The 144179-nt window shown below is 42.1% G+C and overlaps 1 protein-coding gene across 4 annotated transcripts; it reads left to right on the plus strand.

Moving 5' to 3' along the window:
• Positions 1–3275: 3275 nt before the first annotated feature.
• Positions 3276–97501, plus strand: PRTFDC1 (phosphoribosyl transferase domain containing 1). Of its 4 annotated transcripts, none has more exons than XM_036844879.1 (9): positions 3276–3358; positions 11605–11711; positions 17676–17859; positions 78355–78420; positions 88046–88063; positions 89399–89481; positions 89966–90012; positions 94759–94835; positions 96235–97487. In XM_036844879.1, exons 2-9 carry the CDS (start codon positions 11608–11610, stop codon positions 96280–96282), a joined length of 627 nt encoding a protein of 208 aa, XP_036700774.1. In that variant the 5' UTR covers positions 3276–3358; positions 11605–11607; the 3' UTR covers positions 96283–97487. The 4 variants fall into 4 exon arrangements, with proteins under 4 accessions (XP_036700774.1, XP_036700771.1, XP_036700772.1 ...); XM_036844876.1 differs by lacking the exon at positions 3276–3358 and adding an exon at positions 3756–3855 and having other exon boundaries at positions 96235–97501; XM_036844877.1 differs by lacking the exon at positions 3276–3358 and adding an exon at positions 3953–4466.
• The last annotated feature ends 46678 nt before the right edge of the window (positions 97502–144179 follow it).

Consider the following 144179-nt stretch of genomic DNA (forward strand, 5'->3'; position numbering starts at 1 on the left):
AACACATGGACACATTATTCCCCTACTCTGAAGCTATCCAATTCCTGTTCCGGTCAGATGGGGAGATACTGGGAGGATATCTCTGAAGCAGCCCAGCACTTACTGTTGATGATACTACTCATGCCTGACATTACTGCAAAAGAACGGGCAAATTTATCCTCCATGTTCTTCAGTGGAAGGTTAATTACCAGTGAAAGTGTAATAATGCAAAACATAATTCTGAATGTAGCTCCTGGGTTTCTTTGTAAGAACCGTTATGGAGCCGTTATTTTTTTTACTCTAAGACTACGCATTGGATCCAGTCTGCTTCAAACAAGAAGCCAGGAAAGAGGGCTTGCTATGCTAATTGAATACTAATTAGGCTTTTGCTTAAGTGGTTGTGTGTTACAATTATTTGCAACTATATTTTTTTCTGTATTTATGTTGAGGGAAAAAAAAAATACCTGAAAGGTAGCAAGGTTCTTACTTAGGCTTAATATCTGGAAGAAAGTATCTTGCCACTTTTTTTTTTTTTTTTTTTTTTTTTTGTACTTGTAACATTTGTAAAGGGTTTTGTTCTGCACTAAGAAAAAGCAAAATATCATCATCATTATTACTGGCCTTTGTTCACAATGGATTTCATCCAGACTCTAATCAGTTACTCTGTGACTAACAATCTGAGTCACTAAGTTTCACATGTTTATGGATTTCAACACAATTCCCAGGCCGAGCATTTTTTTGTTTATTTTCATGTTTCAGGACTCAAAAAACTAAATGCCCTTCCGGATTTCGAATCTGGTGTCACTGAGTGACTGGCTCTGAACAACTCAGCACATAGACTGAATCACTCCTTCAACAACAGATTAACACTGGCAAAAGGTCAAGAACTAACCAAACTGGCAAAAGGTTAGTATATACTTTTAGGACAAAGTTTTTAGCCTGGTGGAGAATTCAGGTAAACATAAATATTTGTGTTTACACCATGGTAATGGTACTAGACAGTTTCAGAATTGAAAATGCAGGAACCTCCAACTAAAAGGGGATTAAGAGAAGGACAAAAAAATGCAAGTATATTTACTGGTTATTAACTTTGTAAAGATCTACGTCTTTATCCTTACAGCTTCTTCAAGGGAGTATCAGAAAATGGACAATCTGAGCTAAAACATCCTTTTTTATGGAAAATTCCATTATTTTAATAATTTTCTCTTTCTACTGTATCCATTCTCATACCAGTCCCATCTTGTCCCTAGATTATAACTGTCCGTGGTTGGTCACCCTACACCCATCTTAAAAAGGCAATTACCCTGTCATTTTGCCCATCAAATAACTTTATAAACATCTGGTCACACATTGTCACAGCATCTCCAATTAATAACACCTTACAGTTTTATAGCACTCTTCAAAGGATTCTCTTGCATGTTAGCTCACGTTAATCTCATCTTCATATGCAGTAGAGCAGAAATGTAGTGCCCCTCTTACCGATGAGAAAATTGAGGCATATTGATGGATGTAATTGGCTTAGCCTCAGTGGCTCACGTCATATGGATTATTGCTAGAAAAATCAGAATCCTGGTCTGAAGCCATTGCACTAGACACATAACAGAAATTTGAGATTTAAAAAGAATTTTTGCTTCTAAGTCCTCATATGCAAGATTAAGAGTAAAGTCTGGACAAATGATTTGTTATTCTTGGGTATCATCGGTTCTTGCAAATGCTATTTGTGATATCAAATGTATATTGTATTACATTAATGCTGTCCAAAGTATAGAAGTATAACTAGATCACACAAAATGTTATCAAAATATAAAAAGATAATAAATAAAATGAATTGAATTTTAAACGATTTGTGCGTCATTCTGTATCCTTCATAGGATGTCCTATGGGTCTCTACGGGATGTTCTTGAGTGTGCATTCTTACGATTCCTGTTGTCATTCAAGTAAGTGACTTTTTTTTTTTTCTATTGTGAACCTATTGGATTTTACATTTAATTAATGGCCTTTCTAAGGAAAGATTTATCTACCATTTCCTTTACATCTTCCACAGTGCCTGGGCTGGGCACACAGTAGTAGCTTTTTGATTTCAGTAGAGCAGCTACATCTGTAACCTATTTTGAAGTTTCTTGTCCCTAAGGCCCATGTACCAGCACTGAGCTTCCTATGGGTAAATGTGATTTTGCAGCAGTAAGACAGTGGGATTCCTTAAGGCATGGTTGGTGAACCACTGCATCACATTCACCTGAGTGTCTTGGTGCAGATGTCTGAGTCTGAACACACAGCTTCTCCACCATAACCTACCGAGTAGGCGGGTGGCTGCCTCCCCAGAAGAGTCTTCTGAACTCTAAAGCTGGATCACCACTTTTCAGTTTCTGGAAGTTTTAATGACTTTGGTTGTGAAGATGCTTCCTGGGCCTGGCCTTTGACAATGAAAATAGAAGATGGTCCCTCACTTTTGAGAAAAGAGGTCAGACTATAAAAATGGCCCAAAACAAGGACGTCTGACACTTCCTGAGAGAAAATGTTTACCTGTGCAAGAAACACTGTCACCCAGTTTATGGGAGCCAGTCCGCAAGCACAGCACCTAATTTCAGCAATCCACGGGGCTGCCTTCCTTCCACGTGCTGGCACTTAGGAGAGGACAAACAGGGCTGAGCACGGCCATGTCGGAATGACTAACATTTTTCCAACTCAGAGTGACATTACTGATTGATAACTATTTTCCCCTCAAACCAAGCAAAATCAGCATTCCTCTCCCTCCCTTGTGCCAGAACCCGAAGATGAACAAAATAGTCTTTCGGAGGGGCCCGAGTTCTGCTCGGGGCTTCAAACCTGAGCGGGGCTGCAAAGGATGAGGCGGGAGGGAAAAGACCAGGGCAATGAATGCATATAAAGGGAGAGCAGGGCCCTTGAGGAACGGACAAAGAACGGGGACCCTCATTCCGGGGAAGGCTGGGATCAGGGGTTGAATTAACAGAAGATTCATAAAAGAAGGCTTCTGAATCTGAGAAGAGCGACGGCTTTAAGCTGCAACCTGAAACAGTTAAAATCTGACCATACGTTCTTACAAAAGTGGTAAAGTAGATGATGTGTCAAACTTCTTTTTTTCGCCCTGAAAGGGGTAAAGGAAAGGCCCTATTTCCCAGTCCACATCCTGTAACCGCGGGCATGGTTCAGGGATAAGCCACCGCACGGCTCTTTCAAACGCCTGGCTGGGCAGTTCGAGGATTTTAAAAACACATCAGAGCTTCGCCCACAGCCGTACTTCGAGAATATCCTCTACCGCAGGCTCTTTCGCGGACTTACTTGGGATAAAGAGCGCCTAAAAGTCAGCAGGAAGGATTCAAGGACCTTGTCAGCCTGAAAGCTGGGACGACAGACCTAGGGAGGCGGGGGATCTGGGCACGCTTTCTGTTCCTGTAAAAACCGAGCCGCGGGCAGCCTGGGTCTCCCGGGTCCCCGCGGGGCTCGGGCTGGGGGCTCGCAGACGGGCGGTGGCCGCAGGGGGACCCGCGCGGGCGCCCGGGGAACGGCGCTCAGGTGGAGAGGACGCCGCTCTGCAGCTGCGCCCCGCGCCCCCGCCCCGGGCCCCGCCTCCCCGCCCCGCGCCCCGCGCCCGAGGAGACGCCCGGGTTGGGGGCGCGGGCCGAGGCGCTGGAGCCGCGCCAGGCGTGGGGTCGTCGGCGCGCCGCGGCTTGGTCGCCCGGCGGCCCGGGGCGGGGCGGGCCCCCTTCCCCTCCCCCGCCCTCCCACCTCCCCCCACCCCCTCCCGGCCCGTCACCGTCCTGGCTCCTTCCCGCGCGCTTCTTTCCTTCCCGCTTTCCCCGGAGAAACATGGCCGGGAGCCGTGAGGAGGCGCCAGACTACGGGCGAGGCGTCGTGGTAAATGCAAACTCCGGTTTCGGGGCCGAGTCGCGCGCTCCCCGCCCCTCCCTTGTTGGCACCCCTCCCCCCCCTTTTAGATTAAACGCCCGAAATGCATTCGGGAGAGAGCGGGCCACGGCTTTGTTCCTCCCTCGCGACGGGATCGCGTCCATCCTGCCCCTCCCCCAGTCTGACCCGCGCTTAACATCCCTTCACCCCGTGTCCTCAGTGTCCCCCCCTCCCCCCGCCAGGAATCCGCTACTCCCTCGTTAAGCCCGGGTGGTGCCGGCTCCCCACTCTCGCTGGCCGCCGGGAGTCACCTCCGGGCGCCGGGCGGGCCTGCGAGGACCCCCGCGGGCCGCTCCTGTGGGCCTCCTTCCTCTCGTGCTCCCTCCTGACTCGTCCAGCGCGGGCTTCACGTGCTGTTTTCAGAAGGGATACTCAGGGCGCTCCGGGGCAGCCAGGAAGTAGAGGAGCTCTAGTGGACGGAGCTTGAGCTTGGCAACCCGGGCGAGGGCTCTTTCTGTGGGGCCTCTGCGCGGGCTCGGGACACGCTAGCGCCGTCGAGCGAGCCTCCGGTTCGGCAGAAGGGAAACAGCACGCTGGGCCCGCTGAGCCAGCTAGAGACGGTGTGTACAGAGTAGCTAGTAGTGTGTCCGAATGAGAAGGTGGGGGAGGATGGGGTCCCAGACCAGAGCCTCTTTATCCCTGGGGATCCCTCGAAGTCAGCCAGCGCCCGGTGGGTTCCCATCGCTCGGTGTCCTGGAATCAAATCTGGTCTTGGCCTGTGGCGCCGGCTTCGGCTTGGTTTAGAATGGTCTCTATGGAAGGTGGTAGTTTTAACGCGTCAGGTTTAAAGTGACCCGGTGGTGAGGGTGCGGTGTGGGCTAACTTGCTACATTAAGAGTCTTTGTTCAGGGATCAGCCTCTAATGCACGGATAATCTGTGTGTGACGGGGAAGGGACTACAGGATAGGAGCGTTCTGCTAGGAAACATCTCACAGCCTAACCGATCTGTTCAGGTTGAGCCGTGTTGCCCAGTATTAATTTCAAAGCCGGGCCTTTCCTTCTTAAAGGAGGAGTTCATTTATTTATTCATTCCACTCACGTTGACTGTCCTGCTGTGTTCCAGACCGTGTTCTAGGCTCTGGGGAAACAAAAAGCCCTGTGTTGGTGGAGCTCACATTCTAGAGGGGAACACAGGCAAGCAGTAAGAAAGCAAATACACAACGAAGATACTTTCAGAGAGTGATAAGTGCAGTGAAAAGACAAGAGCAATGAGATGGAGAGTGGTTGGCAGAGGGCTGGGGATGCTGCTTTAGCTCAGGCAGAGCAGCCCCTCGGTGACATCTGAGCCAAGAGCTGAAGGCTAAGCAGGAGGTAGCCACGTGAAGACTCTGAAGAAGGGTCTTCAAGACAGCGCCTGCCAAGGGCAAAGAAATCATTACATTCTGAGAAGGAATCATGACATCCAGGTTACGCTTTAAAAAAAAAAAAGGATCATTCCAGTTGCCATGGAGAGGATGGTCAGGCCTAGACTTGGGGTGCGTTGGAGGGGGATGAAAACGTAAAAGGGGAAATCACTAAGTTCAATTCTGGGCAAGTTGAGTCTCTAGTACCTGTAAAGCCTATGGGTCAGGATGCACAGGAGGCAATTTGAAATTCCTGTTTGGAATTCAGGAGGGTGATTGGATAGATTTGGAAATTGTCAGCAAATAGAAAAATATCTGATGCTTGGCAGTGGATAGGGATGCCCAGTGAACATGGAGAAGAAAGGTGAAACTATTGTTAAGGGTAGAAAGCCCCAAATGTAACAGGCCGAGTGGGAGAAGCCAGATAAGGAGACCAAGAATGAGTAGCAAAGTAGGAGAGAGCAGACGGGGTGGTAGGTGCCTAGGGAACAGCGTTTTGTGGAGGTGAGGAGGCTAAGAGGTCAGCAGGAGGGGCAGATGCCTCAGGAAGAGCAAGCGGCATCACGATGGAAAAGACGAAGCCATCAGTAGTGAGAGTCTTTTAAACAACTATTTCATCGGTAGAACGGTTAAAGTATAGTGCTAGTATCTAATAACAGATAGTCTTAAAAACGAATGAGGTCGGTCGATGTGACTCATAGGAACGGTAGATTGTTAAAGTCTAAAAAGCAAATGATGGAACAGTAAGTAGCCCAATCTATCACTGTGAAAAGAAGCTTTCTCAAAAGCAAGGTAATTTGGTGAAAGATGCAGGAAGGTAGTGAGAGGGTCCACCAAGGTTGGAAATAATCAGGGTATAATGGAGATCATCCCTGCCTTTATGTCATTCTCTCCAGTAGAACTTGGGATAATTACATTAATATCAAGTTGGATATGGGCAGGCAAGGTAAATTCAGAATGAATTCAAGGTGCTGATGGAAGGGTTGAGAGGAAAAGGAAAGCTCAGGAGGGTAGGTAATACGGGGAAAGCAGAGAGCACTCAAGGATGGGTTGGAAAAAATCAAAGGGAAATTTTAGTACCAGTGGAAAAGGGGACAGGTAGTAATGGCAAGCATTTATTGAGCACTTGCTATGTGGTTTTCCTGTATGATTCATTTAATCCTCACAAATCTTCGAGGTAGGGATATTAATAATCCCCAGTTTACAGAGGAGGAAGCTGAGGCAATGATAAGCAATCGCCAAGGTCACATGATTAGCAAGTGGCAGAAGCAGGAGTTGAAGCCAGCTTTCCAGCACGTGCTACATGGGAAGCTGTGCTTCTGGAGAAGAATGTCAAAGGGGAGGCTGCTGTGGCGGATGGGATGTGGCTAAGGTGGACCGGAGGCGAAGTCACTTGAGCTAAGGTAGGTGAAGTTACTACAAGATGGAGTAGCTAGAAGGATCATCAGGGCGTGTACTGGAGTGTCCAAAATGAGGTGGAGAAGAGAAGTCTGAGTTGGTAGAAACTTGGTGATAAAGATGGGAAGGGACATAGAGCCAGATGACTTGAGCCTAAAACGAGAAATACAGTTCGTGCAAGAGAAGGGAAAATGAAGAGACTGAAGATGGCTCTTGCCTACAAATGGCTTTCAGTTTACTCGGGGAGGTAGGACATTAGTAGATTATTAACAGTAAATGGGAGCAGGTGCTAATTACCAAATCGGAGATGTAGACCCTGAGTTTAGAAACTTTGCTCAGGATAGACTGGCTACCAGTGTCCCCCGTACCATGCCGCACACACACACCTCAGTTGGTATATCTTTGTTGCTTCTCAGGGAGAGAAAAGATTTCTCTACCTCTCTGGTCTTTGGGGATCAGGTTATTAGATATGGTTTACTTTTACAGAACCATTATCAAAGAAGCATAGTTAGTGCCTACACATGTGAGTTTGGTAGGAGTAAGGAGAAGAGAAAATCTGAAATGATTGTGCTTCTGTTATGGCATCTCCCTCCCCCTCCCCCCATGGAAACGACTTTACTAGATGTGATGAGTTTCCCCTTCCGGGTATAGAGCCCCCCACAGAAGAGGAAGGCATGCAGATACAGGATGTTATTTGGTCTGTGGAGCCCCCCTTCATTCCCCTGGTAGCAGAACCTGGGACCCTTCTTTGAGGACACAGCTTCGAGTCAGTTTCTCAACGTGTGGCTCTGAGGCATCCCTCACAGTGCACCCCCTTCCCTGGCTCTGGGGCTGGACCAGTGACCCCAGCTGGGCCAGTTGATGTTCTTGTCTGGGATTCCCAGAAGCAGAGCTGTGGGACGAGACACCCTTCCTCTCTAACAGTGGATGGGTGGATGTGAACCTGAAATTGGCGGCCACTGTGATCACTGCCTGAAGGAGAGAGTAGGGCCCAGGGTTTGGGGCTTAGCAGCAGAGAGGAGCCGAGGTTAGCTTTTTTTTTTAAAGATGTTGATGCAAATACTTTTAAAAAATTTTTAAAAAAATTTTTGGTTGCTTTGGGTCTTCGTTGCTGCACGCGGGCTTTCTCTAGTTGCAGCGAGCGGGGGCTACTCTTGGTTGCGGTGCGCAGGCTTCTCATTGCGGTGGCTTCTCTTGTTGAGGAGCACGGGATCTAGGCGCGCGGGCTTCAGTAGTTGTGGCACGCGGGCTCAGTAGTAGTGGCTCGCGGGCTCTAGAGCGCAGGCTCAGTAGTTGTAGCTCACGGGCTTAGTTGCTTCGCGGCATGTGGGATCTCCCCGGACCAGGGCTCGAACCCATGTTCCCTGCCTTGGCAGGCGGATTCTTAACCACTGCGCCACCAGGGAAGTGCCCCAAGATTAGCTTTTTGTATGTGTTTCCAAACTATTTTTCTCCCTAGGGGTTACAACTTGAAAAACAAGGCAAGAAATATTCTAAGCAAAAAATTTATTTCTGATGACTTAGAAAGAAGGTCTTCAGTATATCTTCCAATGGGGAAAAGAGAGTCCAAAGGAGTTCCGGGGTTTGCATGTGGTGTAAAATGGCTCAGTGTGTTTGTCACTTCCCCAGCTTGGCCATATTTTGCGTCTTTGAACAGAGAAGCCATTGTTCTGAATAAACTTAGAGCGTATTATCTGTGATACTGAAACTATTTAAAGACTTCTTGTTTTGATTTTTCAAAAAGCAGATGAAAAACATAATTATCTGCAGTCCCTAGCAGCCTTCATTCCTTCAGGTCTAGGACACATTTACAGTGCAATTTGCACGCACTATTAAGGATAAACCAGTGGTTCCCTCACTTCTAATTGTCTTTTATCTCTACAGTGAAAACTCACTATTTCAGACTCATTGGGAAATAGGCTGGTTTGGCTTATAGGATAGTTTTAGAGAAACACGTTTCTTCTACTTTGAAATTTACAGCTTTAACTAGGGTAATAAGACTTTGGCAGATAGGTTTAAAGCACTTCTTTAAATTAATTAACACGTAATTTGTAAGTAAACTATTGATGTTTCAGTACATCTAACTGGTTAACATTTACTGCAGCGTTCTGTAGACCAGATACTGATGTAAGAGTTTTATATCCATTATCTATCTTATTTAGTCCTTGAAATAGCCATATGAGGTAGGCATCGGCTCCATTTTATAGATGAAAACACTGTGACCCAGAGAGGTTAAAATGCCCAAGGTCCAACAGCTAGTAAATTCACCCCCGGGTGTGTTAGACTTCTAATCCGTGCTCTTAACCATTACTCCGTGCTGCCTCTGAGCTACAGATTACCAGTACAGTTTTTATATGTAGGTTTGTTTTGTCATTTTATCATTCTTTTCTTTTTGGGGGGCGTCATTTATTAAGCATTTATTATATACCTGGAGATGTGCTAGGAACTCTAAGTACATTATCTGCTCTATCTTTTTATCCTCAAAACAACCCTGTCCATGGGTTTTATTGTGTCTTATTTAAAGGAGGGGGAGATGAGTCTCAGGTGTAATTTTCCTAACATCATAGTAAGTGTCAGAGCTGAGCCCTAGACCAGGGACTAGGGAGTGGTCTCAGATTCAGCCAGGCAGGGGGTTCTACAGGATTTCCGTGGTGGGAGGAGTGGCCACTAGTTCATGCCGCTGCCTCTGGGAGGGCTGCAAGAGGCAGGGTGGGTGGTGTGCGTGGTCTGGCAGGGGAGCCAGAAAGTGCTGTGCCCTTGGGTGATCTCCCTGGGGCCTGGTGCTGGTCAGGCTTCTCGTCTGGTCTTTGTCGTGGTCTGCTAGTGCATCTTCTGGAATCTCCTCACGTTCAGCTGGCGGTTCAGGCTCTGACCAGCCGTTGTGGTGTTGATGGTGACAGCAGGCCCCAGGAGTTCTCAGGGTGGAAGCCCGAGTTGCTCTGTGCAGATTCAACAGTTGCCACCAGCTGATTTGCTGGTCAAGGCAGAGCAGATGTGATGCTCTTCAGATACGCAGATGACACATCATTTGACTGTCAGTCGGCCCACGGTAGGTAGGAATTTCTGGAGCCATGAACAGTGGTGCTCTTTATCACAAGGGGATAAACTGAGGATTGGGTAACGTGTGGGTGGAGACTGTGCCATTTATTCACTCACTTAACATTTTTGAGCTCCTGCCATATTCCGGGTCAGGGTTCTGAGCACTGGCGTTTCAACAGTGAATGAGACAGGCAAAGTCTCTACCAAAAGGAGCTAACATTCCAGTGGGAGGAGACAAGACAAAACACACACGCAGACGTACATATGTCACAAGCAGTGGGAACACACTGAGCTCTGAGGGGCACCAGGAGTTTGGGAGACGTGATGATAGAGCAGGAACAGTCAGCAAGGCCTCCAGAAAGAAGTGGGTCCTGACCTGAGTTTTTGTGGAAGATGCTGAGTTTGGGATACAGGGGTAGGGGGGACAGAGAGGGAGAAGGCATAGGTGCAAGACAAATGGCAGAACACAGAGCTGGGAAGGATCCTGAGTTGACTGGAGACCAATCTGAGGGCAGGAGGGGATGGTGTAGGCAACTAGGCTGGGAAATTAGGATAGGTCTGCATTATGAAAGGCCCTGGAAGCTTACAGCTGCATGGAGGAGTCTGGTGGAAGTGTACGGGAGTAACCGGAAATCCAGAGCCCATTCAGCTGTGGTCTGTCTTGGTGTCTGACACCTCCGTGTCACAGGTTTTCTGGATGACCTGAAAGTAAACGTAACTTGGTCTTCACCATCATTTCCTCTCCCGCCTCTTCGCTATCTAACCATCAGACTTGCGCGTCCTGTCCTAAGCAAGAGGAAGACTTGCTAGCAGGCTGTCCGCTATCTGAATATACCAGTTTTCTGGAGCAGTCGGCTCCCAACAGGACTGACTTACGTTCCCACCATAGCACAGCCTTTTGAAGTCTTTACTGTAATGACCCGACCACTCAGAAGTTTGGGTCCACAATAATCCCAGGAGACATGTACTTTTAGTAGGTAATCTTTCCCAGGCAGATGAGGTGATTACAGTGCACAGACATGTAAGAGTATATATAATAATATATTATAATAATGTGGGGCGATCCCGTCTCTGTCAGTAGACAGCCAGACCTCGGAGATATGGTGGGTTCGCTTCCAGGCCACCAAAATAAAGCGAGTATCGCAATAATGAGTCACAAATTATTTTGGTTTCCCAGTGCATATAAAAGTTATGTTTACACTATACCATGGTCTATTAAGTGTGCAATAGCATTGTCTAAAAAAACAATGTACACACCTTAATTTTAAAATACTTTATTCCTAAAAAATGCTGAGCATCATCTGACAGCACAAGGTTGCCATAAACCTTCAATTTGTAAAAAGCATACCATCTGCAAAGCGCAATAAAAGGTGTGCTTGTAATTACAAACATAATTTTACTTATAATATATTCATGATAGTATTTGTAATTTAGATATAAATTGTATATTTACATATGTGCACTCTTACAAACAATGCTATCAGGTTAGCTGTAAGACATTAAGTTGGTATTTTATCTTGTGATGCCAAAAGTCAGGAATGGAGTTCCCTGTTCACTTCAGTAGGTCCTTCGTCAGGTTACGTGAAACAAATTACCTTGTCCTACCTGGCTTCTCATAGGTTGACGGAATATAATTTTTTTTTTAATTTATTTGGCTGTACCAGCTCTTAGTTGCAGCTTGCGGGAACTAGTTCCCTGACCAGGGATTGAACCCAGGTCCCCTGCGTTGGGAGCGCGGAGTCTTAACTGCTGGACCACCAGGGAAGTCCTACAGAGTATAATTTAATGCCATATGGATTATCAGACCTAGTCTGTTTTCAATATTATTCTTTTTTTCAAATGATGCTCTTGTTTATTTATGTTTCTTAAAATAAATTTCCAATGAAAAATATTGTAACCAAGATAATTTGATTTGCAGATTATGGACGACTGGCCAGGGTACGACTTGAATTTGTTCACGTACCCACAGCACTATTACGGAGATTTGGACTATGTCCTCATCCCTCATGGCATTGTTGTGGACAGGTGAGTGTTCTTTGCCGTGTAAGTTTTGTCTAGCCCTCTCTTGTGTGAGTCAAATGGTACACTTGGGGACCCTCTTCCAGAGTCTCTTCTATATAATGGTACACAGAACTTTTATACTGCAGAGAATTTGGAATAAAATAAATCTGGGCTTTACATGAACTATTTACTGGGATATTTGTTCAGGGGAAATGGTGAGAAGGCTATACATATGGAAGGTGTTACATCACAAGTAACAGCCTCAAAATAACAATGTCCAAATGTAAAATAGATAGCTAGTGGGAAGCAGCCGAATAGCACAGGGAGATCAGCTCGGTGCTTTGTGACCACCTAGAGGGGTGGGATGGGGAGGGTGGGAGGGAGGGAGATGCAAGAGGGAAGAGAAATGGGAACATATTGTATATGTATAACTGATTCACTTTGTTATAAAGCAGAAGCTAACACACCATTGTAAGGCAATTATACTTCAATAAAGATGATTAAAAAAAAAAAAAAACAATGTCCTGTACAAACTGATGAAAATGAGGGTTGGGAAAGCGTTTATCTCACGTTTTTCACAGACTCTTAACCAGGGACAGTTAAGAGGTGACCTTTGCTTTCACAGGCCACACCCCTGAAGGCTTTTCCTGCGACTTGTGTTTATCTCAAATAAGTCATTTCTCACAGGTCGGCCAGTCTGTGCACAATTACGTTTTCAGTGGTAATGTTTTAGAAATAGAAATATTTGCAGCTTAAAAATAGCAGCACAGAACTGTTTCTCGAGTAGTGTTTCTAGTTCTTTTGGACCCGTCGACATAGATATCCTCTGGCTCCTTCCTAGCCAATTGGCTTTTCGAAAGCCAACATTTTCTCTCCTGTTCTAAGCCCCTAAGTCACCCTCATTGGTTTTTTGGCTTTCAGAGAGCCCCCTCCAGTTCAGCCCATCACAGGCTTCAGGATTGATAGGTCCTATCCCTTTAACAAAGCTTCCTTAATGCCCCGACTCTTGCCTTTCCATGGACCTCTAATTTCTTGTACAAAGATCAAGTACTTAAGCCTTCACATTTATATGAAAAGCAAGCTTCATGGATTTCAGACTCAGAAATTGGGGTGGGAGAGGCTCTGAGAAGCAGGAGCAAACTGAGACTTTGGGCTCCGCACTCTCCCCTTTTCCTTAAGCCGTTGTATTTCTGCCTCTATTTTTTTAAGCTGTTATATTCTTCTGAGTTAAAATTTAACTTGTAAAATAGATCCTCAGCCAAAGGAAAGTTTGAAAAGCGCTGGATGGTCACTATTCCCAGGATATTATCTTTCCATCAGTGCCTGTCTGTAAGCAAAAGGAAATGTCATTCTCTCACTCACATTCTAAGATTTTCCATTGGATAAGATCTGCACATTGTGTATTCTCTCAAACTATAGTATATTATTAAAATAAGGTCTAGTTTGTGGTTTCTCACAGCCTCAGGTGGTCTTCCATGGTATACAAGTTTTGATCCTTGAAAGGAAAAAAGGTTCTGTGATGAAATAAATGTAAGAAATTTGACATCTCCCAACTTGCTAAACCTCCGTGTTGGCAATTCGTATTAAAGATACAGATTCCTGCAAAGAAAAAGGGAGGGGTAGGGAAGAAATCTGCTTGACTTTAGCAGTTAAAGCACCTTTTTTGTGTAGTGGGTGTCTTTGTGCTCAGTTCACTTCTTAATAACTCTCAGAAGCATTTTCTCTTCACACGAGTTTGGGAACCCCTGGTTTAAACAAATTCCTGCTTTTCTCATCTGAAAATTAATTTATGACTTAAGTTAATTGCATCCTGATTTAGTACACGATTGAATCCTGGTAAGGTTACCGGTTCCCTCTACAGGACACTTACCCAGTGAACTTGTAAAAATGCATAATCTTAAGCTTTATGTCTAGAAATTCTGATTCAGTGGTCTGGAGTGGCGTCCCAAGAATGCCCTTTCCCACCTTTAAAAATGAATTTATTAAGATATAATTTACATACTACAAAAGTCACCCATTGTAGGTAAATGACTCAATGATTTTTGGTACATTTTTATGGTTAGGCAACCATCACCACCATCGTTTTACAATATTTCTATCATCACCAAAAGTTTGTTGTCAATCTCTGCTCCTGCCCCCACCATCAGGCAATCACTAATCTGATTTCTTTCTCTATAAATTTGTCTTTTCTGAGCACTTCATATAAATTAAATCATACAATATCTGATTATTGACTCATCAGTTGATGGACGTTTAGATTTCTAGTTTTTGGCTATTGTGAATAATGCTTCCATGAACATTCACGTATAAGTCTTTGTGTGGACATATCTTTTCATTTCTCTTGGAGAGGAATTCTGAGTTTCATGGTAAGTTTAAGAAACTGCCAATTATTTTCCAAAGTGGCTACACCATTTTACATTCCCACCAGCAGTGTTTGAGGGTTCCAGTTTCTCCACATACTTGCCAACATTTAGTATTGTTTGTCCTTTTAATTATAGCCATTCTAGTGGATATATAAAGGTATTTCATTGTGGTTTAAATTTGCATTTTCCTAATGATTAGTGTGCTCGTTAGCTATTCATACATCTTCTTTGGACAGATGCCTATTTAAGTCTTTAGCTGATTTTGCAGTTGGGTTGTTTCTCTTCTTATTGAGTTGTAAGAGTTCTTTATATATTCTGGACACAAGTCCTTTATCAGACATATGATTTGCAAATATTTCCCACTAGTATGTGGCTTGTCTTTTCATTTTATTATTGATATCTTTTAAGGAGAATGTTGGGTGAAGTATTCTACAAATGTCAGCCAGGTCCAGTTGGTATATGGTACTGTTCCTTTCAACTATATCCTTACTGGTTTTCTGCCTTGTTGGATCTGTCAAGTACTGAGAGAGGGGTGTTGAAGTCTCTAACTGCAATAGTGGATTCATCTACTTCTTACAGTTCTATCAATTTTTTGATACTCTGTTGTTGGGTGCAGATGCATGAAGGACTGTGATGTCTTCCTGGAGAATTGACCTCTTTTTAATACACTAATGTCAGCCTTTATTCCTGACAATTTCTTTGCTCTGAGGTCTGCTTTGTCTGAAATTGATACAGCTACTCCAGCTTTCTTTGGATTATGTTAGCATGGTACATCTTTCTCAACCCCTTTAATCTATCTGTGTCTTCATATTTAAAATGGATTTTTGGTGGACAACATATATTAGGGTGTTTTTTTGATCCACTCTGACAGTCTCTGCCTTTAATTGGTGTGTTTTGACAATTCACGTTTAAAGTGATGATTGATATACTTGGTTTAATCTCTACCATATTAGTAACTATTTCCTATTCATTGCCCTTCTTATTTTTTTAAAATAAATTTATTTATATATTTATTTATTTTTGGCTGCATTGGGTCTTCGCTGTTGCACGTGGGCTTTCTCTAGTTGCGGCAAGCTGGGGCTACTCTTCGTTGCGGTGCACGGGCTTCTCATTGCGGTGGCTTCTCTTGTTGCGGAGCACGGGCCCTAGGCACGCGGGCTTCAGTAGTTGTGGCACGTGGGCTCAGTAGTTGTGGCTCGTGGGCTCTAGAGCGCAGGCTCAGTAGTTGTGGCGCACGGGCTTAGTTGCCCCACCGGCATGTGGGATCTTCCCGGACCAGGGCTCGAACCCGTGTCCCCTGCATTGACAGGCGGATTCTTAAGCACTGCGCCACCAGGGAAGCCCCTGCCCTTGTTCTTTGTTTCTTTTTTTGTCTGCCAGTCTGTGAAAACTGTCTCCCCCGCAATGTGTAGCCTCTGATGATGTGCAGTTTATTTTTCTTGTTTTTCCTTTTAAGTTTTGCTCACCAGAGTTCATGCTTGTGTCAGAATAGCTTAATCTTCAGCCTAAGATTGGGTAGAGATTGTACTCAAACACCTTGAGCCAGGGAGGCTTCCACTCTTTGCTGATGAATGTGTGTGGGAGCCTGGCAAGCACATTCAAATTTCCAGCCTTTTTCAAGCCTTCCCTGGCTTTTACTTTCCACTGAGCTTTCCTGTGTCTCTGCCACACAGGCTTACGGGCTCCACCATCCAGGGATGTGTGGTGGCCTGGGCCCACACTAGTCTCTGCAGTGCATATGCACGGCTTCCGGTCAGCTTGGGATATGTGGAGAGTTTATTATCTGCCCCTCTCCCATGACTGTAACCTCCCGGAACTCTCTACTAAATCTGTGACTAGTCTGCCAGGTAGTTGCTCAAACAGGACTGCAACTTCAGGATAACGGGGCCCCTGGCCCTCCCTGTTGGCATGCTACCAAGATGGCCTTGTTAACTGACGGTGCTCCCCATCGGGTGAGCAGTGCCCCACCCTGCTTGACTACCTGGTTGAACGGTAGAGCAGATTGGGGGCCAGGGAGAGGGGACCATTCTCATACAAGAATACCACGGATCTGTGCTGTTTCTACCCAGTGTTCAATGTTTTCATGAATAAATGATTCTCAGTTTGGTGCATGCCTTTGGTTGATTTCCAGAGTGCTGAAATGGTTGCTTTTGACAGATTTGTCCGACTTTCTGCTTTCTTTTTGTGAAGAGGATGTGTTGACCTCCTCACTGCATCATGCTGGAAACAAGTGTCCCTTTTTATAGAACATCTGGCATGCTGGGGACTTTCCTGGCAGTCCAGTGGTTAAGACTTCGCCTTCCAATGCAGGGGGTTCAACTTCGATCCCTGGTTGGGGAGCTAAGGTTCCACATGCCTCATGGCCAAAAAAACCAAAACATAAAACAGAAGCAGTATTGTAACAAATTCAATAAAGACTTTAAAAATGGTCCACAACAAAAAAAAATCTTAAAAAAAAAAAGAATATTTGGCATGCTGATGTACATGTTTCGTTGATCATATTTTGAGAAACATTACCTGAAACCATGGTTGTCATTTTATATGTATATGTAGGCACATATACAAACACAAATAAAAAACCTATAAAAATATATAAAGTGAAGTATATACTTAGAAGTATATATACTTAGAAGTATATATATTATATATATATACTTAGAAGTATATATATTATATATATATACTTAGAAGTATATATATTATATATATATACTTAGAAGTATATACTTATAAGTATAGAAATATATAGAAGTATATACTTAGAAGTATATATACTTAGAAGTATATATATTACATATTTAGAACATATGTGATATAATATTTTATTTTTTCACATCATTCACTTCATCTGTTTTAAATCTAATTCAGTTTGAGGTGCCAGTGGGAATATTTTTAAAAGTGTGCACCTTAGATCCTACCTCCATTCAAGGTTTTAGTGTTGTATGGGTGTATGGGCAATGGACTTACACATATGAAACAATGAGAAAAAATACAATGACAGTTCCACATTAGGTGTTGGGTGCCAGCCCAAGGCTGCATCAGTGTAGAACTTCAGGAGACACTATTCAAACTATGATCTGTGGAGACGGTGTCCACTGAGATTGTCTGGAGCACCTTTCATATAGGTAACGTGTTATCTTCATCAAATATAAGTCAAATATTATTCTTTCGATAGTTATTATGGTCTTGACTTTTCCTCCAGTCTCGTCTAACGTGGTCAGGTGGGTGAGTCATTCTCCATTTCCTTTTTCTCTGCTTTAAAGGGAACGTAATATCACCACATACCATCATAGCCTTGTTAAAGCTAACAACCAGGCTCTGTAGTGATCAAATAATAGCCTTCGTGATCTTTGACATCATATTTTACACCTTAATCATTTTTTGTGATGCAGAGGAGCAAAAATGTATGATTGATGATGTGGTTATCAGAAATATGTTTTGAACACTTTCTCTTTGTCCAACTTTAACAAAGCTTCTTTATCTGTAAGCTTCTGTCTCCCAAGCCCTTCTCCACATTCTCCTGCATAATCTAATATGTAGAGTACATCATGCATTTTTTTGGGAAAGGAACAAAAATGCTCAGAAGTAATCATGCTTTAATATATCTTTTAATCCCTTCTTTCAGAATTGAACGGCTGGCTAAGGATATTATGAAAGACATAGGATACTGTGACATTATGGTCCTATGTGTACTTAAAGGAGGCTACAAGTTCTGTGCAGATCTGGTAGAACACCTTAAGAACATCAGTCGAAATTCCGATAGATTTGTCTCTATGAAGGTTGATTTCATCAGACTAAAAAGTTACAGGGTAAGTTATGATTTACTCCATTTTCATTATATGATGTTCAGAATGAACAGTGCTGTAAATCAAAGAACTAATAATATTATGAAGATGAAGGATGTATTTTATTTTAATTTGCAAGATACTACAACCTGTAATTCAGATAATATTCTTTGGGCAGGGGGAACCCTCCTATTATATTTCCCATATAGGGAAAGATGATTCAGGAATGATTCATGCTTTTTTTATGGTTATAAAGTTCAGTGGTTATTTCCTGGTGCCTAGTCTCACCAATGGCCGTGTTGAGAATGAGTGTTAAGGAAGTCCAGTGAATACAGACGTGTTTCTGCTCTGGATGTCACTGTTGGCCCTGGAGACCTGTGGGAGGGTGTCCCCCCCAGAGAGGAGTGTTAGTACTTGGGTGACTGCAGTCAGGGCCCGGAGGTAGAGAAGTAAAACCTGTAGGGACAATGAGTTATCAAGAGCAATGAGACAAGAACAGGGAACCTCCACCAGTCTGTGCTGGGTTTTCTTGGCCACCACTGGATGGAATTGATAGAGATTATTCTCCAAAGACGTCTGCCCTTAGCCTTCGCCTCTTTTCTCTATGCTGTTGCCTTTTGTGATGCTTTTTTAAAATAAATAAATAAATAAATAAATAAATTGCAGAGCACAGGCTCTAAGGCACGCCGTCTCAGTAGTTGTGGCTCATGGGCTCTAGAGTGCAGGCTCAGTAGTTGTGGCGCACAGGCTAAGTTGCTCCGTGGCATGTGGAATCTTCCCAGACCAGGGCTCGAACCTGTGTCCCCTGCATTGGCAGGCGGATTCTTAACCACTGCACCACCAGGGGACCCAGATGAGCTGTTTTTGATGAACTCAGAGTCGATTGACTAATCACCTAATCATGGGAGTGAATTCCTGTTATATTTACAAGTCACACCCACACGTAAGTGGAGGAGATTATACACAAAGGGTGTGTACACGATTATACACAAAGGGTGTGTACACGGGGGATAGGGATGGGAGGGCATCTTAGATTTCTGCCTACCGTTCTCTTTCTTTGACTCAGTTGCCTCAGCTTTTGAGTATCTGGCAAATTAGTTCTTATTTCTTAAGATACTCTGTATTTTCCTGATGACCTCTCAGGGCAGGATGAAGCTGGGGTTTTTTTGTTTTTGTTTTTTGTTTGTTTGTTTGTTTGTTTTTGCAGACATCTTAAACCTGATTTATTGGTTTCATCTTCTCTTAAAAATCTTTTCTCTCTTGAGGTGTCTTTCATCCTGATTTAAGTAGCTGTGCTTCCTTCTTAGAAGACATTTTTTTCTTTTTTACTTGACTCTGATTCTTACTGTATTTTTCCCCAGCAAACAGCTTTTTAAAAAAATCTTTTAAAATCTTAAAAAAATTAAAGTGAGGTTTATTGAAGCATAATTTACGTGCAATAGAATTTACCTCTTTTAGTTTGCAGTTCTATGAGTTTTGACAAATGCATACAGTCATGGAAGTCACCACAATCAAGACAGAGAACAGCCCTTACCACAAAAAATGCCCTTGTGTCCCTTGGTAGTTAATCCTTCCCCCAGGCCCCAGGCTCTGGCAACCACTGATATATTTTCTGTCCCTAGAGTTTTGCTCTTTGCAGAATGTCGTATAATGTAATCAAATATCATGTGGCCTTAGTAAATCTGTGAAGCTTAGCATCATTCATTTGAAATTCATCCATATTGTTTTGTGTCCCAGTAGTTCATTTCTTATTGTCAAGTAGGATTTCATTATATGGATATGCCAGTTATAAAATCATTCATCAGCTGAAGGATATTTGGTTTGTTCCCTTTTTGGGGTGATTATGAATAAGGCTGCTATAAATATTCACCTGCATGTTTTTGTCTCTACTTATGTCTTTGTTTCTCTTGAGTAAATTTGTCTTGAGATTCCTAGGTCATACGGGGAGTATACATAAGAAATTGCCAAACTGTTTTCCAAAGTGATAGAATAATTTTGCATCCCCACCAGTGTGTATGAGAGTTCCAGTTGCTTCACGTTTTTGGCAACACTAGGTATTGTCAGGATTTCTTTATTTTCTTTGTTTTTTACCCATTCAGCTAGCTGATAGTATCTCACTGTGGTTTTAATTTGCATTTCCCCGGTGAATAATGATGTTGAGCATCCTTTCATTAAGTAATCTTTGCTTAATTCAAGGTCATGAAGATTTTATCCTCTATTTTCTTCACAAAGTTTCCTAGTTTTAAATTTAGATCTAGGTGTATGATCCGTGTTGTGTTAACTTATTAATATGGTACAGATAACGGTTTTTTTTTTTTTTTTTTTTGGCAAGTGAATGTCCACTTGTTCCAAGGTCATTTGATGAAAAGACTGTTCTTTTCCATTGAATTGCCTTTGATCTTTGACTGAAAATCAATTGACTGTATATGCATGGGTCTGTTTCTGGGCACTCTGTTCAGTTCTGTTCATCTACGTGCTTATTTTGATTTGGTCAATACCACACTGTTTTGATTACTGTATCTGTACAGAAGTCTGGAAATCAGGTAGTATGTGTCCTCCAACTTTGTTCTTCTTCATAACTGTTTTAGCTATTCTAGTTGTTTGTCTTTCCATATAAGTTTAAAAATCATGTTGTTGATTTCTGCAGCATAACCTGTGTTCTACACAGGTGTATCTGAGTTACATGCTTCTTCCTGGGACGCATGTTCAGAAAATGACGGCGTTAGGATGATCTGAGGGTGGAATTTTCGGTCCTATGACGTCAAATGGTCATCCATCAGATATTTGCACAGGACCAGTTTAATGGTTGGGGGGTCTTGACTGATTTGACCTGGGCAAGACTAACTCCATGTTCCTGAAAAAACAACTGTACTATAGCAATCCATATGTCAGAGGTGTTATCTGTAGGGGGTGATGAAAGGCGTCTTGTGATATATTGTCTAAGCTACGTGAAGCTTGGAGGGTATGCAGTTTTCGAAAACAAAGCAAGCTTCGTCAGTGAAGGCAAGTTACAGGATGTTATTTATTAAGCAAGTTATAGTTTAAGGGATCTAACTGATGACTGCCCTTGGTTTCACTATTATATATGGTAAGTTTTTCTTTGAATTTCAATTTCCAGTTGCCTATTGCCAGTATATAGAAATACTAATGATTTTGGTATCAAATACTATGACTTTTCAAAACTCTCTTATTAGTTTGAATAGCTTTTTTGTAGATGCTTTTGGATTTTTCTATGAACACAATCATTTCTTCTGTGAATAGAGATGGTTTTCCTTCTTTCTTTCTAATTTGTGTATTTATTTCTTTTTATTGCTTTATTGCACTGGCTTGGACTTCCTGTACAATTCTGAATAGAAATAGTGAAGGAAAACATTCTTGCCTTGCTCTCAGTCAGTGTGATATTAACTGTTGCATCCTCAAATTTTTGATGTATTGTTTTCATTTTCATTCAACTCAAACTATTTTCACATTTCCTCTGTGACTTCCTCTTTCACTCATGGATTATTTCTTGTTGTTTAATTTCCAAATATTTGGGAATTTTCCAGAGATAGTTCTATACGATTTCTAGTTTAATTCTGTTGCAGAAAGGATACTTTGTATGATTTCAATTCTTTTAAAGTTTTTGAGTCTTGTTTTATGGTCCAGAATACATCAATCTTGCTGAAACTAAAAGCATTAGGATCCATGTGAGATTAAACCATGTTGCTAACTCTCACTGTCCATTTCTCTAAACATCCTCTATTTCATCAATGTTTCAACCTAGAGGCACACATTCTAACACTTATTATCTCATGTTTATGTGATACTAGTTCTGAACAAGCATTTGCATTTGTATAGCTCCAAGACTATTGTGATCATTTTTGCTGCATCTCGACAGATATTTTCAAGTCACCGTATTTTTTTCCCTGGGGATAGGGCTGTCGGGACGCCTGCCCAGGGTTCTGATGAAGGAGGAAGGCAATAGTAGACTTTATTTACTATTTATTTTTGGCCGTGTTGGGTCTTTGTTGCTGTGCGCTGTCTTTCTCTAGTTGCGGCGAGCAGGAGCTACTCTTCGTTGCGGTGCGCAGGCTTCTCATCGCGGTGGCTTCTCTCGTTGTGGAGCACAGGCTCTAGAGCGCAGGCTCAGTAGTTGTGGCTCGCAGGCTCAGTAGTTGTGGCACGCGAGCTCGGTAGTTGTGGTTCATGTGCTCTAGAGCGCAGGCTCAGTAGTTGTAGCACACGGGCTTAGTTGCTCCGCGGCATGTGGGACCTTCCTGGACCAGGGCTCGAACCTGTGTCCCCTGCATTGGCAGGCAGATTCTTAACCACTGCGCCACCAGGGAAGCCCTAGACTTTCAATCTTTACCACCAGCGTCCATTCTCACACACAGCGCATTTTAGTGTTTGTCCCACCCTTAAATCCTGTAGGAGCCAAGGATAGTTGTGGTGTCTCTTCTCTTCCCTTCTTACAAAATGTCCTTCCTCTTGTCCATCACCAAGGTGACACAGATCATCTCCTGAGAGACGACCTCACGTAAAAGCCTATCTGCTCATTCAGAGCCAGGTTTTCCCCTGATTAAATTCCTCAGAAATGGATGGAAAGCCATATTCATAGACCAGGCTACGAGGTGAACAGCCCAGCTCTCTGCTCTTAGAGCGTAAGCTGTCCTCATCCAGAGGTGAATTCATTGCCCTCAGGTTAGTCTTGAGCTGACCATCCCTTTACACACTTGAGCTCTTTCAACATTCCCGAGGACAGAGACCTATTAAGACACCACCAAATAAGGGGAGCAGGGCTAGCTCATTTTCCTCTGGGGGTGTCTGGTGCTCCCCGTACCTCCAAACCAACTCATCCGGAGCAGACATCTTGAAGACATCTTAGCAGAAACAGTGGCCACTAAGGTGTTCTCTTCATTCCTTTAGAGATTTCTAGAGGGCAGTCAGGACTCTGGGGGCTGTTGTGACTGCTGGTCAGAAGCATCATGTAGTTTTACTCCCTCCTATCCTTCTGCTCTGTGATTCTTTTTATTTTTTATTTTTTTTATTTTTTGAGGAAAAAAGTTGGAAGTTCAGTTTACTGAGAGGCAGTGTGTCTCCTGGTCACAGCCATCAGCATTCATAGTTCACTTTAGGGGCTCTTTTCCCAGGAGGGGTCCCAGTTGTTTGACGCCCTCCACTGTTTACTAAGGGACCTTCCTGAGGGATGGATGGTCCAGATATCTCAAGGCTCTAGGCAATTTGACTTGTCTTTGTTTTGTATTAAACTTCCCGTAGGAGATGAAGTGAATTTGCATGAATGATAACCATCTAGACGAAGATTACTTAGAAATTAGCATTAGGCTGATTCATTGGAGAGCATGGCCTCACATACTCCTGTTCTTTAAGTGAAATGAGAGGCACTGGCAGCCTGGATTCCTGAACATTTCAAGCTTTCCTTCCTCCTTCCCTCCGTTCTTCTTTCCTTCTGTCCTTCTTTCTGTCTTTTCACTAGCGTTCATTTAGCATTTGCTAGATGAATTCATTATCTCAGTTAATCCTGAGTGTAACTGTGCCAGGTATCTCTCATCTCTTCTTTTATTGATGAAGAAAAAGAGGCTTAGAGAGGTTAATTAACTCACCTAAGGTCACACAGCCAATAAATAGTAGAGATGGCACCAGAGCCCAGACCCATCTGTCTCTCAAGCCTGTGCCCTTTGCAACATATCACATTTCCCACAGTTTTTTCTAAGGTTTTCCACAAAATTTTACTGTTTCACGAGATATTAATATGTTTGCTAACATTTATAAAGGAGTTGTTTTTTTTCCTAAAATATATGTAAGACAAATATTAAGTTCATATATACAATTATTATCATTATGCAATAATTTGCCTTTAAGAAACGGTGACCTTACTTGAGAAAATCTGGAAGTTGCATGAAGAAAGAACTTATTACATGTATTACACCCCATATGCCCACAAATGGCTATACTTTGTAGCTTGTCTTATAAGATCAACAAAACTAGTGAAAGTATTCAGTGTTTATTTTATTTAACAAAGAATCAAATATCAATTATTTCTCATAAAAATTTTTTTGTCTACGGAGCCTAATTTTTCAGCTGATCTAATAATCCAAAGATAACACTGCATTACATGAGCACCTATTTGTGTTACACCATTATGTTACACATTTTAAAAATTTTACACATTTTAAAAATATTTTCTTTTTCTCAAAGTAATACATTCAAGTAGGTTAACAACCCAAACAAAGAATTTGATTGTGGTAGTTTTATGGAATAAACAACTTGAAAATCCTCTTGCTACAGACATCTAAAAATGCTAGGTGAATATAATAACTTAAAAAGCCTTTTAAATGCTTACTGGAGCTCACAAGAAGGTAGGGAATATCCAAGGGGCAGAAATGAAGATCTGAGAATCAGCGCGTAAGTGTGAACTGGGGGCTCCCAGGAGGCAGGGTTGAGAGTTGTCTCAATAATCTGACTTTAACCCCCATGGAGAGGCAGATGGTAAAGCCTTGGACCCATATAAAATGGGAAGTTAGATGAGACCCTCATGCAAAGCCAGTGCCTTCAAAGGTATATGCCCTTGCTGAAAAGAAATCCATCCTTTAGTAATGGAAGACCCTAACAAACTAGCTTGTCCTTCTTGGCCTGGGCTGGAGTGGGAAAGTGAAATATCCTGTGGGAACTTTTAAACAGGGGTCTTTACCACATGTGAGTTTGAGGTTTTCGTTTACTTTACCTGCATCATCTGGGAAATTCCAACCAGAGAATTTAATATTAAAATTGGTCTCTGACCACAATAGTCCCAAATTCCCTGGTAGAAGCAAGTGGAAAACCTCTCTGGAGGGAATATCTCAACCTAGGCAGGATTCCACAGATAAGCCTCACTTAACCTGAGCTCACACACCCAAAGCACAACAGATGCATAGAAACAATCTACCATAGGCCAGATCGGCTGGCAAAGTAAATAACAAAAATAAGTAAACAAGCTATGTGAAAGAGAATATAACATAATTGTACTTAACATGACTAAAGACATAAGTTAAAGGATTTAAAGGAAAGATAAGACAACACGAGAAGAAAAAATAACAGAACTTTTGGCAGGGAAATTATAGAATGTCTAGCAAGGAAAAAGATACTAATTGAATGGATAAGAAAGTAACTTGAATGATAAACAGCATATTGATTGTTGTTATGGGTATGAATTTTGAACTGGAAGATAGATCTGAAAAAACTATCTAGAAGGTAGCATGGATAGAGATGGAATATAAGAAAGAGAGGATGGGAGACATGAAAAACTGAGTGAGAAGATCAAAAATGTGTCACCTAGGAATTCCATATGGAAAGACTAGAGAGAATTGAGGAGAGGCAATTTTTGATAAGATAATGCCTAATCATATTCTAGAGGTGACAGGAGACGCGAATATTCAGATTCAGGAAGCACGGTGACACCACATGTAGACACATCCTGGTGAGACTGAAAGGCAAAACCCCAGAGTCAAAGAATAGATTGTAAAAGTAACTGGGGAGAAAAGGAAAATTGCCTTTAAAGGAATTACCACTATCCTGTCAACAGACTTCTCAAAGGCAACAGCAGAAATCAGAAGTTGTGGAGTAGTATCATCATTTTGAGAGAAAATAACTGTTAACTTAGATTTTCATTCCCAGCTGATCTTGAACTCAAGCGTGAGTGCCAGATAAAGACTTCAGTAGTAATATTCTAGAAGAGTTTCCCGATAACAGATGCTGACTGAAAACATCTCCTAATTTATTTTAGTATATTTAGGGTATATTTTAGTAAAAAGGAAATTGAACCCAAATGAATAAATGTGATGCAAAGAGATTGACAAGCATGTAGGTAAATCAACAGAGTTTTGATTGGTTCAAATAATTGATGAAACAATAACACTATAACCCATTTTGGTGGTAAAACAAAGTGGAATTTAAAAAGACCAGAATAATAGCATTCTAAGGTTGTATATAGTTTAGGAGAAGCATCGAGAGGTTGATGATTTACAAAATTTCAGTTAGGTATGCCTGTTAAAAATTTAAGTGTAACACTGAAAGAATAAGAATACTATGTATATTATGTATAACTTTCCAGCAAATAGAAAGGACGAGAAAGAATAAAGAAAACTCCAAACTTGACTGATTCAATAGTAGACAGAAAATGAGAAACAATTAGGTAATATTGTTATACCCATTTTACAGATGAGGAAACTGAGACCTGAGCTGTTAAGTAATATGTCCAAGGTCAAACAGCTTGTAAGTGGAGGACTAATATTCAAACCCAAGTTCAACTTCAGAGCCCGAGATTGTGACCACTAAAACATACTGTGAATCTAGAGATGTGTTGATGTGTTGAGATGTATTAGGCTAAAAGGAGGGAAATTTCACCAAACATATCAGCATAATTTTTTCCCGAGGTTTATTTTAATATTTACCTTACTAGGTTAAGCCAGCTCCTGTAATTGCTAGAAGAATGACAGTGTCCATAAATAGACACTTAACTGCTTATTTTTCTGAAATGTCTTATATTCGATATTAATAAACTATGAAGACGTACCCTCCAAAAAAATGAATAATAAATATTCACAGCTGGTTTTCTTGTAAATGATGGGAAGCTATGATTTTCTTTTCATCTTTGCCCCCTACACTATGGAGATTTTCCAAAAGATAAGAACATTCCCTACACCTGCTTTCTGTCTGGATTCACTTAGAGCTGTTGCACTTGGGAAGCCAGATCTAGCAGAGTTTCAAAGGAACCTTGAGCACCAAGCTGCCTACCAACTCTGGAGGGTATAGAGACTTGAAGCAAAAAGAAACAGGCATCATTCAGCTACCAGTTGAGCTCCCCAGTTTAGTGTGTTCTGAGGAAGCTCTGTAAGGGTAGGGGTGGGAAGACTTTTGGAATATCTGTTCTAAGGGGCTTGGGAGTAGAGAAACGAGAGGATTTGAGAGAAGTGGGATGGAGTATTAGTAGGTGCCAGCAAGTTACTTCTCAGCCAGCTTTTTTGTGCGTGGATGTATTGTTTGCCAAGTGTTTTTCCTTTATTCCCTCTGAAATGTTGCCTTGATTTAAAGCTTCGTTAATTTGTGTACAAGCCCATGTGAGGATAAAGTGTATTTCAGGGAGCTATACTCTGATTTCTTTGTTTTCCACCAATTTGGTTAACTAACCTGTGAGCAAAGTAAAATCTTCATCAAACTTCAAGTCGTTACAAACTGAGACTTTAATTTTAGGCAAGTTGTTGTTGTCCTGGATCCCTCCCCCATGCTGCTTGCACATGCCCTGCTTGTATTCATTAATAATTCCTGTGTGTTGGCAGCGCCAAGGGAAAGCTTTCTGGAGATAAAATGGAATTCAGAGTGTGGCTGCAGTGGGACTGAAACATTTGCCATGCAGGGCATGTGGGCCCCTGGGGAAGCTGGCACCTTTATTAAAGAGGCTCATTAGAGCAAAGAGTTGGCCACAGACCTATTCCCATGAAGGAAGGGGAAAGCCAAAATACATTTCTTCTCTCTCATTCCCAGAGTTCAGAACAAAGGCTTTAAGTCAGTCCTTTATCATCCATGCTAGTGAGGAATGGGGACCCGTTAGATAAACCAGATCCAGCATCCTGAGTGTTAGTGAGTAAGTGAGTACTTTTCACTTCACCCTGCAACAGCCTTTCACTGAAAGTTTTCCACATAGTAAGGGGGCCTTGTGTTGAATGCCCCTTTCTTTTGTATTTTTTTCCAGTTTATTTAAACAAAAACAAAAACAAGAACTGTTCACCCATTTCTTCTACCTCTCACCACCCTACCCCTGCTGCCTCTAATAACCACCAGTCTGTTCTTTGTATCAGTGAGTTTTTCTTTTTTTTAGATTCCACACATAAGTGATCATATAATATTTGTCTTTCTCTGTCTGACTTATTTCACTTAGCATAATGCCCTCAAGGTCCATCCACGTTGTCGCAAATAGCAAGATTTCGTTTTTTTTATGGCTGAATAATATTCCACTGTGTGTGTGTGTATACTATATCTTCTTTATCCGTTTATTTGTAAATGCACACTTAGGTTGTTTCCATATTGACTATTGTGAATAATGCTGCAGTAAACATGGGGGTGCAGAAATCTTTTCAAATTGGTGTTTTCATTTTCTTCAGATAAATGCCCAGAAGTAGAATTACTGAATCATAGGGTGGTTCTATTTTTAATTTGTTGGGGAACCTCCATACTGTTTTCCGTAGTGGCTTCATCAATTTACATTCCCACCAACAGTGCACAAGGGTTACCTCTTCTCCACACCCTCACCAACACTTGTTATTTGAAATAGAAAATATGAACAGACCAGTTACTATTAAGAAGATTGAATCAGTAATCAAAATCCTCCCAAAAAACAAAAGTCCAAGATTAGACAGCTTCACTGGTGAATTCCCCTTTTCTTTTGGAGACAGGCAGTCCACCTTTAGCAGAGTCCCATATCGGGCTTGGGGTGAAGAAAAGGACCCCAGTTCGATTCTGTAGAGAGGGACAGGTGGAGAAAAGAGGTCCTCAGTTCTTGGGGGTGCTGGATGGGTCCAAGACAGGAATATATGTGTGTGTACGTGTGTGTGTATCTATAGTATGTATGTATGTGTAATTTGTATATATGTATATACATTTTACATATATATGTGTATATATTATGTACATATGTGTACACATGCCTTTTTAAGCGAGAAAGGGAGGAAAACTAAAGGAATAGAAAAGTAGAAGAAAATAAAGGAATGAAAGAGGGAAGGTAAGAGAAAAGAAACTCCAAAAGTTACATTTTGTTAAATCTGAGACATCATTGATGGTAAAGAACACCGTTACTTTAGGTACTACTAAGAAAGAAAAAAAGTGCTATAAATTAAGCCATGACATGACATGATTGTAAGATGCATCCTGATTTTGGGTATATTAAAATTTAAGGAAAATGTACAACTTGGAATCGATGAATTGGTAGTTCCCCTCTTTTGGGCAGTACCAAGTGTTTCAATAGCTGACATGTGGCAGAAAACATTGTCTTTACCCTTTGGTTATTCTTAAATCTCAGGTCCTGTAATATTATTCCAATATTCTTTTGCAAATGGTAGGATATTTCTTTGAGACTACAGATTTTTTCCACCTTAGTATCTAAAATATTTTTAATATCCTCAAAACATTTATGCAGACTTCAAAGGGGAGTTACTTAGTAAAGAATAAATCGGGGAGAGGCCTGGGTGGTTTGATTCAATCCGCATAAATCCTTAAGCGTCATCAAAAGCACATATGAAAACCAGAACATAATTTCTCTGTGACCTCTGGATAGAGATGCTGCAACATCTGTCATGTTTATATGTTTACTGAAACAAAGAGCGTTGACATTACTTGTTTTGTCTTTGACCTTTGGTTCTTAAGATATACTTACTGCTGGCTTCCAGGATGCATGGATGAAGAAACTTGGCATGAAGCAAATATCTAGTTTGATCTTAAAAGAGATCATCTACTGTTGCTCTAGGGAAGTTTACTTTGAGATGTCTAATTCTGTCAAGTAAAATATATTTTAAAAAAAAGTGAAACCAAACTGTGTAATAAGATGGTAGGGATTATAGCAACATTTTTAGTTATCATTCCTGGTCTTTATTTTGTAAATATCTATGCATTTTCTTAGTGTACATTCTTTGTATTCAAATTTAATTTTCTATAGAGATGCTTATTAGGATTTGTCTTTCCTTAGGAAGAGCGAAAACTGAGAGGGCAAATAAGAGAGTAATGCAGAAGCAATGATTAAATTGTAGAGGCAACCAAGTTTTCAGAGAACACTGGGGACAGAGCTGGGCTTAACTCTGTATCTGCCTCAGGCCGGGGTTGGGTCCGGGACAAGAAACCAGACCCAGCCTGGAGGGGGGCGTGCTGGGGGGCGGACTTTGCTGCCAGTGCAAGGTGAAGTCCAGTGCCGCAGGTGTAACAGGTAGTAGAAGGATGGGCGGAAGGACCACAGCCTTTAGAGCTCCAAGCACGAGGCCGGTAGTATCCACCAGCTCATGTCCTACTGTGGGTTCTACTATTAATAAAGCTGGATATCCGCTGAGTACTTACATATTACGGCAAACTATTGTTCTAAGTGCTTTATATGTATGAACTCTTTAAACCCTCACAAGACCCCTATGAAGTGGGTGCTCCTAATACCCCTTTTTCACAAGTAAGGACACTGAGGCCAGAGAGGTTAGTTGGAACCCCAAGGACACATGGCCAGGAAGTGGAGGTCTGTCAGACTCCTGAACTAGGGCACCACGGCTGCCTTTGGAGCTGTGGAGGAGGCAAAGGACCCCAGGGCCTAGGAGGTAGACAGGCAGGAGAAGGGAGCATCCCCAGTTCCTTAAGAGTGCTGGGCAAGTTTCAAACAGGACAAGCCACAGATCCAGAGTACAGTGGGGTGTTGAACCTTGAGAACAAGGCAGAATGCCAAAGCCAGCAGGAGAAACGTACTACTGAGTCATGGGGCATTAGGTTCCAGATGCCTGCTCAACAGTTCCGAGGAGTTCCAGTCCCCATCTGCGGCTGGCTTTGTTCCTAGAGGTTTGATGAGGTTGAGCCAGTAGGTGAGGTGTGGGCGGGAGTCAAGTGACTTAGCTATTAGAAGAGAAGGCTGCAGCACCTGCCAACGGGGCAGGGCCTGGCGCACCAGAAGGCGTATGTACTAGGAGTATTGATGGCATCACATGCCCCCGGGTTCCAGTTATATTTCGTGCCCCTGCCTTGCCCCATATAGCATTCACAGGCACGCTGGACCCATGGAACTCGGGCGTCCTGCCTGTATACAGTAAGAATGCTAAAAATCATTTAAATCCATTTGTACCTGACCTTTTCCCAAAAAGATACAGCATGGTGTTTTATTAATTATGTCCAGACAGTTTCTAATTTTTGGCACAAAAATAATTGCTGGCAGCAAAAATCCTTGCCCTTATTTTTAAGTTACGTTATCTTAATCAACATTTTGTTACTGATATAGAATATGAAACCTAGCATCAAGACCATAAAGCCTCAGGGCTTCCCTGGTGGCACAGTGGTTAGGAATCCACCTGCCAATGCAGGGGACACGGGTTCGAGCCCTGGTCTGGGAAGATCCCACATGCCGCAGAGCAACTAAGCCCGTGCGCCACAACTACTGAGCCCACGTGCCACAACTGCTGAAGCCCGCACTCCTAGAGCCCGTGCTCCGCAACAAGAGAAGCCACCGCAATGAGAAGCCCGCGCACCACAACAAAGAGTAACCCCCACTCGCCGCAACTAGAGAAAGCCCGCGCGCAGCAACGAAGACCCAACGCAACCAAAAATAAAATAAGTAAAATAAATAAATTTATTTTTTAAAAAATCCTTTATGATGGTCATTGTGCTATAACACAGTTTGAATTTAATGTTTTGATTCCATTTTAGATTATAATATGGGTTACTTTATGGCATGAGTTTGCCATTATTAAACACAAGATGATTAACAACTTAGGTAATTTCAACACATACTAAAATGCTTGAGATTCATAGCTTTCAAAGACAAGAATGATTTCACTTTCTTTTTGTTAATTTGGCATTCATTTAGAGGATAGTTTTGAAAATACTTCTTTTTTTGTTTGCCTAGCATTATTTTCTCCTGGAGAATAGAAATGGAATTCAAACAGACATTGACAAATGAGAGTCTTCCATGAAAACAGGATGACTCTCAGGGAGGGAAAGGGCACAGCAGTACGTCAAGGGCCCTGAAACTCACGCCAGAGACAGAAATGACTGGTCAGAAACACCTCCGGAAGAGACTCAGCAGTCACTCTAGAGCAGTAGTCGTGATGAATCAGCAATGCTTTTGCTACAAATGCTAATCTAATACAGTAGTGGGAAGTATGGGTACGCATGTGACACTTGGAAACCAGGAATTACTCCTTCCTTTCTCATGAGCCCCTGCAGAAGTGCCGGCGTGGGCTTAGTGCCCTACTAACCTCTGTGGGTTGTTTTGGTTGTAGAGCCTCTTCTAATTAGGAAAGGCAGCTGGAAGAGGTGGCTTCCAGAAGCTGCCTCAATTAGAATTCTGGTAAGGGTGCACGTCTGAAGTTCATCTTGGCCTGTGTTTAAGAAATCTGAGAAGTGAAAATGTACAGTGTTAGCCCTCTTCCTATGAAGATAATTTATTTTAAAAAATTATCTTAATTGAAGTATAGTTGCTGTGCAATATTATACGTTACAGGTGTACAATATAGTGATTCACAATTTTTAAAGGTTATACTCCATTTATAGTTATTGTAAAATATTAGCTGTGTTTCCTGTATCGTACAATATATCCTTGTAGCTTTTTTAAAAAAATTTATTTATTTTTGGCTGCATTGGGTCTTCGTTGCTGCGCACGGGCTTTTCTCTAGTTGCGGAGATCGGGGGCTACTCTTTGTTGTGGTGCGTGGGCTTCTCATCGTGGTGGCTTCTCTTGTTGCAGAGAACGGGCTTTAGGCGCGTGGGCTTCAGTAGTTGTGTTACACGGGCTCAGTAGTTGTGGCTCGCCGGCTTTAGAGCACAGGCTCAGTAGTTGTGGCGCACGGGCTTAGTTGCTCCGCGGCATGTGGGACCTTCCCGGACCAGGGCTCGAACCCGTGTCCCCTGCATTGGCAGGCAGATTCTTACCCACTGCGCCACCAGGGAAGTCCTATCCTTGTAGCTTATTTTATACCTAGTAGTTTGTACTTCTACATCTCCTACCCCTATATTGCCCCTCCCCCTGAAGATAACTTCTTAAAGATGAAAATAGGATTTTCCCTTTATTCCACTGCTTTCTGAGCCCAAGTCACTCAGGAAGATATTAATTATGCCTCTATTGTTCAATTCTTTAAATCACTTCTAACTGTTGTTGAATTGTAGGCAGGGAAATAATTAACTATGAAAGAAACATAGCCTGGCTTTATTTCTTTATTTGAAGCAAAATCCACTCACTTTTAATGCAGATCAGTTTGGACCAGCAAAAAAGGGTAATTATTTCTGATGTTTTAAAGGTAGTGTTCTTGTAAGAATTAGAATTGTTAGTCATTTTAGATGATTAATGAGTATGTTTTCATTTGAAAACCATTATGTAATTCAGTTTGTTTCTTTCATTGGATAAATTTAAACATATTTCAAAAGGATGGGTTAATGCAGACTTTTTCAGGGATAATGGTTTTTCTGTCAGCAGTTAAGCTAATCTCTCCATACAGAACACATATACTAGAATAAATTATCCCTAATATTAGTTGTACAAATTCTTAAATTAAGATCTTAAGATTCTTAAATTAAGATCTCTTTCTACTATAATAGTACTGTAATAGCACTATGCCTGGGTTTTTTTGAAAGTTGAGTTAGATTTATCCAAACTAATAATAGTAATATTGAATAATTGACTACAGTGTAAAAGTACTATTTTAAGTGCTTTACAAATATTAATGCATTAATGCCAACCACAGCCTGCTGAGTTAGGTATAATTATCCCCATTTTACATTTGAAGAACACGTGCCACAGCGAGTTTAAGAAACTGTCCCAAGATCACGGAGCTGATAGAGAATGGGGCTGAGATGCAAAACTAGGCAGCCTGACTCAACAGCATGGAGGCCGGACCATGTCTCGTGCTGCTCGCAGAAGGACCCCGTCACTACAGATCACTGTGGCAAGGACCTCATTTCTCTGAGCTTTCCTGTCTTCTTTTGTAAAATGACAAGGTCAGCTTTCAAGATGGGTAGGGTTCCTGACAGATTTGAATTTATAGAATCTTTAAAATCCTGGGATGTCTGCATTAAAATGACAGGTTGACCACACGTATTCGATTTACATTCTCCCCTGAAGTGACAGTAATATATTTTATATACACTATATATAATACCTCACATGGCACACTGAACAGGAGGCAAGATAATAGTGCCAGGGATAATGGACATAATGGCACGGGGTGAACAGGCCCCAAATGCCCACAGGAATGACACAGAGAGCCTTGAGAGACTTAGGGCTCCAAAGGTGTCAGTGCAGCAGACAGTGGGCTCATATCTGAACAGACCATTTGGACTTCCTGGTTGCACTACCCCACCTCCATAGTTTGAAGTCACGTGACTGCTGTCTTCCCCTTCCAACCCACCCTCATCTGCCTCTTCCACTGTTGCAGAAAATTGAGGATTAAATTTTCAGGAAAAATGAACCAAAAGGTGTCAAAAGTGTGGACATCAAGTAAAGCAGAGGCCTGGGGGAATTCAGCTAAAATCTCTATATAAGATTTTGGGACCATCACTCCCTTCCTTGGCAGTCAGGCGTATTACTACTCCCACCCCCATCTAGTAAATCCATCTGTCGTCACTCTCTGCCCCCAATGGACACATAGCTCCTTACAATGGACTTTTCGTGTGTCTCACTTTTAAATACACTTTTAAAAACAAACAAGCAAAACAGTCTCTAACATGAAAGAGAAAGACTACACAACACGAAACAAAATAAAAGCAAAAAAACATATAAAGGGAACTCCAAGAAAATAGAAGTAAAGCAGGGAACAGAAGAAAATTTCAAAATATTATGTTTAATAATATTGAACATAGGTCAAAAATGAGATATTGTATCTCCAAAGCAAGAACAAGACTCTGTAACAGAAAAAGAGAAGACAAATAAAAGGGGAAGAAAACTTCTTGGAAGTCAAAACTCTTCCTGCCTGTCCAGAAACCATTGCTACCCCGACCATAACTTCTCCACCTCCCACTGCAGAGGGTGCTGGTGCCGCATCTCTCTTTCCTACCCTCCCTTGCACTTAAGAAGTGGGCATTTGACACAGTAAAGGGAAGCCCGCTGTGAGTCTTCTCAGAGGGAATAGTTTGTTTCCCTAATGATAGACAAACCGTGGGAGGAAGCTCTCTCTCTTCAGCAAGGTGGGGTTTTGTCACAGAGTGAGTGACTCGTGGAACTGTGGCAGTCTTCTCGGGACCACAGGAAGAAGTGTAAGGGCTCATCTAATTACTGAGGATGGCGGGAAGGAAAGAGGGACAGGGCCTGCGTCCTCGATGGCGCCACTGAGCCAAGGCGCTAACTCTGATCTCTAGGGCAACGGCAAGACAGGACGATACGGCAATTGGGCCGTAAGAGGGAAGGTCTGAAGTTTAGGTGGAAGAGACAGCCTTGTCAGGAAGTGGGAGATGATGCATTTGGGGGTTCTTTGAGCACAAGATTGCCGTAGGCTAGTCATCCAACAAATAATTATACTATGGGTCAAGCCCTATTCTAGGTACTAGGGAGACAGGTGTGAACAAGACAAATTTCTTGCCATTCTGCAGCTAACATTCTAGGTAAAACAGACGGGAAATTTAAAATAAGACAAAAACAAGAAAATATGAAATGTGTCAAGTAGTGAAAAATACTTTAGGGAAAAATAAAGCTGAATCAGAGAGATAGGGTGAGCTAAAGAGGGTCATGGGAGGAGTAGTCAGGGAAGGTGGACTTTAATTGAGGGTCATTTGAAGCAGAGACTGGAAAAAAACAGAGAGCAAACCATATGGATAAGGGAGGTAAGACCCCAGCAAAGGAACAGCAAGTGTAATAACTCTTAGGTGAGAATGTGCTTGGCACCTTTGAAGAAAAGCAAAGGGGGCCAGAGAAGTGTAAGTGAGGGGAGATTGACAGGAGATGAAGTCAAAGAAGTAACAGAACTAGAATCTGGCAGGCCATTGTATGGACTTTGCCTTTTGCTTTGAGCAAGTGAGAAGACTTTGTTGGGTTTTGAGCAGACACGATCTTACTTATATTTTAAAGGGTAAGTCTGTCTGTTGTGTTGAGAACAGAAAGAATGGGGTAAAGGTTGAAGCAGGGAGACATTTGGAAGGCCATTACAGTAATTTGAAAGATAATAATAGCTTGAATCAGGCTGGTTTCAGAAAACGTGGGGAGAAGTGTTTGGATTCTGTATACGTCTTAGAGTAAAGCCAAAACCATCTGCCAAATTTGCTGCCGTGATGGATTTGATGTTGCGTTTCAAGAGCGACTCCCAGGTTTTGGGCCTGAGCAACAGTTAAGAACTGAGCTGCCATTCGCCTAAAATGAGGAAGAGTATGAAAAGAGGAGGGTTGCAAAGGAAACCAGGAGTTTGGTTTCAAGCTATTTTTCCTCTTGCACACTTGAGATGAGCAGCAGCTGGATATGCCAGTCTGGAGTTCAGAGAAAAGGTTGAGGATGAATAGGTCAATGTATAGAAGGAATTTAAAGCCACGGCAAAGGATGAGGTCACCCAGGGAGTAGGTGGAGAAGAGATCCAAGGACTGAGCCCCGGGGCATCCTAACATTTAGAAACTAGGAGGGCAAGAAGAAACTGGCACAGGAGTCGGAGGAGAAGCGGCCACGGAGTCGTGCCCCGGGAGCCGAGTGAAGGTGGGGCTGATCAAAAACGCAGCTGATCGGTCGAGTGAAAAGACTGAAAACTCACCTCCAGATTTAGCAAGATGGAACTTGTTATTGGCCTCGACAAGAGCCCAAGTGTCTTAAGGAACAAAGAGAGAAGGACAGGTTCAGCAAATGATGCTGTCAGCAATAGCAGCTAACCTAGACAACCGGTCATCGGAAGCGGGGTACGACGTTGGAAATGACTCCTTGCCTAGGAGGTGTGTGCAATTCTAACATTGCCTTTGGGGAACTAGAAGCCAAATGTTGGACAGGGTCATTAAGAGGAAAATAATGGTAAATAGTAATGGTTTTACCTTTAAGTTGAGTAGTAATTCTCTCTGAAGCTCTTATTTATTTGGAAGCATGGCTAAGGAAGCTAGAAGACCCATTTCCCTGTCCAGATGTCAGAGGTCTTTGAAAAAGGCAAGCGTAATAAAGAAGAATGTGGAAACCGTAAGCATAAACTTTAGAATAAAGATGCATCTGATGCAAATTCCAGCATCACATACTAATTTTTGGTACCAAGTTACTAAACCTTTCTGAATCTGAGTATTCTCATCTCAGGCTGTTCGTGCCTATCTCATGAGAGGATTTTATGAGCAATAAATTAGATAGCCTGTAGAAGACCCCTAGTACAGATTCATGCAAATTGATGATCAATAAATAACAACTATGATTTATTATTATCATTATTATTATTATTATATACTAGTTAGGGTCTGAGGTAGAGGCCACTTGCTTTGATGTGGAAAAGATGAAGCATTTGTTGACATGAACCTAGTTGGAGAAGGAGTTGGCTGTGCCTGCAGTTTCAATAAAATTCTTTGAAAGGCATTTCTTATGGCCCAGACCTTGTAAGAAGCAGAGCAGGGCCGAAGGCCATATTTTCTCGATATATCCCAAAACAAATTTCACTGACTTCTCTCAAACTCTCCTCTTTAAACCAGAGCATAGCACGTGTTGAGGTTAAGATAATACCACACCCCTGGGATGCTGAGGGCAGAAACCTTGAGCAGGAGAGAACACCTTGCTGCCTAAGGATGTCGCCAGGCCAAGAAGTACATCTTCGTGAAGCACTCACTGGCTGTCAACCTTCATTCTGTGTTTTCCTCTCACCATTGTGCATTTTTACTTTAGAACACGGTGTACACACGGGTGTTGGTTCTATTCTCACTGGTTCACAAAATAGAAAGCAGATAGCAAATGCCTAAGAAATAATTCTGTGGAAGTACCTTATGACTTTCTTTTTATTTTCACAGTAACTCAGACCAAACTGGAATCTTTATAGTAGAAAGTGTCACATTCCTCACACTTGAGTAAAATATTTAGAAATTTAGCAGATGGGTTCTATGTCCTAAAACAATGTTTACTTGTAGCTATTATTGACTTCATTTTCTTATTTAAATATGTAGTTTTGAGTCCTGGCTCTACGATTTGTTTTTTCTAACTGACTTGACTCTGAAACTTTATGGCATTGAAACACTTGAGCCAAGAGGTTCATAGGGCAGTGTTGGTTTTGGATTTTGTTTTTGTATTACAGTTCGTGGTCATTTAATTTATCAACATAAAAAAATTCAAACAAACGGATATTCCCAGAAGTCAAGTAATTTCCCCAGAGGGAGTCATGCTAATGCCATTAATTCCTAAAGTTTAAAATGTCCTAACTCTCTTCAATAATAACCATGGAAATCCTATTTCTTCACATGTGACTCAAAGAAAGATTTGTTTGTGCATCTTTTTTTTCTAAATTTATTTATTTATTTATTTATTTTTGGCTGTGTTGGGGCTTCGTTTCTGCAGGAGGGCTTTCTCTAGTTGCGGCAAGCGGGGGCCACTCTTCATCGCGGTGCGCGGGCCTCTCACCATCGCAGCCTCTCCCGCTACGGAGCACAGGCTCCAGACGCGCAGAGCTCAGTAGTTGTGGCTCACGGGCCCAGCCGCTCCGCGGCATGTGGGATCCTCCCAAACCAGGGCCCGAACCTGCGTCCCCTGCATTAGCAGGCAGACTCTCAACCACTGCGCCACCAGGGAAGCCCCCTGTTTGTGCATCTTGAATGCACAGCTGCTTTGTATGTTTCCTGACCTTCACTTACATGCATTCTAGTCCCTATATGAGAGGCAAATAGATTCTAAAAATCTCTTTAAAATCACTGCCCGAGTGACCTTTACCCTTAGTAGCATCTGACTATAATCTGAATGAAAATACGTCCTAATAGGGGCATTGGAAATCATTTAAGTTAACTCAAAAGGGTCATTTCTGGCAGAAATGACACAAGTTTATTATAATTAAAAATTGCATTAAGCATCTCACAAACCTAACATACACATGAAGTTATTTAATGGGTCAAGCTTAAAGGAACTTTAAGATTGCTTGATGTTATTCCCTGACAGCTTTACACTCCCCTCTCTTTGCTAACCTAACTTTGAACTAACAAGAGGAAGACGATTACAAGGTTTTCTCTTTATCGGCATAGCGTTCCTCTACTGGGTGACTCTGCCTTGGAAACTGGGCAGCCCTAGAAAAGATAGTGTTTTCTCCATAAAGTAGCTGAAATTTCAATGGCAAATCGTATTAGAACCATTCAAGAGGCCATACTTGAAATCCTTCCTATTTGATTTAGTGAAAAGATTTTATTATACTGTATTGTCAAACCTAATTTAAAAAAAAGTAAATGGGTAATATTTTCTGAAATGAAAATGTAAACATTTTCTGTTTTTACAACTGTAGTTTTTGACTTAGTAAAGGGAAGACTTTGGAGGGTTTTGAGTGGAAAGTGACAGGATCTGACTTTTGGTTTAAAAGGATCACTCAGGGGCTTCCCTGGTGGCGCAGTGCTTAAGAATCCGCCTGCCAATGCAGCGGACACGGGTTCGAGCCCTGGTCCGGGAAGATCCCACGTGCCGCGGAGCAACTAAGCCCGTGTGCCACAACTACTGAACCTGCGCTCTACAGCCTGCGAGCCACAACTACTGAGCTTGTGTGCCTCAACTACTGAAGCCCGCACGCCTAGAGCCCGTGCTCCACAACAAGAGAAGCCACTGCAATGAGAAGCCCGTGCACCACAACGAAGAGTAGCCCCCACTCACCACAACTAGAGAAAAACCCACGTGCAGCAATGAAGACCCAACGCAGCCAAAAATAAAATTAATAAAATTAAAAAAAAAAGGATCACTCAGGATGCTATGTTTAAAATAGCATGAAGGGGCAAGGGAGACCAGTTAAGAGGTTACTGCAGTAATCCCAGTGAGAGATAGATGGTGGAGCAGAGCGGGAGCAGTGGAGGTGGTGAGAAGTGTCAGATTCTAGATACATTTTAAGATAGAGCCAGGAGGATTGCATTGTGAAAGGAAAGAGGATGAGAGGTGTCAAAGCTGACTCTAAGGTTTGGGACTTAGGCACCAGTTGGAGGAAAATATTTGCAAAGCATATCTGATAAAGGTCTCGTATGCAAACATATGAAGAATTCTTATAACTCATTAATAAGAGGACACATAACCCAATTTTTAAAAATAGGCAAAAGGATTGAATAGGCCGTCCACCAAAAAAGATAAACGAGTGGCAAATGAGAACACAGGAAGATTCCCAGCATCATTAGCCGTCAGAGAAATGCACATCAAAACCACGAGATACCACTTCACACCCACTAGGATACCTATGATCAAAGAGTCAGAAGATGATGTCGAGAAATTGGAACCCTCATACACTGCTGGTAGGAATGTAAAATGGTATAACTGCTTTTAAAAACTCTGGGGCTTCCCTGGTGGCGCAGTGGTTGAGAATCTGCCTGCCAATGCAGGGGACACGGGTTCGAGCCCTGGTCTGGGAAGATCCCACACGCCGCGGAGCAACTAGGCCCGTGAGCCACAACTACTGAGCCTGCACATCTGGAGCCTGTGCTCCGCAACAAGAGAGGCTGCGACAGTGAGAGGCCCACGCACCACGATGAAGAGTGGCCCCCACTCGCCGCAACTAGAGAAAGCCCACGCACAGAAACGAAGACCCAACACAGCCAAAAATAAATAAATAAAGTGTAAAAATAAAAAAACAAAAAACAAAAAAAAACTCTGGTAGTTTCTTATATACACTTGCCATATGACACAACAATTCTGCTCCTAAGCACTTATCCAAGTGAAATAAAAACATGTTTTACACAGAGACTTGTATACAAATAGTCATAGCAACTTTATTTATAAAAATAACTAAAACTAGAAATAATCCAAGTGTCCATGAACCAGAGAAGGGATAAACTGTGGTACTTCCATGAATAGAATACTACTCAGCAATTAAAAAGAATGAACTACGTGCAAAGAATAATACACACAGCAACATGGATGAATCTCAAATGCATTATGCTAAGTAAAAGAGCCAGACTAGAAAAGTTACATACTGCATGATTCCATTTCAGTGAAATTCTAAAAATAGCCAAAGCTATCATAACAAGCAAGCAGAACAGTGTTTGCCAAAGGCTGCAGGTAGAGGGGAGGGGAAAAAGGGGGGCACAGGGAGCTTTCAGGGTGATAGAAGTATTCTATATCATGATTGTCATGACGGAGACATAGCTGCATACATTTGTCAAAACTCATCGAATTATATGCTCAAAATTGGTATATGTAACTGAAACCTTAAAAGAGCAAATTTTTTAAAAAGTAGCTCTAAATATCACTGTCTTTATTTTTGAGGTTAGTATATTTTAATTGTTTGAGATTCAATAAATAAATGCACAGGTGTACAGTGCATAAGCAATCTTGAAAAAAACTACTAAACTCTCTGGCCATCTGTCTCCTTACCTGTAAAATGAAGACCATTGTTCCTGATTTAGTGGGATTTTTTAAATCTGAAAAGTCGTGTATAGTAACCATTTTTGTAAATGGTTTTGAATTTTAATTGTCTCAGGTTCAGTTTTTATTTAATGGAATCCAGTAGTGATTCATAGGGTTGGTATCCTTTTGCAGTGAAATAAGTGGGCTTGAATTCTTTTGTAGACTTGCATTTTTTTTTTTCTTGTGGGATTTTTTTTTTTTTATTCAAACAGAAAGTCACAAAAATTGTAATCATCCTCGTCAGTTCACTCAGTCCCATGTAATTAATTTTTTTTCATCTTGATCTTTTGTTAGCACTTTTATGAATTCATCAGTTTTCCATTAGAGTTCTGAAAATGCTTATTCATTCAGTTCAGCAGTACAGTCAGTTACCAGAAACCTGTACTTGTCAGAGTCTTTTCCATGAATTCCTTGAAGATGAAACCCTTTTATAGGAACATTTTTGCGAAAGCATCAGAGTACACTCAGAACTGTCTGTAAATGACAAAAGACTTAAAAATGACCATGGTTAAAGATTTGATGAAAGTTCATAATGCAATTGACAAGGAAATTTAGTTACTTCTGAGATATACATTTTAAAGTAATAACTAGAATTATGACTTAATAACATTATACCAGAACATATAAGATTTTTAGAAATTTCATGTAATGTCTGAAACATTTATATTAACATATTTCCATACAAATAACCCAAAGAAAGTTTAGTATTAGTTGTTTTTTTGTTTGTTTGTTTTTTTATACTGCAGGTTCTTATTAGTCATCAATTTTATACACATCAGTGTATACATGTCAGTCCCAATCGCCCAATTCAGCACACCACCATCCCCACCCCACCGCGGTTTTCCCCCCTTGGTGTCCATACGTTTGTTCTCTATATCTGTGTCTCAGCTTCTGCCCTGCAAACCGGTTCATCTGTACCATTTTTCTAGGTTCCACATATATGCGTTAATATATGATATTTGTTTTTCTCTGACTTACTTCACTCTGTATGACAGTCTCTAGATCCATCCACGTCTCAACAAATGACTCAATTTCGTTCCTTTTTATGGCTGAGTAATATTCCATTGTATATATGTGCCACATCTTCCTTTATCCATTCGTCTGTCGATGGGCATTTAGGTTGCTTCCATGACCTGGCTATTGTAAATAGTGCTGCTGTGAACATTGGGGTACATGACTCTTTTTGAATTATGGTTTTCTCTGGGTATATGCCCAGTAGTGGGATTGCTGGATCATATGGTAATTCTATTTTTAGTTTTTGTTTTTGTTTTTAAATACTTTATTTATTTATTTAATTTATTTATTTATGACTGTGTTGGGTCTCTTAGTTTTCGTGTGAGGGCTTTCTCTAGTTGCGGCAAGTGGGGGCCGCTCTTCATCGCGGTGCGCGGGCCTTTCACTATCGCGGCCCCTCCCGTTGCGGGGCACAGGCTCCAGACGCGCAGGCTCAGTAGTTGTGGCTCACGGGCCTAGTCGCTGCGCGGCATGTGGGATCTTCCCAGACCAGGGCTTGAACCAGTGTCGCCTGCATTGGCAGGCAGATTCTCAACCACTGTGCCACCAGGGAAGCCCTATTTTTAGTTTTTTAAGGAACCTCCATACTGTTCTCCATAGTGGCTGTATCAATTTACATTCCCACCAACAGTGCAAGAGGGTTCCCTTTTCTCCACACCCTCTCCAGCATTTGTTGTTTGTAGATTTTCTGATGATGCCCATTCTAACTGGTGTGAGGCGATAACTCATTATAGTTTTGATTTGCATTTCTCTAATAATTAGTGATGTTGAGCAGCTTTTCATGTGCTTCTTGGCCATCTTAGACTTGCATTTTTGAATACTCTATTTTATTAAGGCTGAATAGATCTATAATCAGATATTCCTGAGGGGAGAAAAGGCTTTTGCTCTCATACAAACAACCAGAAATTCTAGGTTTTTAGTGATTCTCACAGAGCTAACATCGATTACAGGATTGACTGTGATCATACACTGCATTTTCACATACATTATCTTAATCTTCCACAGCCTTTGAGACGGCTGTCATCGTCCCCATCATATACATAACGAGATTAAAATATGTGAGTTGTTAGATGACTTGCTCGTGGTCATCCAGCTTGTGATTGGTAAAACCAGAATTAAATCTTAGTTTTTTGGGCTTTATGCCCTTTCCTCAGCCAAAGGTGTATTCTTCCCCTAGTCCTTAAAATATATGTAAGTTGTCACGCTAATAATGGTTCTTAATTTGCTGAGACCCCATCTTCTGCCATGGTTCAGCTCATTAGACATATTTTTTTTTTCATTTTATTGGACTGAATCTGTGTGGGAACCCAGCAATGTTGATAGAGTCTGGCCATAGCATTGAGAAAGGTCCTTGCACAGCTAAATTAGCCCCCTGCCTAATTTCATTGAAGTGTAAGTGTTTCATGGACTTTCAGTAGGAGGCAAGATGAAACAAAGTGTCATTTTTCAATATAGAGGGTAAATGTGGAATAAGAACCTTTGAAACCTAAATTTAGTGCCAGGAAGAGCATACTAGACTCTCACTATGGTAAGAAAGGGACATACCACCCCCCCCCACAAAGCTGTACAAATTAAGAAGTATACGCAATATTTAAAAATTCACCCATTCGACTGATATTTGCTGCAAGTCCGTGCATCAGTGATTCTGCTAGATCCTGCGAAAACACAAGCCCTACACGATCCCTGTCCTTAAAGGGACCCACAGCCTCGTAAGGGAGACAGTGCCAACAATGAATGCTGAACAGTGAGATCACAGGTAATGGCTATATGATCCCAGCTACTTATTAAAAGTCCTGCAATCTCTCTCTAATCTTTGAGGTAGATGTTCTTATCGCTACTTAACTTACGAGGTGACCGAGGCTCAGGAAGGTTAGACACCCTGTTTAAGGTTGATCGCCCCAGGGTGGGAGTTGGTGTTTCAAACGGACGCCCTCTCTCCTGCATCCTCACTCCAGCCAGAGATCTGTTTTCCTTGGGCGTAGCTGGAATTGAAGGGCTGTTTGGAAAGGGGGTAACTCCTAACGTTCATCTGTTGCCTCCGAGTGGACGTAGGTCTCAGATCCAGTGAAGGGCACGGTTGCACGTGGAAAGTTATAGCACTCAGCCCTTCCCAGCCCCTTCCAGCCCTGGCTCTGCCGTCATTCCTTAGGGGAAAAACTGGACACTTTGTCACTTGGTATATTTCTTCCTGCCTGAGACTGTGAAAAATATCAAAATATGTAAAGAAACACTGTTTAGGCCTTAAAAATATTGCCTTGAAATACAGCATGGAGTCTTCCAGTCCTTTATTCGATAAAGGATAGAAGGCATGTTCAATTAAATGCAGTTCATCAAAAATGTATTGAGGGTCTTTTGTACCACAGGGGTGGGCTTACAAGCATGTGATGTAGCCCTGGGCCTTGGGGGACTTTGTTATAGATGGAGCCACAGTCAGTGAAACTTTATTCTAAAAGGCCCTATTCAACATTCATGTTAAATGTCTTGGACCATATCCTAGAAAGCAGTGTTACCCTCAAGTAAAATTTTCCCACATTTAATGCTCAAAACACTTGGTTGCTAGAAAACTCTGTAAAGAAATTTTACTGAAAATCAAACTCTGAGGGCAAAGGTCATGACATTTTGTTGCCTGGCTCCAGAACGAAATAGTCTTTTATTCTGTATTCTCTACTTATACTGGGTTAGAGTACTTCACTTTGAAATGTATTTGGATGCAGTTTTAAAACGAAAAAGGACAGAAAGAGAAAGAAAGAAAACAATCATTCCAAATATTTTTTTTATTGTGAGACATTACATTTGAAAGACTATAACTTCTTCAGTGGTGTTGTGGAAGCTTTTACGGATTTTCAGAGCTCAAGTGAAAGTGTAATAGCTCCAAAAATGATTATGTTGCTATTTTCATAGAAATGATTTTTTTTCTGAAGAATTTGCCTTGAAGTGATTCAAGTCAGATACTTTTATCCTGTGGGAATTCTAACTCATAAACTCACTATCTCTCCGTCTCCATTTCTTGGGTCATTTTCCATTTTTATACTTATCTACACTATCCCATTTTTCCGTAATGTGTTCATGTGACTTTTATATTCAAGAAAGTAAGACATAAGCTGCTTTATATGCTGAGTGGATATAACTGTGACATAACTATATGCCCATATTCCAAAGAAATCCATTTAAGGAAAGATAAACTAGCAGCAAAACCAGGAAAAGTGCCAAGATCGCCTGGCATCTTGTCCATTTCTCTATTCCTCTGACCCCATGCCTTTCAGAACCAGGGCCTGTGATGCTTAAATGGGAGCATGCAGCCAGGAGCCCTCAAGGCAGCTCTGAGGAGCAGCTGAGGCAAAGCTCTTACATGTGTGGCTCCCGTGAAATGAGATCTTGTAGCAATCTCACTTTTATTTCCTTGATAAATAAAAATGTTCCAGTTCACTGGCCTCTTAGCAGAAATGCCAAGGATATCAAAGAAGTAAAGAGAGCCTTTTGTGTTCCTTCTGTGTGGTCTATATTCTGGCCATTTACCAAGGGAGATATTATTCTGTTTGTTTCACATGGTAAGACAAACTCATTCATTCACTCCTCCGAGTCATTAGTTCCAGGTATGAGCGAGGCCCATCTGCGTGTAGGAGTTTGTTAGTGTGTGTGTGTGTGTGTGTGTGCGCGCGCACACGCACACACGCGCACGCATGCATGCTAGTGTTCTGTTAGCATCCAAATTATACCATGTTTTTGTAATTCTTAGTATTTCTCCGTATCCAACGTATAAGGATCCTCATGTGATGGGTGACCCAGGCCTCCCTTGACTTCAGAGAGGACCTGGCAGCCACACTGTCATCAGGCATATACACAAAGCACGGGGAGCAGAGAGAAGGCTGGGGAGACTTCCTCAGCTGAGTTATGAAGGCACAGTAGGGTTCTCTTTGCAGACAAGAGGAGACAGCAGTTAGGCTGAGAAAGCAGCATCCGCCACCGCACGGGGACAGGAGGAAGCCTAATCTGGGAGGGACGGAGGACCAGGCACGTGGGGCGTGATGGGAGGCAGGCCTGCAGAGATGGGCCTGGTCAGCCTCTGGGAGTTGGCCCTGGTGCCCTGAGCCTGGAGGATGAGTGTTGTGTGCAGTGAACTCAGTTGGGCAGAGGAAGACAGATACTGCGTGATATCCCTTGTATGTGGAGTCCAAAAAACAAAAGCTAGTGAATATAGCAAAAAGAGACAAACTCACAGATACAGAGAACACACTAGTGGTTACCAGTGGGGAGAGGGAGGGGGGAGGGCAAGATAAGGGTAGGGGATTAAGAGGTACAAACTATATAGACTACTATGTATAAGATACATAAGCTACAAGGGTATAGTATACAACACAAGGAATATAGCCAAGATTTTGTAATAACTATAAATGGAGTATAGCCTTTAAAAATTTTGCATCACTATGTTGTACATCTGAAATTTATATAATATTATAAATCAACTATACCACAACTTAAAAATGGAAAAAATTTTTGAATTTCATTAAAATCTTTTATTGAAGTGTAATTACATTCAGAAAAGTGCTCAAATTGTGAGTGTACAGCTCACGGAATTTTTCACCAAGTGAATATAAATACACTTGTGTAATCATTACCAGTTAACTACAAACAGAACATTACCAATGGCTTCTTTATTAGTTTTCAACTTTTTTATTGGAGTATAGTTGATTTCTAGATAGATAGATATAGCTAGATACTCTTTTTCAGATTCTTTTCCATTACAGATTATTATAAGATATTGAATATAGTTCCCTGTGCTATACAGTAGGTCCTTATGCTTTTAGTTTTCAACTTTTAAGGGATGCTCAGTAAATAACAATTTACCTAGTCTGTGAAGATGATCCAGTCATTTCTCACAGAAGTCTCTATACCGTGTTAATCCATTCATAGTGGGAAATTCGTGCCAGATAATCTACTCAGTCTTTTATGGTCTTAGGGGAATCAGTAGATATTTGTTGAAAGACTAAATGAACGGCTACCCAAGCCAACAATTATGGTGGAGCACCAAGAAAATGAGGGCGGAAGCAATCTAACTATAATCTTGTTAGACGACATTTGCTTACTTTCTCTCCTAGCTCCTATTCCTAAGACCGCATCACTGGGTGGTGAGGGAAGAAAGCTCTCTAAGCTTTATTGTCACTCTCTTTGGTTCCAAGTATGAAGAAAAATGTAAAAGGCAACTTCCTCTAGGGCTTCTAGAAAGAGCCAGAGAGGCTGTTTGCACTGGATTGGATTTACAAGGACTAGATTCTAGTCCTGGTTCTGATGTGACCTTGTGAATCACAAGGTCTCGGACAGAAGTTGACTGGGTCTCTCATCTGTGAAAGGACAGAAGTAGACAATTGCTAGAAATTACTCCTGCTCTAAGATTCCAACACCCACTCTTTCGCAATGACTGGCTGTAGCTCAGGGTGCAGCCTGTGGCCATAGAGCAGATAAAAATGACCTGGGCCCCACTGTAGTAAGCCATTGGCACGGGTCCACGGCTCTGTGAGTTGGCCAATCCTACTAACCAGGCAGAGATTCATGCCTGACTAGAATGTGAGTTGTCGCTTTGCAAAAGAGCAATTTGAAGATTAAGGGGGGAAAAAAAAAAGTCCTGGTCAATCACATCCCTCTACCATCCAGCTAAATGGGCAGCTTTGGTGAGTAATCTATCGATTGCTCCAAGCCATCAGCCTTCTTCTTCCATCCGGATTTGCTGGTGCCGAATTTTCACTGCCAAAAGCAACTCCGACTGTGTAGGCTCCCCCCAGATTAATGGTGCAGGAAATGCAGTGGTGTCTGTCCGGGGGACTCTGGGGCTTTGGACCTTGTAGATGGATACCTCCTGTGACCAGTTGTCGTGCCCTTAGACCACCTCATTTGGGGGAATTGGATATTCATAGATGCTCAGGAAGAGAAATTCACTGCAAGTGCAGTGATCTAATACAGTAAGACATTCTGGGTGTGACTAGAACCATGACACCACGACACGGGGAAGATTAGAAATGTTCTGTTTCAGACTTTTTTCAAACACACTTCAGCGTGTATTAGTGAGGTGAGGCGGTGGTAGTCACCTGTCTTCCATCGGTAACTTCTGTTTTTGTCTTACTGTGACAGCATGCACACGCTCTCACCCTTGCCAGTTTCCTTCCTCTTCTAATTGCTGACGTTCTGCCAGAAAAGATGGTTTCTTTCTCACACAGTTGCAGGTTCCTTTTTTCATAGTGACTTGATGTTACCCTGCTCAGCCATTCAAGAAACAGGAGCCTGACAATTGAGAGATTTTAACTGTGGCTTGCAATCCACTACACATATGTAAAGGAACCAAGATACAATTTCCTATTAACTTGTGTGATGATGTTTGAGGCATATGATTCTGAAGAATTTTAGAAGACTAGACACATTTCTGATGATAAATTATGATTTCCAGGTTGTAATTACTTTGTACTATGATAGTTTGAGGTTCAACTTTCAGAGTAGAAATTTCAAATTCTCATTTCAAACACCAATTCATGACAGGTGGCCATGAGGTAATTTCCTTTCTTAAGGACATGCACAGGAAACAAGGTTCTTCCTTTTTAAATGCAGCCTTTATGCATAGATTTTATTTATATAAAAGGTGCATCCCAAGTCTTTGTAAATAGCACTCAGCCCAGTTATTTTGTTTTTTATAATTCTGAAAATAAACATGTACAGAATTTAGCAACTAAAATCCAAACTCACTGGGCTTGCAATAATGTTATATAGATCTGTTGATTTGGTTTGTAGGAGAAATGACTGATTTTTTTTTTAATTATTTATTTATGGCTGTGTTGGGTCTTCGTTTCTGTGTGAGGGCTTTCTCTAGTTGTGGCAAGTGGGGGCCACTCTTCATCGCGGTGCGCGGGTCTCTCACTATCGCGGCCTCTCCCGTTGCGGAGCACAGGCTCCAGACGCGCAGGCTCAGCAATTGTGGCTCACGGGCTTAGTCGCTCCGCGGCATGTGGGATCTTCCCAGACCAGGGCTCGAACCCGTGTCCCCTGCATTGGCAGGCAGATTCTCAACCACTGCGCCACCAGGGAAGTCCTGATTTTTTTTTTTTAATTCAATGAATGAATTTGAGGAGACAATTTAAAATAAAGAGCTATGTATCCCAAAGAGCATTTTTTTGGTCACCAGATTAGCACATTCTTCTTTCTTTACGTCCACTCAAGATTCTAGAAGGGTCTGAGGTATTGCCTGTCTGTTAATTAGCCAGAGTAAGAGGGCAACTTCTCAGGAGCTGCAGAAGTTGATGGGAAAAATTCAGTTGCAAAAATACTAAGTTACCTAAGGTTATATAAAAAGTCAGCTGCAGAGAAGCAATTTCAGAGTTTCTGTTTTTTTTGGTTTCCATTTGGACCAACACTACTGCCATGGTCTTCTTCTCATGTCCCCTTGATACTGGTTTAGGTTTTCACAAGAATTCGTATTTGGAAAGAAACTCTGAAGAGGCAAATATTTAAGTTCTCTCAACTTAGCAACATAAGAAATAAAATAAATGGCGTGTTTTTCAAAAGAGAGAATTCGGTTGCATCAGGTAATTAGGTGAGCTGTGGAATTCTGCCTACTGATGGGCAGTAAGCAACTACTAAAGTGGTTTTTTTTTTAATTGATTTTCAAACCTTCACCAGCTAGCAATCTCTACAGATCCGTTCTCTTCATAAATAAAATCTGTGCATTCATTTCCAGTTCATCTTCAACCTACTTCCTAAATCCCCCAATTTTAGTAGGTAAGAGTCCACAGATATCCACGTCTGAACAATAAAGAAAATCTGTAAAAGCAGCAATATTGTTTAATTTGGAATACTTCCTGCAACATCGTTGGCTGTTCTTTAATGGAATTAGAGCATTTCACTGTTGTGCTAACATGTTTAAATGACCATCATTTGTCATGTGATTTGTCTCTACTGTCTTGAAATCTTGGTTTTTTAAAGACTTATGTCGGATTTCTCTCTCTTTTTCTCTCTAAAGTATGTGGTTCAAACACGGCATCTCTAATGATAGCATGATAGAGTCCACTTGCTGGTTAGTTAGAAATCAGTATGTTTTAGAAATGCTAGATTTCAATGCAGTAGATAAGTTGCTGTTTCCCATAACCAGCTCTTACCCACTGTGTTTTGTGGAAGATATGAAGCCTTTCATCAGTTCATCTGTCTGGTCCCATTCAAACAATGTGGCCGGGGGAGTCATGCACAGGGTAACCCCTATCCAGTGCCCTTTATCCCAGAGCACTTCCCAACCACCAGAGGAATCCCTGTACATGAAATAAAGGAAGACAAAGTTCCTCTCTAACCTCACAAAAAGCCTAGGCCCAGCTATTATGGAGAGGAAGCACTGACAATATCACCAACTGAACTCATGGGAGACACACATGGGAGTGGCTCCCCAGGTCCTTGCAGCTGGCCAGGTGGCCCTGACTGTGCTGTCCCATCCTCTTCACGCCTCTCCCGGGGGCTCCAAATCGCCCCCTTGATCACAGCGGTTGATTTCAGAGAGGTTATCTGACACGAGGTAGGCTAATCCTTCCAGGTCATGTATACAATGATTGGAATAGACATGTGATCCAAACCAGACCAATCAAGTCTTCCTTGGAATTTATTACAGGGGGACATTGTTTTCTCCTGGGTGATGAGGTTGTTAGGTTGAGCCCAGAGATGGAGTGGAAGCAGACACATGAGAACGAGAGGTCCTGAGGCTGAGTCCCTGGTTCAAGATGCCCTGTATCCGTCCTGCCTTCCTATAAGCTTAATCATCCAACTCTTCCTGTAATCAATCGCCTTTCTGTTTAAATTAGTTCAAGTGAGGTTCCTATCACCTGCACTTGAGAAAAGCCTGAGTTGCACACGTATCAAAAAGAAAAATTTTGGACTTCCCTGGTGGCGCAGTGGTTAAGAATCCACCTGCCAATGCAGGAGACATAGATTCAAGCCCTGGTCTGGGAAGATCCCACATGCCGCGGAGCAACTAAACCTGTGCGCCACAACTACTAAGGCTGTGCTCTAGAGCCCTTGAGCCACAACTACTGAGCCCGTGTGCCACAACTACTGAAGCCCATGTGCCTAGAGCCTGTGCTCCGCAACAAGAGAAGCCACTGTGATGAGAAGCCCACGCACCACAAGGAAGATTAGCCCCGCTCACTGCAACTAGAGAAAGCCCACACGCAGCAATGAAGACCCAACACAGCCAAAAATAAATAAATAAATAAATAAATAAATAATTTTTTAAAAAAGAATAATTTCAAACTCACAGAAAAAGAGGTCAGATTTGTGGTTTCCAGAGGCAGGGGTTGGGGGGTGGGGGGAGGGGGAGGGGGAACTGGATGAAGATGGTGAAAAAGTACAAACTTCCAGTTACAAGATAAAAAAAGTACTAGTAATGAACAACATGATGAATATAATTGACGCTGCTTTCTGTTATATGGGAAAGCTGTTACGAGAGGAAATCCTGAGTTCTCGTCACAAGAAAAATATTTTTTTCCTATTTCTTTAATGTTGTGTCTCTGTGAGATGTTGGATGCTCACTGAACTTACCGTGATCATCCCTTCATGATGTTATGTGGGAGTCAAATCATCATGCGGTACGCCTTGTATGCGGTGCGCCAGTGCTGTATGTCAATTATATCTCAATAAAAATGGAAGAAAAAATAAAAATAATAAAATATTTTTTTAGAAGAGTAATTTATGGTACCACTTTCAGTGGCTGGTGAGCATCCCATCATATGCGTATATTTACAGATTTTTCAGGTAGCCCACTATTATTAGACACTTAGATCCCTTCAAGCAGCGGTCCCCAACCTTTTTGGCAGCGGGGACCGGTTTTGGGGAAGACAGCGTTTCCACGGAGGGCGGTGCGGGCGGAGGATGGTTCAGGTGGTGACGCGAGCGATGCGGAGCGGCACCTTCGCTCACCTGCCCGCTGCTCGCCCCCTGCTGTGCGGCCCGGTTCCTAATCGGCAGCGAGTGGTACTGGTCCGCGGCCCGGGGGTTGGGGACCCCTGGCTTAAAGTGCTCCTGCATGGTAAATAAGGCTGTGGTACACATCCTTATTCACAAAATGTTGTGCGCGTCTCTGATCCTTTCAGTCGGCTAGCTACTGAAACCGTGTGCCCTTTGAAAGCTTTTGATACCTTGTCGCCCGATTTCCCTGTCAAACAGTTGCATTTAATGTGTATTCCCAACGGCGGTTCATGAAAGTGTCTGTTGTTTTCACAGTGTCACCACCTCGGGATATTGTCAATCCATTTAATACGTTTCTCAATTTCATACTCAAAAAGTGCCAACTCATTGTTTTTTCAGTTTGTGCTTCTTGGGAAAAACAGGTCATTCTTACAAAGAAGTCCTGGATTTCCCTCACGTTGTAGAGCCTCATGCCGGTGGCACTGTTATCACTCCACTGGGCCTCCGTGGCTGACTGACTCACGCTATCAAAATGCTAACAGAGTTTCCTGCTGTCACAGGGTTCTGTCAGAATACCACTTGCCTAATTTTGATCCAAAATGCCAACAACCCTCTTCGTTCTGACAGGAGGGGAAGAGAAAAAGCATCAAGCAAACATCCTAAGACATAATAGCAGGTCGCAGGAGCATTTCTGCTTTCATTTGTCTGGATTTGTCAAGTTTAGACGTGGTGATTGAAGGGCAGATGGGAAAGCCCTTTCTCTGGCAGGGAAACCGACCCTAAGGAGACTTTCTTTTGACCCAGATTGCTCTCGATTTTTTAACGCATTCACAGTAGTTCCTCCTTCTGGTGTGGAGTTGGAATGACCTTGGATTTCACAGAGGCACAGTGCCCCTCCTTGCAGATGGAATGACTCATGTTCCGTCCTTCCTCTGTCGCGGTTCCAAATAGGGTGCGTTTGCTCTCGTGTTTTTCCCTCCCTTCCATTAGGAACAGACTAAATCTAGCATTACATTGTCAGAAGTTGAACTTAGTGAACTCCGGGATTCTCATGAAGGGGCTCGAGTGAAGAAAGGCCAGGTCTCGTAATTAAAGGCTTCAGGAAGCATCCTTCAGGGCACGTGCCATTGGCTTCTGTGCCTTTTTGCCCAGCCAAAGCCCCTTCTCTGCATATTGCAGTGTGAGTGTGATGTGGCCAAAGAGAGCTGATGCCTGAGATTTTTCACCGTGACAGCGCAGAATAAGAAAGAAGGGGGAGGCACTATTTTCATTTTATTTTTAGATTAAGTGTGTGTTGTCCTAGCTTCCATTGGTCTGAGAATTACTGTATGAAAAAATTTTTTAATAAAGTCTGTACTATTATATCATTATTATTAATGTAATGGGTTAAAAAGATTGCATTAAGCCATGTTGATTTTCATTTTTAACCAGTCTATTGTAAGTAATATATATTTATATATTAAGTATTAAATATGTATTTCTATATTTAAATATATATGTGTATATATATATTTTGGCCAGCTTCAACTCTATCCCTCGTAGATTTTCAGGCTTTCTTTCACTTGTATTCCAGAACTACAGCTTTCCCCTAAGCTTACATCAGGTCCCCTCGTATGTAGAAAACTACTTTATTTATTTGAATAAGAAAGTTTAGAGATTTCCAGAAGAAAGGAAAAAAGGTACATGGGCATAGAAACAGAATAGTTTATAGAATATACGTTTCCAATTTAATCTTGGTATAAGTCACAACTTCTCTAGACCTCAGATTTTATAATTATAACAGAGTTTTATCATTAGAAGACATAACACAGGTAAACTTTTAACTTCAGACCTGTCTGAAGCCAGGCCCCAAATCTTTCACAAACCAGAAGCTGTTTCCCCTTCTCCTGAATTTTAACCCAATTCCCTCTAGTTCTTCCCTCTAATATGGGCCAGACGGTAGTGTTAATAACAACCACTGATTCCTATTCTGGAGCCAGAATAGGTTTGAGGTTCAGAGAGTGGATTAACTTGCTCCGTGGGGCACGTAGTCCAGGAGTGGTTGAACCTGGACTTGAACCCATGTTATCAGGCTACAAAGCCATGATCTCAGCCACTGAACTGTGCCGTCTCCCAGCAGCCTGGTGGTTCTCAAACTTTTGTTTCAGCACTGAAACTTTTTAAGTGATATCTTCCCTAAAACCTCAACAGTGGAGCTGCCCTGGGTAAGTGGGAACCCAGGTCTCAGCAGCTTTGCCTCATCCACAAGCCTAGGTTGGCACCACAGTGCTTTCACAGAACCCTGAGCTACAGGAGGTGGGAAAAGAAACCACTGTATTCCCGTGACTACACGCGACCGTGATGGAGCAAAACTCACCTTCCCTCCTCCCCAGAGACTCTGGGTGAAGATCAAGCAGTCAGGGTCCACAGAGGCAGAGGCCCAAGGGCATGACTCACAGCTTAAGCAGCGGTGCCAGCAGCCAAAGGGCCATCAGAGCTGCCCTATTTTGATGCTTCCTTTGAGGGCCGCAGAAATGTTATCAGGAGACAGGCAGCGTCTGCGCTTCCTCTGCCTTGACCCTCTCACATTTCCAGTGGACATGATAAGGAAGGAGCCCTCGGGCCTTCATTTTGGAGCACTGCTGCCACTAGCATTGCCAACTTGATTAGTGTTAATTTGTACCTTTTTTTAATTTTTATTTTTGGCCACGCCGCATGTCTTGCAGGATCTTAGTTCCCCAACCAGGGATCAAACCTGGGTCCCGGAGTGAAAGTGCTGAGCCCTAACCACTGGACCACCAGGGAATTCCCAAATTTGTATCATTTTCATGAAGTTCACCATAATGGTCAAGTGTGAGAACTCTGCCGTGGGCAGGCCTGGGTTCCCACTCTGGCCCTGCCAATAAGTAAGTGAGCTTGGACCGGCTATTTAACTGAGATGCCATTTTCTCATCTAGAAAATGACATAAAGCAAGTAAAACACAGCACAGCATCTATCACAATAAAGGGTAGCTATTAATAATATTATAAGTTAACGAAACATGTTTCTAGTTATAAGAAAATAAGAAGAATCCAAAAACTCTATTAATATATATGGTTATTTAATTATTAAGAAATGGACCCATGAAAAGTTTTTTTTTTTTTTTTAGTTTGGATACTTTCCTTCTAAATTACATTTGCATTTTTTTTTTTTTAATAAATAGTACTGCTCCAGGATGGTAGGGCCATCAGAAAGCAGGTGTGTTTTTTTTGTTTTTTTTTTAAATTTTTATTTATTTATTTATGGCTGTGTTGGGTCTTCGTTTTTGTGCGAGGGCTTTCTCTAGTTGTGGCAAGCGGGGGCCACTCTTCATCGCCGTGCGCCGGCCTCTCACTATCGCGGCCTCTCTTGTTGCGGAGCACAGGCTCCAGACGCGCAGGCTCAGTAGTTGTGGCTCACGGACCCAGCTGCTCCGCGGCATGTGGGATCTTCCCAGACCAGGGCTCGAACCCGTGTCCCCTGCATTGGCAGGCAGACTCTCAACCACTGCGCCACCAGGGAAGCCCTGCATTTTTTTTAATGATCTCCACAATAAGTCCAGTTAATATCCATTGCCACACAGTTACAAATTGTTTTTCTTCTTATGAGAACTTCTAAGATGTACTCTCTTAGCATGATGTAATGTACAGCCTGTTGACTATATTTAATAATAATACTAGTAATAGTATTGTATATTTGAAAGTTGCATTTGAATTTTAAGTGAGTTTTCTCTCATTATGTAATATAGGATGTGCTACTTCCATTTCGTGGCACTTCAGTCAGAAGTGCCATTATGAAGAGGGATGTTATATGATCAGAGTTTGGGTGGATTTTATTATCTATTGATAAGCTAAATCCCAGGGTTTTAAGAGACTTTGGAAACTCCTTCTTCTCGTTCTTCTTAGCCAAATAAAAACCAGAGTTATAAAAATTGAACATCCTATGTGACAGGTTTGAGAATCATTAATGCATCCTTAATATCTAGCCATGTCTGCCAGTGGTAGCAAAATCTGCTTTTAGGTCTTTAATGCTCCAGAAATAACTAGTGCTTTAATAGAATCTGAAATGTCAGTTTTCTAGTGAAGAAGAATATTGCTTTCATTGCCTCTTGCCTCCTGAAATACCTCAGTCCCTTTCCACTGTGGACCAGTGTATTTATAACACCCACAATTTGATATTAAATTTCAGCTGTTGAGTTAGGTGTGCTGGAAGGGCCTGTGAGCACAGAACCACAGCTACACTACCTAATTGGCCTCGGTGGCATTAATCATTAGATAAATGGGAGGAGAAGAGAATTTATTTTGACTGTAGGGGTAAAAACCATAGTGCACAGCCAATCTGAGCAGATGAGAATCAGGGGTGAACATGCAGAAGAAACAGATGGTGGTGAGTAAACAGAAGGAGGCCAAAAGTTTTACATAAAACGTGTGACTTAATCAGAATCCTGGCAACTTGAATGGAATTTAAAAGCACATCTGAAAGAAGTTTGCCTTGTTGGTCTCTATGGTGGAAACGGAGTTAGAGCACTTGGAGCAGCTTCCTAGAACTTTTGGCCACAGTAGGGTGTAAATTATGTAACATTAATCAAAACTGTTGATTGATTTTTAATTTTTTAATTTTATTTTTTAAAATTTATTAATTTATTAATTTTTGGCTGCGTTGGGTCTTCATCGCTGTGCGCGGGCTTTCTCTAGTTGCGGTGAGCGGGGGCTACTCTTTGTTGCGGTGTGTGGGCTTCTCATTGCAGTGGCTTCTCTTGTTGTGGAGCATGGGCTCTAGGTGCATGGGCTTCAGTAGTTGTGCAATGTGGGCTCAGTAGTTGTGGCTTGCAGGCTCTAGAGCGCAGGCTCAGTAGTCGTGGCTCACGGGCCTAGTTGCTCCGCGGCATGTGGGATCTTCCCGGCCCAGGGCTCGAACCCGTGTCCCCTGCATTGGCAGGTGGATTCTTTACCACTGCGCCACCACGGAAGTCCCTGATTGATTTTTTTAAACTGAATTTTTCATTTTGTTTTTTTGTTTTGTTTTTGTTTTTTGTTTTTTTTACATTTTCGAATACTTCAACCAGATGTGAAGTGCTCTTTGAAAATGGCCAGTCAACAAGCACTGTTACAGGCACACGTGGGCATAGCACACTTAGCAGAGGATCCTGTTTGCACATCCACTCATCCACTTGCCAGTGTGAGGCATTTCCGTTTCCTAGTGCACAGCACCCGTGCTGAGCCCGCCTCCTTGGCACCTGTTGATGGACATGGAGGCAGTTTTCAGTTTGGGGCTGTTACAGATACAGCTGCTATGAACGTCTGTAACAGCCCTTGTGTGTACATGAGCTTTCTTTTCTCCTGGGTAAATACGTAGTGGTGAATGCCTGGACTTTATAGCAGACGCATATTTAACTTTCTTAAAAACTGCTCAACTGTTTTTCAAAGTGGCTGTGCTGTTTTATATCCCCTTTAGCACTGTGTGAGAGTTTCAGTTGCTCTACATTCTCACCAACATTTGGTATGGTTTTTCATTTCAGCCATTCAAAGGAATAAAGGTATCTCATTGTATTTTAGTTTGTATTTCTTTAATGAATACTGATGTTATATGTTTCTCTTTCCTTTTGCTTTTAACCTTTGTTTCTTAATATGTGAAGTTGGTGTCTGAAGGCAGCATATATACAAATATCTTCTACTAACTTTGCAACTTTTTTGTAAGTCTGAAATTATTCCAAAATTAAAAGTTTATATTTTTAAAAAGACTTAAATACTAAGAGAAAAAAATCTTTTATGTTTACTCATGTAGTTACCACTTCCAGTGCTTTTCATTTCTTTGTGCAGATCCACATTCCCTTCTCATAATCATTTTCCTCCTGTCCGAAGTTCTTCCTTTAACAGTTTTCGTAGTACAGCTCTGCTGGTGATGACTTATTTCAGCTTTTGTTTGTCTGAAACCATCTTTATTCCACCCTCAGTTTTTGAATGATAATTTTGGGGGGTATAGAGTTCTAGGTTGACAGTCTTTTTTCAGTACTTTAAATGTGTTTTTCCATTATTTCCTTACTTGATTTGTTTCTAATCAGAAATATATTGTCATTATTATTTTTATGCTTTGGTGTAGTTTTCTTCATGTTACTTGTACTTGGATTTCATTGAGCTTCTTAGATCTGTGGACTTACACTTTTCATCAAACATGGAAGTTATTCAGCCATTATTTCTTCTAATTGTTTTTTCCCCACTCCTCGTTTTCAGGGACTCTAATTACATGTCTATTAAGCCATATCCTAAAATTGTTCCACATCTCTTTGATGATCTTTTTGTTTTGTTTTTTTAAATGCTTTTTTCTCTGTTCCATTTTGGATACTCTGTTGTTGTCATCAAGTTCACTAATCATTTCTTCTGCAATGTCGCATCTGCCATTAATCCTATTCAGTTATATGGCTTCTCTATTGCTGCATGACAAATTACTACAGATTTAACAGCTTAAAACAACATACAGGCATAAGCTCATTTTATTGTTTCACTTTATTTAGTTTCGCAGATAGTACACTTTTTACAAATTGAAGTTTGTGGCAACCCTGTGTCAAGTAAGTCTGTTGGCACCATTTTTCCAACAGCATTTGCTCCCTTTGTGTCTCTGTGTCACATTTTGCTAATTCTCATAATATTTCAAACTTTTTCATATCATTATACTTGTTATGGTGATCTGTGATCTTTGATGTTACTATTGAATTATTTTGAAGCACCGTGAACTGCACCCATATAAGATGGCAAACTTAATTGTTGAAATGATAGCACAGGATTTAGAATATTACATAAAGTCAGTTGATAAAGCAGCAGCAAGGTTTGAGAGGATTGTCACCAATTCAGAAAGAAGTTCTACTGTGGGTAAGATGCTGTCAATCAGCATCGCGCGCTCCAGAGAAATTGTGCTTGAAAGGAAGAGTCAATCGATGCGGCAGACGTCACTGTGGTCTCGTTTTAAGAAGTTGCCACGACCTCTCCAGCCTTCAGCCACTGTCACCCTGATAGGTCAGCCGCCATTAATGTTGAAATAAGACCCTCCATCAGCAAAAATATTACAACTCACTGAAGGTTCAGATGATGGTTAACATTTTTTAGGAACAAAGTATTTTTAAATTAAGGTATGCACATAGTTTTTTTTTTTTAGACATAATGCTATTGCACACTTAATAGAGTACAATATAGTGTAAACATAGCTTTTATATGCACTCGGAAACCAAAAACTTTGTGTGACTTGCAAGAGAGTAAATCTGGTCTTCTTTATTCTGTCTTGACAAGAAACAGAAGTCACAGAGCCTTATCCAAAGTATAATGAAATTTTGAAGCTACAACAATAATAAAAATCATTGCCTTAACATTTTTTAAAATTAGGAAAGCAAGGTGTATTAGGAAATAGTTTCACGAACCCCATTATGTTAAAGACATCGTGACTTTTACAGCAAATGAGTGTGGCATAGCCAGAGGAAGATTATATAAATGCCAAATAAATACCTGAAATTTCCAAAACCCAAATGTCATTTTCTATGTAGCTTTGACCTTTGGCATTACCAGTCGGTAAATACAAAATTGGATCCATTTATGAGTATGCCCAAAGTTCATTGAATTGGGCTTGAACGTTTCCCATCTGCCCAATCAAGAATGTAATCTTCAGTGATTTCTGAGGGTCCCCAAATGGGTCCTCACATGTGTCCACAAATCAGTCTGTCAGCTGCAGTTACCACAACGCACCTGCCACCTCCTCGGTCAGCCCCTACTCAGTCTGTGCCTGAGAAGCCTCTTCTAGCATCACTAGTGAAGCCTTCGCTAATGGGCCCTATTGTGAGAGTGCCAACCCTCTGGGTCCCAGGGCCGGGCCAGGTTTCTCACAGAGGCCGGGGGCCCCAGACAATTCTGAGCCTACCGTGCCTCAGACCTCTCAACCCCTGCAAGAATCTTACAGTCTATAATGAAAGCAGTTCAGTCCTTCAGCAGCAGGGCTCAAATGCAGTCCAGGGAGCCAGACAGGGAACAGAGGCCACATCACCCTCCAGCCTCCTCTTCTTTCTTCCCCACCACCTCTGAGTCAATCAGACTTCTCTGTCTCCCCTTAAAAAACAAGGGCCCTTGTGCTCATCAGCCAATGACAGCAAATATTCGACAGGGCAAAGGCAGAGAAAAGTAGGTATTTCGTGCATTAGCAATATCTGGATGCAAAAACCCGACAGCCCAAGTGCCCTGTTCCATAGTTGCTGGAGCTCAGTAGCCCATGTCATGGGGACATTGTGACCTTCAGGGCACAGAGGTCATCGGGTCTGGAGCTCAGTTGAATGTCTCATTGAGTTGTTCCTGGATCATCCGGCAAAAGCTAAGAACAAAAGCCCCCTCCCAGGGTGATTTGGCATTCTCCTTGGCAGTCTAGAATAAGGTACCCTCCCGGAGCCTCTACATTCCCCATCTTTAGAGAAGGCACGGCCTCTCTTGCATCAGACACAGCTGTGGACTTCTTCATCCTCCCACTCCTCCTCCAGGCTTCTGCCAACAGATTGGTACAGTGGAGTCTCATTTCCTTTGGTGTCCTGGACCTTCCTCTCCACTGTGATTATAAGAACATTTACTAGAGAATAATTTATTCCTCAGGCACATTAATGGAGTCCAGATTCTGTTTGTTTTATATGGAGAGACAGATGTGCAGCGTTTTGGGCTACTTTTAGATGAGCAATGCTGTTTGTACGGAATTTTCCTGAGACCACCCAATTTAGTTCACATGACCTCTTCAGCTACTTCCAAGCCCTGGCTTCCAGAGGAAAAGAAAAAAACTTCATAACTCAGCGCCCCACCCAGTTTTGAAGACATGACTTAATACCGAAGGAATTTGCAAGCCTGCACTGCCAATCAACATGCCTACATCAAATAAACTATCTCTTCTTATTCTGAAAAAGGGAAGGTGGCTCTAGAAGCATTCTGCTCCCCAACCTCCTCACATATGACTCATGTCTCATTTAGATACCTGGAGCAGTTGGAGCCAAGACCATCAATCTAAAAAGTAATAATAGTAGATGAAATACTTAATAATTGGTCCTCCCCAAGTCTTCCACTTTCTATATGTTGCCTTTCCCCTCAGCTCAGGATTATGCCCAAAGATACTGTGAATGATTTTTTGCACATAGAAAGTTTGCTATATTTTTCATAGCATTTGCATAAATTGGCAATTTTTTGCTCATTACGTGAACCCTGAGAAGCAAGTAAGGCGGTTGGTAGTGTGTGCGTTTTCCAGATGAAGTAAATGAGAAATCAAGTGAGTTTGCCAACGTGTCCCAGTGAGTAATTGGTGAAGGTAATCACTCTGGTTGATCATAATCATTCATTTTCTCTTGTATGATCATGTTTAATCTGGAACCATTTCCTATTTTTAAATTTGGTTGTTTTGAGTTACATAGACATACCATTACATTATAGATGGATATTAAATATATTATGTTACTTTATCGTTTACCAAGATGTGAGGATACATCAATGCCTTTTATTTGTAAGCTCTGTCTGAACTTTAGCCAGTGAAATCGTACAGAAAACGTGAACCAGGAAACAATATTCTAGGTTTCTTCTGTAAATAGCGATAAATTTTAGTCACACGAATGACTGGGAGTTACTCACATAACCAAAATAGAGCTTGATACGGTGGAAAAATGACTAGACTAGAATAAAGGTTAAGATACCTGGTACCAGGCCTGGCTCTTGTCATTAACTCACCTCCACACCCACGTCCTTTCCTGATTCAGATAATAAAAGAGGAAAATCCAGTTCAATAAACACTTATCAGGAGCTTACCGTGGGTGAGGCATTTTACGTATGACATTTAATTTAAACCTCACAACAATCCAAATGTGTAGGTGTTATCGTCCTATTTTATAGAAGAGAGGACCAATATCAGGAAGATAAGGAAGGGGGCAAGGGAGGGTCATGTTCCTTTCTGCATACAAAGCCCTGCTCACTGTTAAGGAACCTATAAAGATGAAAGAGAGTCCCTCTCCTCAAGATGCTTTCAAAACAGCAGAAGTGAACAGATGCACAGCCAATGAGCAGGGAGACGCCAGTTAACAAGGAAGAAGCAAGCGCTGCATGAAATGGCGCTGAAGGCAAGGGAAGCGCATCAGAGGGAGAAATTGACTCTGGCTGTTGGTGGGGGTGCATAAGGGTCAGGTGATGATTTATCATGAGAGTAGACTTTAATTTGTATATCTAAGGGAGATTATGATCTTTGACAAGCAGAGATGTGGCAGAAAGACATTCTTGGTGGAGGGAGCATCAATAAGACACCGGTGATGATAAAACGCAGGGTGTACACTGGACTCAGGCAGCAGGTTGGTGTCGGTGGAACACAGACCCTGGCAACTCAGAGTGTCCCCTCTGGACCTGCCCTATCCCTGTTGCCAGGGAACTCGTTAGAAATGCAGGCTGTCAGGCCCCACCCCAGATGGGATCACATCCTGCCCAGGTGATTCATGTGCAGAAGGAGTAAAGGGGCAAGTCACACAGAAAGGTAGCTTCTGTAGGACGTATTGGTTAGATGGAGGCCTTGGAGCAAGACACAGAGTCAATCTCTGCTCTGTCTTCAGCTCCATCACTTTCCAGCTGTGGTGGGAACTTCGGCAAAATTACTTACACTTTATTTAAGTTACCTGTTGCCTCATAAGATTTTTTTTTAATTTTTTAAAGATTTTTTTTATTTTTTAGAGCAGTTTCAGGTTCACAGCAAAATCCAGGGGAAAGGACAGAGAGTTCCTGTATACCCACCACCTCCACACACACTTAGCCTCTCCCATTATCAACATCCCTGACCAGAGTGGCACCTGGGTTACAGCTGATGAACCTACATTGATTCATAATCATCACCCAAAGTCCATAGTTTACAGTAGGGTTCACTCTCTTTTTTTTTTCTTTATCGTGTTTTATTTAAGAAATGCTTTCTTCACTCCGTATCATAATGATTTGCCTTTCGATTTTTTTTTAACATCTTTATTGGAGTATAATTGCTTTACAGTGTTGTGTTAGTTTCTGCTGTATAACAGAGTAAATCAGCTATATGCATACGTATATCCCCATATCCCCTCCCTCTTGCATCTCCCTCCCACCCTCCTTATCCCACCCCTCTAGGTGGTCAAAAAGCACCGAGCTGATCTCCCTATGTCGTGCAGCTGCTACCCACTAGCTGTCTATTTTACATTTGGTAGTGTATATATGTCAATGCTACTCTCTCACTTCGTCCCAGCTTACCCTTCCACCTCCCCGTGTCCTCAAGTCCATTCTCTAAGTCTGTGTCTTTATTCCTGTCCTGCCACTAGGTTCATCAGAACCATTTTTTTTTTTAGATTCCATATATATGTGTTAGCATACTGTATTTGTTTTTCTCCTTCTGACTGACTTCACTCTGTATGACAGACCCTAGGTCCATCCACCTCACTACAAATAACTCAATTTCATTTCTTTTTATGGCTGAGTAATATTACATTGTATATATGTACCACATCTTCTTTATCCATTCATCTGTCGGTGGACACTTAGGTTGCTTCCATGTCCTGGCTATTGTGAATAGTGCTGCAATGAACATTGTGGTACATGACTCTTTTTGAATTATGGTTTTCTCAGGGTATATGTCCAGTAGTGGGATTGCTGGGTCGTATGGTAGTCCTATTTTTAGTTTCTTGAGGAACCTCCATACTGTTCTCCATAGTGGCTGTATCAATTTACATTCCCACCAACAGTGCAAGAGCGTTCCCTTTTCTCCACACCCTCTCCAGCATTTATTGTTTGTACATTTTTTTGATGACGGCCATTCTGACGGGTGTGAGGTGATACCTCATTGTAGTTTTGATTTGCATTTCTCTAATGATTAGTGATGTTGAGCATCCTTTCATGTGTTTGTTGGCAATCTGTATATCTTCTTCGGAGAAATGTCTGTTTAGGTCTTCTGCCCATTTTTGGATTGGGTTGTTTGTTTTTTTGATATTGAGCTGCATGAGCTGCTTGTAAATTTTAGAGATTAATCCTTTGTCAGTTGCTTCATTTGCAAATATTTTCTCCCATTCTGAGGGTTGTCTTTTCATCTTGTTTACGGTTTCCTTTGCTGTGCAAAAGTTTTTAGGTTTCATTAGGTCCCATTTGTTTATTTTTGTTTTTATTTCCATTTCTCTAGGAGGTGGGTCAAAAAGGATCTTGCTGTGATTTATGTCATAGTGTGTTCTGCCTATGTTTTCCTCTAAGAGTTTTATAGTGTCTGGCCTTACATTTAGGTCTTTTATCCATTTTGAGTTTATTTTTGTGTATGGTGTTAGGGAGTGTTCTAATTTCATTCTTTTACATGTAGCTGTCCAATTTTCCCAGCACCACTTATTGAAGAGGCTGTCTTTTCTCCATTGTATATTCTTGCCTCCTTTCTCAAAGATAAGGTGACCATATGTGCATGGGTTTATCTCTGGGCTTTCTATCCTGTTCCATTGATCTATATTTCTGTTTTTGTGCCAGTACCATGCTGTCTTGATTACTGTAGCTTTGTAGTATAGTCTGAAGTCAGGGAGCCTGATTCCTCCAGCTCCGTTTTTCTTTCTCGATTGCTTTGGCTATTCAGGGTCTTTTGTGTTTCCATACAAATTGTGAAATTTTTTATTCTAGTTCTGTGAAAAATGCCATTGGTAGTTTGATAGGGATTGCATTGAATCTGTACATTGCTTTGGGTAGTACAGTCATTTTCACAATGTTGATTCTTCCAGTCCAAGAACATAGTATATCTCTCCATCTGTGTGTATCATCTTTAATTTCTTTTATCAGTGTCTTATAGTTTTCTGCATACAGGTCATTTGTCTCCTTAGGTAGGTTTATTCCTAGGTATTTTATTATTTTTGTTGCAGTGGTAAGTGGGAATGTTTCCTTAATTTCTCTTTCAGATTTTTCATTGTTAGTGTATAGGAATGCAAGGGATTTCTGTGCATTAATTTTGTATCCTGCTACTCTACCACATTCATTGATTAGCTCTAGCAGTTTTCTGGTAGCATTTTTAGGATTCTCTATGTATAGTATCATGTCATCTGCAAACAGTGACCATTTTACTTCTTCTTCTCCAATTTGGATTCCTTTTATTTCTTTTTCTTCTCTGATTGCTCTGGCTAAAACTTCTGAAACTATGCTGAGCAATAGTGGTGAGAGTGGACATCCTTGTCTTGTTCCTGATCTTAGAGGAAATGGTTTCAGTTTTTCACCATTGAGAACGATGTTGGCTGTGGGTTTGTCATATATGGCCTTTATTATGTTGAGGTAAGTTCCCTCTATGCCTACTTTCTGGAGAATTTTTATCAAAAATGGGTGTTGAATTTTGTCAAAAGCTTTTTTCTGTATCTATTGAGATTATCATATGGTTTTTATCCTTCAGTTTGTTAATATGGTGTGTCACGTTGATTGATTTGCATATATTGAAGAATCCTTGCATTCCTGGGATAAACCCCACTCGATCATGGTGTATGATCCTTTTAATGTGCTGTTGGATTTTGTTTGCTAGTATTTTGTTGAGGATTTTTGCATCTATGTTCATCAGAGATATTGGCCTGTAGTTTTCTTTCTTTGTGACATCTTTGGTTTTGGTATCAGGGTGATGGTGGCCTCGTAGAATGAGTTTGGGAGTGTTCCTCCCTCTGCTATATTTTGGAAGAGTTTGAGAAGGATAGGTGTTAGCTCTTCTCTAAATGTTTGATAGAATTCGCCTGTGAAGCCATCTGGTCCTGGGCTTTTGTTTGTTGGAAGATTTTTAATCACAGTCTCAATTTCCGTTCTTGTGATTGGTCTGTTTATATTTTCTATTTCTTCCTGGTTCAGTCTCGGAAGGTTGTGCTTTTCTAAGAATTTGTTCATTTCTTCTAGGTTGTCCATTTTGTTGGCATATAGTTGCTTGTAGTAATCTCTCATGATCCTTTGTATTTCTTCAGTGTCAGTTGTTACTTCTCCTTTTCCATTTCTAATTTTGTTGATTTGAGTCTTCTCCCTTTTTTTCTTCATGTGTCTGGCTAATGGTGTATCAATTTTGTTTATCTTCTCAAAGAACCAGCTTTTAATTTTATTGATCTTGGCTATCATTTCCTTCATTTCTTTTTCATTTATTTCTGATCTGATCTTTATGATTTCTTTCCTTCTGCTAACTTTGGGGTTTTTTTGTTCTTCTTTCTCTAATTGCTTGAGGTGTAAGGTTAGGTTGTTTATTTGAGATGTTTCTTGTTTCTTGAGGTAGGATTGTATTGCTATAAACTTCCCTCTTAGAACTGCTTTTGCTGCATCCCATAGGTTTTGGGTTGTCGTGTTTTCATTGTCATTTGTTTCTAGGTATTTTTTGATTTCCTCTTTGATTTCTTCAGTGATCTCTTGATTATTTAGTTGCATATTGTTTAGCCTCCATGTGTTTGTATTTTTCACAGTTTTTTTCCTGTAACTGATATCTAGTCTCATAGGGTTGTGGTCGGAAAAGATTCTTGATACAATTTCAATTTTCTTAAATTTACCAAGGCTTGATCTGTGACCCAAGATATGGTCTATACTGGAGAATGTTCCATGAGCACTTGAGAAGAAAGTGTATTCTGTTGTTTTTGGATGGAATGTCCTATAAATATCAATTAAATCTATCTTGCTTAATGTGCCATTTAAAGCTTGTTTTTCCTTATTTATTTTCATTGTGGATAATCAGTCCATTGGTGAAAGTGGGGTGTTAAAGTCCCCTACTGTCATTGTGTTACTGTCGATTTCCCCTTTTATGGCTGTTAACATTTGCCTTATGTATTGAGGTGCTCCTATGTTGGGTGCATAAATATTTACAATTGTTATATCTTGTTGGATTGATCCCTTGATCATTATGTAATGTCCTTCTTTGTCTCTTGTAATAGTCTTTATTTTAAAGTCTATTTTATCTGATATGAGAATTGCTACTCCAGCTTTCTTTTGATTTCCATTTGCATGGAATATCTTTTTCCATCCCCTCACTTTCAGTCTGTTTGTGTCCCTAGGTCTGAATTGGGTCTCTTGTAAGCAGCATATGTATGGGTCTTGTTTTGTATTCATTCAGCCAGTCTATGTCTTTTGGTTAGAGCATTTAATCCATTTACATTTAAGGTATTATCGCTATATATGTTCCTATTACCATTTTCTTAATTGTTTTGGGTTTGTTTTTGTAGTTCTTTTCCCTCTCTTGTGTTTCCTGCCTAGAGAAGTTCCTGTAGCATTTGTTGTAGAGCTGGTTTGGTGGTGCTGAATTCTCTTAACTTTTGCTTATCTGTAAGGGTTTTAATTTCTCCATCGAGTCTGAATGAGATCCTTGCTGGGTAGAGTAATCTTGGCTGTAGGTTTTTGCCTTTCATCATTTTAAATAGGTCCTGCCACTCCCTTCTGGCTTGCAGAGTTTCTGCTGAAAAATCAACTGTTAACCTTGTGGGGATTCCCTTGTATGTTATTTGTTGCTTTTCCCTTGCTGCTTTTAATATTTTTTCTTTGTATTTAATTTTTGATAGTTTGATTAATATGTGTCTTGGCATGTTTCTCTTTGGGTTTATCCTGTATGGTACTCTCTGTGCTTCCTGGACTTGATTGACTATTTCCTTTCCCATGTTAGGGAAGTTTTCGACTATAATCTCTTCAAATATTTTCTCAGACCCTTTCTTTTTCTCTTCTTCTGTGACCCCTATAATTCCAGTGTTGGTGCATTTAATGTTGTCCCAGAGGTCTCTGAGACTGTCCTCAATTCTTTTCATTCTTTTTTCTTTATTCTGCTCCCTGGCAGTTATTTCCACCATTTTATCTTCCAGCTCACTTATCCATTCTTCTGCCTCAGTTATTCTGTTATTGATTCCTTCTAGAGTATTTTTAATTTCACTAATTGTGTTGTTCATCACTGCTTGTTTGCTCTTTAGTTCTTCTAGATCCTTGTTAAATGTTTCTTGTATTTTCTTCATTCTGTTTCCCAGATTTTGGATCATCTTTACTGTCATTACTCTGAATTTTTTTTCAGGTAGGTTACCTATTTTGTCTTCACTTGTTTGGTCTTGTAGGTTTTTACCTTGCTCCTTCATCTGTAATGTATTTTTTTGTCGTTTCTTTTCTTTTTTTTTTTTGATGGGTGGTGCTGTAGTCCTGTCTTACTGGTTGTTTGGCCTGAGACGTCCAGCACTGCAGTTGAATAGAGCTGGGTCCTGGTGCTGTTTTGCATGCAGTTGAATAGAGCTGGGTCCTGGTGGAGTTTGCACGCAGTTGAATAGAGCTGGGTCCTGGTGCTGAGATGAGGACCTCCAGGAGGCCTCACTCTGATTGATATTCCCTGGGGTCTGAGGTTCTCTGTTAGTCCAGCAGTTCGGACTCGGAGCTCCCACCGCAGGAGCTCGGGCCCAACCTCCGGCCTGGGCACCAAGATCCCACAAGCTTGGCGCGTGGTGAAGTCCATGGTGAAGACCGCATATTACACCAGCCAGGCTGCTTTCTTCACCTGTCAAAACTACTACCAGATCAGTGATGGGCACTGGTCTTGACCACCTTGATGACAAGGACCACACTTGTGAAAGGATGTCAGTCAAAAACGGACCTGGAGGAGAAGAAATGGCAGCTCTCACCGGGTTCACTCTTGGTGTTGTGCATTCTAATGGGTTTAGATAAATGTGTAATAATATGTATCCATCACTATGGTGTCATAGAGTATTTTCACGACCCTAAAAATCACCTAAAAAATGTGCTCTGCCTTTTCATCTCTTCCTCCCCCTGAATCCCTGGCAACTACCAATCTTTTTACTGTCTCCATAGTTTCGCCTTTTTCAGAAAGTCATATAGTTGGAATCATACAATATACGCCCTTGTCAGATTGGCTTCTTTCACCTAGTAATATGCATTTAAGCTTCTTTTCATTGCTTGATAGCTCATTTCTTTTTAGTGCTGAATAATATTCCATTGTCTGGATGTATCACAGTCTGTTTATCTCTTCACCCACTGAAGGATATCTTGGTTGCTTCCATGTTTGGCAGTTGTGAATAAAACTGCTCTAAACATCCAGGTGCAAATTTTTCCTTAATTGTTTTTTCTTCAGTTTTAATATTTTTTATTGAAGTATAGTTGATTTACAATGTTACATTAATTTCTGCTGTACAGCAAAGTGATTCAGTTATACATATATATACATTCTTTTTAAAAATATTCTCTTCCATTATGGTTTATCATAGGATATTGACTCTAGGTCTCTGTGCTGTACAGTAGGTCCTTGTTGTTTATCCATTGCATATATAAAGGCTTACATCTGCGAACCCCAGTCTCCCACTCCATCCCTCCCCCAACCCCCTCCCCCTTGGCAACCACCAGTCTATTCTCTGTCCGTGATTCTGTTTCTGTTTCATAGATAGGTTCATTTGTGTTGTATTTTAGATTCCACATATAAGTGATATCATATAATATTTGTCTTTCTCTAACTTACTTCACTTAATATCATAATCTCTAGTTGCATCCATGTTGCTGCAAATGGCATTATTTCACTCTTTTTTTATGGCTGAGTAGTATTCCATTGTGTATGTGTGTGTGTGTGTGTGTGTGTGTGTGTGTGTAGATCTTCTTTATCCATTCCTCTGTCAATGGACATTTAGGTTGTTTCCATGTCTTGGCTATTGTGAATATTGCCGCTATGAACATAAGGGTGCATGTATCTTTTGAATTATAGTTTTCTCTGGATATATGCCCAGGAGTGGGATTGCTGGATCATATGGTGATTCTATTTTTAGTTTTCTGAGGAACCTCCATACTGTTTTCCACAGTGGCTAGGGTGCAAGTTTTTGTATGCACCTAAGTGTTCGATTCTGCGGGTAAATACCAAGGAGCGCAATGGCTGGATCACACCTCATAGGATTTTGTTAGGATTCATGTAAGCAATGGCCTTAGCGTAGCGCCTGGCACTCGGTAAATGGTTCTCAAAGTTAGTTTTGCCCCTACTATGTATGAGGCCCAGGGCAAGAGAACAAATGGAGATTCACGTAGCATATACCTAAATAGTTAAGGTTTTGAAACTTCACAGCTTTGTCCATGGCCAGGCTCATGTTCCTAGCCAGATCACCTGACCTGGAGGCTGCAGGAGCGGTGCTCATCCCTGCAGCCTACAAGCCTGAGCAGAGCCGTGTACCTGCTAGGCAGGGTGGGGCACCAGCTGGGCCCAGGACCAGCTCCTGCATGGTGACCAAGTCTGCCTGAACCCCTCATGGGACTGTCCAGGTTAAGCTCTCCGGGGAGTTGGGGCAGCTAGATTCTTCATGCCTCTCTTTTCCAACTCAGATGCCTCTGAGACCCTACTTCCTGAGCAGAGAGGCGGGAGGGAACACAGTTATCTGGGGAGTCCAGTCTCTGAGGCACCTGCTTTGGGTGATTTAGGGTGGCCAACTGTAAAATAGACCAATGCCTCTTTGTCTGGCTTCCCAAGGGAGGCCACCACCACCTTCCCCACCACAAATTTGGCCCTGTGAGGGTCAGGGGTGGGAGGAAAAGCCCAGTTCAGCACACATGTCCCTATTGCATAATTCTCATTAGCTCAAGCTATTCCAGAATTTTCCCCCAAAACTTCCTTTTAAGACCAAAAAGAAAAAAGCAAATGTCTTTGTGTTTTGGTATTTGTGATGTGCAAGACCTCTCTTGCCTGGCTCTAAGGATGGCCCTGCCCGTCGCGATGACAAAATGAGACTTCATTCTGCAGGCATGGGCAACTGCAGAAATATTTTGAGCTGAGAAGTCACACAAGGAAGCAGAACCCTTTGGACCCAGAGTACAATTGGGTGGGAACAAAGGCAGATCCAGTCTAATGCCAGAAAGCACTGTGTGTTTTGGAGGTCTCCCTGGCGCAGGATGTGCTACCAGCCCTCTCCCTTGGCCCTTCCTGTTCACCGTCCCATCCCCTGGCAATCTTAAAACAGGTCTGTGAGAGCTGGCTTAAGATTTCTTCACTGTTGAAAAACAATTTCCATTTGGTTCTTTTTTTTTAAAGTTATAATTATGAATCTTCCCTGGGTTATCTAGGGAAAAAAAATTGTGTGGAGAAAATGACCTTTCAAGAAATAGTCACCACTGGGATATGGTCATCCACATTTGAAAACATAGATTTTACCGAAGTCCTTTGGGGTCATTGAGTTGTGTCAAGGGTTCAACTTGTTTTTCTTTCTGACTCATAATTTAAAAACATAATTTAAACCAAAACAACAAATCCATACGGAGGTTTAAAACAGAAGGATATCCTGCTTCAAGGTTTCAGAGTCCATGTAAAGCAAAGTCACCGAATCTGTTTTTAAACTGAGTTTCCTCTTTCCTGGGGTCTTTTATAAATAAATTGAAGTAAAGATCCATTTTCTTCTTTCTTCTCCCTTTTTCCTTTTTCTTGGTGACCCTTTATTATTCCTACCAGCCTATAGCTTCTCATCATTGTGGTCGCTTCTTCTGACCCAAGATTGCTTTATTTCTCATAAAGAAAAGAGCTTTTCTCTGTTGGGTGGGGATTACTCTGAGCTAACCAGGACCCCTCTTACAGACTGGGTGGTGTGGAATACCAATCACAATAGAGCAATAAATCATTGTCATTACACAGAAGGCCATTTTGTCCTTGAATAAGGTCTCATCCTGCTTGCAAAGTTACACACCAAATTCAGGAAATGCAAAACGTGTGTTGTGTTCTTTCAAATGAGCTAAATTGTACATGCTAACATATACATATTTTTTTCTGGGTTAAAATGCTAGTTTGGCTTTAAAATGTATCCTTTACTAATCATGAAATGAAAGACTGATATTAACATACCTTACTAATTCATATTTTCATATTTTTCATGTTCAGAATTCACATGAATTTTCACATTTAGATTTTTCAAAGTACTGAGAAGGCTCTTTGATAACAGATTATAAAATACTAGTAATAAGAAGAAAGAAACATAGTTTGGGTGGGAATCATTCAGACATCACAAAGGAGGTTCTGTATTCTTTCAGTCTTCCCATCTTGCAAGTTACTCAAGTCAGTTTCATTTGTGCCCCTTTCAACTGAGCTTTACAGATATTTTCTCATATGTGTTTGTTTATAGTTTTTATTTTTTCTCTGTCTCTATTGGGCAGTAAGCTCCTTCCGTCTCCTGGACAGCTGGAGAAAGAACTTAAAGCAAGAGAAACCAAGTGCTGCCTGAGAGCACTTAGTGTCTCCCATGGGTAGAGGAAGAAGTATTAAAAAAACAGCAAACTCATGTACGCAGATGCTTCAGTATAGCTCAACAAACACTGGATGCCACAATGTGCCAGCCACTGGGGGTGCAGTTAGGATGAAAATAAAGCTGTTTGTGCTGAAGTTCTCATGCCATTGGCAATTGCTGCATTCACAGAAAATTCCAGTTGGACGTGGTCTATTGACGTGCAGATATGCATAGAGTGTTATGGGGACACATCACGTCCAGGGGACTCCTGGAAAGCTTCCTAGAAGACATGATGCCTGAACTGAGTCTTGAAGAAAGAGTAGGAATTAGTCCTGTGGAGAAAGATGGGGAGGTGTGACAGGAGCAGCCACGAGCTAAGACATGGAGGAGGAAGCAGTACGTCGTGTGCCGGGAACTCTAGGGTCTCATGCAGCAGAGTGATGAGTGTCCCTCAGTGATGAGTGATGATGTGTCACCACTACGTTGTCACTAATAATATTTATCATAATTTGCAAATATTGACTTCTCCTGTAAGTTGGTGTGAAACCTTAGTCAAGGTGCTGTTATTGACAAGTAGTGTAAATCTATTTTAAATTACCTTAAGCTGAGGTGGTGGATTAAAGGAAAGAATTGGGGTATCTCATGATCCCCAAGGCAAAAATGGAGCCAGGCCTGGGAAAATTATCAGGAAACCAGCCATCCATTCTCATGTTCTACTACAGATCTTCTGCTGCCATCTTGTAAAGCAATTTCAAGGTTAACTCTTTACTGACTATAAATGGCTCCAACAGAGTACAGACGAGAGCTGATAAGGACAAAAGTGGACCTGAGCATGATCTCCAGGTGGCTTCTGTCTATTGAGGAGAAAGATGAAAACAGCAGAGTGGAATGATGCTTATTATACCCATGAAATGGTCTACTTTAAAGATTCAGACATCACAGCTTGGGAACTGGGGAGAGGTGACTGAGAAACCCCAAAGGACCATACAGCTGAGCTTGTTTTTAATCAAGACTGTAGCCATGATGCAGAGTGGCAGCAGAAGGCCATGAGTCCTTCACCACATGCCTCATGGGTGGCTGTCAGCCTCAGAAACCCTAACCTCAGAGCACGAGGCATTCACATAGCAGTCGTGTGCTCAGTGAACTGAACGAAGAATCGTCACAAAGTCAGTGTTAGGAAACTCAGGTAGACGTGCAATTTTCTTAGACTAAAAGTAGATGATGAGAAGACAAGGCTTACTTTAGGAACTGCTTATTACACGCCAGGCACTTTTGTAATTGCTGAATTCGTATTAATTCATTTACTCCTCCCAATAATCCTAGGAGGTGGGAACTATTGACATACTCTTTTTATAGACAGGGACAGTGGAGCACTGAGAGGTTAAGTAGCTTCCTCAAGGTCCTACAACTAAGAGAAGGTGGGGCTGGGACTGGAACCCAGGAAGTCTGGTCCCCAGGGGACCTGGGGACACCAGCTGCCTATTCACCAGTCACCATGTTCCTTTCTCACAATTCACCCACATAGGTTGTAAGAATGAGTTTCTAAACAAAAATGATCTCAGAAACAAATGGATATTTAAATGAACAAGAACTGAAAAGAAGGCAAGTCCATTTCAAAGGAAGAAAATATTGACATGAGAGTTTTCAAACTTTTTGGCCGCCACCATCTTACCTTGAACCCAGTTAATATAACAGAGATAAGAGGAGCTGTACTGGGTGAAGCAAGGGACAGGCACACAAGCCACCGGCTCTGACTGCCCTGTGACCTCTACTTTGACCCCAGGCTGCTTAAAGGACTCTGGGACCCACACCCTACATCAACAGCTGGTTAAAAAGAAAACACTGGAACTGATTCACCTGTCCTTGTTATCTGACTTGGTATCAATGTTAGAGTTTTTGAAAATTTTTTCAACAGTTTGCAACATTTTCATTAGAAGCTCTCCAGTTTGATCATTAAAGCTTCTTATAACGAACTGTTTTGGTTTGGGGTTTGCCTCTCTATCCATTTGATACAGTACTGATGACCTTACTGAGCACAGGAGAAGAGCTGAGAGGAAAGATGAGGCTGAAAAGAAGAGGGAAAAAGCAAAGTTAAGGCATCTGTGGAGGCGGAGCATGTTGAGATAGCCTTTGCGTGTATAGATTCTGAATGAAGCAAGTTGCTCTGACTTTGGAAGTGAATGGCTGAGAGAGTGGTTCTTTTGTTTATTTGTTTTCTTTACTTTTCCCCTTCCGGTTCCTCAAAAGGAATTCAGGATATTTATTCTTCTTCGGTTACGTTTTTTCTAAACATTATCTAAACAGTCCACATTCTCTTGCTTGAGTAGTCACCATACCTGCTGAGCTCTTTTTTGCACCTGGAGATCAGGTCACCTAAACTAGAAATTTCCAATATATTTCTTTCTGAGGATGCCTGGACTATACGTCAGAGACTTCCTTTGCTATTTAAATAAATCCACACAACAGCTAACAATATTTCTTTCAAGATGTAGATTTCTCCTAGCCATTTCAGCTTATATATTTTACTACATTAGTACAACCGGGACCCAATTTCTTCTCCATGTTACCCTCAGAGATGTACTATTACTTCTACCTTCTAGGAATATTGTGGAGGACGGGGGTGATTAACACAAGAATAATGTCAATTCGGACAATTCTAGAATTGAACTGGATCCCTTCACTTACTAGTAGTGCCTCTTTGGGCAAGTTACTCAGACTCTTGCTGCGTCCAGTTCCTTGTTTGTAAATTGGGGATTAAATAATACCTATTCTGAGCTCTACTGAACCTTAACAAAATAGATAAATTCACCCATGTACAGACTTTTCTAGCATATAGAAAAAAAGACAAAGAATCACCCAACTCATATGAGGCTTGTATAACTGGCTTTAAAAATCCACAAAGGTAGCAAAAGAAAGGAAAATTGTAGGTCATTCTTACTTACGAAGATCAGATGAACAATCCCAAAGAAAATAGTTTCAAATCAAAACCAGTGGTGTAAAAAAAAAAAAGAAATCAATCCTAGGAATATAAGGATGTTTTTGAACCACTAGAAAAATGTTATGGTTAAACACAGTGAATCTAATGCATTCAGTTAACTTCTTTTTTTCCTGAAACCCCAGCGAAACGACAGTAAAGAAATAAACAAGGTATATATATACCCACAAGCACGAGAGGAAAGGGAGAAGACCTCAGTGGGCAAGAGATGTCAGTGTTTTTTAGGAGATAAAACTGATTAAGGAAGGGCATTGACCCAGCAAAATAGAGAAAGTGGAAATCTAAATGTCTATGGAGGCTGATTTCAAAGAGTAGAGAGGAGTCATCAGGCCACAGGATTCCTGAAAGGCTTACTAGTTTGTCACCAGGTTCTTAGAAGGTAGAGTGAGGAATGGTCTGGACGCAGCAAGGCAATGGGAAGCGTATGAATGGAGAAGTTGGACCCCTAAGTGCCCTTCTCCATCCCAAACGTATTTTCCGGAGTCATTAAACCAGGGAGCTCCAGACTCCAGTGTACTAGGGAGGATTGAGGGGTGATTATTTCCAAGGAGGGAAGGAAGGAAGAAAGGAAGGAAGGGAGGGAGGGAGGAAAAGGAAGAAATCAGTCACAGCTAGCATCTACTGAGTGCTTACCATATGCCAGACTCTGTTCTAAATGTTCTGTGTGTATTAATTCATTTGATCTTCTTAACAGCCCACCAGATAGGAGAATAAATGTGCAAAAGTAGCCAAGACAATTTTTTAGAACAACAAAAAATTGGGACTTGCTCTACCAGACACTAAAACATACTAAAAAGCTACAATAATTTAATGGTATGGTTTTGATGCTGAAATAGACATTTTTGGTTAATGAAACAGAAGTATATAGAAATTGATCCTTGCATATTAGAATGAAGGATATGATAAAAATGACATTTCAAACCAGTAGGGAAAAAAATAAACAATTCAATAAATGGTATTAGGACAATTGACTGTGTACACACTTGGAAGATATAAATTCCAGATGAATTAAGGGCAAATCTAATATTAAAAATACGTTATAAGCTTGGACTAAGTGAGGCCTTCTGAAATAAGACTTGCTTAAAAACACACTAAATTTATGACTTAGAGCACTGTATTCAGCTTTCTGATGTATTGTGTTTTTTTTTCTGATCAATGGAATAGAGATGATAATAGTAGAATTATTGTGAAATTTACTCTGATCTAGCAGAGTATAAATCTCATTTTTTACATTAAACTTTGTGGTTTAGTTGTTCCATCCAATTCTGCATACCTCAGTCCTCTGGAGACACTGAAATTTTATTTTTCTTGCTGCTATTACCATGTGTGAGTCTAATACACAGAAATTCTCTCTATGTTAACTCCTCTTATCTCAGCACCTCTAGAAGTGACAAGAAAATTTTCTCCTTTGACATTTTTGACAAGTTCTCAACCTGCTGACATGACTGCTTGTGAATATATGATTATATACGCCTGTACAAAAACAGCAAAAGATCAGCGAATTCTGGATAGTCTTTGATTTTCTCCTTTTAAGATCAGTTCCCAAAAGAAGAAAATTATTGGTTTTATCTAACTTATGGGCCACTTCAAGCATTGTCTCCACTCCTTTGCCGTAAGGAATGAATGCTTTCAAAGTGGAAGTAAGAACATTTTAAGGTCACTTTTTTTTTTTCTCTTGAGCAGTAAGGTAAAAAAATAAAAGGCTGCTTCATTGGTAAAACTGTTATATTGGTTGGTTGGCTTTTTTTTTTCCCTTTCCGGATGACCAGTGCTATGACAAAGTAACTCTAGGTCTAGACTCTCAGTTGCAAGTGACAGAATCCAATTCAAACCAACCCAAGGGAAAATTCTTTGAAGGGAATGAATTGGCTTAAGTAGCTGGAAAGTTCAAGGTTGGTTATAGCTTCAGGCATAGCTGATTTATACAGGTAAGGCCTGGCTCCACCTGATCCAAATGGAATGAACTCTCCCGAGAAAGAAGCAGGACCTTCTTTCCAGAATAAGGGAGAAAAGCAGTGAACTAGCCAAAGCAACAGCTGTCCGCAGCAGTAACCGAAGATGTTTCTTGGTTCAGCACAGTGTACATCTGGTCCCTCTATTGGTGTCTTCTCACTTTGGTTATGGTTTGGATGAAGAGACTGCAACATCGCAGCAGTCTTGCTTGGTCATGAAACCAATTGCCTGTAGGATATCTGCTTCGGTTCCTTTAATGCCTCTTTGCAAGGAGGCCAGAAAACAAGCTGCCTGCTCTCTGTTTCCCATTCTGCCCCCATGTTATTCTATTGTGATATTTATGCTAAGGAACAATCCATATTTTGTTCATGGTGTGTGTGTGTGTGTGTGTGAGGTTTAATTGGGACAGGATAATGTCCTGTATATAAATATTGTGGAAAGGAATGCTCATAACCCCTGATAGGATTTGAGTGAAAAGGCTTTTTTTTTTAAATTGTAGTATAGTTGATTTACAATGTTGTGTTAGTTTCTGGTGTACAGCAGTGATTCAGATATATATATTCTTTCTCAGATTCTTTTCCATTATATGTTATTACAAGGTACTGTGATAACGTCTTCCAAATGGGGTTCTGGGTCTCATATTCCTGGAACTGCAGAAAGTTCCTAAGCCTTCATCATCCATGTCTGAAGGTCTGACTGTAATAGTTCTTGAGCCTTGGCCTGTCAGAACTGCCCTCAACACCAGATGAGGGATTGGACCAGCGCTGGTAGGGAGTAGAGGGGGTCTCTAACCTCTCTGGGAACCAGTCTAATTGTTCCCCACTGCAGGGCTGTAACTGAGGCCTGTTGGCACAGCTGACAAATGCTAGGCCCCTCCTGGGGCTCCCGTAGCCCCCCCCTCACCCCAGGGAAGTTCAGGAGCATGACTGTCTCCTCCAGTTCCATCTGTCTCAGAATAGGTTCAGGCACCTTCCATGGTTTTTTTGTCCCAAAATTAGGTTTGCTTGTCCTCTCTCTACTCCTTCCATCCCCTCTCCACACAGACTCGCCCGCTAGCCATTAGAGTGCTTTGTCTCAAGCACAGTGGCAGGAGAGTGGCTCTCGGTAACCATAGGCAACCATGAATCTGTACCAGCTATTTGTGCTATATTTGTAAGGCGCAGTCTCGCCGCTGGCCGGGTAGACAGGGAAACGTGCTTTAAAGGTTTTCTTGTACAGTAAAATATCGTCTCCCCTTTTTCTTTTAGAACGACCAGTCCATGGGCGAGATGCAGATAATTGGAGGTGATGATCTCTCAACACTGGCTGGAAAGGTTCGTTCATGTAACTATGCTCTGTGCACACTGAGGCATTGAGGTTGTGGGGAAATCAGTGACCTTCATTTCAGGTCAGCGCTGTAGTCCATTTTAGGCACTCTCCCGGGTTTGCTAATTCATGCAAATGGATGTGTGAATCCTTTTAATGATTTCTTCTTTTATAAAACACTCCTTCTATCATGCTTCCAAGACCTGATGCGAACCGAATCTTTTGTCTCCAGGCTTCCTTCCAAGTTTGTTTCAGACAACTTCACATTACAAAACCCCTTAGCATTCCTTCTTCTCTTTCCCTTTCTTTTCCTACTCACCCTTTCAGGTACCTCCTGAAAGGGAAGACTTTTCCTTTATTTGTCTGCTTTTCTCCTCTCATCTGTGCCTCAGCACCTAAGCACTTCAGTAAGACATTAAAACAGGTTTGTTGAAATGTTTAAAATTTAGGCAGGGAATAAAAAAAGGATATCTGGAGATTTTTTTTCATTTTTCAGCACTTTGCCTTTTTTCCCCGCATTAAAAAGAATGTAGCCCAGGAGATCATGAGGCAGACACCTCCGATGGTAACTTGGAGTTCCAAACCTGCCAGTGCTTAATAATAAAGTGAAAACCTGTTTGGATTCTGACATAAATCCATGCATTTGGGAAGGAAGAGTTGTTTCATCCAGCAGATGGTCTTTGTGCAAATGTGATCTGAAATGCAAGTTTTGCCGTGAATGAAAGCGACACAGAATTTGTTTTTGTTCACCTCTGCTGACGTATCTTGTATTCATTATCCCTGAGCAACTTCAGCTTTCTAAGTGAAACGGATCAGTCTATTATACAAGCTTAATCTCTCATATTTGCGGTTGTTATTGTTTTGCAATGCCCTCATGGGGAAAGAAAGAGCAGCCACATTTAATTTTTAAAAAAAGGTATAATAACACTAGGAACACTGCAGAGCCACAAGGACTAACTACAGAACAGCTTGCTTCCCTCTCCTCGGAAGATAGCATAGCATCTGAGTGTTAAATTGCTATCTAGTAGGAAATTGTGCCCCGCAGAAATTGGAATTAACTTGTTGGTGTTAATGTATGTATCATATGGCCACCATTTAATGTTACTACATCAGTGCCTAAAATATTATTTGATATTTGAGTATTTTATCCTAGAAAGATAAAATACTCAAAGCAATTTCCAGAAATTCATAACTTCTAACAACCCTGGAGTGGTCTTTAAATGATAAGTCATTTTAGTACTTTGTCGTATGACACTGCCTTGTAAGTTTATTACACAAGAGAATTATCGTACCTTGTGCATTTACCATGGAAAATGTCAATGTGGCAACTCTAAGAATCCCGAAGGAATGCCAAGAAAAAATCTGCACAGAAAAAATGTAGTCTTTCTCTCCTGCCTTCTAAAATCATCTTCTATTTTGTTTTAAAGTGATTTTCCCTCTTAAGTGAGCACTGGATATTCCCTTCCTTTAAGAGATAGGATAAAGGTTATAAATTTTTTAAAAGAGAGAGCGAGAGGAGATTGAGGAAAGGGTAGTTTCTTACTGGGGGTGGAGTCAGCAGAGGAGGTAACAAGGCTGTGCCTCAGTTTCCCCACCTACAATTACTGCAAAGACCACCCCCATCATGAGAAAGTAGAGATCATGGAAGTTGAGGTAGGAAAAATGGAAACCAGCCAGCAGTAAGTCCGAGCAGGAGTGGGCTTCAGTTTTTTGCTAGCATGACAAATGATTCGTCTAGGTTACCAGGTGCTGTTATGTTTCCACTCTCAGTGTGTGCATAGACGCATTTCTATATACATTCAAAGGTGTGCCGAGTAGAACCCCTTGGGCTTCTTGGGTAAATGTTTTCAAGATGAATCACCATTGATAACCAGGTTCTCAGCTGTCTCAACATGCAGCTCGGGGTCCCTAGGCTCATGTCAGAAGGGAATGTTTAATGAAGCAGTGTAGACCACACTCTGTGCTTTCAAATACATCTTGAATCTGCCTATGTCTCTCCATCCCCATGGTAACCATCCAAATCTAGACCTTGCTACTCAAAGTTGTGGTCTAGGGCAGGCATCAGATAAGCTTCCAGGTAAGGGCCAAATGGTAAATATTTTTCGGTTTTGTGGCCCATACAGTCTTCTGTTCAACGACTTCACTCTGCCATCATAGCATGAAAGCAGAAAGCTGCCGTAGATGAAATGGAAACCAATGGACATGGCTGTGTTTCAATAAAACTTTATTTACAAAAACAGGCGGCAGGCCAGATTTGGCCAATGGGCCATAGTTTGCTGACCCTTGGTCTAGAAACCAGCAAGGTCAGCACCACCTGGAGGCTTATTAGAAATGTAGTATCTCAGATCCCACCCCAGATCTACTGAATTAAATCTTCATTTTAACAAGTTCCCTGAGATGATTCCTATCCACACTAAAGTTTGAGAAGACTAGTCTCTAGGGCGAGACTAGCTCTGTCCCTCTTCTGAGCTGCTGTGAAAGCCTAACCAGTCTCCCTGAACTTACCTTCACTTAACTATGCCACCCTGCAAACCATTCTCCAAGAAGCAGTCAAAGGGATCTTCTTAAAATACAAATTGGATCACATCACTTGCCTACTGAAAACCTTTCAGCAGCCTGTCAATTAGGGTTGTCAGACTTAGTAAAAAAAAAAAAAAAAAAACAAAGCAAAAAACAGAATGCCAAGTTAAATTTGAATTTCAAATAAACAATGAATAAATTTTCAGTGTAAGTGTGTCCCATGCAATATTTGGAACACACGTAAACTAAAATGTTGTTCTTTATCTGAAATTCAGATGTATCTGGATGTTCTGTATTTTACCTGGCAACCCAGTGCTCTGAGATTACAGTCCGGCCTCCTTATCACAGCCTCAAAGACCCGCGTGATCTGGCGCTGTCTCCCTCCCAACATCACGGTACAGCGTTCATCCCCACCTCGCAGTGCCGTAAGCACGCTGGCTAAGCTCCTTCCTGCTAAGACCTCGGACAAGCCATGGCCGCCACCTGGAATCCACTTTTCTCCTATCTGTCAGATTTCAGCCTAAAGGCCCCCGTGTAAGGGAGGCCTTCCCCGACTCTCAGTCTGAAATGAGCACAAGCTCTTCCCCTCTAGCCGTCCCCCCGCCCCACATTCTCCATTAAGTCTCTATACCCACCCTGTTTCCACTGAAGCCCTTTCCATAGTTTCCGGTGTTTATTTGGGGCTTATTTTTTTTATTTGCCTATTTCCCCCACCAGGATGTCAGTGTGATGGGGGCAGGGACCATCCTGTCCCAGCATCGTGCACGGCACCTAGTCCGCAACAGGTCGGAATAAGTATCTGGTGATCGAGTGAGTGCAGGCTCTTCTTTCTCTTAGACAGAAATCCGAAAGACCTCTTCAATTAAGTTTGGGAACGGGCGGACATGGCAGAAGGAAAGGGTAAATAGAAGCCCACCTGGTCACACGGAAGGACGATCACCCAGCTGGTTTGGTTGGGAATTGGATGAGTGATGTCGAGTGAGGGGACATTCTCTCTGTAGAAGCAGAAGGGCTTCAGTGTCCCAAGAGAGTCCAGGCTAGACGGAGTTGGTGAGTGCTACACACCTGAGAGTGGAGGATGAAAAAAGTTTCACTTAACCTTTGGAATTTCCTTTTCCTTAAAAGGATAAAGGCATTCACATGGCCTGCTCTGCTCATCCCTTCTTCAGCATTTCAGAAAAGGCTGTCCATTAAGAGTTTGAGAGAACTTTAAAAATAAATTTCAGGGATTTCCCTGGTGGTCCAGTGGTTAAGACTCCGCGCTTCCCATGCAGGGGGCGCGGGTTGGATCCCTGGTCGGGGAACTAAGATCCCGCAGGCCACGCAGAGTGGCTGAAAAAAGAAAAAGGAAAAGAAAAAAAAATTCAGAGGCCCTTCAGAGTTTTTCCATCATGCAGAATGTACACCAGCTGGGAAAAAAACTTAAAAGGAAAAGGCACCCAACAATGAGTGGGTCCTTTTATCAATGGTGGAAGAAGAAAGTCTGAAACTGCAATAAGTGTCTGCCTGGGTTGGAAGATGCTTTGGGTGAATATCTACGTTGGAAGGGTTGTTACAAGCCATCAGCTAACTTATCCCTTCTCATAGAGTAATCACACAATTTCTCAATCAACAAATTTACATTGAAGTTATACTTATTATATTATTACTCTGCCATGAACTTATTCAGGCCGCCTTTTTGTTAATGCTCGGTACCCAGAGAAGAACTTCAGGGATTCTTTCCACCCACGACTGTTTCCTTGAGCTTAAAGAAATCCAGAGAAGGAATGATTCCTTAGGACTGTAATCGTCTTAGAGAGAAGAGGGTGAGGTTTTACTTGGGACCAGAACGTCTGGGAATAGCACTGAAGAGGGAGAGAGATTAGCGTGTGGAAAGGGGGAGGAAGGGGAGGGAATAGCAGAGCCAGAGGACAGGAGTGGCCCAGTGTGACTGAAGGAAATTAGTCAAAATTAGGAAAACGATAATTTGAAAAACTGAAAATGTCGACTGAATTTGGTTTATAGAATATGTTGAATAACTAGTGTAACTTGCTCGGAAAAGCAAAGAGCCGCAAAAGTTGCTGAGCCGTGGTGACATCTTGAAGCTGTGTTTTGGGGAAAATGCACCTGATGGGAGGGTAGAATCAACTGAAAGAAGGGGGAGACTCCAGGTAGAGAAACCAGTTAGGAGACCACCTGATTGTCCACTTGATTGATTGATTGATTGATTGGAGCACTTGAACTACAGGAACGAAGTAGGGGGTGAAACAGAAGCAATAGCCCTCTCCAAAGGGGCAGGAAGGAGTTCAATGATTCCTGAAAGAGGGAGGGTTAGAAAGGATTTTTTTAAATCAAATTTGTTTATAGAAGGACTTTTAAAAACATGGGAAAATCACCTGTATAATTTTCCATGCATTGTAAACCCCATAACTGTACTATGTAACTTCTTAAGTCCTCTATAGATGTGCAAGTTAAAATGTTTAGGAAAGGGAGATTCTAGACAGCCCCTGTGCTCCTTTCTGTTTCTTGGCTTCTTTTATTACCTCTTCTTCCTTCCTTCCTTACTCCCTCCCTCCCTCCCTCCCTTCCTTCCTTCCTTCCTTCTTTCCTTCCTTCCTTCCTCCCTTCCTTCCCTTCTCTCTCCTTCCTTCCTTCCTTCCTCCCTCCCTCCCTTCCTCCCTCCCTCCCTTCCTTCCTTCCTTCCCTTCTCTCTCCTTCCTTCCTTCCTTTCTTCTTTCCTCCCTCCCTCCCTTCCTTCCTTCCCTCCCTCCCTTCCTTCCTTCCTCCCTCCCTCCCTTCCTCCCTCCCTGCCTTCCTTCCTTCCTTCCCTTCTCTCTCCTTCCTTCCTTCCTTTCTTCTTTCCTCCCTCTCTCCCTCCCTTCCTTCCTTCCTTCCTCCCTTCCTTCCCTTCTCTCTCCTTCCTTCCTTCCTTCCTTCCTCCCTCCCTCCCTTCCTCCCTCCCTCCCTTCCTTCCTTCCTTCCTTCCTTCCCTTCTCTCTCCTTCCTTCCTTCCTTTCTTCTTTCCTCCCTCCCTCCCTCCCTTCCTTCCTTCCCTCCCTCCCTTCCTTCCTTCCTCCATTCTTTTTTTTAAAGCAAAAGGAGGAAAACACCCAAGAAAGGCTGGCTGCGTCATGGTTCTAAGTAGGTCACGGCAGCTGAATACAGGGAGCCCTCAATGATTCAGTTCAGTGGCCCCTTCAGCTCACAGCATTAAAAGCATTTCACTTGGTGTGTTTAAGCTGTCTGCACAATGCGCTCTCTGGCTGATTTTTTTCAAAGTTGATTTAATCCTGGCACTTCATAAAATGTGTGTATCCATCAAAGCAAGACGCTTTTATTCATGTTCAAGAGAAATCTCTGAAAGGGTGGAATAAAACCAAACGCATGGAAACAGGCCCAAATCCGGCAATGGAAAAACACAGATGTGCAGGTTAAGTGCAAGATTTCAGGAGACGTGCCACCCCACCCCAAATAAGTTTCTAATCAAATGCCAGAGTGAAGCATCGGAACCTGCCAACATTTCCTCCTTGGCTGCCTTAACTGTTTAAATCATTCCTTTTAAATTGCATCTGACTAGGCTGAGAACAATAACGGAAATGCCCACCGACTGACGATTCTGGCAATTTTGTGAATTATCACATAAAGTGGAGCGCTGGACTGCATGCCTTTCTCCATGGGATTGATATTCACACTCCTGTGCACGCTCAGTTCACCATCATTCCTGCCATCATCCCTCTGCTGGGTGTGACCACAGCCGCAAAAACACGTTGCTGCAGATTAGACTGTGGTGTGCTGACCGTTGTGCGTTTTGAAAGACTGAAAGGAATAACCTATTTAAGAAAACCATTTAGATGTGCATAACTCTTTCCTTCTTTCTTTTCTTCTTCTCTTTCTTCCTTCCTTTCTTTCTCTTTAGGAAACCCGATGGGATTAGCTTCAATCAGGATCATGCAATAGCAAAGAGAGGACACACTCTGGAGAGTCCCCATAGGATTTTTGCCTGCGGTTCCCAAGCTACAGATTTTACTGGCTTTCTGGGAGGAAATGAGCTAGGTGTGAGGAGATGACTGAGATGGTGACTGGCGAACATCTCAGATTCAGTGATTGGAGTTAGCAGATTGGAAGTGTTTAAGGGAGGCACAGTATGTTCTGAAAAATTCCCAAGGTTGCCCACTGAAGAAAATGGGAATTTTAGAAGATTTCTTAAAGCAAAATTAAAAGCAGTAGACATTAATAATAGCTCAGTTAAGGAGGGATTATACATCATTAAGGAGAAAAATGGAGGGGATGTGTCAAAAGTATAATGAACCAGAGAAAGAAAGAAGGTCAGAATTGTTGATTTGTTCCACGGGCAGTTTTCTGAGCCCCTACTACATACCAGTCTCCATGTTACATGATGATCATATAAAGATGAGTTAGTCTTTGTCTCTTAGCTTGTGGAGCTAATCTTGGTCCATTAAAGTATCAAGAGATTAGTTCTCTTGGACAATACTGAAAATGCTTCCAAAGTTGGGGTAGTCACTTTCTCTCTACTCAAGGAGGGTTTTGCAAGGCAGAGCCAATCTTCCAAAGGTACTAAAAGCATTGCTGTTTTTGGAGGTGCGCTTTTCACACAACAAGCAGGCCACTAAAAATCCAGGAGTCAATCCATATACCACTAATGAAAGAGTTTGAAAACACCGTTGATGTTCTATAAAGGAAAATAAAGGTATATGTAGTGACTGCTCTGTAGAACTCACTAAAGAACTCCAGTTTTCTGCTTAGTTCCCTTTCAAGAGCAGGTGGTTTTTCTATACTCGTATTCCCGTGCCCATCATTTAGGAGCCTGTAAATAATTCTACTTTTTTAGTACTCTGCAGAACTCAGAAAGTCCTCTGTATTGTTACAGACTATTCTAAATTAAAAGAGATTAAAGATCCAGTGCACGGTCTTAGATTAGACAAACCAACTACAACAAAAGCCATCTGAAGGACAACTGGGAAAAGTTAAATATGTACTAGGTTTATATGATATTAAGAAATTATTGTCGAGGGGCTTCCCTGGTGGTGCAGTGGTTAAGAATCCGCCTGCCAATGCAGGGGACACGGGTTCGAGCCCTAGTCCAGGAAGATCCTACATGCTGCGGAGCAACTAAGCCCGTGCTCCACAACTACTGAGCCTGCGCTCTAGAGCCCACGAGCCACAACTACTGAGTCCACGTGCCACAACTACTGAAGCCCGTGCGCCTAGAGCCCATGCTCTGCAACAAGAGAAGCTACCGCAGTGAGAAGCCCGTGCACCACAACAAAGAGTAGCCCCAACTCGCCGCAACTAGAGAAAGCCTGCGCAGCAATGAAGACCCAACGCAGCCAAAAGTAAATAATTTAAAAATAATAATAATAAATAATTGGTTTTAAAAAAAGAAATTATTGTCAAATAAAGAAGTGTGGTATACATATACAATGGAATGTTATTAAGCCATTAAAAAAATAAACCAAGGAAATCCTGCCATTTTCAACAACGTGGATGGACCTTGAAGACATTACGCTAAGTGAAATAGGTCGGACAGAGAAAAACAAATACTGTGTCATCTTACCTATATGTGGAATCTAAAACAAAAATAAAACAAAACAAAAGCCAAACTCACAGGAAGAAAGGTCAGATCTGTGGTTACCAGAGGCAGGGTGTGGGCCCGGGGAGTTGGAGGAAGCTGGTCAAAAAGCACGAGCTTCCAGCTTTAAGTCAGATAAGTCTAGAGATGTAGCGTACAGCATGGTAACTCTAGTTAACACTACTGAGCGATATATGTGAAAGTTATTAAAAGAGTAAACCCTAAGACTCCTCATCACAAAGCAAAGATGGTTTTGCTTCTTTTGCTTTTTCTTTGTATCGTATCTGCGTGAGAGGATGGCTGCTGACTAGATTTACTGCAGTAACCATTTCACAGTATATCTAAGTCAAACCATCGTGCTGTACACCTTAAACTAACACAGTGGAGTATGTCAGTTATATCTCAATCAAGTGGAAAAAATGGAAAAAATAAATGATTGCCATTTTTGTTAGAGGTGCTAATACTTTGGCTATGCATAATGTGCAATGTCATGATAACTTTAATATAAAATACATAAGCATTTTTTTTCACATCTTTATTGGAGTATAATTGCTTTACAATGGTGTGTTAGTTTCTGCTTTATAACAAAGTGAATCAGTTATACATAAACATATGTTCCCATATCTCTTCCCTCTTGCATCTCCCTCCCTCCCACCCTCCCTATACCAACCCCATAAGCATTTTTAAATACTTTTAACAGTTACAAACACACCAACATCTAGAAAATCTTTAGACTTTTCTATTTGATTTTCATCATGTGTATGCATTACCTTGATTTTTTAAATGTATTTAATTAATTTTGACACTATATCTCTGGATTTGTGCCTATACAAATCCCACTTCCCAGCCACCACTATATCTTGTAGTTGAAACTAATCACTTCAAGGATGAGTCTTGTTTTGCAAGGCTCTGAGCTTTCAGAAAAACAGATTTAATTATGTTCAGTGCACTTTATTTAATTAGGCAAGAATGCAGACTAACAGTTTAAAAGGCGTTTTCATTATAAGATTGAAACAAAAAGAGACTGTGAACTAGGACATTAAATTAACCAAGTATTCTCCCAGTATTCTGGTTGGTTAATAGGCATGGTTGATAAGCCTCAATCAAACTAAAAATGCACACCCTAACTAGCTGTGATGGGTTGATGGTTAAGAATATAGCAAATGCGTTCAGTATACCAAGGGGACTTCTCAGTCAGTGTGATCCACCGGGGATACCGTGGGCATGACCTATTTTAAAAACGGACAAAATAATCTTATACTTTAATGATAAAATTAAGATTCTTTAATGGATTTAATGAATAAAAAGACTGTACCTGTACAGACACCAATATTGCAGCACTCAGTAATCCCAGAAAGACTGTTAAAATGAATCTGGAAGCCTAGATTACCTCCAAACATTCGGGTTAGATGGACGGCGGAGGACCAGCTAAGCTAATTGTGAAATTCTAACTCTCAGCAAACTGTGTGTTTATCTTATGAGCCAGATTTGCCTCATATTCTAAATAGTTGTGTTTTTTGTTTTGTTTTGTTTTTTTATTTCAGAATGTCCTCATTGTCGAGGTAAGCTGACTTTTCTTTATCCATACTTGGAAGCTGAAAGAATCTAATGGTGAGTTTCGAAATATAGAACTTGTTATCAAACTGGCCAAGGATTTATTGAATTCCCACTGTGTTTAGGGCTCTTCAAATTTACAGAATAGGAGTCAACTAGAATCACTGGCTTGAAATAACTTAGAATGGAAGCTTTGCAATAATAGTTGCATGGTACTTTATCTGGTTTTATATCTAATGCCACCCATGTCTAAATTGGTTCTTATACCTATTTGTGAATCAGACATTTTCACAGAAGAGAAAACTAGCCCACAGAACCAAATTTTTAAAATAGCAAAACCAAGGTTAGAACGCTCTTCACCCTTAATTCAGTGTTCTTGCTAATGTCTTCTAATGACTTGGAACAATTCTCCCTTCGGCATCCAAATCATAAATAGAATCAATCTAAAAATTTGCTATCCAGGGGAAATCTATAATTTAATTTGTTCTTCTGTTTAAAAAATAAAAAGAAGAAAGAAAGAACGGGTCCTGTAGCCCAGCAGACCTGTCTTATCAGCTGTCAAAACTTCAGGGAAGCTGTTTTCAAGCTTTGGTTACACTTGCCTGAGTGTGCCACATGTATCTGCAGTTCTGCCTCAGACATAACCCATAAAGTAGACCCTCTAGCCAAATGCATGGCCCAGCCCTGGCTAAATTCAGACCTGTTGTTTTGACAGTCAGCTCCTGGCAGCTGATTTCTGCCCCACGGACAATCAATCTCGGCTGCCCATTCTACTCTAATTGTGCGGTAGCTCATCAGCGGGGGTGAGCCTCAGCTCACGGCAGCCTCGCGCCCTCAGAACTCACAGGCTGTCCCCAGCTGCTGCCCAGACACATCTCGCTTCCCAGCCAAAGAATCTCCTGTGCAGTGAGGAGAGCAAGGGGGGAGGCATTTATCCGTTCAGCGTATTCAGATGTACATCCCAAGTGCATGAAAATTCATGCGTCCTGTGTCGTGTTACATAACCTCAGGGCCAAATTTAGTCCTTGAATGCACGTGCACGAGTCCAAATGCACTCAATAAAGGGCCCCACGTGCTTTCCAGAGGCTGAATGTAGCCTTTCAACACAGCTCAAGGATTCTAGGAGGAAATAGTCACCAATATATCCCCGCCAAACCCAGCTTCCAGAAAGAAGCACCTGTCTAAAAAATATAACCGGCTCTGCCTCCTACTTTTACTCTAATTTGATGGCAGTTCTAATTATGATGCATTATTAATAAGGACTAGAATCATCTGTCTGGATGAAACGCCTTTTAATGCAGCCCAAAGGCATTTGGTTGAATTTGTCTGTCCTCTTTGCAAAGGATGTTGTCGGAACTGGGAGGACCATGAAAGCATTGCTCGGTAGCATAGAGAAATACAAGCCCAACATGATTAAGGTCGCCAGGTGAGTACCACATTCACATCACCGCTGTTTCTATCTTTCCAAACCAGCACGAGAGGGATGCTAACACAGGAAGCTGTTTCCAATGAGTGCAGCCAATTCCACACCACTGACCCTTTGCCCTGGAGTGTTATGGTTTGACCATACTGAACAAACAGCCCATTTCACCGCTAGCCTGAGAGAGAGGAAAGGGAAGAGGACATGCTTTGCTGTGTGTCTGAGCCCCTCTTTCCGATGCCTCTGTTAGTTGTTTCCAGGAGCAGCTGGCAGAGCCCCAGTGCCCGCGCCCCTCTCCCTTCCTTTTATCCAGAATCTCACTGATGAGGTGCCGCAGGAGGCAATTTGAGGGCTGTGCTCATGCCCCATGTGCCCGAGGGAAAGAAATGCACGTTTCAAATATATATTTTAATGATTTTCAATCCTATTTGCGATTCACAAACATTTCATCTGGATCACTAAAGCTTTTTTTTTTTTCTTTTAATGGTAGTTTGTTGGTGAAGAGAACACCTAGAAGTGATGGCTTTAGACCTGACTGTAAGTGTTTTGGGGGATTTTGTTGGTTGTTTGTTGGCTGGTGGTGGTGTTTTGTATCTCAGAATCTTTGGTTTCCTAGTTGTTGGCATTCTTGTGAAATGGAAGCTATAAAGATTTGATGGTCCCATAAATGGTCTATGGTCTCCCCAGCAGTAGAACCCTCTACAACCAGAGGTTTTCATTTTCTCATTTGCATCTTTCCCAGGAACTGTGTTGTGTACACCGAATGTTTTTATTTTTAGGTTTTCCATAGTACCTTCACTCCTAAGAACTCAGCTAAATTGGTTTCAGGGGGTAGAGGGAGACGTGACCCCCCTCCTGGGCTGACTTGGATGCACAGGATTCCTGCCTTGGCCTCTGTCCCCACCAGTTGGACACAGAGAGGCACTGGGAAGGTCGAGAGGTGTTCTACTGTCTCCAGGACCTGTGAGCGGACAACGCACAGTGCTGACCTTCAGCAAGCCTGAATTTTAGCACCGAAGGGGAAATATGAGACACCTCTCCACCACCTTCAAACACAAGTATAATAACACAGAGAATTAACAGAGCAAATATCTCTAGATACCATCTTCACACTTGAGTTCAGACACATGTTCTGAAGGACTTTCCTCATCTAAGGCACTTTCCTCCCTCCTCCCCGGGATACGAATAGTTCTAATGCCAGAGAGGATAAACAAGCTGCTTGATTATTTATTATTCTAACACTAGAGGCGATATTTTTTTTCACTTGCATAGGCAGACTTCGGCTTGATTTTTATGACTTACATTTGCACTCAAGCCTCTGGGATAATTTGGCTGCAGTTCTCATCAGCAAGCTGAACAAACATAAGCACAAGAAGCACACTATGGATGGGTAATGTGCCAGTGACACTGAACCAGTGATTCTTTATTCTAAAAACAAATTTCATTCCTACGCGGGGTGTATTAAATCTAGACAATGTCAGTTCTGGCCAGATAGACCCAGTAGCATGTCCCTGTCCAGTTATTGGCTTGGGGAATGTAATCTGGATATAGTTAAGGTCCAACAAGGTTAATAAACAGAAATCTTCTAAGGAAATAATGTAAGATACTGTATAGAGAAGATTTCAACTGAAGTTGAAAGACATGCACTTCAGACATATCCAACTAGTTACAAATGTCTTGTGTCACAGCAACAGCATTAATAAAATAATAGCAGCTAACAGTAGTAAGAGATTTACTTTTTTAATTTTTAAAATTTTTTAAAAATTGAAGTATAGTTGATTTACAATGTCTTAGTTTCAGGTGTACAGCACGGTGATTCAGTTATACACATATATGTGTGTGTGTATATATATATTCTTTTTTAGATTCTTTTTCCTTATAGGGGTTATTATGAAGTATTGAGTATAGTTCCCTGTGCTATACAGTAGGTCCTTGTTGGGTCTCTCTTTTATATATAGTAGTGTGTATCTGTTAATCCCAACCTCCTAATTCATCTCTCCCCTCCCCTTTCCCTTTTGGTAGCCATAAGTTTGTTTTCTATGTCTGTGAGTTTGAGTTACCATATGATCCTGCAATCCCGCTCTTGGGCATATAACCAGAGAAAACTATAATTTGAAAAGATACATGCCCAATGTTCATTGCAGCACTATTTACAATAGCCAAGACGTGGAAGCAACCTAAATGTCCATCGACAGATGAATGGATAAAGAAGATGTGGTACATATATACAATGGAATATTACTCAGCCATAAAAAAGAATGAAATAATGCCATTTGCAGCAACATGATGGACCTAGAGATCATCATACTGAGTGAAGTAAGCCAGACAAAGACAAATATCATATGACATCGCTTATATGTGGAATCTAAAAACAAAAGATGCAAATGAATTTATTTACGAAACAGAAAGATTCTCACAGACATAGTAAGAGATTATGATGTGCCTGACTCTGTTCTAAGAGCTACACAGAGATTAACACATTTAATCCTTGCAACATTCCTCTAAAGTAAGTGCTATTGCTGTGCCCATTTTACAGATGAGGAAATTGAACACAACCAGGTTAAAGAGCTTGCCAAGGTCACGACGCTGTAAGTGTAGAGTCAGTATTGAACCCAGGCAGTCTGGTTGCAATCATGGCTTTTACTCTTGCCCTGCATCTGTAAGTAGCATCTGCCATTGCAAATATAAGTGTAGGAACTGCAGCCATTTACCAGCTAGCGATAGGTCACTCTGATTCCTGGCTGTTCTCCTGTCCTACTGATCCAGTGTTCTTCTTTTTTTTTCTTTTTTTTAAATTAATTTTTATTTATTTATTTTTGGCTGCGTTGGGTCTTCGTTACTGCACGCGGGGTTTCTCTAGTTGCAGCGAGCGGGGGCTACTCTTCGTTGCAGTGTACGGGCTTCTCATTGTGGTGGCTTCTCTTGTTGTGGAGCATGGGCTCTAGGTGCACGGGCTTCAGTAGTTGTGGCTTGCAGGCTCTAGAGCACAGGCTCAGTAGTGTGGCTCGCGGGCTCTAGAGCACGGGATCAGTAGTTGTGGTGCACGGGCTTAGTTGCTCTGTGGCATGTGGGATCTTCCCAGACCAGGGCTCGAACCTGTGTCCCCTGCATTGGCAGGAGGATTCTTAACCACTGAGCCACCAGGGAAGTCCCTGATCCAACGTTCTTTTTTTTTTTTTTTTTATGGCTGTGTTGGGTCTTCGTTGCTGCACGTGGGCTTTCTCTAGTTGCAGTGAGCGGGGGCTACTCTTCGTTGCGGTGTGCAGGCTTCTCATCACGGTGGCTTCTCTTGTTGTGGAGCACAGGCTCTAGGCACGTGGGCTTCAGTAGTTGCAGCATGCGAACTCAGTAGTTGTGGCTCGTGGGCTCTAGAGCACAGGCTCAGTAGTTGTGGCACACGGGCTTAGTTGCTCCACGGCATGTGGGATCTTCCTGGACCAGGGCTTGAACCCGTGTCCCCTGCATTGGCAGGCGGATTCTTAACCACTGAGCCACCAGGGAAGCCCCAACGTTCTTTTACTCAGAAGGTTTGGCCTTCTGAATTGACTTTTCCAGTCTGAGTTGCCATGCCTGTTTTAAGGATTACATTGCTCGCTGTAAAGTCATCATTATCCTTACAACCAGGGGTTCCTGGGATTTGCTAATATTCTTTTAGCTAGCTCAGAATCTCTGTTCTATCTTTCTTCCCGGATTTCTGAGGCTTTGTACTTTTTGGTCCTTTCTCATAATTGACTTTTTCCTTTATGCTCAATGACACCTTTTATATCCTCTGACATCTTTTCTTCTGCTCTGCTTCTTCTCTTTGATTATTTTTTCTCAAGAAACCTACAGTTTGGAGGGATCAAATAGGCTTCCTAACAGTGACACATAATGGAATCCTTAGAAAAATAAGTCCCTCACCTGTAGCACTTTCTGCGAGCAAGAACCAGTTGGTTTCTCCATGTGAAAGCATCCTTGGTCAGAAGGACCAAAATGGTGGTGAATGGTCAATGATGGAGATATATTTCTCTGGGCTGTAAGTCCACTGGCTATGCCAAAGTACTGTTTCATAAAAGTAAGCAAGTACATCTCTCGTTTGCAATACTGTAATAAACATAAGATTCCCCAATACTGGAAAGAATTTGAAAAATCATTGGGCTATAGTTTCAAGACCTAAAGAAGAAGAGCTATTATATATTCCTTAAGAATTCTTTTCAATAAAAATCATCTGGACTTCTCTGGTGGCGCAGTGGTTAAGAATCCGCCTGCCAATGCAGGGGACATGGGTTCAAGCCCTGGTCCAGGAAGATCCCACATGCCGTGGAGCAACTAAGCCCATGTGCCACAACTACTGAGCCTGCGCTCTAGAGCCCGCGAGCCACAACTACTGAGCCCGCGTGCCACAACTACTGAAGCCCACGCGCCTAGAGCCCGTGCTCCGCAACAAGAGAAGCCACCACAATGAGAAGCCCGCGCTCCGCAATGAAGAGTAGCCCCCACTCGCTGCAAAACAGAGAAAGCCCACACACAGCAACGAAGACCCAACACAGCCAAAAATAAAAAAATATATAAAAAAATAAAATTAAAAAAAAAAATCATCTTTCTTTCAATATATTCATCCTTTGCTTAACCTAAGTATCTCCTACTGCATTTAAATCCGTTTACTCTCATCGTGCCCTCAGTGGAGACAGAGAGCTAAGTACTATCATCTGCATTATGGACTCAAAGACTAGCATTAGAGTAACCCTTAGCATTGTCTTCCTCAGGCTGAACAGTCCCTTTTCCTCTCATCTTGTCTCCTGGGTTTTGCTTTCCAGCCCTTTATCCAGCTGAGGACACTGAGTGCCGTGGGAGGATGGCTTCCTATTGCAACAGCCTGTGCCCCTCTTCATGTATTACAGCATTGGAATACCTTCTGTTTGAACTGCACTTCATGCTTTGCAGTGTTTCCTTTGGCATGATATCATTGGAGACTGCTTGCTTTGGAACAGCAGGGCTGCGTGCCTGACTCATGCACACTTCTTGATATCCACGGGGCTGCCTGAGCCCTTGCTCAGCTCTGTCTGCCGGGAGTGCAGTCCTTTTTCACTGTCCGTGTGCTGGTCGTCCTGTCTCCCTGAGTAGAGTCACTCTGGTCCAGGTCCTACTGGGCTCATCCTATGCATTGTCTGTCACTTTTCTCACTTACTTCTGCCTAATGGAAGGTCGTCATAGGTTAAGTGCCAACAATAGCATATGGTGGCTTTATACTTATGTTATTTAAATTGTGTTCCTTTTTTTTTTTTCCTCCCTCTCTCTGCTCAGATGCTGGATTTGAGATCCCAAACTTATTTGTGGTGGGTTATGCCTTAGATTACAATGAATACTTCAGAGATCTGAACGTAAGTCTTGCATGCAAATCCCTAGCCCCCTTTTCAGAAGAACTTAACAATGACATCAATTTAACAAATTTTTGCAATAGCTGTAATGATGGCTGCCATTTATTGAGTGTCTTCTGTGTCAGGAATATTCTGGGCACTAGGCATTCGTAATCCCAATGAATTTCCACCACTGCCCAGCAAGGTAGGTATTAGGTTGATGGAAGCAATTATGATTGTCTCCATTTTGTATGAAGGAAATAAGGAAGTTAAAAGCAGAAAGACAGCTTGTTACTGATTTTTCTCCGTCGTCATCGACTGTGTCTCCTCTCAACCATACTAACAGTCAATATTCAATAAACTGTTTAGTGTCAGTGCTTGAAATCTAGAAGTTTCCAATTACAGCAGCATGTAGCTCATAACTATTCCCCCTTTGGGAGAAATCATTTTAACATGTAGACGTGGACCCCCAACTGTATGACCCTATCACTGCTGAATGATCTGGAGGTAAATATCTTACCCGAAGTGGACCAGTCCGTGTCTCTCTCCTAGGATTTAGAAACCTAAACCAAACGCCACAGAGACCAAGGGATTTTGGACTTAAGCCGTGGGCTGAGGTCTGGAGCTACCCTGGTTCCTGCCTTCTAGTTGCTTCATTGCTCTGCTCTTCCTCTACCTCTGCGAGCTACCCCAGTACCCTACCAGTAACACCCCCCTTTTGCTTACGTTCACCCAACACCATTTCTGTTGCTTGCCATCAAAATATTTCTGACACATTTCTTGCTACCGAAAAAGGGTCAAAAGAGAGTCAGTACTGTGTTTAGCACAGCTCTTTCTCTATTCACCCTAGAAGGTGTAACTTCACCAGTGGGACACATCTATCTCCACCACTGCTAACTATACTCCACCACCCTCAGCATTTCTGGTTGTTACAGACCTACAGAGCCAGATTCAGAAAAGAGCTCAAAACTAAAACAATGAAGAAACTTTTGTCAAGCATTTTAGCGGGTCTCTTTAGATTTTATGTATATGTGCACGTATACATATATGTGTGCATGTGTGTGCTTATACATGTATGAATGTACATAAACATATAAATACATAGATATGTATTTAAATGAACAATAAGCAGGTAGGAGATGACATTCTGTTCTTACTGCGTCCCATTTTCTGCACTTTATACAGTAAGTCCCCTAAATATGAACCTTCAAGTTGTGAACTTTCAAAGATGCGAACATATTATAAACCTATCACGGTACAGTACTATATAGCCGATTGTGTTAGTTGGGTACCTAGGCTAACTTTGTTGGACTTACTAACAAATTGGACTTACGAACGCACTCGGAATGGAACTCGTTCATATGTAGGGGACTTATTATATTTTGTTAAGAGGCTGATGCATTTAAATCCTTTATTGTTTCAGCACATATGTGTGATCAATGAACACGGCAAAGAAAAGTATCGAGTCTAAAGAAGTAAATTTTCACCATCAAATCTCCAGATAACATCCTACTTACGACTACACTCAGGAAGCCAGCATGTAAAGTTTGTCTCCCAGGCATGTTCACTCAGCAGGATTTAAAAGGAAAAAAATTTTTAATGAGCGAGCTTTCTTTTCTGAGATTATAACATAACATGAAGAGTCCCAAAGGTTCTTAAGGAAAAGAAAGCAATCCTTTTATTTGACTTGTTCCAAATTAAACACTCTGCCTTTCGACTCAAACTGCCTTCACACCCCTGAGATACACCTTCTTTTGTTCTGATAAAGTCGTTATGCTTGATTACTATACTGCCACCTAGTTACTCAAATATTTTTCACTTACCTTTTTTTTTTAATACTTTACTTTGGTAATATTTTGCAATCTTAAAACCTGGAAGCCTTTTTATTGAACCTCTCAGCCCATGTACTGGAACTGCAAGTAGATTCCCATCCTAATAAAGGAGGGAAAGGACAATTTAATATAAATTTCTGTTTGCGCACTTCTGACAGGCCATTATTATCTGCTTTGACAAAGTCTTTCTGAACAGCAGCGTACAATGAATCTTAATGATGTTATGAAATGGGCCTTTGCCCAGTGCTCTTGATTGGAGCTTCCGGTATGTGATAACGGTACGTCATGTATGCTTGGATGTACTCAACTGTGTTTAATACTCTGAATTTTAATTAGAAAAAATACAATGGCAGCAAGGCCCTGGTTTCTAAGCGGCATCCTTTTATTCATGCAGGACATGAGAAACAGCAAATCGGGGGTGGAAGGAGAAGTGTTTTCAGTGCTCAAAACTGAGCAAGTATAAATTTTTCATGTATTTCCATCAGAGGGCAAGACACTATTATGTATTATCCTAAAGAAGAATACAGAGGTTGAATTATTTTTTTAAGTGGCCTTATGAGACTGATCACACGACCCAACGCGCTATAGAAAACTAGGATAATTAAGAAAGTTTTTTCTGAATAACATTTTTTTCCATTTCCACTGTTTTATGAGAGGTTTTCTAATTTATGGGGATTTTAATAGAAAATAAACTTGAGTGCCAATAGAGCTGTTTTTTCTCACTTCCTAAAAGGAGCAAATGCAAAATAAATAACTAAGCAGCCTTTGTTTGGTTCTGAACCGTATGTGGTGTATTGTTATCGGGTTCCAGCTTCCTTTAAACTAATAAAGAATAAGAAAACTTGTTATGTCTCATAACTGCTTACTGTTTTTCTTCCGCCTTCATATTTTTTATATACTTTCAGCCATTAAACTGTGTGTGAGCCAGTAGCTTAAATATACGACTGCATACATCTTCCCTGTGGTTTTATTTTTGTTAACCTGGAAAAAATCCAGTATATGCACCAGTATAAGCAAACGATTAAGCCAGGCTTGATCCGCTGCTTTTTTTTTTTTTTTCTCGTTAAGCTTGTTTGTAAAAACAAGGAATTTTAGTTGTAAAAGAAGATTTTCCTGCATATCTTTGTTCCAGTCAGAGAAGAAAATAAACCACACCCAGCTATCCCAAGGGGCAAACCAGCAAAGGGAATTCCTTCTGGCTTTGTTCCACAGACAAATTGGTATCCAAGTTATAGGTTGATAATTTGGTCTAACTGGCCAGTTTCTTGAACTATCAAAATTAATCTTCTAAATATAATTTTCCACTATGCCACATTTATATCAGAGGACCTAGAAAAATCCAAAGACATTTGATTTTAAATATAAAATTAGCCATAAAGTATGTATTATTGAAAGATTTTCTTTAAAATGTCGGATTTTAGTAAACATCAGTATCATTTTTGAGGACTGTAGGTTTATTCAAATTAGAAAGGAAATTGATCTCCTTCACAAGATTTTGAGAAGGATTTGTGAGAGTTAATGCTGAAAAAGAAAAATTCATCAAACACACAAGAAGTTTAATCGTTCCTGAAATGTTTTCCTGTCAGACCATATTTTGACAGTGATATCCAAGAATGTCATCTTGGGAAGAATTGTATTTCCTTTTCTCTTGAGCACTCTAATCTTTTTAGTATCGCTGAGTTTATTCAACCTAGACCAAAAATGTAAAAGCTTATCATCTGATTAACAACCAGTGCATTTATTAATTTAGTGTTCCAAAGCTGATTAATAGTGGGGAAAAAAAAAGTGTGGCATGTGTCCCTGGAAACATTTGGATTCAGTTATAATCAACAGACTTTTAGTAATACTTTGAGATCTCTCAAACAAATCAGAATCCCTCATTGCAAATTGGCCCTTTCCTATTGGACTGGAATGTATCGCATATTGGACCATGTACTGCGCCCAAGGTGAGCTGCGTGAAGGTCAGATCCTGAGGTGCCTTGTTTAACCTTTGGATGTCTTTGGATATCACTTGTTTTGCCACGTCTCAGGCCTCCGGAGACTGAAAACAGCCTTGCAGAGCACAAGCAGCCACTTCCTCCGCCTCCTGTGTGGTGAACTCGGATTTTCCCAATGGAGACAGAAGGTAACCCATCCCACTTCTAAAGACCTGCTGTCGTGGAAATGTTTCCCCACTTCTGTAACAGAGTTACTGCGTTCTAGGAAATTGAAACCCTAAACCACACTCTCCGCCCAGATGTCTGGCTAATTTGGGCAAAAAATAGCATTTGGGAGTTTGACTTAGTTTACCATCATAAAGTTCCTTTGGATCTCCTGATGGCATCTGAGGACCACTGGGCTGGCGAGTTTCACGAAGGGAAAAGAGGATCACGGAGGGACATCTGGGATTTGGTGCTGGGAAGTGTGCAGAGTAAGGAAAGAGGATGCATGTGGAGAGGGCCGCGAGGCGCCATGGCCCCAGCCGTACCCCATGAGTGGTTCTGAACCTTGTGGAGAGAAGAAGGCAAAGATGTCAGCAGAAAGAGCTGTTTTCCTGTAGCCTTCATGCCACACAGTGGAGCCTCCAGGCTGGTCTCCACATCTCACTGGGGATCCTGGTGCAGTTTTAGAGTGGGGAGAAGTCCTGGGAAAGCAGCTCCGTTTGAGGATCCCAAGGATTCTGCAGTTAGGGGAGTTCTTGGGCTGGGAAGGGTGTCCACATCCAGGGCGCTTCACAAGATGCCCCCTCCAGAGACTTCACAGGCCACAGGCTTCCACAGGGGACCAGAGCAGCCCATGAGAGGAATGTTGATGGCCACATGTAAGAAAGCTCTGAGCATCCCGGACACACAACTACCGCATGGGTCATACCGTCTGTGCTGCTGGTACCCGAGGCAAGGATGCCTGGCCGAGGGGAACAAGGAGGAGCTGAGATCCAGCCCACACGCCACTTGTCAAGCCATGGACTGCATCAGCCTTCAGGTAGGGGTGTCTTTTTCTTAAAGGGGTTCCTTTTTCTAGGCCACCAGAAAAGGTTATCTTTTTGTAATTTCTCATCCACAAAAGGGTGTCTTTTTCTGCCAGGGTGAGCTTTGCTCAGAAATAGGTAGGGGAGAACATGGAGACAGAGTGTGGGTTCTGAAGTCCTGCAATTTCCAAGTGATAAGAATAAGCCTGAACTAATGTTACTGTGACCTCATCCGTATCCAGGTCCTAGTGGGTGTTGACTAGTGAATAAGCTGTGTGTGAGGATGGTAAAGTTTAGATGATTTGTTCAAGAAACCTGGCTGTGAAGAGAAGAGACACAAAACCATAGCTAGAAGCCTTTTAAAAGATGGAAGAGGCTTGTGCATCTTTATTCGCTGTAGAGAACAAAAAAAATCAAACAGAATAGTAGAATGTATTCATTGTTGACTGCTGTGTAACAAATCACCCCAATACTGAGTGGCTTAAACCAACAATAATTATTAATGATCTCTCATGCTTCCAAGAGTTAGGAATATGGAGAGAGCACAGTGGGGATGGCTTGTTTCAGCTCCGTGATGTTTGTTGCTTCTGCAGGAAGATTCAAAGGCTGAGGGCTAAACTGTCTAGTGTGGCAGCCATTAGCCACGTGCAGTTATTTAAATTTCAATGAACTAAAGTTAAATGAAATTTAGAATTCACTTTTTCATTCACACTAGCTACATTACAATTGCTCAATTAGCCTCATGTGGTAGTAAGTTACCATATTAGCACAAACAGAAAATTTCCATAATTGCAGAACGTTCTATGGGTAGCTTTGATCTGAAGGCCTGTCTGGTGGATGATGTTGGCTGTTAGCATGAACCTTAGCTGAGGCTGAAATTCTTCTGTGTGGTTTCTCCATGTGGTTTGGGCTTCCTCACAACATGGCGGCTGGGTTCCCAAGGCAAGTGCAGACAGAGACAGAGAAGCAGGTGGAAGCCTCTTATCTGACAGACTCACTTCCACCATGTTCTGTGAGTCAAAGCAGATACAGGGATTTGTCTGAGTTCAAGGGGAAGGAACATAGACTGCCACCACTCAGTGGTAGATTAGCATAACCATCATATTGTAAGAAGGTCAAGCGGAATGGCATATATATTGCTGTGGCCATCTTCAGAAACCTGCAGATGAAATCTGCCACAGAAAAGCGATGTGCCCTGCACATTTCCCTACTAATAAGGTTAGTGAAGGAGTCGATTATCCAGTGGTCATAATGCATAATTGAAAACAAGCCTGCTTGCACAGATTTTTAAAGATTACAAAATACTACCTAGCCACGTGGGAAAATATGAGATGATGAAAAGGACACCAGGCAATAATAGCACATCTTGATTACAAAGATAGAAATACATGTCTTCCCACTGAGAGTATTTGGAATAAATTAGAAGACTTTGAAAGAGCAGCTTTATTTATATTAAGGTGCTTAAGTTTGAAATATAAAAAACAGTAGAATAGTTTTTCTTGACAAATGCCCTATAGATGTAAATTCATACTGAAATTTTGGTAGTTCCATTTTTATATGAAAAAAGTTGCATAATAATTTGGCCAAGAAAGTGATTCAGGATAAGGGCCCTTAAAACACAGTGAATGTAACTAGGTGAACAATTACATATATATGTTGCATACATTATACTAGAAACAATACTCATCAAGTCAATTTTAAAAACAACAGATTACTCAGTACTAACCTACAGGATTTTACAATGAAAACTGCTCTGATTTATCTCATCTCCTAATATTGAATGACAGAATTGGTTGACTGGAAAAAGAAATCAATGTAATTTGTCTTATCTTTAGTAAGGATTTTGGTTCTGCCATGTGAAGAATATTCATCAATAGCATGAGAAAATGACTTATACTACATAGCTACTGGGTAATTGCACAAATCCTTATAGTTGTATTCAAAAGAGACATGTCATGAGTATAACAAAGCATCTTGTGCAAGATTCAAGCCCAGGCATTGGGTGTGCTGACATTTCATGAAAGATTTGGCTGAAACTACTGTGGATCATGCACTATGCAAAAACTTGAGGATAACTCAATGTAATATTTAGCACAAAATTCAGAGGTAGGAATTGGCATCTCCATTTTAGAGATAAGGAAGTGAGTATCAGAGAGATTAAATCGCTTACCCAGGGTCACACAGCTTTGTTCAAAGCCAAAAATGGAAGCAGTGCTATTGGACTCCTGAGTCGGTACTCAATACACAGGACTAAGTTCATGGACACTAGAAAGTGTGTCTGCAGACTTACGGATGACAATTAGATGAGTATAAGAAAGGATGGTGTGGTATAAGAAATCTATTTGTTTTTTTCCCACTGGTTCCTGGCTCAGAGCTCCTAAAACCCTTGGAATTTCCAAAGTGATAGGAGTGTCTTTTGTTATTTATAACAAGCCTCTTTTGATCACACCTGGCTTTATGCTAATGAGGTGACTTGAGTGGGAACCCTAGATGACCTCAAAGAACAAGTGATCAGAGGGTTGGAATTTTCAGCCCTGCCCACTGACCTCTGGGTAATCATACAACTGGATTTCATTAGCTACTATTTTTGTGCATCTACAATACATTCAAAGAAGAAATGGTCCTATAATTTTCTTTTCTTCTGTTATCCTTATTTGGTTTTGGAATCAGGATTATTCTAGCCTCAAAAATGACATCAGGTAGGATTTCCCTGTTGGCGCAGTGATTAAGAATCTGCCTACCAATGCAGGGGACACGGGTTCGATCCCTAGTCCAGGAAGATCCCACATACGGCGGAGCAGCTAAGCCCATGTGCTGCAACTACTGAGCCTGTGCTCTAGGGCCCGAGCCACAACTACTGAAGCCCGTGTGCCTAGAGCATGGGCACCGCAACAAAGAGTAGCCCCCGCTCTCCGCAACTAGAGAAAGCCCGGGCTCAGCAACAAAGACCCAATGCAGCCATAAATAAATAAATAAATTTATTAAAATTAAAAAATGACATCAGGGAATTCCCTGACGGTCCAGTGGTTAGGACTCCATGCTTCCACTATAGGGGGCATAGGTTCGACCCCTGATTGGGGAACTAAGATCCTGCATGCCTTGCAGCGTGGCCAAAAAAAAAAAAGACAACAGCCTTTACTTTTTTTCTGTTTTCTGGAACAACTTGTATAAGATAGGGATTCGCCATATGTTTACATTTGTACTACTTTAAAAAATTTCACTGTGTATGTAGTCATTTCTTCTTTTTGTTCCATATTTTATTTGCTTCTAATACCTTTTTTTTTTCTGCACCAAAGAAACCACTTTAGTTTTGTTAATCTTCTAGTGGATCCTTTTTTCCAGGCTGTACCCATCCTCCTGATTCCATGAGTGTTGGCTGGAAATGATGCTTATCTCCTAGTATTGTTGTAAGGCTTAAATAAGATAACATATGTAAAGTTCTTCGCACTTAGCATTAATCAAGAATCATATGCAATATACAAACATATGATCATCTATAGATACTTAATGCTGGCATTTTTCTTGTCCTTCATCTTCCATGCAGTCCCTTCCACTTCATCTCAGTCCTTGTACTTTACAACATATTTTAAATAATTACTCAACATTTCTATGGCCAAGTAACAGTTGTCTGAACCTTGATTTTGTTCCAAGGGTACAAAATCTTAGTTTTTGAACTTATCCTAATCAAAACAATGGTTAAAATAATTGAGGTGCTGCTCTAACTTGAACAGATGGCTTGTTTTTGTTTTTGAAGTACAAATTATTTTGGCAACCAACTTTGAACTGGCTGTCATTAAAAGTTTGAAAAGAAGTTCCAGTTTTGAATCAGGAAGCCAGAAGGACTTGGTAAATCATTTCCATGCTGGGGAGAAATCACCCGAGGGGTGCTATGTCCCCGCTAGTTTAGTGTCACAAGTTCATCAAGGTTCTTCTTATAGCAACCTTCAAGTCAGGCACTGAAAAAAAGAAAGTGTGCCAACAGAGAGAGGAAGAAAGAGAATTTTGATCTCATCATAACTCTAAGCTGTAACTCAAACAAGTAAGACCCAAGAGGTTCCACTCTTCCAGTTAGAGACAAAGACATGAAATGCTGAAGCCAAAACTCCGAACCCAAATAACTGTGACTTCTGCAGCACTGAGCTCTAGTTCCAGGCCCCAGCTGGTCCTCTCCAGGCCTTGCTTTTACTCATCTATAAGCCCAGGCCAGACAGACAGACAGGCCTCCTCATTGTGTAGCTATGAGGAAAAGTTCATAAATAAAAGACAAGTAAACCTATTGGCAATAGCAAACGTTAAGATGCTTACGATTAGCTTGGGAAAAAGAGATACCTGTGCTCTTTACCTCCATGAGACACTGCCCTTCTCTCTGAGGCCAGGCTGCTAAACTGCTTGCATCTAGAAAGGCCTCTTGTGAAGTCAAATGTCCTTGAATGTATAGAAGGTCCAGGGCAAAGTTGTTCAGCATGAGACAAACTGGGCAAGGTCACATGGTGAGCAGAGGCTCTAGAAGGAAGTGCTGATGTGCAGGTAACGTGCTGTTCATTCACTCCTACTGCAGTCAACACACGATGGTTCCCCAAAGATATCCACGCCTTCATGCCCACGGTGTGGGAATACGTTGCCGTACATGGCAAAAGGGACTTTGCAGCTGATTAAATGAAGGATGTTAAGACGGGGAACTTATCCTGGATTGTCCAGGTGGGGTCATTGTAATCATAAGGGTCTTCATAAGAGAGGAGCAAGAGAGTCAGACTCAGAGAAGGATGTGATGGCAGAAGAAGGGGTCAGAGACAGAAATTTGGAGACGCTCCACTGCTGGCTCTGAAGATGGCGGAAGAGGCCATGAGCCAAGGTACGCAGGAGGTCTGTAGAAACTCGAACAGGCAAGGAAATGGATTCTCCCCGAGAGCTTCTAAAAGGGACACCTTGATTTAGCCTGGTGTGAAAGTTGTTTTGGACTTCTGGCTTCCAGAGCTGCAAAATAATACATTTGTATTGTTTTACATCACTGAATGTGTAACAATTTGTTACAGCAGCGACCAGAAACTAATACACCTCCTGTATACCAGTGCCATATGGCAGGAGACATTTTTCTTCCACAGTCTCTACAGGGAGGCAGCACACCTAGAGATGGGGGGTACCACATAGGAAAGCAGCCACATGCTGCCCCGGCTCCCAGCCAGCAGCGCAGGAAGCAGGAGGCATGGACGCCTGTTTCTCCACTTGAGTCGGTGACAGGGCAGAATAAGCCCAGGATTTTCTTCAGTCATTTAAACATCCACGAAATATATTGATTGTTTACTGCTTCTGAGAATTGCTAGGCCTCCGTACTTCTGAATGACGAAAAAGTGCTAACTTTCTGCTGGAACGCTTGTGACCCAACGCATCTGTGAAAAGCCCGATCAGGGCTGAGTCTCTCTTGCTCAACTTATCATCTGAGCCCAGCGTCACACCTAGACGACAGTGAGAAACCCCACCACCATTCTTGACACCCTTAGGTAGCTTCCTGGTTGTCAAGGTGACGATGTGCTGGGAAACATCGCATGCACTCATCTCGTGGTGCTGCCTACAACTGGTTTGTTCCTTAGCCATCAAACCAGGGCAGATTCCTCAGAGGGCCAGCTGCTCACGGTGTGACAGGAACGTTTTTAATGCCCGTTTCACTTCATGGCATCATTTCTCACCGCTTGTGGACACGCACTCTCCATGCCCATCAGACGAGCCTGTGTGCGGCCCGAGTGGATGGTTCTCACTCATTGCTCCTTTGTCCTTTGGCACAAGAGGTATTTATTTCCACGTTGCATGTTTTTTACTTTCTCTCTACCGATTGACACCCCTTTCGTCTACCTCAGTATGGAACAGGGTGCACTTCTAGGACCCCTTCCCGGGTTCTACTGCCCTAACCTGATTCTCCCTTGAACTCGTGTCTCCTCTGTTCTTACCTGTGGCTGGATTCACGAGGGAAGAGGCAAGGTCAGCTCACCAGTGCTCGCTTTTATGTATCATGTGTATCCCCAGAGACGTTGTAAGCCTCGGGAGAGGAGGAATCATATCTTCTATCTCTTTCCTATTACATCTCTGCCAAGACATTAACTAGCACAGCCTTTGGTCTTCAGTAAGTAACAAATGGTTCTAACTGGATTTGTTGCAGGAAGGGGGACCCCTTCCAGGGCCCGAGAGTGGGCTTTTGTCTAACACTCAGAAATGATTTGTCCGAGGAGACACACGTGCTGACAAAGCAAGAGACTTTATTGGGAAGGGGCGCCCAAGCGGAGAGCAGGAGGGTGAGGGAACCCAGGAGAACTGCTCTGCCACATGGCTCGCAGTCTCAGGTTTTATGGTGATGGGGTTAGTTTCTGGGTTGTCTCTGGCCAGTCATCTTGCTTAACCCGTAGTCTGACTCAGGGTCCTTCCTGATGGTACACGCATCGCTCAGCCAGGACAGATTCCAGTGCAAAGGATTCTGGGAGGTTGGTAGGCTATATTGGGCTGGCCAAAAAGTTTGTTCGGGTTTTTCCATAACATCAATATTACAGGCTGGGATCTCCTCCCTCCTTGTGGCCCCTCCCGAATTCTCCCGGTTAGTTTTCAGCGGCCGCACCATGTTCCTTATTGGGACCTCCTGTTGTGAGACAACTCATGCAGGGTGTTATTATTGTACCTGGCCAAGGCGGGAGGTTTCGGTCAACGTTTCCCTAACAGGTTTGTTCTTTTCTGCAGGTAGAGAGAGCAGACCTTGGTTTCACTCCTGGCTCTGCCTTGAACCATCTGAGTGGTATCCACTGGGGCTTCACCCTCCTGCCCCTCGGCCCCTCGATTATAAAATGAGGAGGTGGCTGGACCATCTCTAAAGGCTCTTTCAGTTCCTAAGTCCCATGTGTATATTTCCATCTTAGTGATGTTCCCCAGCCTGCCCTGTCCTTTCCCGCTGCCACTATTTGACCCCTCTGAGACCCTCCCAACATCATGAACAGTCTTGAGGCATATTTGATGCACAAGTTCAGCCCAGCCAGCCTCAACAGTCAGGAGTGCTCTGTGCGCGGGTCATGGCTTTCTGAACAGATCCACGGAGGGTCTCCTCGTGTTTGAATAATTGGCAGCCGTGGAAGTAAGCATCCTTGTTGGGGTTGCTGCTCCACATGCATTCCCTTCTCAGACTAACAAGGCTTCATTCCCATTCCCCTCTTGTATCTCCTCAGAACACTTCCTACCCTAGAAGCCCCCTCAATGCCCCCTCAAGATGTGCCTGTCTCGTGCAAGAGCTGTGGATGCATTCCATCACGAACATGGAGTGAGGCAATTACCCGCACAGGTGGATTCACGGGAGACTCTGGGTATGTATTTGGAAAGACTTACAAGTTATGAGCTCGGGCAAGTTGCTCAACCTCTCCATGCCTCAGTTTCGTCATCTGTAAAATGGGACTAACGATGGAACCTGCCTCATAGGGTTCTAGTGAGGATTCAGGGAATTAGAACTGGGTCTGCTACTTAGTAGGTGCTTAGTAGCTGTTGGCTGTTATTATTATTACCATTATCATTACTAGGGAGCTATCTGAAACCAACTCCCAATAGGACTTTCCCCTGCAGGAGGATGGAAGCTCAGGTAGGGTGGAGAGGTGAGCTCATGGCAGAGCCAGTCGGCTTGCTGAGAAGCAGAGAAACCCAGGGAGCCTCATGCCAGTATTTTTAGCAGAAATAGTGAATCATAAGCATTTAACATCAGAAACACTTAAAACTGAAATAGCTTCTAACACCTCTCCAGTATTTTTACCACACTGTATTTTTTATGCCCAGATAAGGACATTAAAAAAAAAAAAAAAAGTTTTAATTACATTTTGCTCTGAAGGGAAAAAACCCCAAATGCTTGTCGTCTCTCTTCTCTGTATGTGTGTCTTTCATTCCTGATGAGCGGCGGGCTTCTAAAATGATGGCGTCAGTGGAGGTCTCTTGGTGAGGTGGAACCAGCCTACTGGGCCTCATTCAGCCCAGTGTTAGGACAGGAAATGAATGCATTGTTTTGAAGGCTGTTTGTTGCCGCATTGTTTCTCCGGCGCAGGCCTGTGTGGGACAGTTTGTACTGCATCACACACAGCAGCCATTATGTCCCCTGCAACACTCTTCATGCAGCTGTGAACGCTTGTGCCCGCGCCAGCAGAGCTGCCGCGGAATTAGCTCAGAAAGCAATTGCGAACAACGCACCGAGTCAGGGCCCTACTTCTCTATGGGAACGTCCTGGGCTCTCCCACTTTCCTCCTCCCACTTGGCCAAGAACAGCAAGCAGATGGAGGCCTGCTTTGATGTACGTACCTCTGGGCTCTTCAGAGGTGGGACTTTTGGGTAATACGTTCCAGTCTCCATGTGGAATGTCCATTCACAGCTTTCTGACCCAGGGCAGGAACAATGATGCCCGGTTGCGGATGTTCCTTTCCCCCGAGACGACGGTCTAATCACTACGAAGCTCCGCGTCAGCGGTGGAGGGGTGTCCACCTGGTCATTTGCACCACAATAGCTGTGAGATGAGCCTGCCGTGGGACTCGATGAAAACTCCGCGGTTATTTCAGGTTTCCTTTGGCCCACCTACCAGAGGACACACATTTGAGTCATCGGAATGAGAAATACTGGTTCCCAGGCTAGACATGGGCGTCCGGGAAGACTGGGGCAGTGAGCTCACAGACAGACGTTTACTCAAGGCTCAGCCATTGCAGGCACCCCCTCTGTGTGTTTAGAGTGACAGCGCACTTGCCCTCACCTTGAGCCTGGGGTCAACAAGGGCAGCCCTCAAGGCCTTGATCATTTCCTCTGAGGCACAGTGCCTACGATTTTGGTTGATAAACGACGGTGCTTGAAGGCTTGGTTGTATTATGTGAAACAACCATCTGGGCTGTTCTTGGGACTGCAGTGCTGATCATCAGAACATCTAACAGAAGGAACCAAAAGGGAAACATTCCCATAAAATGTAAGTGTGTAGATACGGATGTAAAACAGTGTGTATAGACTTATCAGTATAAATCTCTAACAAACGCAATTTCTCAATGTTTGCCAACAAATTTCGGAGTGGATGTAATTTAGAACGTGAGGTAAATAAATACAAATACATAGATGTCAGTTCAGTTCCTCTCTGGCTACATTTCCAGTTTTCACTGTTCACTGTGACCCTGCTGTTCATTCCCAGGACCAAGGAGGAAACGAACTTTCCCACTTTCAGCCACTGAATGCTGCCTCTCCTGTAACCAACAGAAAAGCGTGCAAAGATGTTCAAGGAAAGTGCATCCCTGAGAGCCAGTTTTTCCTGGGACAGTTATTTTTCCAATCAGGAAAAGGTTCTCTTGATAATCAAGTTACCCATTTCTTCTCAACTCTTCCCTCCCCACTGTTATTTGAAGGTTGGGGGAGCAATAAAACATAACTTCACAGAGAAGACTAAGGATTACTCACTAATTATGTTTCCTTCCCACTCATCCTTCTTGCCAGTCTCGAGTTTTGCCAACTTTTTTTTTTTACACATTAAAAAGCAGAAGGAGGAGAAGGCAGCAGAAAATGGAAACAGATGAGGCTTTAAAACGGAAGTGTTATCGTGGTTCCCTGCAAGGTGTGTTCCTTCCTCTAGTGGTTGGCAACCTGAGGTCTACTTGCTGAAGGCCAGTATCTCATAGCAATGGATGGAGCAGCCCCTTAAGGATGAAGAATGCCCCAAACTAACGTTAATTCTCTAACACAATTGCTGTTCTTTAGGGTTTCCAGTGAAAAACAAATTTAAACAAACACAATATAAAATACTTCAATGAAACAACAATCTGTGAAATAAAATTCATAAGCGTCAGTCACTTGTCGAGAGCATCTTTGCAAAACACTCTGAAGTGGAGGTCTTCAAACATTTTTGCTCACAGCTCACCTGCCCCTCCAAAGAAAGAATTTTGAAAAACTCTGCACTTGTCTCCTGTTTTAAAGATAACTTCCAAAATTTTTCAATGTAAGTTTCAATGGTTGCCAAGGGTGTAACTTCCAGCATATTGTAAATGTTGTTTCAAACGAAAAGTACACATCACTTTGAAATGTGTCTGCTGGAATCTAAACATCCAGACAATTTGATACTCATTTTCATCTGCTGAAAAAAAAAAAAAGAATACATGAAAACTCTTATTTAATATCTGGAAATGCTATGTCCTTTATTTTTATAAGAAAAATAATTAATTAATCATGCTGTTAGGCTTCTCTGCAACAAAATAGGTTTACAAACTGTGCTTCTGGCTGGAATTTGGAAGGAGGGTTGGAGACAGATTTATGGTCCAAGGGAGTGAAGCACCCCTAGGAAAGCGCTCACCAGCTTGGTTCGACGTCATGGCCAGGGGAGGAGCAAATAACATGGTGCCCGGGACCTAGATGTTTCCTCTGGTTCATCCCCAGTGAATAAGCTGTGAGGTCTCAGCGGGTGAGAGGGGGAGGCCAGTAAGAACTGAAAGTGCCGTCATCGTGCGAAACTCTCTGTAAGACTTTGGGAACATAAAGCAGCACTACTTTGGCCTGAAGTGTGAGAGTGTGGCCTGAAAGTGGGAGAAAAGGTCTGTCCCTACTTCAGGGAGGCCATTTCTGGACGTCATGGACGCAGTGAGACTGTAGCCCTGGGAAGCAGCGTGCACATCAGCCTTTGCAGCCTGATTCTGGTGTTGGCTGCCCCACGGGGGGTGGCAGAACCCACCCCCGAACCAGCACTAGGGCAACAGCTGCTGTGGGCAGCAGCCCCATGGGCAGGCCCGCGATGATGGCCCTGGCTGGGCAGACACACCCCGCCATCGGGCACAGCGCCCCCAGAGCAGCAGTGCCTTGGGTGGTGGCCATGGCTTCAGTGGCAGCTAATGAGAGCAACCAAGTACCAGGCCTTCTGCTCGGCTGAGGGGCTTTGCTGCACCGTCCAGGGCAGCGTCCCCCTGAAGGAGCCCCATGGCCAACACGGGGAAGACTTATTTGCAAACCCATGTGAAATACCGACTGGGCCCCCCTCAAAAACACTGGTATGAACTTTTCAAGAGTCCCAGAGGTACTGCAATAGCAGAGGGCAGCCAGAACCAAGAAGTACTGCTTTTCACTCAACGCAGCCCTGATGTTTGTGGCCTCAAATGTTTGTGGCCTGGGCAAGCTTGAGGTCCGACAGAATCTCTCCAAAACTTCCAACAGGCCAGTCCATCATTGTGAGATAAGCAGCAGCCAGGAGATAGAAGAGTCTGAGCCTTAGTGTGTCAAGATGGCATCTGAGTTTAACCCAAAGTGCCCTCCAAGCTCTGAGGGTTTGCCTTTATTTATTCTGTAAGACACAAACTGGGAATTTTCCAGTGTGGGAGATGACCCAACTTAATTAAGGAGAAATGATATTAAGTGTAGGTCAAATCAGTACAAAGTAGTACAGAAAAGCAGAAGTTAGCCTGTCAAGGCCTCCCTTCCAGTTCTTACACAAGAGGAGAAATAAAGGGGCATTTGCTGCTAATCAACTAGAACTAGAGAGTTCCTGCCTAGAAGATAGCCATGACCTTACCTGAAGGACACTGAGCTGAGTTTAGTTGTATTTTCAGAGAGTCTGATGCTCTCTGAACGAGAAGTCGTATAGGTGTGCCAAGTATCCTACTGATGCACAGGCCGAGCCTCCATCCTCTCTGCACAAAACAGAGGGAGGGGAGGTGGGCAGGAAGAGCATCTGTGCTCTGGGAAAGACTTCACGCTCTAAGACCGAGGCCCTGCTTCTAGCAAGTCACCAAAAATTCAAAGTCAGTAGGCAGCTGAGCCTGGCCAAGAACATGTTCTGAAAAGAACTTGCTGTATCCACTCGCAGGCTCCCTTTGGTTTTCTCCCAAGAAGCTGAGAAAACCTCAGACTGTTACAGCTCTGGGCTGGGAAAACATTCTGGCTCCTGAAGACAAGTCAGCACGTGTACACGTGCCGAGAAGCCCCAGACCCTGACCCGCATTGGCATGTAACTCCCTAAACCCCACTTAGCCTGGACGAGGTGATGCTTGACTCTGGCATGGGAGCAGCAAATATGCATCAAAGCTAAATCTCTCCCACTTTGAACTTCAACAAGTCCTGCAGACTTTTGTCCACGGTCCGTTACTTGGGTTGGTTCTAGATTACTTATCCAGTTGTTGGGTTTCTTCTGCTAAATTATAAGCTCTTTTCTTCGTCATGCCCTCTGTAGCACCGAGGGCACAGGACAGGTCTTAGTGAATAGTTAAATTGATCAGATACACGTGATTCCACTGCTGGAGGTCATTTAGGTTAGCCCTGAAAACCTGACCTCTGCACATCCTTTAAGTGAATGTTCTACAGGATAATCACCCGGGCCTCGTGCATCCTGGTGTTGACTGGACAGAGCCTGCCTTGCATGGGGAATCTGGGAGATGTGCTTTTGGACTGATAAGCGTGTGTAGTAGAAAAAGGAGAGAAGAATGGGAGGTTCTGTGATCTGCAAAATAATTTTGTTTATGCTAACTTACTCATCTGCTCCGCATTACAACACTGAGCAGTGTTGATTTTACAGAGGAAGAAACCAAAGTTTATAAAGCCATGAGGAATTGAATCGGAGTAAAATTGGAACTTGGACCTGACAGACTGAATCCTGGGCTCTCTCTGGCGCAGCACAATCCTCCTTAGGGAGAGGAGTCAAGGGGAGGGCATCTTCAGTCCTGCTCCGCGCCCTGGCCTCTGGCTCCTGCATACAGGTCCCCCTACCTGCCAGCCCCTCGCCTTCCCTCAGCCTTGGGCAAGGGTTCAGTGCAGCAGAAAAGCCCCGGCAAAGACTCTCATTTCTCACAAAGGCTTCACATCCAAATCTGGAGCTAGTCATGGCCTTCCAAACATATTGCATCTATTTATAGAAAAAGAATCCGATAAGGAAGGGGATTTCCTGAAGAGAAGGAAAAAGGAAATCTAGGGATGTCCCCGGACTCATTCTGTGCACATGTGCAATACTGGCTTCATCAGGAAAACTTGAGCTTTCACCTTGGGAATATTGAAAACAATTAATATAGAAAAGGAACAAGGTGGGTCTTCAAAAAGGAGTCTCTCATATGTCATTTGAGGCGTGGTTGCTAAGGAATCAGCTCCACATCTTGTATTTGATCAACAGCTGCGACTCCAGACCATTCAGTTTTGTTTTTCCTCCAGTGAGTTTCTTTAAAACCGAAGTAACAATCCCAACATCCTGCCATTTGAAATAACAACAGCCATAACCATAGCTGACAATTATATAGTACTTATAATGCATGAGGCATTGTTTTGATTTTATTCTCACAGTTACCCTATGAGCTGGCTACTATTGTATCCCCATTTCATAGATGAGGAAACTGAGGCATGAGTATCTTACCCAAAGTCACAGGACAAATAAGTGGTAGAGCCAGGATTCAAACCTAGGCAATTTGACCCCAGTGTGGACACCTAACAGGTCTAGGAGAGATATACTACAGTCGTCCCTCAGTATGCACGGGGATTGGTTCCAGGACACACCCATCCCCCCACTCCCCTCCCCTCCTCCCCTTCAGATAGCAAAATTTATGGATGCTCAAGTCCCTTACATAAAATGGCTTAGTATTTGCATATAACCTACACACATCCTCATGTATACTCGCAATACCTAATACAATGTAAATAGTTGTAAATACAATGCAAATGCTATGTAAATAGTTGCCAGTGTGTGGCAAACATTTGCTTTTTTGAATTTTTTTTTCCGAATGTTTTTGATCTGCGTTTGGTTGAATCCACAGATACAGAACCTGGGGATATGGAGGGTCGATAGTTCTCTGAGTTAGAAGGATATTATAGAAAGAATATCAAATGCATCATCAGAAATACAACACAGCTGTGGTGGCATCACTGTGTCAGCATCTTTCTTCTTGCCTTTGCTGAAATTGTTAAAAAAAAAAAAAGGAAGGAAGGAATTCAGAGTCTAGTGCCCTTAAGATGAAGTAACATCTGGTCCCTAAGGTTAACTACTCTAATAATCTCTGTATTTAGGTCAGATTTGTAGACTGGCACTCAGAGTGACTCCTGGCCCTTGGTCAGTCCAAGTGTGTAAAACAGTAGATCCTTTCATTGTCAGCAACCAAGCAGGGATTGGTGAAGACAGCAATAGATAAGACTTCAGGTAAGAGGGAAAGGCTGGAATTGATTGTTGTCATTTATATCACTTGCTGCAGGAGAAACAGGATATTCCTAATTCTTTGTTCTCTTCAGAAACATTTCCCCAATAACTGCTTTCACAGCAAACTATGGCCATTTTTGCTTCAAAGACTCACTCTAGAAGCTCTTTAGATTTCTGGCGAGATATGATGGGTTTAACACAAGCCTAATACATCTAATAAAATGTCAGTACTAGAATGTCAGGAATAAATAAGTCAATAGTCCAAATGACCAAATGAATGATATAACATCTCTTTAGATTAAAAAAAAAAAAAAGAATGGGTAAGATATGATGCAGAATGGAGACTCCGCCACCTAAACCCCTGCAAGAGTAAACAACAAAGAACAGAGCGTCAGTTTGCTCCCCAGAGCCCTAGAAAGCCTGATCTTGAAGTCATCAAGTAACGTGGAAGGTTGGTGAGGCACGGAACTGAAAATGTGGATGAAAGACTGTGTACACGGTGCGGCTGCTCTCGTTTTCTCTGTATAGGCAGGCAGGTTACCTACCATGGCCAAAAAAAAAAGGCAGTGTGGATGTGCCATTCCAGGCATCTAAGATGGCAGATGCCACGTTTTTGTGTTTGATAAGCCTTGCAGAGTTTGCTACACTGAGTGAAATGAACAAAGTGAAAGAGTAACAATTATAAGACAAAACTGCACAAAAATGAGAAAAAAACAAAAAGTTGGAAGAAGAGAAAAGGTAACCAGCAGTTTATACTTGGCTTAATTACTGAAATAATCACATAACAGTTTACGAGGGATTTCAAGAGATAGTTAAGGTAATTTGGAGAGTTTATTCTCATTCCATATAAATATATCTATGTATATAAAAGTAACATATTATATATGTATATATATGCAGATATATTTATAGTAAGTTATATATGTGTGTGTATATATGTATATTCTACATATATTCCAAAATGTTAGCAGTGATGGGTATTATGGTGTTGATACTGGTATTGTGAATGATCTTGAATTTCATCTATGTGCTATTATTGTTATAGTTAGAAAAAACACAGTTTTTAAATGAGTTCTTTTTATAAAAGCTGTGTTTTCTGTTTACTCTCCCTTATGCTTTTATAAAATTGTAACTTTTTAGAATTGGAAGGGACAGGAGATTAAATTAAGATGGTGAACTGAGCACAGATACCTAAAAATGACAGAAAAGAGATGACATGTTTAAAATTACAAACCCATGGGAACTTCCCTGGTGGCGCAGTGGATAAGACTCCGCACTCCCAATGCAGGAGGCTCAGGTTCAATCCCTGGTCAGGGAACTAGATCCCACATGCATGCCGCAACTAAGAGTTCGCGTGCCGCAACTAAGAGTTTATGTGCCACAACTAAGGAGCCCGCCTGCCACAAAGGAGCCCACGTGCTGCAACTAAGGAGCCCACCTGCCTCAACTAAGACCTGGAGCAACCAAATAAATAAATAAATATTTTAAAAATTTAAAAATAAAGTAAAATAAAATAACAAACCCACAATATAACTGGAAAAACTAGAAGAGATATTCTTGGTGGACTAGAAATAAGACGGTATTCCTGAATGAGAGAAGGCAAGCAGGATTGGGATAATAGAGGAAGATGTTTTTCAAAAAGCAAAAGGCTGTTATAGAAGGAACAAATTGTTCTGGAATGCTCCAAGCCTCCAACCCCAAGCTTGGAGATGGCAGTTATGAGAAGCAAGAGGGGAGCCCAGAGGCTAATGTAGGCGTGACTGTTACAGAAATACAGTATGAGCAGTCAGATGGGACAAGCTCTGACCCCTCCTTGCCAAAGAGAGATTTCTGCCTTCAGGCAGGAGAAATGAATGAGAGTGTTGGAAGAATGCTTTGGAAAGATCCAGAAAGAATGGGGAATCCCTATACCCAGAACACTAACTACTGGCACACCTCACCTGACAGTAAGTCCCATTCCTGCTTGAGAATACTAGGAAGCAGAGAAAGCATTCATAGGCAGGCTCCAAGGAGATTCCAGCTACAATGATGAGCTCCCAGCTAAGAATCGTCAGTCATCTGGGAAAAAAAAAAAACAACAACAGTATCCTGAATAGTGGTACCAAACTCAAAAAGTGGAAGTATTTCTTCTGAGGACCTAGGGTAATCTTGTGAGAGATTACAGGGGATATAGCATCCCTTACAGGGGATATAGCATCCCTGAAACTGACGGCCCTTTTTTTTTTTTAAAGGAAATTACTAGAAGCTTGGACATAAAAACTATGATGGTCAAAACAAGAATCTGCAGGATCGAGTCTGTATTTCCCTTTCTACTGCTTTCCTGACCATCTCTGCACGGACAGGGAACTATCTTGTCAAGCAGTCTATTCCACTGTAGGCGAGCACGAATTTAAAAGTTGAACAGTTCTCTCTTAAATTGAATCTCATCTCTTTGCTCTCAAACCCATTGGTCCTGGGCCTTCCGCTGAAGCAAAACTAAGTTGGCTTCCTCTTCTACAAGAAAGCCTTTCAAATATTTGCAAGCATTTATTATGTCTCTCTTTAGTCTTCTTGTCTCCAAGCTAAACAATCAATTCACTCAATTGTTTTTATCTGACAGCTTCCAGACTATTCTTCTGCTCTTGCTTGATTATTCTTAATACCTAAGATAGAGGCTACTTAAATCAAGCCTGAAATTGCACATGAGATTTCAGATGTGGCCTAATTTTCCCACAGCGATATTATTACTTCCTCTGGTTATTCAACTGCTATTAATAACATCTAAGCTGACATGAGCATGGTGCTTTCCTTGAAGAATTCCAGGAAATGAGTAAGTAGGTCTGTTTCTCTAATGTTTACTATTAGGTTCATCTCTCTAGTAAATATTTAATAACCACAAGTTGTGCTCCAGAGACTATACTGGATGCTACTGGGGCTTCGAGGATGAATACCGCATAGTTGCTGCCCTCAGGAGCTTACAGTTTAGTAGGAAACTTAAGATACATGTATAAATAACCTCCAACGTAGAAAGTGTAAGAGATGATGGAATAGGACAGATATGGAGCTAGGGGATGCAAAGGGGATACATAATCTAAAAACAGAAATCCTTCCCAATAAACGCTATCTTAAGAGGCTGAGGGCAGAGTTCTTACTGCCCAGGTTCCTTGACCAGACTTTGCCCAGCAGTCTCTTCCAGGTACCAACTCAGTTCCAGTGCTCGGTATGGGTCCCTGTTTGTCCTTATCATTCCCTCCTGAGCTTGAAAATAGCCTGAGACGCCTGGCTTTAAGAATCAGCCCTTCCAGAGAGCTCACTTCTGGGTAAATGTCCAAAAATATTGAAAGCAGGAACTCGAATAGATATTTGTACAACCATGTTCATTGCAGCATTATTCATAATGGTCAAAAGGTACAGGCAACCCAAGTGTCCATCAACGAATAAATGGATAGACAAAATGTGTTCTATACATACAATGGAATATTTTTCAGCCTTAGAAAGGAAAGTAATTCTGACACATGCTACAACATGGGTGAACCTTGAATACATTATGCTGAGTGAAATGAACCAGTTACAAAAGAACAAATACTGTATGATTCCACCTAAATAAGGTACCTATAGTAGTCAGTTCATTGAAACATAAAGCAGAATGGTGGTTGCCAGGGGATGGAGCAAGAGGGGAATGGGGAGTTGGTATTTAATGGGCACTGAGTTTCCATTTTGCAAGATGAAAAAAGTTCTGGAGATGGGTGGTGGTGATGGTTGTACAACAATGAGAGTATATTTGATGCTATTGAGCTGGACACTTAAAACTGATTAAAATTGGGCTTCCCTGGTGGCGCAGTGGTTAAGAATCCGCCTGCCAATGCAGGGGACACAGGTTTGAGCCCTGGTCCGGGAAGATCCCACATGCTGCGGAGGAACTAAGCCCATGCGCCACAACTATTGCGCCTGCACTCTAGAGCCTGTGAGCCACAACTACTGAGCCCATGTGCCACAACTACTGAAGCCTGCCTGCCTAGAGCCTGTGCTCCACAACGAGAAGCCATCGCAATGAGAAGCCCACGCACCGTAACAAAGAGTAGCCCCCGCTCGCCACAACTAGAGAAAGCCTGCGCAGAGCAATAAAGACCCAATGCAGCCAAAAATAAAATTAAATTAAAAAAAAAAGATTAAAATGGTGGGACTTCCCTGGTGGCACAGTGGTTAAGAATCCGCCTGCCAGTGCAGGGGACACGGGTTTGAGCCCTGGTCCGGGAAGGTCCCACATGCCACGAAGCAACTAAGCCTGTGCGCCACAACTACTGAGCCCCCGAGCCACAGCTACTGAGCCCACATGCCACAACTAGTGAAGGCTGCACACCTAGAGGCTGTGCTCCGCAGCAAGAGAAGCCACCGCAATGAGAAGCCTGCACACCACAACGAAGAGTAACCCCTGCTCACCGCAACTAGAGAAAGCCCGCGCACAGCAACAAAGACCCAGTGCAGCCAAAACTAACTAACTAAATAAATTATTTATTTTTTAAAAAAATGATTAAAATGGTAAGTTTTATGTTACATGTATTTTACTACAATAAAAAAAGCATCAGCTTATCCTCGGCCCTTAGATAGTACAGCATTCAATTCTTCACCGCTTTTCCTGGCTCTGATCCACAATTTTGCCCTTCCTTTTAAGACCTGTTTTGACTTAGAGATACTCCTGACACAGGGCTGTCTCAGGGCTGCTGTGACAGTGACAAACGTTAACCAATGTGTTCCCAGAGCAGAGACTTGTCTTCAGGGACCACAGCCAACTAACTAATGCTAGAATCTGATAGGGCGAGACTCACATGCCACTCGTGGTCTCATCTGCCCATAAACCTGCAGGGCACAGGCCCATCAGTTAACCAACAGCATGTTTGGCTGTAGTCTGGACTGAGCCTGAAGTGAACGGCCCCTGTCCCCATTCCTGCCAATTTGGCATTTTTCAGAGAAACTCATTTTGAAAGAGGCTATTTGCCCAGCATTCCATCCTCCGTTCCCAGGAGAGGACCTCACCCTCAGAGTTTTCAAGTCGGTAAACGAGCCAACAGACTTGCAGAAACTGAAGTGACGGTGTCATAAAGAGCAGTCTATTAATGCATTTTGACAAGGGTTGTTTAATTTGAATTACTTATGGTGGTTTACAGTTCGCTAGAGCCTGCCCACGATTCACGCAATAGGAGGCCATCAGCAGAATAACCTGAGACCTTGGCTTACCTCTCAACTGTCAGATCCTTCTTACTAGGAAAGGCGAGTCTTCTCAAGAAAAAAGAATTATTCATTAATTCAATAAATATTTATTGACATTGGTAGGATAGTTACATGGTGTGTGGTAATAAAAGGGTTATGATAATAAATGAGTCTGATTAAGTGGAAATCCACTGGTTATAGGTCCATAAACATTCTGCTTTTATACGAAGACTATTTCACCTCAGTCTTTTTTTTTTTTTTTTTTAAAGACTATTCTTTTTTTTTATTTTTTTTAATTTTTTTATTTATTTATGACTGTGTTGAGTCTTCGTTTCTGTGCGAGGGCTTTCTCTAGTTGCGGCAAGTGGGGACCACTCTTCATCGCGGTGCGCGGGCCTCTCACCATCGCGGCCTCTCTTGCTGCGGAGCACAGGCTCCAGACGCGCAGGCTCAGCAACTGTGGCTCACGGGCCCAGTTGCTCCGTGGCATGTGGGATCTTCCCAGACCAGGGCTCGAACCCGTGTCCCCTGCATTGGCAGGCAGATTCTCAACCACTGCGCCACCAGGGAAGCCCACACCTCAGTCTTATAGACCCCAAAGCAGTTGTATCTCCTAGGTATTCAGGGGGCAATTAGTGGCATCTTACGGGCTGCATTGTGTCCCCTCCCCTCAAATTCATACGTTGGAATCCTTACCCCCAGTACCTCAGAATATATTTAGAGATAAGGTCTTTAAGGAGCTAATTAACTTCAAGTGTGGTCATTAAGATGTGCTTAATCCAATATGGCTAGTGTCCTGATGAGATTAGGACACAGACACACAGAGGAAAGACCGTGTAAGGACGCAGGGAGAAGACGGCCGTCTACAAGCCAAGGAGAGAGGCCTCCAGAGAAACCGACCCTGCCCTCACTTAGACTTCTAGCCTCCAGAATTATGAAGAATTAAATTTCTGTTGCTTAAGCCACCCAGTCTGTGTATGTTGTCATGGCAACCCTAGTAGTAATACACTCCATCATTGCCCAGTCCTCTTCTCTGACGCCTTAATAACCCCATTCCCTTCAGTGACATCATATCCAAGACATTAGGATGGAACTGCTTGGATTCATGAAGGAGCCGAAGGAACACACAGCTCATAAATCTTCCTAGCAACACAGTGTGCCTGAGGAAGAACAAAACATGGTGGGAGGGGGTGGGGATGTACCATGTTACAGCTCGGCAAGCTGTGGATCTACTGAAAAAAGCATATTTGTTATTATTCCCATTTCCTCCCAGAGTAGGACTCTTCCAGCTGAGGAAGGCTTCCCGGAGCTGGCATTGCTGCACTGAAAGCTGAACAGCCAGGGATCTATTCGCCCCTGTTGCAAGCAATTCACTGAGATTGTGCAGTGAACAATCTAAATAAGGACAGTGTCCTCTAAATAAGGACCTCACTGCAATTAGGATTTACATGAATATGAAAACTCCTAAACTTTCGTCCCAAAAGAAGGATGCCATTTCCAGCAGCCAGAGAATGTAGGTGGGTAGCTCCTGAGTTTTGCACTCCTAAAACGTCTGCCTTGTATTTCTTCTCGTTCACAACCACATCCCACACACCCCACGGGAGGAGCCATATGGCCACACCGCCCACTCGGCCTGGCCATGCCAAGATTCACTTTTGCTTCTTTGGGGAACATTACAGCCTCCAGGCTGAGATGCCTAGAGCATGATTCTTTGGCTCAAGCATGATTCTGGTGCTATGGACTCTACCGATCGCCCAAATTTGCCAGGATTTGAAACTGTTTTCTCAGCTTTTCCCTAATTTCTTGAGCCCTATGCCCTGTGTGCTTCATCTATAACCGCCCCTCTGCTCCCGGTATGCCCATGGCTGCTCTCCTGACACTTGGATATTAGCTTCCAATTCTCATCTGCTCACCTGGAAGGTGCCCATAAGTTTTCCTGTTTGAGGGTTACAAGCCTGTCACTGGTGCCCTGGTTAATACTGACTACCTTTCTAGACCTAGTAAGAACTCCCCAGGCCAAACAAACTCTTTGCCCTTTTTTTTTAAACGCTATTTAACTGCCCCAAATCTGGCCAACATTTAAATACTTCTCCCTTCTCATCTTGTATAAGGAATCTTTTTTTTTTGGCTGCATCGGGTCTTAGTTTCAGCGTGTGGAATCTTTGTTGCGGCATGCTGGATCCTGCGCTGCGGCATGTGGGCTCCTCGTTGCGGTGCATGGGCTTCTCTCTAGTTGTAGCCCGTGTGCTCAGTAGTTGCAGTGTGCAGGCTTAGCTGCCCTGCGGCATGGGGGATCTTAGTTCCCCGACCAGGTATCAAACCCGCGTCCCCTGCATTGGAAGGCGGATTCTTGTTTTGTTTTGTTTTGTTTTGTTTTTTGGCTGTGTTGGGTCTTCATTGCTGTGTGCGGGCTTTTGCTAGTTACAGTGAGCGGGGGCTACTCCTCATTGTGGTGTGCAGGCTTCTCATTGTAGTGGTTTCTCTTGTTGTGGAGCACGGGCTCTAGGCAGCGGGCTTCACTAGTTGTGGCTCGGGGGCTCTAGAGCACAGGCTCAGTAGTTGTGGCGCACGGGCTTAGTTGCTCCGTGGCATGTGGGATCTTCCCAGACCAGGACTTGAACCCATGTCCCCTGCATTGGCAGGTGGATTCTTAACCACTGTGCCACCAGGGAAGTCCCGGAAGTCAGATTCTTAACCACTGGACCACCAGGGAAGTCCCTGTAGAAGGAATCTTTGTGCTCAACTCAGTGGCAAAACAACTTTGATATTTATTGAAAGCCGAGCAAAAGATTCTTCCCTAATGCCGTCTTCCCACAGTATTACTGATAGCAGACCTAAGAATCCAGCGTACTCTCACATTGGAATGTATGTTAGAGGCATCAGAAAACATCATTCACAAAATATAAACTAAGACTAAGAATGCTGCTCCCTTTTTTTTTTTTTTTTTTTAAATATCAAAATTTATTTTCTCACAATTCTGAAGACCAGATTAGGGTGAGATCAGGATGTTGGCAGGGCCCTTCTGAGGCCCGGGAGGGAAGGATCTGCAGGCCTCTCTCCTTGGCTTGTGGACGGCCATCTTCTCCCTGGGTCCTGTGTGGTCTTCCCTCTGTGTGTGTCTGTGTCCAGATCTCCTCTTCTTCTTTTTTTAAATTTTTATTGAAGAATAGTTGCTTTACAATGTTGTGTTAGTTTCTGCTCTGCAGCAAAGTGAATCAGCTACACGTATACATATATGCCCTGTTTTTTGGATTTCCTTCCTATTTAGGTCACCCCAGAGCACTGAGTACAGTTCCCTGGGCTATACAGTAGGTTCTCATTAGTTATCTGTTTTATACATAGTATCAGCAGTGTATATATGTCAGTCCCAATCTCCCAATTCATCCCACCCTCCCCCTTTTCCTCCTTGGTATCCATACGTTTGTTCTCTACGTGTGTGTCTCTATTTCTGCTTTGTAAATAAGATTGTCTATACCAATTTTTTCAGATTCCACATATATGCATTAATATGTGATATTTGTTTTTCTCTGTCTGACTTACTTCACTCTGCCTTACAGTCTCTAGGTCCATCCACGTCTCTGCAAATGACCCAGTTTCGTTCCTTTTTATGGCTGAGTAATATAAAAAAAGAAAAAAAAAAAGAATGCTGCCCCCAACCTCTGTTGGGAGTCACCCCTTTCTGTTTCTGAGGGTCATCAATCGAAACAGCGTAACCTCCTTTCTTTGAAATCAACACTCATCTAAACCCCTCACCAGCTCTTAGACTAGATGATAGGTTTGCTTCTGTCATTTTGTCCTTTTTGTTCCCATTTCCTCCTTCCTCTTGTAGTTGGCCACGTACGTGCTGTGCCACCTAGAATTCTGGGATGCTTTTCTCTGCTTCTCCATTTCCCCACACTTTGGTGCTTTCTGATTGCACCATTTCTGCTTATTCAAAACCAGAGGCTTGTGTGTGCAGATCTGTTTATGCCCAAGGCTGTGCACTGTATGCTGGGAATAGCGTGGATGCTGTAGCCACAGAGCGTTGCCCTAAGGAGCACTAATTGCCACGCTGATAAACTGAGAAATAAGAAATGCCTCAGGGACAATGCCAGACCCATTTAAGGATAGATTCCTTAAAGCACATCTCCAGAAACTTCAGTCTTTTAAAGAAAACAGTCTTTTTTCTCTTCCCCCAATTTTTTACTTCCTTTGGCTTCATCCTGTTCTCTTTGACCATTCTAGGCTCGATCATTCCCAGACCTGAACAAGGCATATCAAGCTAAAAAAGGAAAAAGAAAAAAAGAAGCAGAGCCCAGAATCAAGGTCTCTGCTGTTGTCAAGTTCAGGATTAGCTGGAAAAGCCCTGCCTTTCTGGTCTTGTCTCCCTATCGTGAAACGCCATTTTCCCAAGACATTCTTGTAATCCATGGCCATTCACCAATCAGAAAGCCCAGTGGGGTGATATTTAATTCATGTCTGTCAATCACGACACAAAGAAAAGGCCTTCAGCTGGTCACCGAGAGAATCCTCTGCTATGGAACAAAGAGTCCGTGGGGATCTGTGGTCCCAGCCTCGCCCTGCATTCAGGGGCGGGCCGGCACCACTGCTGGCCCTTGCCTGATTTCAGAATAATTGTGGCTTTGGAAGCAGCAAGGCAGATTAAAGAGATTAAATCCAAAGTGCATCCCTTCGACACAGTCAGGGGAGAGTAAGATTGGGACTTTCATGTTTTAGCTCTTCAATCGCAGATCAGCGTGTCCTTGGCATTGGACCTCTGCATCACATCCAAATATTTGAATTTTAGAGTAACCACTGTCACCTAGCCCTCTGGACGGGTGGTGTAGGAGCGCCGTAATTTTTACGCTGACATATCAGCAAAGCAAGGCAGCTGAGATGTGAACCTGGTGTACGAAAATGGAAAAGCTTCCCTTCCCTGCTTTGCGTTTATCTTTGGAGGTTGGAGGGATATGAATAATAAATAAATGAAATGAAACGCTTCCGTGGCAATTGTCGGTAACACAAACACAGGATTCGAAGGCAGCAGCTGGACAACAAAGGAACAGTGCCTCAAGTTCAAGATTAGCTCACCAAAGCTTTTTTTTTTTTTTTTTCCCAAAAACAGGCACGTGGAAATACAGTGCGTTTCCCCCTCTCCCTGCCCCTCCTGTACCAGTAATGGACTCAAAATGATTTTGTATGTTGATGCCAAGTGTCAGGACTTAAGCTGAGGCTCCCTGGTAATGCAAGCCACGTTTCTTTTTACTGCAAGCGTCCTTTAAATATATTTTACATATCATTCATTACAAATACTTTCTCATTTGTTCACTCAATTTTAATGAAGGTGAGGGATATTTTACTAGCCCTTTCCTAGGTTCTTTTTACAAATGGGGAAAAAAAACCAGTAAGGGAGGGTGATATAGAAAATAATGAGAGGTTGGGTGGGTTAGGGGAACAAAAACAGAAGCAAATGGTTTGGGGGATGGGAAAGGTCTGGTTTTGAATCTCATCTTTCTGATTTCTAGCGCTCTGATTTTGGCAAGATCCCTCAACGCTCTGATCTTCAGTTTCCTCTCCTTCTAAATGGAAAGAATTCCTTTCTGACGGTAATCTCACGACAATTGTAAGGTCAAGTAACACAGGGAAGAGTTCCTAGCACACAGTAGGCTCTTAGAAATAGCAGTTTCTTCCTTAAGCCAACAGCACATTGACTGCAGAGAGGGAACTTCTGCCTCCAAGCAGGATGCCCCGGACCCCTGAGCAAGCTCCACTGACTCTGGCGGCCGACTGGCCTTGCCGGTTGTACTTTATAGGCTGGACACCCATGGGTTCCCTACCTGCTCCAGCAGCAGGAGCCCTTCCAGAAGTTTCCCTCTCTCTCCTTCACTATACTTGCTGCCTCTCTCATGGAAACTTGGGATGGGAGGAATTTTGGGAAGAGGTTAACCCAGTGTGACCCAGCGCCGCCTTACAGCATGCTCCTATTATCATAGGCTGCAGTTAATGTTTCAAAAGTAGAAAATCTCCAGGAAATTTGTCTTTCAAACATGGCTGCCTTATAAACGGAGAAGCAACAATGGCAGTGTTCAAGTTTTAAAAAATGCACATTGGTATAACCGGCATTTCCTCCGGGTTTGGTCTTTGAACTTGGAAGACCCATTTAGCTTTTCCAAAACCTCAGTTGTAAAGTGAGGTGCTTGAATGAGAATATTTTCTTTTTATGTTCTCATTCTTTTTTTTTTTAAATTTATTTATTTTATTTGTTTATTTTTGGCTGTGTTGGGTCTTCATTGCTGTGCACGGGCTTTCTCTAGTTGCGGCGAGCGGAGGCTACTCTTCGTTGCAGTGCACAGGCTTCTTGTTGCGGTGGCTTCTGTTGTTGTGGAGCACGGGCTCTAGGTGCATGGGCTTCAGTACTTGCAGCACACAGGCTCAGTAGTTGTGGCTTGCGGGCTCTAGAGCACAGGCTCAGTAGTTGTGGCGCACGGGCTTAGTTGCTCCGCGGCGTGTGGGATCTTCCTGGACCAGGGTTCGAACCTGTGTCCCTTGCATTGGCAGGCGGATTCTTAACCACTGAGCCACCAGGGAAGTCCCTATGTTCTCATTCTTTACGTAGCCTCCAGATTTAATTACTGTAAACTTGGGAGAATAATACCTCACATATAAGTTATTGTGGGGCTTAAATGAGAAAACACATGTAGGAGGTGTAAATCTCAATCCACAAATTCTGATATAAAAGAACTACATATATAACTTTCTAAAAAACACATGCTCTCTGAGCCCTAAGCCTCTGGGTTACTAGAAATTTAACTTCAGATCTTCTTGGATCTTTCTCCCCGCATCCCCAGATAGAGTTCCAGGGCCTTACACAGCACCAGGATATAGTTGTGGGTGAGGGATTCTAGTCTACCTTTTTTTTTTTTTTTTTTTATAATTTTTTTTTAAATTATGTATTTATTTATTTATGGCCGCATTGGGTCTTCGTTGCTGCACGCGGGCTTTCTCTAGTTGCGGCGAGTGGGGGCTACTCTTCATTGTGGTGCGCGGGCTTCTCATTGTGGTGGTTTCTCTTGTTGTGAGGCACGGTCTCTAGGTGCGCGGGCTTCAGTAGTTGTGGCACATGGGCTTCAGTAGTTGTGGCTCGTGGGCTCTAGAGCGCAGGCTCAGTAGTTGTGGCGCACGGGCTTAGTTGCTCCCCGGCATGTGGGATCTTCCGGGACCAGGGCACGAACCCGCGTCCCCTGCATTGGCAGGCAGATTCTTAACCACTGCGCCACCAGGGAAGTCCCTCTAGTCTATCTTTGAGATGTCTATTGCCCTTGCCCACATGGGCCTTTCAGTCACTCTCCTGCCATGCTTGTATGGACTGAAAAAAAAAATGCACAACTTAAAAGTTGAGAATTATGTTTTATTTGGCAGAATGACTAAGGACGAAAGCCCAGGAGACAGCCTCTCAGATCGCTCTGAGGGACTGTTCCAAAGAGAAAATGGAGAAGCCAGGAGATATAAGAGTTTTTGCAACAAAAACCGGGTAGTGGAAACATCAAAGGATTACTGTTAATTAAAGAAAACCCTGACATCTCAAGTTAATGAATTTCGCGCTATGGGAAGATGCAAGAATCTGGGCTCATTGAAATCATTCCTTTGACAGGCACCTTAGCTGTCTAGGGCCAGCCACCTGTGTTTCTCCATCCTGAATCCCCTCAGGGTGCACAGTTGGAGAGGCTGCAGTGGCCTTTGTTTGCTGATACGGCGAGATGACATTCTTCTTCGTCCACATTGAGATAAGAGCATCTGTGAGTATGCAGTCGCACACCTCAGACTGGGACTATTCTGAACCCACGGGCCTGGGCTCGGACCCAGGCAAAACCCAGCTTGGGACTTGAACCCACGGTCTTTTAATTGAAATCACACCTGGTCTCAGGACTTAAATGAAGCTCGGGTTCTTTATGTCTCAGCACAGAGAGAATTCAGTGAGAGACGAAGTGATAGGTAAGAAGTGGGTTTATTTAGAGAGATACACATCCATAGAGAGCATGAGGTTCCTCTCAAAAGGCAAGAGCGGCCCTGGGAGAAGCACACTCCACAGGGTGTGGGCCACCTCAGAAGGCAAGAGGCCCCGGAATATGGAGTGGTTAGTTTTTACTGGCTGGGTAATTGCTCTTTTCTTTCTTTCTTTTTTATAAATTTTGTTTATTTATTTTTGGCCGCGTTGGGTCTTCGTTGCTGCTCACAGGCTTTCTCTAGTTGCGGCCAGCGGGGGCTACTCTTCGTTGTGGTGCGCGGGCTTCTCACTGCGATGGCTTCTCTTGTTGCAGAGGACGGGCTCTAGAGCACCGGCTCAGTAGTTGTGGCGCGCGGGCTTAGTTGCTCTGCGGCATGTGGGATCTTCCCAGACCAGGGGTCGAACCGTGTCCCCTGCGTTGGCAGGTGGATTCTTAACCACTGCGCCACCAGGGAAGTCCCTGGGTAATTTCATAGGCTCATGAGTGGGAGGATTATTTCAACTATTTTGGAGAAGGGGTGGGGATTTCTAGGAATTGGGCCACCGCCCACTTTTTGGCCTTTTATGGTCTGGCTTGGAACTGTCATGGCGCCTGTTGGTATGTCATTTAGCATATGCTAATGTATTACAGTGAGTGAATAATGAGGCTCAAGGTCCACTGGAAGTTGAATCTTCCACCATCTTAGACCTCGTCGGTTCTAACCAGTTTTTGCTGTATCCTTAACGGCTTTGTCATTCTCTTAAAGGCTGTGCCCTGCCCCCTTCCCTCCTGTCTCAGGCTGTGAAGTCCAGTGCCTGTAGTCTCTTTCCCTGTCTGAAGTCTTGCCCGCTCGCTCCCCAGGTCACTGCCAGGAAGCAATTCTTCTTCCTCATGGATCTGGGACCCGTATCTTCTCAACACTGACAGTAAGTTCCCCACTGCTACGCATAGCAAGAAAGAGCTTCACAATCCGGTAGCCACCAATTTCCCGATACTTCTGCCATCTTTTCACAGGTGTCCTCTACACCAGCCATGGCAAGGGACCACCTGCAGCTCATCATGCCTGCTGCGTTCTCTCATACTTTACTGCTTTGCCTTTGCTCTCCTTTCTATGTAGACTATCTTCCCACGCCCTCCTTCCAAGTTAAATCAGCTGTTTTTCGTTCTTAAGCTTAAGCTCACTCGTCACCTCATTGAAGAAGTCTTGTTTTATGCTGCCTGCAGACACTCTGTGCTACCTGCATGGCACAGAAGTACCAAGGCACCCATTCCATTGCGTTGGAGTGGCCTGGGTACAGGTCTCGTTCCCTGCTTGCCTCAAAGCAATCTGAATTTCATCTCTGTGTTGCGAGCTCCTGCCTGAAACATAGCGAGTGCCCAGTGTAGACTGAAGTCAGTTTTCTTCTTAACTTCAGCCCTGTCTCTTAGCCTTCCTCTTCCCTCTGTTCTCTCCTAACCTCTCTTGCCCTCTGCACTTGAATCCTTGGCGGCACTCTCCACATTTGAGCCATTTGGCTATTAATGTGACTACCGGGTGACCACAGATTTGAATGAATTACAGGTTCCCTCTCCCAGCCTTCTAATTACAGAACCAGGAAGGGATCTCAGTGGTCAGTCAGTCCAACCTCCCATTTAGTGCAGGACCTGCTCTATGGATGGTCCCTCAGTCTTTGCTGAAATAACTCCTAAGTCTTTTTATAGTAAGTGAATATAATGGGAGCATCGTGGAAGATACCAGCGTGTGCGGTAAACATTACCAAGAAGATATCCTGGCTTATGGGAGCCAGTTCTCTCTGTTGATGAGAACAGGGCAGTCCAGAACCGATAGAGGCAGAGAAAAAAAGGGACATTCTTTTTTTTTCTGCAAAGCTTGCAAAGTTTTTCTTTCCGATTGCAGCCCAGGTGGAAAGGATGCTTGACTACCTTAATCTTGTGGGCCGTGGCCCGTGGGCTGGTTTTGGCTGGGACGCTACAGGTGAAATGACTACAGCCTTATGCTCAGCCTGCGAGGAGCCTTTGTTATCTCCACAGCGAGTTTTGGACTCTTACAGTTTTCGAAGAAGAAAAAAAGAGGCGAGGACAGTGGCTCTTTGTGTCTCTCAAAGGCAGCACTGTTTCCCTGGGCTGGCACTGCCCACGGACAACGTGCTGCCCTTCATGCGAGATTGTTTTACTGCCCCGACGCATGGACTGCCTGGTGCCAGCCTTCACGCGGGAGAGAAATGCTGGACGCCCCCTGCGACGCCAGCACAACTTACAAAGCAGCAAATGGATATCACCTTTTGACGATGACTGTCAATAACCCATCCTCATCCTCTCCTTGCGTCCCTGTGAAGCAAGTTTCGGGGAGTGCTTCCTGTTACCTGACTGATTTAGGATGCCTATCGCCTAGAAGTCAACGGTGGTCTTGACCTTAGAAGTAAGTTTCTAAAGATCTCTCTCACGTTTCCTTTATTTAGATTCATTTCCAAAAGCTGAAAGTCAATGAACAGCTCAATCTTTGGGAATACTGATCTGTTTTTTTTTAACTGATGTATAGTTGATTTACAGTATTAGATTCAGGTGTACAACATAGTGATTCAATATTTTTAAAGATTATACTCCATTGAAAGTTGTTACAGGGAATACTTATCTGTTGACTCAATCAGAGCCCTTCATTCTGCACCCTTCATTCACTGATACGTTTAACAGGCCTTTCTGAGGACCAGCTCTGTGCCACCCACTGTAGCTGGTGCTGAGGTACCAAGAGGAAACACTCCTGTCTTCAGGGAGTTTCTAGGTAACTGACAGTTCACTAGGATAAGTAACAAAGGGGCACTGTGTGCCATGGAGCCCAGAGGAAGGGTCATGGAACACCGCCAGTGGGAGTCATGGAGGCTTCCCGATGTAGGCGGTGACTGAGTTGTCATGTTGGAAATACAGAAGTCAGCTGGGGGGCTGGCGATGAGGAAGGGCACACAGCGTTGTGAAGGCAGTGGGAAAGCACGGCACATTTAGGGAACTGAAATTAATTTAAAATAGCTGGAGTTAGGGGCGGCAGGAGATATTGATGAAAACAGAGATTTTGAAAACAAGCCTTGGGTGCCCTTTGGATTTTAGATTTTATTGTAAAGGTAACTGGGAGCTTTTGAAAGATTTTTGCTGGATGGTGACATGGTCAGGTACACCATACAGACCATGAGTCTGAACAATAAACCAGTCCCACACAGAAGGCAGCACATTGCCAGGGGGCTATGCCAGCCCAAGGAACAGTGCTGCCATGAGAGACATAAATGCAAGTTTCAGAAAGCTGGAACTTGTCCTTCATCTGCACTAGACTGTGTGTTTTTTGAGTTGCTTTTATTCCTGTACCTCTAAAACCTTGCTTAGTAAAAAGTAATAGGTGCTCAATACATGTTTGTTGAATGATGAATGAATGAATGAATGAATGAATGATTCTGCCGTCTGGGAGAAGAGGGAGCAAGTGTCATCTTTCTTTCATGGGATTTCATATCAGATTTTCTGATACTCGAAGACCACCTTTTCTTTAGTCTTCAGGTTCCACACCCTGAGATCCTTCAACTATCCTTCATGTGATGTGATTCTTCCCCGCCATCCTGATTGACCCTGTTCTCATTTGTCATTGCCCCCTGATTAAAATATGGCCCTGAGAAGTAAATGCAAATCCCCAGGTAAACTCTGGCCTCAAGAAAGGCTTTCAGGGACTCCTCGTGTGATTGCTTTTCAACTCAGTTTCACCTGGTTATTTTCGCAATCACTTAACCCTGATGACTCAGATCGTGCTTATAGTAAATTGAAATCCTGAAATCTTTCCCATACGTTCTATTTTTAAACCATACCTCCTTCTACAAGAAAAAAAAATTTTTTTTAATATGTCCCCTCTTTGGGATATATGGTTTACATCGTTTAGACTCAAGTGTAGGGTTATACTTTTAACTCTTTGAAACCTCAACTTGTTTTCTTGGACCCGTTGTTACAGCCTATTAAAGCCATGTTAGCTACATCTTCCAGTCTGCTATCGTTTGTCTGCAAACATAATTGAAGTTCAGTCAGTGTCCTAAATCAAATCACCAAGAGAAATGTTTAACAGAGTAGATCCCTGCGGCATACCAACTAGAAACTTCCCTCAAGTCAGTGTTTTTAAGGATGAGCAGACCCCCCTTGCAAACCCATGCCAGACGTGGAGCAGAGTGAAAAATAAAGCGTTATTGTCTTGAGCACCTGAGATTTTGGATTTATTTGTAACTAAAACAAAAATTAGCCCATTCTAATATGTGGTTTATCATACACTTATTTTCCTGTACTTTAAGCCATGTCTATTTTTTGTTTTCATCTGTGTCTTCGTTTCTATAGTGATAAATTGGGATTATTCTTCTTACATCTCCTCACTGTTTATTGAACTGTAATAATCCACTCTTCTGATTTTCCAGTGTTTTTTTTTTTTTCCTGTGAAAGAGTCATATTGCAAGAATCTTTCTTGAATGAATATCAATAATGGGGCAGTTGGAAGTCATACTTTTTTCATTATATTTGGCAAAGAAAAAGTATACTTCTTTTTAGAGGTGCTCCACCCTTCAGCTGCAACTCATTACTGTCTACCTAAATGCACTTAACTAGCCAGAAAGCAAATGTTTCCCATTACAAATGACATTTATCAGTTATTCTCAGGAATAGGTTTCCTTCAGAATTGATCTAGTTTGGAAATAACAGTTATGACTCACTACTGGATCTCTCAGTGCTTTCAAAGTGAAGAAAATGCAATAGATGATATGATTAACATTGACCTATTGCATCTTTTGTATGTATATATCAACCATAACATTTATTTTTCCAATAGGACATTTTTTTGGTTACCAGTATTCGAATGCCTTCCTGAAGAGGCCTGGTAGCCTTTTGTGTGCATTAATGCTTTACATTTTAAAGTTTTTCTTATAACCTTCGTTATTATATTTTTAGAATCTGTTATTTTATTTTGTACTGTTGCTCATAAATTTAATTATATTGTTAAAAAAATGTTTGAGCTAATATCATTCAGACTTTAAACCTGATTGAAATATAGCAAGTTCCCAGCTTCCCCAGTGGATTTTGTTCTGAAAATTTATAGTCTCCTTTTTGGAGCTTGGGTGATATTTCCGAAAAATAATTCTGAAATCCATGATTAGTTTCCACCCTAGCCACCCAAAGCCAATTTAAAACCCTAAAGTAGTTGAAATATATATATATATATATATATATATATATATATATATATATATATATATATATATATGGTCTGTGTGTGTCATCTTAGAAGTCTAATATATAGTAACAATGTTTGGGAAAACCAATTCCTTAGCATCAAAAAAGGCACACATTTATTTGGAGAAAATGTTTGTTCCCCTAAACTTTCTTACAAGAAAGGAAAAAAAGGTAGCAGCCCTAGGAACACCTTTTTTCTCTTTCCTACAGCCATGGAAAGAATGATCTACTGATATTATATATATATATATAATTTTTTTTTTAAGAGTATGAAGGTATAGGACTCTTTCTCCCTCTTCAGGTAGTTGAGGTGATCCTCTTATAACATCTGGTATGGCCTGAGATGGATGGTAAGACAAAAACGTCTCTGTAAATCAGATATTTCCTTCAAAATACTTGTAGTTAATTCATACAGTAGCTTAAAAGATATAGATCCATGTAGAAGCAATATAATGCAAATTAACTCATATGGGGTCTCACCTCCTCATTCTGACTTTCTGCCGTAATGTGTTGATCACTAATAAGAATATCAATCTAATAATAACTTTTTAATGAGGTAGTGCAGCTGCAAAATTCACACTCTAACCAGTTCATCCCTCTAGTGCCATAGGGAGAATTGGGATGACTTGAAACTCCTGAATTTGGAGGTGTGGAACAACGGTATCTGCTTCTTTAGTGATAAATTGTCAGTGAGCTATGTCCTGTCACCTTGACCCATAGATGAGCTAACTCAGTGTTGAATCAGCAGGGATTTTGTTTTTAAGCCTTGTTTGCTCCATTTTGAAAGCGATAAAATGGCAGCCCATGAACAAGAGAAGGAAGTAAAGAGGAAAATCTGTGATCCAGTAAGGAATTTATACCACGATTCCACCTTTGACCATAATAATACAATACTAGAAACTCAAGAAAAAGACTTTTTTCTCTGCTAAGAAAAAAAAAAAAAAAAGGAAATAGAGAAAGAGATCCAAACAGTGTTGAATTTTTGAAATCTTTTAAACAGCTATGCTCCAGACATTGAATAACATTGACAACCAAAGTCTTCCCATCACTTCTTGAAGAGTGAAGCTAGAGTTAACCATGAGGTTAAGTGATCTTGAAAAGATTATCTTATTGTAAAACTGCCTAGAATGCAAATGGAATTTTCTGTAAGTCACCAGTATTAACTTGTTTGCTAAGTTGAATAGAAAATGCCAGGAAGTTTGAAAAATCTGGGGAAATGTGAAGCAAAATAAAGTACAGTAAAAGAAAATAACACGGGGCCTGAATTTGAACCAGGAGGGCTTGGTATTTAATTTCTCTCCTGTACTAACTTCCTGGTCACTTGGATGACTGAGACTTAGTTTAACCCTCTGCAACTGTATCTCATTGGATTACTTGCTCTCTAAGCCTTTTCCAACTTCAATATGTCAGTGACCTATCACTGGTCTACTCAGTCAGATAGAGGCGTTTCTAGATACTAAGGCGTGGTGACATTTGGTCATCAATGTCTGTCTTGAGTAACAGTAGTGGCAGCAGGCACAACCGCCATCCACTGAAATTTATTCTGGGCAAGATTCTGTGCTGAATCCTTTACATGCATTATCTCAGTTAATCCTCAAATATCGTTAGAGATTTCATGAATTTGTCCAAGTCCTCCCAGCTATAAAATACCTAATGTGGAAAGAAGTAGTGGATATTGATCTTTTTATCATCTGCTCATAAATTAGCTGCCATAGCAGCTTCAAATGAAAACATAAATCTCATGTCTCCCTTCTTACTGGAAATCAGATGTCTTGTGTGTGTTGGCAAAAGATTTTAGTTTCGGTCACATTTGGATCTATTCGTGGGTGTTACGTGCACTGAGTACACTCATAAAATCAAACAATGTTAGAACTATCAGAGATCTTAAAGACTATCCAGTGATGTGCTGTCCAAAATAGTAGCCACTAGCTGTACGTGACGATTGAAATTTTAATTTTAACTAATTAGATCAAAAACTTCTTTTCTCAGTCACCAGCTACAACTCAACAGACACATGTAGCTACCATATTGGTCAGTGCCTTTACAGAATATTTTCATCATCACAGAAATTTCTGTTGGCCAGTGTGGTTCTAGTGACTACATTCTAACTCAACCCCTTTGTAGCAATTAGGATGCTTTTGGCTGCAGGTCGAAGAAAACCTGGCCCAAATGACTTATCCAAAGAATGAAAAGAGTGGGGAATTTATTGGTTCACATAATTGGATAATCCAGGACTTAACTCAGGGTTCTTAACGTCATGTGGGCTCCTCCTCCTGTTTATCTCTCATGCCTACCCTCCCCTCACTTCCTCCCCTCCCCCCAGTGCCTCAGCTTGTCTTAAGGTCAGATCCATTCATGGCGACAATAGCTAGTAGTTCCAAACCTTCGCATCAGAGGAAGAAGAATTTTGGGTGGGTTGGGGTGGGGGAGTACTTAGAAGAGTGAGGGAAGTAACTTCTCAGAAGTCTTACCCTCTGTATGGACATGTCTCACTGACCCAAATTTAATGATGTTATCTCTCAGTAATCCTATGGCGAGAGAGATAGAGATAGAACGTTCTGGGTTTAAGCCAATCAAGGCCCATGCCTGGGTCAATCCCACTGTAATTACTATAATTTCATGACTAATATACAATAGATTCACAAAGAGAACACGCCCCCCCCCCCCCCCAAAAAAACCAAAAAAACCTCAGAGTACTTTAAGCAGAAGAAAAGAATAAATTTTGGTGAGTTACCTCCCAAATATCACTATACCCTTTATTTTTACTGTTCTCCAAAATGATGTCTAGGGTTCTGTTAAAATGCCATACTGGAGGTCACAGAACTCAGGCAATGGTGTAGCTGGGATTAGGTTCTGTACTCCCAGGCAGCACACTTCTACCATATTGTGAGGGTGCCCCATCATGATGTATATATAAAAGATATATATCTTTGGGTATCATAGAAGGTACAAAATTATTGGATGTACCATAGTAATGGGAATTCAATTTCAAGAGCTTTGCCCAGACCTAAAGAGGGGATACTCAGTGAATGGGTAACCTCCAGGTATGCTACTGTATAAACTTCAGTAATTCAGTTAAGCTCTACTAATTAAGCTTTTATATCACATTTCTCTTGCATTCCTTATAATGCAAGTCAGTACAATTGAGGTCTCTGATTAATGTTTCTAAAGCTCTTTGACACTCTAGGCTAGAGAGTGTTATTTAGGGGGAGGATACTGTTATCCAGTTTCACTTAAAGTGGAAGGAAATGGTACCAATAGTCATCAATTACATTTCTTTCAAGTCTTTTTCTCTCAGTTTTCAATAAATATGAAATCTGGCCTTATGTTTTTTAGATATCTGAAGTTTATATAAATGTAGAAAAGAGGAATGCCCCATCTGCTCCTTCCCCAAATATAAATATACAAAAGAAGAAATCCACACAAGTCTGTTTACAATTTAGAACAACAGCAACAAAAAAGAAAAAGTCATGGTGATGAGTCCAGAATGTCCAAGCCAGTTTTAAAGCAGCTGGCCTTGAGTTGCTAAGTGTGTTTATTTTTTCCATTCTCTCCTGAAACCATAGTTGCTACAAAATCCCCGAAACAGAACTGCACTGAATCTACAGAACTGCTTTATTCCATCATACCCCAGTCACCAAACTGGTGTTAAATGGGTGTGAAGAATAAAAACAGCCCAAGATTCCTAAAATGTCACATATTTGCAATGTGACCAAAATGGAACCAAGCCTGTAGGCTTGTCTCATTACTTTTGGAAACGGGGAAAAAGTGAATATCCATGGAGATGCTCTTAAAATTGTCCTCACTTTTCTTCTGACCAAATCATACCAATTCATAAAGAAATTGTAGTCCTAGTCAAAGGGGTCAGCATACCCACCAAATGGAGACTCTCAAAGAAGGATCAAACTACCCAAAACTCTGGTGTGAGCTTTACGTTCTGAGGCACTAGTAAGACAGCTACGCGTACCTTTCAGAACGTGCTCACAACTTTATTTGCTCATGATAAAGAGCTCTCTCTCGCTCACAGTGGCTGCCCTCCTTCTGTGAGGCCTTGACATTAAGCCTTTCAGGACAATAATTGCAACTTTTCTCTGAACTAAATGAACCAGCCTCTTTGGACTCATAGGAAGCATTTGAATGACCACTGATTGTGATGGGGTCAGTTCTTCCTAGATATAAATGCCCATCACAGGAATCAGCAGACCCAAGATTCTACTCACAGATTCTAACAACAGATTCTACAGGTAGAACAGTTATTTTCTTGTTTGTTTATTTGTTATAGAAGTTTTGGAAGATGACAACAGCACACATTGTTCATATTATCATCTCATATTAGCTTCTTATTTAAGACAGCAACCAAGCCTATCAGCTTAACTCTCTCCGATGTCTTTCTTCTTTCTAAAAATAAAAAAAAAAAAAAGAAAAGAAAAAAAGTAGGGGACTTCCCTGGTGATCCAGTGGTAAAGAATCCACCTTCTAATGCAGGGGATGTGGGTTCGATCCCTAGTCAGGGAAGTAAGATCCCACATGCCGTGGGGCAACTAAGCCTGCGAGCCACAACTACTGAGCCCCTCGCGCCTCAGCTAGAGAGACTGCGTGCCGCAAACTACAGAGCCCATGTGTCCTGGTGCCTGCGCACCACAACTAGAGAGAAGCCACGTACCACAATAAAGATCCCGCCATGCCGCAACTAAGACCTGATGCAGCCAAATAACAATAATAATAAATAAATAAATAACAAATCTGTATTAAAAAAAAAGTAAATTAGTAAACCAGAATCCTCTGAGCCTTTTCTCCACCCCTCACCACACACCTTTGCCTTCAGGATGAATATTTGATAACATTGGGACAATAAGCGTGCTGTTCTGGGCCTTATAGTACTATAATAAAGTGTTACTGATATTTAAAATGCTACTGATGTTCTTATATGACTTCGGATAATAACTGTAAGTCACTAATTAGATGAAGTAGTGAATACCTGAGTCCTTAATCAAGTTTGAACCTAAGGAAACTTATAGAATTGATGAGGAAAACTTGACCTCTCCTTAGTTGGTGTTCGCTGCTGTAACAGAAAAAGAAATCACCTAATATTTATTTTACCTGTGTTTATTTCAAGAAACAACACCCTATGATGTAAACAAGGATTCTGAGCCTTTACTCCTTCTAAGTTATTGACAATAGCTACTGATATCAATCTTTATATTAGCAGGATCCAAGTGTTTTTATAAGTTTCCTAGGGAAATAGGCAATAATGAGATGAATTAAAACAGAGTATAGGTCTGAGAACAAACACGTTTTCTTGAGAATCTTAGAAAGAATCGGATGCAGTATGGTATTAGAGGACGATATCAAAGGATGACACTGGGGTAAAAATCCAGTTCTGATGCTTCATGTCTGTGTGGACTTGAGGAAGACACTTGAACTCTCTGAGATTCTGCTGCTTCATCTACACAGTGGGGGTAATAATGCCCCCCGCCCTTTGCCTTAATGGATTATTCTAAGAGCCAAGTGATTCTTAGAATACATGTGTTATTATCTTGAAGTTTGTTCGTAATCTAATGATCAAAGCCAATGGCCCTTTCTGTCTTTGTGTTACTCAAGCAGTCTATATATTTAGTTAAGTAGCCTCAAACTCTCTCCTTTCATAATGTAACACTCTATGTGTTCTAGTCCCAACTTTAGAAAAGTTTCTTCATTCCTATCTTTTGTAGACTTTCTCCTGCCTCCTAAAGTTAATAGCCCTGAAATTGTCTCTTTGGGTTTCTCCTCCTTCTCCTTCTCCTTCTCCTTCTCCTTCTCCTTCTCCTTTCCCTCTCTCTCTCTCTCTCTCTCTCTCTCTCTCTCTCTCTCTCTCTCTGTCTCTCGCCAATCTTACCTGGCTAAGTATCCCCTTTAGGTGGACAATTCTCATGTCTACATTCCTAATCCACAGCTCTGTTTCGAGATCCACACTGTTTCCAATTGCCACTTAGAAAGCTCCTGGGTAATTAACACTCAAGATTGACAGCTCCCTCCCCCAAACCAGCTCTTCCTAATAGACTGCTATTTCTATAAATGGCACCGTTTTCCTCCTAATTCCCCACTCTCAAAATGTCAGGTATATGTGACTTCTCTATTCCTTCTCCTCCACAATTTTCATATTTTGTTGGTTTGCCCTCTACAGAATCCTTTGTATCTATTTCCTTCCAATTTCTATGACACTGCAATGGCTCAGACTTACCTTGCCTCCTGTCTAAACTATTCCCGTAGCCTCTCTTCATCCTCGCCTCCCTCTAATTCATTCACTACGTGCTGCCAGAAAAATCTTCCTAACGCACAACTCTGGACAAATCATTCTCCTACAGCACGTACTTTTAAAGACTCTGATTGCATATGAAATCAAATTCAGACTTCTTATCCTGGTTCCATTTATTCATTCCTTCAATGAATATTCATTGTTAAGTGCTGGAAATACAAAGATGAGAAAAACAGGCCTGATTCCTGCCCTCACTGAATTTTCAGTCTAGTATGGCAGACTAACATTGCATGAATGAGCAAACAAAAAGTTAATTTGAATTGTCAGCACTTTATGAATGAGAAATTAAGGTTATTTCAAAGACGTCCCCTGATCTGGAGGATCAGAGAAGGCTTTCCCACAGAAGTTTTATGTTTATATATCATACATGTAGAGACTTCCCTTTTCTCAAATCCTCTACTCACAATCGATCTTTCATTCAAATTGAACAACTTGGAATCCTTGGTTATGCCTTCTTCTGTGCTTTGTTCATGCTGAAGCTTTTATCTATGCTATATTCTACATATCTTTCAAGTCCCACCTCCTCCATGTAGCCTTGTTAGTAATTTCTCCATTCAGCTGTGAGTTCTTCCTCCCTAATCCAGTGGCCAGGGATCCAATGATCTTGTTAAAACCATACTTGTTTGGAGGTTAAGATGGAAACAAAAAATCAGTTGGATTTCTAAGTATTAGAAACAAGCAAATGGAAAAAGAATACTTAACAATCCATTTGAAATAGCATCAAAAATTATGAAGGGCTTCCCCGGTGGTGCAGTGGTTGAGAATCCACCTGCCAATGCAGGGGAGACAGGTACGAGCCCTGGTCTGGGAAGATCCCACATGCCGCAGAGCGACTAAGCCCGTGCACCACAACTACTGAGCCTGTGCTCTAGAGCCTGCGAGCCACAACTACTGAGCCCCCGTGCCACAACTACTGAAGCCCACGCGCCTAGAGCCCGTGCTCTGCAACAAGAGAAGCCACCACGATGAGAAGCCCGTGCACCGCAACAAAGAGTAGCCCCAGCTCACTGCAACTAGAGAAAACCCGTGCACAGCAACAAAGACCCAACACAGCCAAAAATAAATAAAATAAATAAATTTATAAAAAAATAAAATTATGAAATATGAACCTCTGCTTCCAGCTCAGTTTTACTCTCCCACCTGAAACAACCAAGCAACAACCAAAAATCGATAAATAGATCAGTAAATCAACCCACACAAAATATATGAAACAATGACTTTGAATACACTGATTATCAGGCAATGAAGGACAGTGATCCCTGAAAAACAGAAGGTAAGCAAGGGGAGCGCTATGATTGCCTAAGCTTATGAGCTCGAGAGAGTTTGGGAGCTTCTAGGTTTCAGCACAGAGAGAGAAAACCAGGCAAAACCCAGTGACTTCTTGAATTGAGGAGATGGCACTGAGAGTCCAGAGAGACGGTGGGAGCTGGAGTATTCAGGACAGAGTAATAAGGAGGAGAGTTTTGCACACAAAGAGAAATCCAGATATCTGCAGAAGGTCCGCCTCAGGTATGCAGCAGAGAATTGATCAGTGGATGTATGTGAGGAAACTACTTGGAAGTGGACTTGGATTAGTAGTAAATGTTTATTAGTAATAGTCGAAAACTGGAAATAACCCAAATATCCATCAACAGTTGAATGGACAGATTGTGGTATATTCATATAATGCAGTATATTCATACTCAACCATATGACTAATCTCAAAAACAGAATGTGGAAAGAAGACAGTCACAAAAGTGTAAAACTGTCTCTTTCCATACAGGAAGTGAAAGAACAGGCAAAATGGATCCATGGTGATAGGATTCAGATCAGTGGTTGCCCCCCGGGTGTTGAGGATTAACTGGCAGAGACATGAGAGAACTTTCTGGAGTGATGGAAATGTTTGTTGTCTTGACTGGGGTGGTGGTTTCATGGGTTTATTACACATTTATCAAACTTGGTCAAAATGTATGCTTTAGATTTCTGCGTTTTATTCTTATATACACGTTGCTTTAAAAATTAGACAAATATTAATCTTGTCGGGTAACAGATGATGAGTGACAGTTTATAAAGCTTGTGTTTCTGAATATTTAATTTTTTAAGTAGGCTTTAAATTTCTACTCCGTTAAGTCATTAAATATATGACATCTCTTCAGACTTAAAATGCATCTGTTTATAAAAATTGTATAAAAACTCTGAGCCTTTACTTCATCAAAGAGTTAAAAGTTTTAAGAAATAAAAATTGCTGAACCATGTCTGTAAAACATGCTACTGAAACGGAGATGAGATGGAACGGGTTTCAAGACTGAAATGAAACTCCACCATAACAAGACAGAGAACGATGAAGAAAGGGGAGAACAATTAAAAGTTACAAGAATGATTAAGCATCCTAGGACGAGTGCAATAGAAGTTGTGAGTGTGAATAACCGACAAGCCATGATCCATGCAGAGGAACCTAAGTCAGGAAATATGCGTTAGAACTGGGAGCCCTGCAGTGACCTTGGGTCCTGTTCTCATACCACACATACCTCTCATTCCACGGGACACAAATATGCCTTTCATATTAGAAAGAAGACTATTTCCTATATGCTCGGCCTTTCCAGTGGCCATCAACAAACACAGGGACAGACATCTGGACAGAAGCTACTTAGGTTTTCTAAAACCTTTATTTCTTCCCAACACATATCTTATTCTCTGCAAGTTTATTCAGTGGACTCATTAAGTGCTGTATTTGAGAACAAGATTTTAACATGATTTCAAGAAAATACATAATTTGAGAAATATGTTCATATAATTAATAAAGACCTACTAGAATGGGGGTGTCACGTTGGCGACAGCCACTTTCTCGTGGTTTGCTTTATATTAGAATCGTTTGCTCCCTCCATTGTCTCTGTTCAGCTATAAACAACGCGAGGGCAGGAATTGCATCTTACTTCCTTTATGTATCTCTGTCAGAGCCTTGAACATGACTGGAGATTAAGCATTACTTACTCAATTAAATTAATCAAATTGGCTTTTACTTTTTCCTCTGCATTTCCAGGTGCTCAAGATCCCTCTGGAACAAGTTCTTCTCCTTTTTTTTTTTTTTTAATATCTTTATTGGAGTATAATTGCTTTACAATGTTGTGTTAGTTGCTGCTGTATAACAAAGTGAAATCAGCTATATGTATACATATCCCCTCCCTCTTGCGTCTCCCTCCCACCCTCCCTATCCCACCCTCTAGGTGGTCACAAAGCACCGAGCTGATCTCCCTATGCTATGCGGCTGCTTCCCACTAGGCACAAGTTCTCTTCTAATCTGGATCCTTCATTGCTCTTTTTAGTGTGTTTTGAAGGTGAATATTTTTTATTCATTCGTGCGTCTCTTACTGATTTCTTCCCTCTTTCCCGAGGAGTTCAGCAGCTAAATAGAGAAACTGTTTCCATCCGTGGGATGAGTCCTGTTTTTCCTTCTATTATTTCCTCCCAAAAGAAAGAGCAATAAATAAAGCAGGGCAAACATGAGCTGTGTCAACATAGCAAAACACCTGCAGGATAACAACTCAAAGCTGACAAAGACTTACGCAACTTTTAATGGTTTGTCCTGGATCCAACAGGATTTTCCTGACAGTAAACTCTCTCCTGCCAAAGGGATCATGACCCTTGAATCTGGTAGAGAAATTGAGTATAATACTGTACTGTTGCTTCTGGGAACGACAGGATAAAATCTGTGGTTGGAATCTTGGTCACAGAAAGATGTTGTCCATAGATTAGCACACGAGACAGAAAATGATCATAGTGATAGCAGACAAAACATCTAACATATATACAGGATAGGCAGTTTGCAAAGCAGTTTTGTAGCCATACAATAGACATATTGTAGCCCCTCTTCCCCCAACACACACACACGCACACACCACACCAAGGGGGTGGCTGTAAATTTTGTTCATTGCACAGATGAGAAATGGACTCTGACCGCTGGAGGTATTTACTCAGTCACAAAACCATGTTCCTCCTTCATATTTCTTTTTCTTTTTTAAAATTATTTATTTTGGCTGCATTGGTCTTTGTTGCTGCATGTGGGCTTTCTCTAGTTGTGGCGAGCGGGGGCTGCTCTTCATTACAAGTGCGCGGGCTTCTCATTGCGGTGGCTTCTTTTGTTGCGGAGCACAGGCTCTAGGCGCGCCAGCTTCAGTAGTTGTGGCACGCAGGCTCAGTAGTTGTGGCTCGTGGCTCTAGAGCACAGGCTCAGTAGTTGTGGTGCACGGGCTTGTTGCTCCGTGGCATGTGGGATTTTCCCGGACCAGGGCTTGAACCCGTGTCCCCTGTATTGGCAGGTGGATTCTTAACCACTGCGCCACCAGGGAAGCCCCCCCTTCATATTTCTGACTCGTATGCATTAACCAACTAATTCCATTTATGACATGTGTAGTCTTATTGATCTGTAGTAAAGCCATTCCTCAGCTTTGATACAATATCATTTAAAATTCATTACGGTGACTTCTGGTTTAAAAAAATATAAAATTTCTCCCAATTGCCCATTAAAATAGCTATGAAACTACAGAATAAAGAAGAAAAGTTATCCCAAGGAAAATTAAGACAGTTATACAACTTATTAGAATTTGGGGTGAATCTTGACCAATGGAAAAGTAGATTTGACAAACATTAATGGGAAATACTAAGCACTTATCTTGTGCCAGCCACAGTGCAAGGTACTGGGAATATATTGTCAGTAAATACAATTGTAATCAGCCTCACAGAGTTCACAGTCTAGCTCAGCTTACTATAATCTCCCAGACACTGCTTCATAGTGTACCTAAACCACCTGGAAAGAAGCAGGAGTGTGACTTTTACCATCCCGGTGATCCTTGCACTCAGAGGCCCTGTATCTGTACCAACTGGAATATTGGGCAGGTGGTACTTAGTCTATAGATCCTTATCCTGGCAGCCAGAGCACTGATACTTTCTTCTTGCTCCGCATCTCACTCTCCATTCCTCCTTACCCCACATCTAGCTATATTTTGCATAGCTGGAAAATAGGTATACAGTTCTTAGCATAGCCCTTGAGTCCCTAGTAAGTTCCCATTATGTTAGACATTTACATTATCTTTTTTATTTTTCTATTCAGAGGTGATTATGATTCCAGAGAGTGATGACACAGAAAGTAGGGCTCAGGAAAACTGGTGGCAAGTATCAGTATATGGCCAGTGTAGACTCCGTGTGTCATGCTCCAAAGGCAGAGAGGGCCAAGATCGGAGAATGCCAGTAGGAGTACTGTATTAGTCAGGGTTCTCCAGAGAAACAGAACCAATGGAATGTATATAGGAAGAGATTTTTTATAAAGAATTGACTCACCCAATGTTGAAGGCTGAAAAGTCCCAAGAGCTTGCAGTTGGCAGCTGAAGACTCAGGAGGACTGCTCATGTAGTTCAAGTCTAAAAGCTGGCAGGCTCCAAGAGCCAGTGTTTCAGATTTGGTTCAGAGGCACAGAAAAAAAAACAACAACAACAATGCCCAGCTGGAAGGCAGTCAGGCCAAAAGGAGTTCCTTCTCCCTCAGCCTTTTTCTTCTATTCAGGCCTTCAACTGATGGATGAGGCCCACCCACACTGGGGCAGGTAATCTGCTTTACTCAGTCTACTCATTCGAATATTAATCTCGTCCAGAAACACACTCAAAGACACACCCAGAATAATGTTTGATCAAACATCTGGGCACCCCATGGCCGCAGTCAAGTTGACACAAAAATTAACCATTACAGGTACCTAGTAAGGATATTAATTTTTTCAACCATTCCATAGTTTCAAAGTGCAAGGGGTGAGA

This window comes from Balaenoptera musculus, chromosome 2, assembly GCF_009873245.2.
Source record: "Balaenoptera musculus isolate JJ_BM4_2016_0621 chromosome 2, mBalMus1.pri.v3, whole genome shotgun sequence".
In the NCBI taxonomy this organism is placed as follows: domain Eukaryota; kingdom Metazoa; phylum Chordata; class Mammalia; order Artiodactyla; family Balaenopteridae; genus Balaenoptera; species Balaenoptera musculus.

Bases quoted from the DNA above. Each gene is read 5' to 3' on its own strand.
- PRTFDC1 (XM_036844876.1), top strand. From the start codon at position 3,808: ATGGCCGGGAGCCGTGAGGAGGCGCCAGACTACGGGCGAGGCGTCGTG. The intron at 3,856-11,604 runs GTAAATGCAAAC...TTTGATTTGCAG, and splicing joins ACTACGGGCGAGGCGTCGTG to ATTATGGACGACTGGCCAGG. The intron at 89,482-89,965 runs GTGAGTACCACA...TTTTAATGGTAG, and splicing joins AACATGATTAAGGTCGCCAG to TTTGTTGGTGAAGAGAACAC.